General features: G+C 44.7%; 1 protein-coding gene and 1 long non-coding RNA gene across 6 annotated transcripts; one reads left to right on the top strand and one right to left on the bottom strand.

The window, feature by feature from the left end:
- Positions 1-70063: 70063 nt before the first annotated feature.
- On the bottom strand, positions 70064-127097 carry AXIN2 (axin 2). 5 transcript variants are annotated; one of them, XM_084837495.1, is made up of 11 exons: positions 127040-127097; positions 120143-121084; positions 111734-111874; positions 93690-93792; positions 89718-89858; positions 88825-89330; positions 88405-88596; positions 87866-88096; positions 86906-87001; positions 83868-84035; positions 70064-73913 (listed from the first exon to the last, which is right to left on the bottom strand). In XM_084837495.1, exons 2-11 carry the CDS (start codon positions 120964-120966, stop codon positions 73787-73789), a joined length of 2529 nt encoding a protein of 842 aa, XP_084693621.1. In that variant the 5' UTR covers positions 120967-121084; positions 127040-127097; the 3' UTR covers positions 70064-73786. The 5 variants fall into 5 exon arrangements, with proteins under 5 accessions (XP_084693621.1, XP_084693618.1, XP_084693619.1 ...); XM_084837492.1 differs by lacking the exon at positions 127040-127097 and adding an exon at positions 123145-124005; XM_084837493.1 differs by lacking the exon at positions 127040-127097 and adding an exon at positions 122979-123000.
- A 57-nt stretch (positions 127098-127154) lies between these two features.
- Positions 127155-143646, top strand: LOC146353853 (uncharacterized). Its single transcript, XR_014787408.1, has 5 exons — positions 127155-127226; positions 130912-130995; positions 133176-133432; positions 138361-138463; positions 141135-143646. It is a non-coding gene; the product is annotated as an uncharacterized LOC146353853 (long non-coding RNA).
- Positions 143647-144179: the final 533 nt, after the last annotated feature.

The raw sequence follows: 144179 nt of genomic DNA, 5'->3' as shown, positions 1-144179 counted from the left end.
ATATCTGTCATGCCCTCAATGGAGGGCTCCTCCAAGTAGCTACAGTTCCCAGGGACGGATGCCATGGAACCACCCACATCAGGAGACCTGGGAGAGCCTCAGCCCTTAGGGGAAAGGACCACAGGTCCATCCCCACAGGAAGAGGGGAGTTCTGCTTCAGAGACAGAGAGTAAGTGATCACCCATCCCAGAGAGCATTGTTGCCTTAAGAGTCAAATCAGTAGGGCTCTTTTAAGAAAAAGTCCCTGACTCCAAAGAAGGACTCCTCAAGAAGAGGGAACTCCTTGGGAACAAGTCTTGTAATGTGTTGCAGCTGAGCCTTGGGTGGTGCTCAGGGGGCTTTGGTAATATAAGCCTGCATTAGCAGTCAAGCCTTTGCTGAAAATGATGCCATTTTTTTTTCCAGCTTCAATATCTTGTACTCTGACCTTGACACGTGTTTGGACCTCCGTGTTCTTAACTTTGGACTTCTGCCTGATGTTGTCTTCTGGACTTTGATTCTACTTGACTGATATACTGTGCATCTGCCCTTGGCTGCTACTCTCTAGAAAATCCATGTTTGCCAGGTAAAACTGTGCTTGACTTTTGCTTGCTTGATTTCTCTATTGTAATCAACTCTGTGTTTGAGCAGCAAAGAGCTGAAACTAGTTGGAGTAGGACAGCAGCCATGCTACAGTTCTTAAAGAACTCAAATGTGAAATTGCTGATTGTCTAACAAAAATATATAACAAGTCCCTAAGATCAGCCTCTGTACCAGAGGACTGGAGTATGGCCAATGTAACACCAATTTTTTAAAAGAGATCCAGGGGGGATCTGGGAAAATACTTGTTGGTTAGCTTAATGTCTGTTCCAGGTAAATTGATGGAAACCATTATTGAAAATAAAATTAGGAAGCATATAGCAGGACAAGCCCTGCTGAAAAAGAATCAACATGGTTGCCACAAATGCAAGTCTTGCCTCACGAATCTTTTAGAATTCTTTGAGATTGTCAATAAACAAGTGAATGAGGGTGATCTGGTACACATTGTTTACTTGGACTTCCAGAAGGCTTTTGACAAAGCCCCTCACCAAAAACTCCTGAGCAAATTTAGCAGTAATAGAATAAGAGAAGTCCTCTTATGGATCAATAACTGGTTAAAGAACAGAAAGCAGAGAGTAGGAATAAATGGTAAATTCTCCCAATGGAGGGATGTAAACAGCAGGGACTCACAGGGATCTGTATTGGGACCAATGCTTTTCAATTTGTTCAGAAGTGATCTGGAATTAGGAGTGAGCGATGAGGTGGCCAAGTTTGCCAATGACATCAAATTATTTAGGATGGTTAAAAGAAAAAGGGATTGCAAAGAACTCCAAAAGGGTCTCTCCAAATGGGGGGAATGAATCACATTTGCCATTTACATGCCCAATGTAAGCAAGTATAAGGTGATGCACATTGAGGCAAAAAATCCCAACTTTGCATATAGGCCGATGGGATCTGAGTTAGTGGTGACTGACCAAGAAAATGCTCTTGGGGTTGTGGTGGAACAGTTTGATACAAATGTTAACCCAATATGTGGTTGCTGTGAAAAAGGCAAATTCCATGTTAGGTGCCATTAGGAAAGGAATCAAAAATAAAACTGCCAATATCAAACTGCCCTTATACAAATCTATAGTGCAACCACACTTGGAATACTGTGTACAGCTCTGGTCACCACACCTAAAAAAGGATGTTGTAGAGCTGGAAAAGATGCAGAAAAGGGCAGATCAAGGGGCTGGAGCAATTCCCCTGTTAGGAAAGGTTACAACACCTGGGACTGCTTAGTTTAGAGAAAAGACAAGCGAGGGGAGACACAATAGAAGTGCACAAAATGATGCATGGTGTGGAGAAAGCGGATAGGGAGACATTTTTCTCCCTCTCATAATACCAGAAGCTGAGGTCATCCCATGAAGCTGACTGGTGGGAGATTCAAGACAGATAAAATACTTCTTCACACAGTGCATAGTTAAACTAAGGAATTCACTTCCACAAGATGTAGCGATGGCCGCCAATTTAGATGGCTTTAAGGGGGGGGGTAGAGAAATACTTGAAGGAGAAGTGTATTGATAGCTAGTAGTTCTGATGGCTATATGCTGCTTCCAGTATCAGAAGCAGTATGCCTAAGTACACCAGTTGCTGGGGAACACAAGTGGGAGGGTGCTGTTGCACTCATGTCCTGCTTGTGGGTTTTCTTTTCCATAGGCAGTTGGCTGGCCACTGTCTGAACAGAATCCTGGAGGAGATGGACCTTTGGTTTGATCCAGCAGGCCTGCTCTTATGTTCATTACATTCTAAAGAGGTGCCCTCCTTAAGGCCATTAAGTCTAAAATTAACAGAACCATTGGTTCCAGGTTGGCTGGAACCACAAACAGTAACACTCCTCTTTATTTTGTTACAGGGCCCACTTAATATTACCGTATTTAGAGATGGGAAACTGAGGCTAGACTTGACCCAAGCCTTCCAGTGAATCCATGTCTGAGCAGGGACTTGAATTTAGGTATTCCAGGTCCAGCCATTGCCCAGTCCACTGTTCCACACTGCCTCAACCCTGCTCATGGCAGAGGTCTCGCACCTTACTGGGAGAGGACATGTTGTGCATGCAGAACATCCTGGGTTCAATCCCTGGCACCTCTGGTTCCAAGGAGCTCATGTTCAAGGTGTTCTTACCCCATCACACTGAGCAACATCAGCTAATCAAATCATGGATGTTGGAATTTCTAAAACTAGTTGTTGGCAGTCTTCTTTTTTTCCTTTTTGAATCTTGCTGGGAATGCTAGTTGTTTTGGAGAAGCAATAATGAATCAGCAAGATGGGTAATATTTGGCACAGTTGCAGCTTATAAGCATACTGGCCTTGCAGCTGTGCACAATGGAAAAGCTTGCCAAAGAACACAAGGTTGGGGGGAAACTACCTCATCCTGCCGATAGTCAGATACAGCTCTTCTGCATTAATGTGTCATGGCGTTTCTAAGCAAGGGACATTTAACTAGCTGGAATGCATGCTAGACCAGAATGGACTGACTGTATATCTAAGTCAGCTTTCCCCAGCCTTGTGCCCTCCAGATGTGTTGGACTGGAATTCCCATAATTCCCAGCCATGGCTGGGGATTATGGGAATTGCAGCCCAACACATCTGGAGGGCACCAAGTTGGGGAAAGCGGATGTAATTTTGGTGCGAACATAAGTATTCCATTCCTAGCTTACAAGGGTATTTGTGGCTCTTCTGGATCGTGACTCGGCCTCCCTGTGCCATGACATGGAGTTTTGAGGGAATGGGAAATGAGCTATAAGAACAAGCCAGTTACATATCAATAAGCAGCTCTTTAGGATAACTTTCCGGATGAAATGAGACCAAAGGGAATTTCCAAAGTGTTCAATAACCAACCACAAAGTATGTTTTGCTGTGAGAAGCAATGACCACTGCAGTCAGTGTTCTTGACAAAGCACTGTTTTAGCTTCCCACACTCTCGCCTTATTAATCATTTTTCAAAACATTGATTTGAGAGGCAATCGAACAAGCCCATCTGCTCCACAGCCTCCCTGCACTTCAAAGTGGTTCCCAAAGATGCTCCACTGAAGTGAAGGAGGGCTTGGTAGACCGAACTCTTTTCTTGCTCGGCACCAATGTTTTTCTACTGGAAGAGATCAATTTTCTTTAAATTCTGAGAAAATGGTGTACCTTTTGTGTAAAGTGTGTGTGTGTGTGTGTGTGTGTGTGTGTATAGATAGACAGGCAGACAGACAGACAGAGTAAAGATTCACTACACACACACAGTCTTCATGTTTATGTTAGTTGCGGTCAATCCTGTGTTGGCATTCCGAGAGCTGGGAAAAGCACAAGAGCTCATATAGCCCAGAGAACTCCTCCATGTTCAATGGTGCTTCCTTAAAGTAGCCGGCCATGGCAGCTCCCATTTTAACATCCTCCCTGGTGACTAGCAGTAAGGCCTGGTTCACAGCAGTATGGGAGCTGCTTCTCTGTGGCTCAGTCCCAGAAACTGGTAATCTTTGGCTGGAGGAGTCACATGGGTGGAGTTAATGAAATAGTTCCTTCCCACAGCAGAGTCATCCTCCATGGAGGTCAGGGTATGTTAACATGGAAAGGAATCACATTATTATTCTTGCCTATATAGTTCTTCCATCTTACTGAAGAAGCACAGTGGAACTGGACAATGGGGAAGCTAGCCCCACTGTGAACCAGTAATGGATAGAATAGCCCTTAAATAAACAGAGTGTGAGAAAATGTCTGTAGGGTAGGATAATACAAACCAAGGTGGAGTCAGTTTAAAACATGTAAAGCTGCCCTACTTCTAATAGGATATAAATATTGCATAGGATATTGCATAGGCTAAAGGCATAAATAAGAAGTGTTGGGTAATACTTGCTAAAAGTTTACTGTAAACCATCCAAAAAGCATATTCCCCTAGAAGAAAGAAGGTCAACTGACAGCCTGGATTTGGCCTACTAAGCAATTTTATCTGGCTCCTGAGGGCATGGGTGTACCAGGTGTGTTAAAATATTGCCCACACATGTAAAAAAAAAAAAAAAAATGGCTTCACAACTTTTCTATGGGAGGGACATATTCTAAGATATTAAGGTTGCACTGCTATTAAACATAGCTGACTTTACCTTAGAGCCACAAAATTAGCCCTTAGGCTTACTCAGCCTGATTTCAAAAGCCCTCTGCAAGTGATCAGACCTCTAGCAAAAGTGACCTGTCCTTTCCCCATAAGCAGGTAGGAAGAGGGGACAGAGTAAGAACGTGATGACAGAAAGTGAAAGAGAGAGAGGAGAATTCCAAAATCCATGTAGTGTAATATCTTCATTAAGCCAACTGAAAGATCACCATAAAAAGAAAAAAAAATGTTTTGTATGACTTAGAGAAAAGGGGGTGGCAGAAAGGAGAGAGAAGTTTGCCCTGCCCCCTTTTGTCTGCGGCCCCATCTACCTCCACCATATGGCCCCCAACAGATTATCCCTGAGGGAATGTGGCCCTTGGAAGAAAAATGTGTTCTGTCCTCACAATTAGGGTGGCCATGAGCTTTTCTACATGAGGCTGTTAATCGCTGTATCTACTTTTGGTTTTGTCACAGAATTTATATCCTAGGTCTACACAAAGAACTTTTCCTTTCCGGCTTTTGTGCTACATAACCTCTAGGTGGAGCAGTGCTTTAGCAGAATTACACAAGTAGGAAAATACCTTTTCTTTCACTTTCAGAAATAATACCCCATTTTCCCTGCTCTAAAAAAACCTGGGAAAGTGCTCTTAAATAACAGAGGCGAAACTGAAGGATCACGACATCATCTACAGAACCCATAAATGACTGTAAGGAATCACAAGCGCAGAAAAATGCCTCATGTAGAAAAGCTCCATGTGCCCTACTTCACAGTCCTCTGTTTCAAGAACCATAGGAAGAGAGAGTGGGAGGCTTTAAGTCACCCATCAACACTTAGCACCTGGACAGCCAAACAGGTCACCACGTCACAGCCTTCCCCACTAAAGTAAGATGTGTTATATTTCTATGTCAATTATAGTAGCTGTTTCTAAATCTGCCCCTATAAATATACATCAATGTGCATGTTTTATGCAAATCTGTGTCCTCTGTTGTCCTCTTTTTTGGTGTTGCGTACCTTCTATATCACCTAATTAGGACTTGAATTGTGTGGCAAATGCACGTCTGGTACCCTGGACTGCTGTCTGGAGAATAGTGTGGCTCCCTAAAAAGACAAAAGTTGGCCAACTTTGGTGTAGGACATGCCTAAAGTTCCAGATTGTTTCTTTAGACAAAAACAACTGATTACTTCTGTAACAACTTTCAGAATGGTAACAACGCAGTAAGAAAGTAGAATATCACTGTCTGTTGGACAGAGGTGCTATCTACATAACCATTGCTCCAGCAAAACCCACTGCATCCATAGCAACAACCCCAATAGTTACATTCTACCCTCTGTGCCCAACCCTATTCCACCACTTACCAGGAATTCCAGTACTTCTAATTGCTCTGGTTATTGAAGGCCACCCTAGATGAGACACTAAATGCAACATTAGGGAGTCTATCAGGGTTTTTTAAAAAGCAAATTAATAGCAAATGTGTGCATGTGTGGGGAGGGATTTTTATCAGGACTGCAGGACATGGGGAGGTTAAATCTCCTCCTCTGCCCCCAGTGTGGTCCTGACAAAAAAAATAACTCTCATGCACACACTGCTATTAGCCTTGAGGGATGGAGAAGCTTCCCTTGGTGCCAATGTGTGTGAAAGGGGATGATTTTAGCTAGGACTACAAAAGGGTGGAAAGGATTAAACCTAACCTCCCTATGCTGTGCCATCCCAATGGCAATCCACCACTCCTCCATGCTATTACTTTTTTTAAAAGACTTGATGGGCATCATAATGGTACTTTTAGTGTCACATCCAAGTTTGGCCCTGAGAAGCAGTATCTCTACATTTTCTAGCATTACCAGCAGCCTTCCCCAATGTTGTGCCCTCCAGATGTGTTGAACTACACACCCATGCTGGCTGGGGCATGCTAATTTATAAGCTGAGCAGCACAAGAGATTATCAAGGTGCCATGTCGTTCTCCAAAGGTAGATGATGGTCATTGAAATTTTCAGGAAATGAAAAAGAGTATTTGAAAAATAACTGGAGATTGATGGGGTGGTGGGAAGAAATGAAAATGTGCAGTGAGACAAAAACAGTGGTGCGTCCATTTCTAGCGTCTAGTCCATTCCATGCCTGACCCCCTTCCATATCAAACACATTCCAGCCATGCTTGTCTGGGGCAACAAAGAAGGCCAGCTTAATAATTAATTGCAGGAAAGCTTTGCAGAGATTAACCACTGGGATGCTTGAAGTATAATAGGGGCCCCAAAAGCAGTGGAATGTCTTAATGCCTTCTCATACTTTCATAGAAGATATCTCCAAAATGTGTATGTGCAGCACCAAATAGTATTATGTCCTTCAAAACACATTGGAGTCCCTTCTCATGACTGGCTGTGTGCTTCATGATCACTTACCTATGGCCTTCATTCTCACTTACAAAGTATTTATTTGGTGCTTTTCCTAAGCACCCAATATTATAAACACACACACACACACTAATCCTTACAATAGTCATAAGAACTTAAGAAGAGCCATGCTGGATCAGACCAAGGGTCCATCTAGTCTAGCATTGCATTCATACAGTGGCCAACCAGCTGTTGACTGGGAACCTGCAAGTGGGACATGAGTGCAAGAGCACCTTCCTGCCCATGTTCCCCAGCAACTGGTGTAGGTAAGCTTACTGCCTCTGGTACTGGAGGTAATATATAGCCATCATGATTAGTAGCCATTGATAGCCTTACCTGGAGGAGAACTCTAACCCCCTTTTAAAGCCATTCAAATTGGTGTCCATCACTACCTCTTGAGGTAGTGAATTCCATAGTTTAACTATGAACTGTGTGAAGAAGTCCTTCTTTTTATCTCTCCTGAATCTCCCACCAATCAGCTTCATGGGATGACCCCGGGTTGTAGTATTTTGAGAGAGGGAGAAAAATGTCTCCCTATCCACATTCTCCACACCATGCACAATTTTTTGCACCTATATCATGTCTCCCCTTACCCTCCTTTTTTCCAAGCTAAACAAGCCCAGCTGTTGCTACCTTCCCTCACAGGGGACATGCTCCAGCTCCTTGATCATTTGAGTTGCCCTTTTCTGCACTTTTTCCAGCTCTGCAATATCCTTTTTTATGTGTAGTGACCAGAACTATACACAGTATTCCAAGTATGGTCGCACCATAGGCTTATATAAGGGCAGTATGATATTGGCAGTTTGATTATCAATTCCTTTCCTAATTATGCCTAACATGGAGTTTGCCTTTTTTACAGCAGCTGCACACTGGGTTGACATTTTCATCGAGCTGTCCACTGCAACCCCAAGATCTCTTTCTTGGTTGGTCACCACTAGCTCAGATCCCATCAGCTTGAAGTTGGGATTTTTTGCCCCAACATACATCACTTTACACTTGCTTACACTGAACCACATTTGCCATTTCAATATCCATTCTCTCAGTTTGGAGAGATCCTTTTGAAGCTGCTCACAACCCCTTTTTATTTTAACCATCCTAAATAATTTGGTGTCATCCGCAAACTTGGCCACTTCACTGCTCACTCCTAATTCAGATCATTTATGAATAGGTTGAAAAGTAGAGCTGTGCATGGATGCCCTGATCCACTTCAGATGTGGCTTTGGATCATCCAAAGCAACTTGATCTGCCTCGGACCGATTCAGATTCCTTCCGATCCGACTTGGAACTGAATCTGAAGCAAGATTCGGAAATCCGGATCGCACGTTGGGGGTGTTTTACCATTGACTTGCATGGGAAAACACAAATGGTAATACCTTTTTTAGTTTTGATGTTACAGGCATGAAATCTGGGGACCTCTCCATGCCCCTGGAGAGGAGGCCACCTGCAACATTTCAGACAGTTTAGCTCAGCAGTTTTTGTGCTAGGTGGAGTTGAAATCTGATGTTTTCCACAGAAACTCTCAGAGCAAAGAGCTGTAACTTCTTCCTCTTTCCACACAAGCACATAACACCTTGGCCTCTCCCAGCCCTGCTCCAGGGCATTGCACCCCTGAAAGCCCAGGTAGTTTGACCCACCAGCTTGTGTGCTAGGCGCAGGTGAAATTTGAGGTTTTTCCAGGAAAACTCCCAAAGCAAAGAGCTGCAACTTCTCCCCACCTCTGCCCCTTCCAGCACCTCAAAGATGCCTCATATTGCACTGAATTGCTTTGCCACACAGTGGACTGTTATTGGAATAAGAAGGTAATTAATATAAATACTATGTGTCTTGTGCTTTTTCAACACTGCCTTGAAATTTGGATGTATAGAATTTGGTGGAACTACAATCTAGCACACACACATACACGGACACGGACATACAAGAGCTAAAGAAAAGCAGAACTACCTAAGCAAATGATGGGTGTCTTTAATTTATTGTTTTATATTTCATGTTCTTTTATAGAAGGCAGGATAACTCCAAGAAATACAGGGCGGTAGTGCAGGCAATTAGATAACAGCCAAATCAAACCCTATTTTTTTTAAAAAAAACACCTTCTTTAATTTCAGTTTTGGGAGGATCAACACAGAGAAGACACAGACGGTTTACTTCAGCACGAAGGTGGGGGGACAAACGCTACACAGGTAGGCTGCTGTAATATGTCTTTCTTTAAGGATTTAGAAAGAAAGAAAAATCTGAATACTTGAATATGACTTAAAGAGGCGGGGGGGAGGAACATGCCCAGAAGTCGATGTTTGTTTTTAAAATTCTAAAGAAGAGTGGGTTTGTAAAAATATAACAGAGACACAGTTGACTGACAAAAACGACAAGAAAATAGAACGGAGAAAGAAGAAGTAAGGCTCGATATTACACAACAAACACAGCCTGTTCCGGAGTCCAAAATCGAGATAAACAAACACACACAAGAATGGTGGGGGAGGGGGAGCATGGCAGCAATTTGCAAGGGAAAGCTACATTAGTTTGAAAAAATATGGAAAGGAGAGATAGAATCTATTGAAATAAAAATAACAAACGAGTTGGAGGTACAAAGATATAGGAGAAAGCAGCTGGAAGAGGTGCTGCGAAAGACACTGTCCCAATGGGAATGGACAATCAAGGAGCAAGAGAAGGGAACGCTCCCAGTACAACCAAGCTGTTGCCTTTTAATCTGAATTCTGAGGAAAGCCATGGTGATCAAAACTGAATAAATTGGAGGAACAACTCCTAGGAACGCACGCACGCGCACACGCACAAAAGATCATCTACCCACACCAGCCTCTCTCCCAAAGACACAGCTAGCGCAATGACTGAACACAGCCTTTTGCCAAAGTATATACCCCCTTCTTCCAAAGTTCTCTCTGATTGGAGACTGCTAGTGTCTGTTCTGGCTGAGGGTTCCTATTCGCCAAAGCACACTCCCTTCTCCTCCTGCACTCGCCTTCCTGCCTCCCCACGTCTGCTTGCCTTCCCCCTCCCTCTCTCCCTCCTCGTGCCCCTCCATGTGAGCATTGAGAAGTTGATACATTTTGGAGACAGCCTGTCTGGACTGCTGAAGCGTTCAGTAGAGCTCTGAATTTACGAGGCAGAAGAGGCGCTTCGGGGGGGGGGTGCTTCGCCCCAGGGCACCTCAGTACTGCTCTGAAGCACCTCTTATCACGAGGCTTTTGCTCCAAAACCACTCACTTCGCCTCGTTATTCGGACTTCATAATGAGGCGGTGCACGGCCCTATTGAAAAGCATTGGTCCCAGTACAGATCCCAGGGCGACCTGTATTTACATCGCTCCATTGGGAAAATTTACCATTTATTCCTACTCTCTGCTTTCTGTTCTTTAACCCGTTGCTGATCCATAAGAAGACCTGTCCTCTTATTCCATGGCCGTTAAATTTGCTCAGGAGTCTTTAGGGAAGGACCTTGTCAAAAGCCTTTTGGAAGTCCAAGTAAACAATGTCTACCAGATCACCCCTGTCTACATATTTACTGACACTCTCAAAGAACTCTAAAAGGTTAGCAAGACAGGACTTACATCCTTGCAAGATAGGACTGTATTACAGACTGGGAGGTGGTGTGTACTAAGGGTGAAACATAATAGCTTGTCTTAAGTCATACAGGTGATAACTGAACCAGCTGGACTTCCCACTCAGAGCCCACGCTCTTCTCTGCCAACCTGCTGAAAATCACGTACATCTGAAATAGGTGGATGGAGGAAAATGAGCCATTTTCTCAAGTTGGTAGCAGAGGAGATCTCTGGCTTCGGTGCAGGACAGGAGTTGTCTTTATTGTTAGGCCAAGGAAACATAAAAATATTTAGCCACCTAACTCTAATCTGCCATCTTCCCCTAGCTCTGTAGCTGGTTGAAGCAAAGGTGGCCTGACTAGTATGGAGAGACCCTGATTGTTCGCCACATGATTGTACTTCTATCCCATTAGAAAAGCTGTTGAGATCTGGGATTCCAGTAGCGGATCTTGAGATCTACTTCCTCCAGGTCCATTTTGGTTCAGACTCAGGACTTAGCAGAGTCCACTGGAGATCAAAAATGGATGTGTGTTGACGCCTAGGCCTACCCTGAAACTTCTCGTGCCCAGCACTAACTATGCCCTAAAAACCATTGAGCAGGTTGTGCCCTGGATAGTGCTGATGGAACGTTCCTTGCCACCCCAGCTGCCCCTCAAAAAGCCATCTGGAGTGGCACTAGCTGTGTGGGCCTCTCAGCATCTTAATAAACATAGGTACTGTAGCAGCATCCAGAGCCTTGCAAAGGCTGGGCTTTGCGCCATTTAGGCAACTCTATCAGGCAGGCTATAGCCTGCTCAAAAGTTTATAATATGCTCCAGCAAGGGCCGATAACATCTGCAGTACATGCTAGAGCTCAGTCCAATTTGTAATTTATTTGGGGTGGTTTGAGACGGAGGACTCCTAGCACTACCAATCAAAAGACATTTTGTGCAGCTATTCTGTCTTTTCCTCCTTAACAGATTTTTTGTAGAAAGAAAAGAAAGGGAAAACAACCAGACGAAGCAGTGGGAAAACAAGTGGAAAATGACATCCGCACCCCTGTAAAATTAGTGAAAGAGACAGTGTAATTGCACAATAAAAGCCTCATCTGGAAGCCCCCCTTTATTCTGATTTTCCAGATCCCTGTCAAACAACTGAAAAAATTATCAAATTAATTCCAGGTCTAAACATTTGGATGCTGCTCATCCCTACTCATTATCAATCATGGTGATACAAAATTTTGTTATATGTATCCTAGACTTCAGTGGTTACAAGATGGCAACTCTAACCATAAGTAGTGCCCATATTTCAGAGTCCTTGCCTTCCCCCTCTGAGGTTTCCCATTCTTGGGCTCTTCTTAGTGATCCACCCAACACATTCCAATTCTGGATGAGTCCATTGATTGAGATTCCTATTCCTGCAAATCAAAAGTCCATTGTGGTGCCAGGATAGAGAGCAAGATATTTAGGCCAATCATTATACGGTGCCATTTGCTCCGAAAAAAAGAAAGCTGTTGTAAAATAATATAAATCTGGGATGGGAGACCAAAGCCAGGGAAGCTTCAGAATGAAAAGAGGAAATAAAGTTTCAGAAAGCTACACATTGAATCAATTTTGAGAAAGGCATTTAGAAGCAAAAACTCAACAGTTAGCTTAAAATTAAAATCTGATGTTGTGTGTGTTGGGGAGGGGGAGGCGGGAGGGTTTCAGCTTCAAACACTGCAGTTTCAAATGAGGGTCAGCACTAGATTTAAGGAGGACCAGAAAGTGCATGAAAGTAGAACTGCAAACACCAAAGGGGGAAACAGCATGAATTAGGACTAGCACAGTAGGCAGCAGGATAGGTTGGGGCGTGAGCATTACAACTGAACTGAAACTATGTTAGCTCTATGCAGATTAAAATAGTTTCTGGGAACTCCTTGGCCTTACTTAGAAAGCAGGTTTTGTTTCACTAAAATCCCAAATTGCTCCAGAATGAAGGCTGGGACTTCTACCAACCCAGTATCAAGTTGCAAGCAAGTTACTATCATGCATGTTCAAAACCATCCCTTTCATCTTCTGGGAAGCGAAAGAGCAAGGCTGACTCCTCTCCCTATAACATCAGACGGCATTAAGTGGAGCAAAAGCTGCCAAAGTAAATATGCCAGTATTTATCTATATGCAAACACAATAGACTTTCCCCCCTACATACCCTCCAAAACACAGAAAATTAGTTGTTTGTCTTTCTCTCTGCATTTCCCCCTGCTGATCTTCCCAGTCTCATCAAATATCCCAAAAAAGCAAAGGAAAGAGAAATGTCATCTGTCTCTAAGGCCTAAAAGACTGCTAGATGTAATTTAAATAGTGGTTCTGATGTAGGCTTAGAAGGACAGGTAGGCTGGGCTGCCCTCTGTAACTCCTAAAGCAAGCAGGCTTTGCTCACGTATATTTTGTAGTCAGGGTTAGGATCTAAGTACACATACACACAAAAGATGATGCATGAATCAGCCCTGAAACCTAGTTCTGTGAGCATAACCTTATTTCACAGCATTAGTTATTTCTGAAATCAGTTATGCATGTGCTTGTGATGCAAATAAATCCCATGGATTCCAATAAATGGCATGCAAAGACAAATAGAAAAAGGGGTCAAACCAGTCTGAACACAAAGTTGGCTGGAGCAGTGAGCAAGGCCACTTCACACTCCACGGTTTTAGTAAATATGCTCTACAGATTTAGCATGCACACTGACAGGGGAAGTGGATCCATGTGTTGATTTTGCCACGTGAGCAAGAGCTTGGGGCCAGTTGTGGTTTTCTGCAGCATGTGGTTATACAGGATAAATAAAACAAATTAATACACATATCAAAGTAAATGGCCTATATCAATTACTATCTAAATTAAATGTGGCATTCCTAAAGTCAATAAAAAGAAGTCATGCTTTCTGAAATGTCCGTTCTTTCTTTTCTTCATTTTGTAACTGAACAAACTAGGTCAGTATTGCCATTTCAACAATAGTCTACAGTTTTGTGATCCAGCAGTCAGTGCAGATAATTTATGGTCTTATTTATTTGTATTTTCTTGCAGCCAAAATTCTATTGTAGCCAGTAGATTTATCATCATCATCATCTTTTTATTTGTATGCCACTTTTCCACAAAACTGTGCCCAAAGCGGCTCACGACATAACAAATGAACAATAAATATGATTTACAAGATATCAAACAGCAATACAACAATATTCAAAAAATACAATAGAAACAATTACAAATAACCATAATGTTGCCAGATAAATACATAGTAGAAATGCATACATACACACACACACACACACACATCTAACAAAACCGTACAAATAAACTAAACTAATCCAACAACTGAGCACTAAACAGGAAAGCACAACACAAAAGTATTAACAAATACCAATCGATCTCCATTCCACAGGAGGGTTCTCCACAATTAGCCTACAAGTACAGGTTGGCAGCCTTCCTCTCTCCCAGCTCTCACCTGCATCTCCTCTCATAATTCTGTCCCTGTCTCTCACCTGAGGAGATAGAGATTGGCAGTCCTCCTTCAAGCCCCATATACCCACAGAGTTTGACATTACTCAGCCTCTCTCTATTAAGTACCCTCAGCACTGGTCTTCAGGTAGCAGGATTTTTAGGCTCCAAAGTGGTGGGTGGGGTGAGGCAGGTGGAAATGTTCAACCCCTTGATGTTAGTCCCTCTCCAGCAAACTCTCCTCCCCAAATGAGTTAATGATGTTCTCATCATTTTACCTCATCCATATAGTCAAGTAACACTAATATAGGGTTATATGGCACCGTATTATGAGCCATCATACTTACAGCATTCAAAACCTTCTTCCAGAAAGGTTGTATTTTAGGGCATGTCCATCAGATAGCAGTCAGGGTTGATAGCAATCAACCCTGACTGCTCATTGGAAGGACAGATAATGAAGCTGAAGCTCCAATATTTTGGCCACCTAATGCGAAGAGAAAACTCCCTGGAAAAGATCCTGATGCTGGGAAAGACTGAAGGCAAAAGGAGAAGGGGACGGCAGAGGATGAGATGGCTAGATAGCATCACGGATGCAATGAATATGAACTTGAGCACGCTCCGGGAGAGAGCGCAAGACAGGAAGGCCTGGCATGCTATGGTCCATGGGGTCACGAAGAGTCGGACACGACTGAACGACTGAACAACAACAACAACAACCATCAGATAGGTAGAAACTGCAGCATGTTTTTGTCATGTACATACGTTGATGGAAAGATATTCATTCTCACACTTTACAATGTACACCATGGGTGTCTGCTAAAACTGTGCCATATGGCCCTCAGGTGGTTTTGCTAATAAAATGCTGTGAAGGTATACTGCAACACAAAGCAGATTAACAGGGGAACATGTTGGGGGAAATGGAGATTCCCCAATATTTTTATGGCCTTCAACCTCAGCTTTCATTTTCAAAATATTACCATCATTCAGATTGTGGAGAAAAGCTTGGAAATAGAGATGTATGGATTGTGTAAAATCCATTCTGTCTGTGTTTTGTGGATTGTCATGCACATTTCATTCCATAGTCTGCACATCAACAGAATCAGATTTTTTTGTTTCTGAATTTGCACAACTTTGCACATATCAAAATGCGTAAATTCCCCCCAAATGTGCATTTTCACACTTTAGCCTATGTGGGAAATGCACATTTTTGGCTGTTTTTTTTTTTTTAATGCATAGTTTTCGGAGACGGAAATTGGCACAAAATTTGGAAAAGTTAGAAAACCAGTCTGCAAGTCCACAGAATCTGCCTGACAGGGGACAAGCCAGGCTGCTGCAGAATCCATGGGTTGGATTCATGAAAATCCACACTCATTTGGTTCCATTGCAGATCGCTCTGACATCCCTACTTGGAAATATGTGGCTTATGGTTCACATTTCAAAAACTCAATCTCAGGGAAGATTCATACATTGTGGAGGTGACATGGTTTCCACCCAGAGTTGCTTCTGTGTGGTTGGGGTTCCAAGCACCTACATAATGTTTGAACTGGCTTCCCATATGGTTGACCAGATCTCATGATAAGTCCCCATGCCAGCCCCTAGACAGAGACATACCAAATAATGTGGATGGCAAAATGATAACAGATGACAAGGAAAAGGCAGAAGTGCTCAATTCCTACTTCAGCTCAGTCTTCTCCCAAAAGAGGGTCTATGAGCCCCCTGGCAAAGGTGAAGTACAGGCTGAAGGGGCAGGATTGCAGCTTGAGATTAATAGGCATATGGTCAAAGAACACCTAATTACTTTGAATGAGTTCAAATCTCCAGGGCCAGATGAACTGCATCCTAGAGTAATAAAGGAACTGGCAGAAGAACTCTCAGAACCACTGTCTATTATCTTTGAGAAATCATGGAGGATGGGGGAAGTGCCAGATGATTGGAGGAGGGCTAATGTTGTCCCTACCTTCAAAAAGGGCAAAAAGGAGGAACCTGGGAACTACAGACCAGTCAGTCTGACATCAATCCCTGGGAAAATTCCAGAGCAGATGATAAAGGAATCCATCTGTAAGCACCTTGAAAACAAAGCAGTGATTGCTCAAAGCCAACATGGATTTGTCAAGAACAAATCCTGCCAGATGAATCTGATCTCATTTTTTGATCAGGTAACCTCCCTTGTGGACTGTGGGAATGCTGTGGACATCATATACCTCGACTTCAGCAAAGCTTTTGACAAAGTGCCCCATGATATCCTGATGAGCAAACTAGCTCAAAGTGGGCTAGATGAAACAACGATCAGGTGGATCCACAGTTGGCTACAGAATCGGACTCAAAGAGTGCTTATCAATGGGACCTTCTCAAACTGGGGAGAGGTAACGAGTGGGGTACCGCAGGGCTCAGTCCTGGGCCCAGTGCTCTTCAACATTTTTATTAATGACTTGGAGGAGGAGGTGCAGGGAATGCTGATCATATTTGCAGATGACACAAAATTGGGCGGGATAGCTAATACCTTGGAAGATGGAAACAAAATTCAATGTGATCTTGATAGGCTAGAGCACTGGGCAGAAAACAACAGAATGAAATTTAACAGGGATAAATGCCAAATTCTGTACCTAGGAAAAAGAAACCCAATGCATAGTTACAAGATGGGGAATACTTGGCTCAAAAATACTACAAGTGAGAAGGATGTTGGAATTGTAGTAGATCACAAGCTGAATATGAGCCAACAATGTGATGTGGCTTCAAAAAAGGCAAATGCTCTTTTGGGCTGCATTAATACTAGCATGGATCACTGCCTTGTTGTGGCGAAGGGGCTTGCGTAACTCAGTGAAGCCATAAGCTATGCCGTGCAGGGCCACCCAAGACGGACAGGTCATGGCAGAGAGTTCTGACAAAATGTGGTCCACTGGAGAAGGAAATGGCAACCCACTCCAGTATTCTTGCCAAGAAAACCCCATGGAACGTATCACAAGGCTAAAAGATATGACGCCGGAAGATGAGCCCCTCAGGTCGGAAGGTGTCCAATATGCTACTGGGGAAGAGCAGAGGGTATTTCCAAGTAGCGCCAGAAAGAGTGAAGCGGCTGGGCCAAACCCGAAAGGACACTCAGCTGTGGATGTGTCTGGTGGTGAAAAGAAAATCCGATGCTGTAAAGAACAATACTGTTTAGGAACCTGGAATGTCAGATCAATGAATCAAGGTAAGCTGGAGGTGGTCAAACATAAGATGGCAAGATTGAACATCGACATCTTGGGAATCAGCGAACTAAAATGGACAGGCATGGGCGAATTTAATTCAGGTGACCATCATATCTACTATTGTGGCCAAGAATCCCTTAGAAGAAATGGAGTAGCACTCATAGTCAACAAAAGGGTGGGAAAAGCAGTACTGGGGTACAATCTTAAAAATGATAGAATGATCTCAGTACGAATCCAAGGCAAACCATTCAACATCACAGTAATTCAAGTCTATGCCCCAACCACTGAGGCCGAAGAAGCTGAAGTTGATCGGTTCTATGAAGACCTACAACACCTTCTAGAACTAACACCAAAAAAAGATGTCCTCTTCATCATAGGGGATTGGAATGCTAAAGTAGGAAGTCAAGAAATCACCGGGATAACAGGCAGGCATGGTCTTGGTGTACAAAATGAAGCAGGACAAAAGCTAATAGAGTTTTGCCAAGAGAACATGCTGATCATAGCAAACACTCTTTTCCAACAGCACAAGAGGCGACTCTACACATGGACGTCACCAGATGGTCAATATCGAAATCAGATTGATTATGTCCTTTGCAGCCAAAGATGGAGAAGCTCCATACGGTCAGTAAAAACAAGACCTGGAGCTGACTGTGGCTCAGATCATGAGCTGCTTCTTGCAAAATTTCGGCTTAAATTGAAGAACGTCGGGAAAACCACTAAACCGTTCAGGTATGACCTAAATCATATCCCTGATGAATATACAGTGGAGGTGAGGAATAGATTTCAGGGATTAGACCTGATAGACAGAGTGCCTGAGGAACTATGGACGGAGGTCCGTAACATTGTTCAGGAGGCAGCAACGAAATCCGTCCCAAAGAAAAAGAAATGCAAGAAAGCCAAGTGGCTGTCTGATGAGGCTTTACAAGTAGCTCACGAAAGAAGGGAAGCGAAAAGCAAGGGAGAAAGGGGAAGATATATCCAACTGAATGCAGAGTTCCAGAGAATAGCAAGGAGAGACAAGAAGGCCTTCTTAAATGAACAATGCAAAGAAATCGAGGAAAACAACAGAATGGGAAAGACTAGAGATCTCTTCAAGAAAATTGGAGATCTCAAGGGAACGTTTTGTGCAAAGACGGGCATGATAAAGGACAAATAAGGCAGGGACCTAACAGAAGCAGATGAGATTAAGAAAAGGTGGCAAGAATACACAGAAGAACTATACAGGAAAGATCTGAATGTCCCTGATAGCCATGATAGTGCGGTCACTGAACTTGAGCCGGACATCCTAGAGAGTGAAGTCAAGTGGGCCTTAGGAAGCATTAGTAACAACAAAGCTAGTGGAGATGACAGTATTCCAGCCGAGCTATTTAAAATCCTAAAAGATGATGCTGTTGTAAAAGAAGTGCTGCATTCAATATGCCAACAAATCTGGAACACTCAACAGTGGCCACAAGACTGGAAAAGGTCAGTTTACATTCCAATTCCAAAGAAGGGCAACGCCAAAGAGTGTTCAAACTACCGCACAATTGCGCTCATTTCACATGCCAGCAAGGTGATGCTCAAAATCCTACAAGCTAGGCTTCAGCAGTATGCGAACCGAGAACTACCGGAAGTACAAGCTGGGAAGTACAAGCTGAGAAAACTCCCTGGAAAAGACCCTGATGCTGGGAAAGACTGAAGGCAAAAGGAGAAGGGGACGGCAGAGGATGAGATGGCTAGATAGCATCACGGATGCAATGAATATGAACTTGAGCACGCTCCGGGAAAGAGCGCAGGACAGGAAGGCCTGGCGTGCTATGGTCCATGGGGTCACGAAGAGTCGGACACGACTGAACGACTGAACAACAACAACAACAATACTAGCATAGCTTCCAAATCCCGTGAAGTACTAGTTCCCTTCTACTCTGCACTGGTTAGGCCTCATCTGGAGTACTGTGTCCAATTCTGGGCACCACACTTTAAGAAGGATGCAGACAAACTAGAGAGGGTTCAAAGGAGGGCAACGAAGATGATCAAGGGACTGGAAACAAAGCCCTATGAAGAGGGACTGAAAGAACTGGGCATGTTTAGCCTTGAGAAGACTGAGGGGAGATATGATAGCGCTCTTCAAGTACTTGAAAGGCTGCCACAGAGAGGAAGGCCAGGATCTCTTCTCAATCATCCCAGAGTACAGGACACGGAATAATGGGCTTAAGGTACAGGAAGCCAGATTCCAGCTGAACATCAGGAAAAACATCCTGACAGTTAGAGCAATACGACAATGGAACCAATTACCTAGGGAGGTGGGGGGCTCTCCCACACTGGAGGCAAGATGAAGCTGGACATCCATCTGTCAGGGATGCTTTGACTTGGATTCCTGCAGTGAGCAGGGGGTTGGACTTGATGGCCTTGTAGACCCCTTCCAACCCTACTATTCTATGATTCTATAATCCAGAAAATCTACATGAAAAGTCTATTCAAAGTCTATCTGGTTGTCAATGCCTCCTTGAGGGATGGTGAGCTCCCTGCAGCTTTGAAGGAAGCTGTTTTGTGGCCTTTGTTGAAGATACCAAATTTAGGTCCTATGATTTCAGATAACTACCGCCCAGTGTCAAATTTGCCAATCTTGGGCAAGGTGGTAGCCTCACAACTCCAAGCAGTGTTGAGTGATACTGATTATTTAGATCCATTCCCATCAGGTTTGAGACTTGTCTATGGGACGGAAATAGCCTTGGTTGCCCTGGCTGATGATTTACACCAGGGAATGGATGTGGGGAGTGCAACCCTATTGGTTCTTCTGGGCCTCTCAGCAGCTTTTGATACCATCAACCATGGTATCATTCTGAATCACCTATCTGGGTTGGATGTAGGAGGCATAGTGTTAAAGTGGTTCCTGTCCTTCCTGGAGGAGCGGTCTCAGAAGGTGGTGCTGGAGGACTTTTGTTCCACTCCATGGCCATTAGCTTGTGGGGTGCCACAAGATTCCATCCTGTCCCCCATGCTTTTTAACATCTACAGGAAACGTCTGGGAGAAGTCATCCAGAGATGTGGGTGAAGTGTCATCAGTTTGCAGTTGACACTAAACTCTACCTCTTGTTTCCATCTACGCATCCCAGGGAGGCTGTGGAACTCTTGAACCAGTGTCTAGAGGCTGTTTTGGGATGGGTGAGGGTGAACAAGCTGAAACTTAATCCAGACAAGATGGAGGTACTGTGGGTTGGGAAACCAACTACTTCAGATGGAGGTTTACAACTGGTCTTAGACAGGATTGCACTCTCCCTAAAAGACCAGGTGCATAGCCTGAGAGTGCTCTCGGAGTCGACCCTAACTGAGGAAGCTGTGGTGGCTGCGGTGTCCAGGAATGGATTTTACTAGCTTAGGCTGGCACACCAGCTTTGGCCCTATCTGGAGAGAATGGACCTTGTCTCAGTTATCCACATACTAGTGACGTCCACGCTGGACTACTGTAATGCGCTGTATGTGGGGCTGCCTTTGAAGATGGTTCAGAAATTTCAGCTGGTGCAGAATATGGCTGCCAGAGTATTGGTGGGGCTGAGGTAATGAGATAATATAATGCTGGTGTTTGTTGATTTATGAATGCTTGCTGGCTTATAACTATCACTTTTTAATCATATGAATGTTAATAATAATAATAATAGTAGTAGTAATAATAGTAATAATAATAACAACAGCAACAACATTTCTAATCTGCCCAATAACTAATGTTAATGCCGTAAGCCACCTTGGGAGGGCTTCTAACCTGAAAGGCAACCTAGAAATATTCTAAATAAAAAATATTTTAAATAAATGAATAAACCCATAGGCATAGGGAGCCCTAATTACTAAGAAGCAAACTTCAGCCCTGGCTCCACCATATTAGTATGAATTAGCTCCAAGACTTCAGTGTCCCTGCCTTGATTGCCTACTTGTTCCTAGTATCCAACCACACCCATTTTCCTTCTGAAATTAATGTGTACTTCTTTTGCTCCATTTCAAAATGTCTACCAAAATTTTGCGAGAAGTAACTTAGAATATCAAACAAACCCTGAGCTGGATTGCTTATCTGCTGTGAATGTACCTCCGCAGTGCAAAAGGGAAGAAGTTGCCATACCCAAGTTCTCCTCCTCCTCCTCCAAAATATTATGCCCTCTCATCCTGAGCAATCTGCCCACATTTCCATGACTACAGTCTGAGAATTGCATCGGTAGAGAGCTAAGAGAGTCTGGGCATATCTACGTCAGTTCTTTTTAGTGTGATACTGTCCAGGGGACATATAAGGAAAAAGTGGTGATGTCTGCGGTCCCTACGTGTCCCTGATTTAGTCTCCAAATCTGGGGTTTGCCCTGGGAAAATAATTATCTCAGTAAAGAGGTAATAACTTTTCTGCAGTGCTCCCCTTGCTCTGGACAGTTACTGTGTAGAAAATTACCCCCTTCAAGCATGCCCCTTGAAATGGCAAATGGATTCAATTTCCTACAAGCAAATTTGCTTACAAGTTTGCATATCAACTTGCCATTTCTTTCAACAGGCTGCAGCTTCTACCCATAAATACATTTACTTCCAAGTAAGCATGTCATTTTGCCACCAGAAATGGCAAGTAGAGTGCCTGCCCATGAGCCATGGTTCATTTTTTAAAGTTAGGACACTTTTAGCACATCCTCCACTGTGCTTTGCACATCAATACTGAAAATGTGCAAAGAACAGGACAAGAACAAACGAGGAACAAGACAAATGACAAAGTTTAAAGCAAATCCAAATGAAGCACCATGAAGTGCACAAGGAGGCTGTAGTGCAGAAACACCCACCGGTTGATGTTCTTTTATTAACATATTTATGCCAACACTCAATGAATTCCTGCTGGACAATCCACTGGCCCCAAAGTTATCTGGAATTAATTTACAACCACATTGTCCATGACTTTTCAGTTACAAAGAATATCCCCTCAACTGAAATCCATGTACAAGTAAAAGTGGGTAATCAGGGTTCGGCTACAGATTATCTACATTCTACAGATACTGTGTTTTACAGATATTGTTCTGAAATGCTTCAACTCCTTAGTTTAAATGTTTTAAGAGTGGAAGGCAGTAATTGAAACATGTGCTGATTTAACATACCTTAGGTAGGAGCTGAGGAACTGATGGTGGGTGTTTTTTTCCCTCCTGCAGAAATTATTTGGCCTTGAACCATACAGTTCTAGCTAGATATTCTGCAATTGAAAAGATTCTTTTGTGAATACTTTTTAAAATAATTACTATAAAGCACTTCAAGTAGAATTCTGATTGTCGCCTGTTCCTCATTTCATGCTTTTACAATGTTTTTGTTCAAGGATGAATCTTTTATGAAATATCTATTTTAGGTTACGCCCTTCCGAACCTTATTATTTGCCAAGAGGGGGGAAAAACCCATTATAGGCAGAACGTTATTCCTTAAGCTTCCCCATTAGATCAACTAAATTCATCAGAGTAATAGAGCTATTCATGAAAAATAGGTGCCAATTTTCTTTATAACTCCAAGACTGTCAATAGATCAAGTTTCAGTGCACGTAACTGATGTTCAGCCAGAAGTATCTGTAAAATACAGGGAAAAAATCATGCAAGTAAGTCCTTGTTTGCTTGTCTGTTTATGTGTGTGTGTGTGTGTGTGTGTATTTTCACAGCATACACATTTGGGTCTATTAGCTTTTGCTGTGCCAATAGATGAAAACATACACTTTCAAAGCAATCTATTTGTGTATACTAACTTAGCTCAGTTTTCATTGCACATGCCATAGTTGGAGAACTTTCTAGACTTGAATCTCAGAGGTTAGGGGTTTTTCCTCCTACAGAAAGGTTAGAGTTAAAACAGTGGATCAGTGGAACCACTGATGGATCTAATGCAGGGATGTACCACTATAGACTGTAGGTGGAAGTTCAAATATTTCAATGTTCCCCAAAATTAAACCTTAAAAACCTCCCTGCACGTAGATGGCTAGCATGCCAGGGAGGAGGTTTTAGGTGAACTTTCTCCTTGATGTGTTAGTTTTGTATATAACAGGGAGCTTTTATAGGAGGAGTCATTAATTTTAAACATTCAATCCACCTGTAATCTGAAGTAGAATACCCCAGCAACAGATTCATCTTGTGAATCTGCTAATTATGTAGTATAAACTGTGAAGCATTCCTATACGTGTTTACTTGGAACTGTAAGTTCTACAGTAATCAATGGGGCTCACTCCCAGATAAGTGTGTTTAGGGGTGCAGCCTTAGTTGTTTTTCCTAGATAGGCCCCCAAAGTGGATGTCCATATCTTAGTTCACAATATGCATTCAGTCAAGACATGGTAATAGTTTTATCATGTCAAATCCTTCTCCATCTGTTGACTTTACATTAATCATATATAATAATATTGGCAAAATATTGAATTTCCATAATCCAAGTGGTTGTAACTACACACACACACACACACATACACACACTTTTTGAGTTGCAAACCACTTGGAGCATTAATATGTCATTTGTCATTATAATCTGCATAGACTCACAGATCTTAGAATGGAATCCCCATTATTAGAAACTTCATTATGCACATTTACCTGGGAGTAAGCCCCATTGAACACAGTGGGTCTTCTATCAAACATGCAAAGGACTGCATGGTAAGTGAAATTATCAAAATCCATAGTGTCAATATACAGATGGAAGGGGCCATAACTCGGTGGTGGAGCACATGCTTTGAATGCAAAAGGTGTTGAGCTAGATGGACCAATGGCCTGATTAAGCATAAGGCAGCTTCATGTGTTAAAATGCTCCTATGTAAACAGCACACCTACTATCCAAAATATATATCTGGAAAGATTCGATGGCTTCCTTCCAACAAATCACTCAAATGAGACTTTACTCTCTCGATACACTTTGATATACTTTCATTTTTTTGGTTCTCTCTCTTAAACTTTCCTTCATTGCCACATTTCCCATGTCTTTTGTCCATCTTGTGGTGTATTTCCATGATTTAATTCCTGTACTGCACAAAGGGGCGTTTGGTATTAAATGCAGAATTCAACTGCCTCAGATGTTCAGCTTCCTTTTACAACAAAAACAATGATACAAGTCCAATATATTGCCAGGCTAGCCCTTATGGCTGTGAAGATAAGCTTAAAGGGGGGGGGTGTCGGGGGGGGGCAATGCTTGAAGTTCTGACTGTTGGAAGAATGACAACAGAAGAATAACTCTGGAGGGAGGAATTTTGGGGAAGAGATGCATGTGCATGCAAGGGTTAACTTGACTTGGTACTCTAAGCCTTTTGGATAACTCTGGGGGTCAGGGGTTAATAGAATGAACCACTCCACCAGTGGCTAGGGAGGAGATAGTAGGCATTGCCTAGTAACCAGTGGGTAATTGGTCTCCCCCCACCACCACCTTTTTGTGTTGGTATGTTCCTTTACTTGCCTAGAAGGAAGCCATTCCTTTCCTAGCTTCCCTTCATGATGGATCTAGGAGAAGCTCCCCCAGTTTTCTCTCTCTATAACTAGCAGAAGCCATGGGTGTTTGAAATTATGTTGTTTAAGTAAACGTCCAGTTTTAAAAGTATTTCTTCTCCAGACTCAGTCTCATGTTTATCAACCATCCTCTGCTATCAGAGGGAAATGAGGAGCCAAGGAAGATCTCCAATGGTCCCATGGCAGGGCCTGCAGAGCCCAGTGGCAGACCCTCTGCCTGGCATGCAGAAGGTGCCAGGTTCAATCCCTGGCATCTCCACTGAAAGAGGATCACCAGTCGCAGTGTTGTGTTGGACCCCTCCAGCGAACAGCCTAACAAGCTACTGCCAATCTCAATAGGCAAAAATAAGCCACAAGGACCAGTGGTCAGTCTGATTCATAGAATCATAGAACAGTAGGGTTGGAAGGGGCCTACAAGACCATAGAGTCCAACCCCCTGCTCAATGCAGGAATCCCATCCCCGACAGATGGCTGTCCAGCCTCTTCTTGAATGCCTCCAGTGTGGGAGAGCCCCCCACCTCCCTAGATAATTGGTTCCATTGTTGTATTGCTCTAACAGTCAGGAAGTTTTTCCTGATATTCATCTGGAATCTGGCTTCCATAAACCATTCAAAATAAGCTAATAGATGCCTATGTTGCAACATTCATATAAGTCCCAGAATTCAGCTTTTCTTGGAACAAGGTGTTAGGCTACCTTCAAGCAGGTTCATTGAATTTAGGCACAGAATATCCACATACTTGTTAACATGCACACAGACAAGAGTCAAAGATCCCACGAACATGATCTATGATCTCCAGTGCTATTTACAGTGAAATCCTATTAAAAAGTAAGTTCTACAGTGTTACGTGGGACTTCCTCCCAGGTAAGTGTGCATAGGTTTGCAGTCCTAAAACACAGTGACTCCATTATTACTATTGATCCATTACCTTTACCATTGGTAATGTACATTGGCACCTTACGGTTGGTCCATTATTACCATTGTTACACTTTGGCAATATCCTATTGGCATTTTTAACTAACCCCACACTGATGGCATAAACACGTCTCTGCGACTGAACATAATAAGGAGGTGGAAGCAGAACCTCTCTGGAACGGATGCTCCCTGTCTCTTGTTTTCTGCTCAGTGCAATGTACTTTGCACTCCAGCCCTCTAAAAGCCAATTGACACAAGTACATTTTAATCTGCTGAAGTAAAACAGTGGTAAATATTAGTGATTTACCTTCTTAAACAAAACAAAAAGACCACTTTAAACCTACATTCTTAGAAGAATGAAAATTCCTAAGAACTGCCTCCCTAGAAACTGTGAGACAGGTCAAGGGTTTTTAGAGGTTTTAATAGCCTGATCCTATGCTCTACTGCGTAGTGTGACAGACATTCATGACAGGACTATTAGGAAACAGCTCACTCCCTTTTTCAAAGGGAAAGTGCTACAAACAAGAATAATAGATTTCAATGGGAAGACTGGGGGCTAACCCAGGGCCAGCCCAAGTCGTTTTAATGCCAGAGCCAGAAATGGGAGCACCCCAACCCATACACTAATTAGCACAAGACACAATCCACCTCAAAGATCTCCTACTCAAGTGGGCCCCGCTGGAATGGACGTAAGCTGCGAAAATAGCTGACATGCTCTTGTTCAACTCCCATTCACTTCAATGGGGGGTTGCATAAGAGAATGTCCTGATGGATTCGCCTCCTGATCAGTTCTACTCTGCCATCCTTAATGGCAACCCAAACCCATCACTGGAAGAGGCCCAATTCACCTTGCCCTTGTTTCATGTGACACTGTTTGGACAATCCAAGGAGCGACTCCAAATTTAATATTAACAACAGTGGACTTTATTAATGTAGCTGTCTGGTTTGCACAATCAAAACTGCTCACCATGGGTTGCTTAAGCCACTGTGAGCCAAAGCACATGCTGGTGCATGCCTTTTGGCTGGCATTTCGCATATTTAACCTCCCCACTGGGGGTTGTCATTGTGTCTGAACCTGATTGTATAACCCTCACATAACTCACGGAGGCCATGTTTGGATGCAATGACAAGCCCCGGTCAGGGGCTGAATGTGCAAAATGCCAGCTGGCATGGCTCACCATGACTTGAACAACTCATGGTGTTTTGATTGTGCGAACTGGCCCTCTGTCTCCTCCTCATGCCCTGTTCCAATCCTCTATTTGAAAGGCTACAAGAGGACAGTGCTCTATTTTGAAGGCATCCTCTATTTAAAGGGTTGACCAGTGGACAACCTTTCCAATAGAGGATGTAAAGATAAAGGACCATCTGAAGGAAGAGCTGGGCCTTGAAGGTGCCCATCAACAGTTAGCACCTGGGCAGCAGACTGAGCAGGCAGGCACCCAGGTCACCTGGTCACAGTCTTCCACACCATGGTGAGATGGAATGAATTTCTATTTAAATTCTAATATTTATATCTAAATAAGAAATACATATAAATTAGCCTATGTGAGTTTTATGCAAATCAGTATCCTATTTTGGGGTGATGCATTTCCTCCTTTTTGCGATTCATATGTGGCCACCCTATCCTTCAAACTCCACCTCCCTGCTACTGTTGGCTTTACTTCTGAGCCCTGTTACACCCTTGGTGAGGTAGAGAGTTGCTTCTGGGTGAACAAGATGCTCACTGCCTGCTAGACAAAAACTGGGCAAACGCAGAGGCAGGGTTCACACAACATGCTAACCCAAATTCAGTGGTTGAGTGTGTAGTGTTGTTGAACCATGGGTTGTTTGTTGAACCGTGGGTTAGCATGTTGTCCGAACCCAGGACATTTTCCACAGGGTGGCTTGTTAACCATCAAGTGTGGCTGATTTTTCTCGAGAACCCATGGTTTGTTGTTGGGTGGTTAACAAGCCACACTGCACGCTCAACAAGCCACCCTGCAGAAAATGTCCTGGGTTCAGACAGCACACTAACGTGCGGTTCAACAAACAACCCACAGTTCAAAAAACAACCCACACTCAACCACTGAGTGTGGGCTAGCACGATGTGTGAACCCAGCCCGAGACTTCCCCCTTTGTATCAAAATATCACAAGGGCCTCGCAGATGTGAAGGATTCACATCACCAGATGGAGGAAATCTGCACCAAAAAGACGTAAAACCGCATTTGCCTGGCTTCCCAAGGTTGTTTCAGAATCGATTTGCTCTCAGGTATTTATTATCACTGGCTATTTGTTAAGAGCTTCTGGTGTCCTCGCTGAGGGTCAAAGTCTGCTTAATGGAAGCAAAACTATCTTTGCAGAAAACCTTGGATCAGGGCTGGTGCCAGACTTATGGATGCCTTTGGGCATGGTGCCATCAAAGGCCTCTGCCTCTCCTCCTGCCTGTTTTCACCACTGCTGCCTGCTTGCCTACCCACCCCTCCCACTGTTGCCACCCCATAATTCACCTCTCTCGCTTGCTGCCTCCGCCCCCATCACTGCCTGCCTTCCCCACCCACTCTCCTGTCCCCTCTGCTCCCCTCTCCCTCCCCCTGCCTCCCCGCCCACTCGCCCATGTGCTGCTGCCCAGCCCCTCCTCTTACTGCCATCTGTCACCAAATGCCTGGCTCTGATGGGGTCCTTCCTCGGAGCCAAGCATTGTGGAGAGATGCTGCGGGAGATTGCTTGTGCCACAGCTGATCTCCTGGAGCAGTCCTCCTTCAGAGCAGCTGCTCACGCGGTTAGCTCTGGCTAAACAGAGTACGGGCAGCCGTTCCTGAGGAAGGACCCCAACAGAGCTAAACATCCAAGTCTCGCCAGCTCTCTGAAGAGCCACACTGGCCACTTTCTCCCACTGCCACAGCTCTCCGGGAAATGGGTGGCAGTAATGGTGAGTGGAGGGTCTGAGGGGGTGGCTGGCCCTTCAGAGCCTTTGTGCCCTCGGCAGCTGCCCCGACTTGCCAGCCCCTGACACTGGGCCTGCATTGGACTGGTGGCAGGGAGTGAAATCTGTGGTGAATAGTGCCTTCGAATGCAGACTTCAGTGACAGCTGCCCAGAGCCATAAAGACTGAATGTTACGCCACAACAAACCATGCATCAGAAGAAGCTTAATTCCAAACAAAGTAACACTGGGTAAGCTATTTGCCTAGGTGTGACCAGCAAATTCATGCTATTGCCAGTCACAGTAGAGTTTCTTCTTAGCCAGTAGCAGCTCAGCAACAATGACTTGGGCCTCCTTGTGATGTGTTCTACTGGTCTTTTGGTTGTCTGTGAAACGGAAGTAGTAAAACTGACTTCCTTGTGAAGTTTAAGCTGCAGGATGTCATCATCTTCCCATTGGCCTTGTGTTCCCAGTACATGCTAACCCAGCATGGGTGTCATTATGAGAATCACCAAAATTATTCATAACGTCAGTCTGCATGTGAAATCTGGAACTTTCATATAGAGCTGTCCAGATTCTCAACTCTGGATGGTGGAAGTCTGGATGTGATGCAGTGAGATGCCCTCATTTGCAATCAGGCAGCAGCCCTAAAGAGCACTGGATGTGCTGTTAATTCTGTGAATGCAATTAGTGCACTTTTGGGGGTATGTAAATAGCAGCCATGGGAAAGCCTCAACCCCAGCCTTGTGAGTAATGGAAGTTTCTCTCCACCAAGGTTCCATCAAAAATTATTTCTCCAGAGCTGCTCTATGCTTTTCAAGAGAGGTCTCCTTTGGAACCAATAGGAGGTTCCCTTGAAATTCAAGTAGTTGCTTCTGAGAGGAGATTTTTGTTGGGGCAGTAGCAGGGTGAGAAAGAGTTAAGTTTTCTTTGCCCAGTGTTTGAAGGCTGCTCAGACTTTCCTGCAGCTGCTATTTACATAACAAAAAGTGCATTATCATCATCATCATTGCATTCATGCAATTCCTGTAAAGATAGGGGACTGAAGTAACTGAGACACAGGATAGAGCAGAGCTTCACAGTAAAAGAGCTTCACCATAATAGCCACCAGATAGTGGAATGGCTTTCCTGCTGGGCACCTTGCTTCTGACTTCCCATGAACAATGCACACCTGTCTGTTTCAACCAGGCTTTTGAAAGAAGCAGGTGGGCTTCAGGGATTTTACCTTGCTGGAAGAGGACAATTAGTGTTGTTCTTAATGATGCTTTTAGATATTGAATTTTATTATGAGTACCTGCCTCAAACACTGCAGATGAGGTGGGATATAAATCTTTTTAATATAAAATACATGCGTATGTATAAGAAGAAATAAACTGAAACTGACTTAATAGACAAAAAGCAACATATAATGACAAAGAAATGCAGATTGTCAGATTACTGAATGGAATTGTTGCCCAAGGATACCATACTCAGAGAAGCAAACCTCAGTGCTGTGAGAAATTCACAGAACAGGATAACTGTATAAATAACTTCTTGTCCATAGTTTCTGATTCAGATACAAATATCTAGGATGAAGTTTTCAGCTTAGATTTGCAAATATATCAGGTTGCTGTTCACACATGCATGTTTACCCCCCGTTGGCTGTAGCATCAAGTGATGATTTGTATGTGTGAATTATTATTATTTATTTAGGGTGCAATCCAGCCTGGCTGGGGAATGCTGGGAGTTGTAGGCCTGTTCTCTGTCTAAACATTCATAGGATTGTGCCCTTTATTATTTAATAGATTTATATTGTTGTTGTTGTTCAGTCATTCAGTCGTGTCCGACTCTTCGTGACCCCATGGACCATAGCACGCCAGGCCTTCCTGTCCTGCGCTCTCTCCCGGAGCGTGCTCAAGTTCATATTCATTGCATCCGTGATGCTATCTAGCCATCTCATCCTCTGCCGTCCCCTTCTCCTTTTGCCTTCAGTCTTTCCCAGCATCAGGGTCTTTTCCAGGGAGTTTTCTCTTTGCATTAGGTGGCCAAAATATTGGAGCTTCAGCTTCAGTATCTGTCCTTCCAATGAGCAGTCAGGGTTGATTTCCTTTAGGATGGACTGATTTGACCTCCTTGCAGTCCAGGGGACTCGTAAGAGTCTTCTCCAGCACCACAGTTCGAAAGCATCAATTCTTCGGCGCTCACCCTTCCTTATAGTCCAGCTCTCACAGCCATACATTACTACTGGGAAAACCATAGCTTTGATTAGACGGACCTTTGTCGGCAAGGTGATGTCTCTGCTTCTTACTATGCTGTCTAGGTTTGCCATAGCTTTCCTCCCAAGGAGCAAGCGTCTTTTAATTTCATGGCTACAGTCACCATCTGCGGTGATCTTGGAGCCCAAGAAAGTAAAATCTGTCACTGCTTCCATTTCTTCCCCTTCTATATGCCAGGAGTGATGGAGCCAGATGCCATGATCTTCGTTTTTTTCATGTTGAGTTTCAAACCAGCTTTTGCACTCTCCTCTTTCACCCTCAACAAGAGGCTCTTGAGATCCTCTTCGCTTTCTGCCATTAGGGTGGTATCGTCTGCATATCGGAGGTTGTTGATAATTCTCCCAGAAATCTTAATTCCGACCTCTGATTCATCCAACCCAGCATTTCTCATGATGTACTCTGCATATAAGTTAAATAAGCAGGGTGACAATATGCAGCCTTGTCGTACTCCTTTCCCAATTTTGAACCAATCGGTTGTTCCATGTCTGGTTCTTACTGTTGCTTCTTGACCCTCGTACAGGTTTCTCAGGAGACAGGTAAGGTGGTCTGGTACTCCCATCACTTTAAGAATTTGCCACAGTTTGTTGTGATCCACACAATCAAAGGCTTTAGCGTAGTCAATGAAGCAGAAATAGACGTTTTTCTGGAATTCTCTTGCTTTCTCCATGATGCAGCGAATGTTGGCGATTTGATCTCTAGTTCCTCTGCCTCTTCTAAATCCAGCTTGTACTTCCAGTAGTTCTCGGTTCGCATACTGCTGAAGCCTAGCTTGTAGGATTTTGAGCATCACCTTGCTGGCATGTGAAATGAGCGCAATGGTGCGGTAGTTTGAACACTCTTTGGCGTTGCCCTTCTTTGGAATTGGAATGTAAACTGACCTTTTCCAGTCTTGTGGCCACTGTTGAGTGTTCCAGATTTGTTGGCATATTGAATGCAGCACTTTAACAGCATCATCTTTTAGGATTTTAAATAGCTCGGCTGGAATACTGTCATCTCCGCTAGCTTTGTTGTTACTAATGCTTTGTTGTTACTAATGCCCACTTGACTTCACTCTCGAGGATGTCCGGCTGAAGTTCAGTGAGCGCACTATCATGGCTATCAGGGACATTCAGATCTTTCCTGTATAGTTCTTCTGTGTATTCTTGCCACCTCTTCTTAATCTCATCTGCTTCTGTTAGGTCCCTGCCTTCTTTGTCCTTTATCATGCCTGTCTTTGCACAAAACGTTCCCTTGAGATCTCCAATTTTCTTGAAGAGATTTCTAGTCTTTCCCATTCTGTTGTTTTCCTCGATTTCTTTGCATTGTTCATTTAAGAAGGCCTTCTTGTCTCTCCTTGCTGTTCTCTGGAACTCTGCATTCAGTTGGGTATATCTTCCCCTTTCTCCCTTGCTTTTCGCTTCCCTTCTTTCGTGAGCTACTTGTAAAGCCTCATCAGACAGCCACTTTGCTTTCTTGCATTTCTTTTTCTTTGGGATGGATTTCGTTGCTGCCTCCTGAACAATGTTACGGACCTCCGTCCATAGTTCCTCAGGCACTCTGTCTATCAGGTCTAATCCCTGAAATCTATTCCTCACCTCCACTGTATATTCATCAGGGATATGATTTAGGTCATACCTGAATGGTTTAGTGGTTTTCCCGACGTTCTTCAATTTAAGCCGAAATTTTGCAAGAAGCAGCTCATGATCTGAGCCACAGTCAGCTCCAGGTCTTGTTTTGACTGACTGTATGGAGCTTCTCCATCTTTGGCTGCAAAGGACATAATCAATCTGATTTCGATATTGACCATCTGGTGACGTCCATGTGTAGAGTCACCTCTTGTGCTGTTGGAAAAGAGTGTTTGCTATGATCAGCGTGTTCTCTTGGCAAAACTCTATTAGCTTTTGTCCTGCTTCATTTTGTACACCAAGGCCATGCCTGCCTGTTATCCCGGTGATTTCTTGACTTCCTACTTTAGCATTCCAATCCCCTATGATGAAGAGGTGTTTTTTTGGTGTTAGTTCTAGAAGGTATTGTAGGTCTTCATAGAACCTATCAACCTCAGCTTCTTCGGCCTCAGTGGTTGGGGCATAGACTTGAATTACTGTGATGTTGAATGGTTTGCCTTGGATTCGTACTGAGATCATTCTATCATTTTTAAGATTGTACCCCAGTACTGCTTTTCCCACCCTTTTGTTGACTATGAGTGCTACTCCATTTCTTCTAAGGGATTCTTGCCCACAATAGTAGATATGATGGTCACCTGAATTAAATTCGCCCATGCCTGTCCATTTTAGTTCGCTGATTCCCAAGATGTCGATGTTCAATCTTGCCATCTCATGTTTGACCACCTCCAGCTTACCTTGATTCATTGATCTGACATTCCAGGTTCCTAAACAATATTGTTCTTTACAGCATCGGATTTTCTTTTCACCACCAGACACATCCACAGCTGAGTGTCCTTTCGGGTTTGGCCCAGCCGCTTCACTCTTTCTGGCGCTACTTGGAAATACCCTCTGCTCTTCCCCAGTAGCATATTGGACACCTTCCGACCTGAGGGGCTCATCTTCTGGCGTCATATCTTTTAGCCTTGTGATACGTTCCATGGGGTTTTCTTGGCAAGAATACTGGAGTGGGTTGCCATTTCCTTCTCCAGTGGACCACATTTTGTCAGAACTCTCTGCCATGACCTGTCCGTCTTGGGTGGCCCTGCACGGCATAGCTTATGGCTTCACTGAGTTACGCAAGCCCCTTCGCCACAACAAGGCAGTGATCCATAAATAGATTTATATACTGCTGTCCATATTTAATAATATCTCCTCACTGTCACAGAACAATCAGCACATGCAGAACGTTCATATCATTCTGAAGCTAACTCAAACACAGGACTTTTAAACAGAGACTGTTCACACATGTAGCTGAGAAATGACTGAAGTGTTGAATAATCATGTGATACGATGTTTGTGAAACAGCCCTATGTCTCTGGGACCCTGGGTGAAAAGTATTCAGAGCTAAAACTTACTGGGGCTATTGAGAAACGACTTCATCTGTTTATTGATAAATGTTGAGTAGGTGGTCATGCACAATGACAATTTTTGCTGTAATAGTTTACATTTAGCTAATAACCTATATTTCTAGGAATTAGCTCACATAGGTGCTTTAAGATGGGTTCTATTAGTATTTGTTTGCATTTTATTTCCCTGTAAACTAGACTATGAACAAGGACTAGTTAGGGTACCACAGATCAGAGGGCCAGACTGGATGGGTGATAAATAGGCATAAACACTGATGTTTCGGAACCTGAAGCCAAGGTGGCCATTGCTAAAATAATTCCATCTACCTGCTTTTAAAGTACCAACTTCAAAACAACTAATAGTATGAAGACAGAGACAAGACCAAAGGCTGGAAAACAGAATGCAGTTTTATGAGACCTGAAGATGGTATGATAAAAGCCATCGTTGCCTGTGGAGTATACCTGCATTGCATTTCTTAGGCAACGCACAAAAGTCTGGATGGTCTGTGCTGAAAAGTTTTGTTTGGGTTTCTGGTTTTTAGCTTTTGCAAAGAGATTCACAAGGATCCTTGTGAAGTATAATAGTGGATGGCCAGACTGTCAGAAGTGAAGGTTGGAATAATAAACCATGATGAACTAACTGAGCTTCACTTTCAGCCCAGGACTTGGACGTGACCACTGTGGTGAGTTCAGACGCAATGATATCAAAGAAGAAATCAGTTTTCCTCTTGTGCAGCCAGGTTCAGCACTCATTCCATGGTTTGTTTAAACCATAGTCTCTCATTACATCTGAGCCAATCCTGGCTTCATGACCTGATTAGTGAGCGGGGATTAAGCCACAGTTCCCTGGTCTGAACATAGTGGGAAACGAGCCATGTGATCAGTGCTAAAGGTAGAGGAGGACAGGAGCCATGTGGAAGTACATGAGCATGGGGCTCATTCTTGGGCCAAAAAAATATGGTTTATCAGCCCACGGTCATTATGTCTGAACTGGGCCTAAGACATTCTTCAAACTGCTAAGTAAAAAGTTGGGAAACACACTTTTAAATCCCTTAGCATATTAATTAAAAGTGTCAGACTGATTTTACTTTTGTTCATGCCAATACGAAATTAGATTCTGTTGGAATTTTTCACTTTTCCTCCAGAATAATACTATGGCATAGCCTTCTCACCTTTATTTTTAGAGTTTTTAATGTGAAACTCATTTCCTCAATGCCACTTGGCTGGGAACCCAGGTCTCTTGTAAAAACAAACAAAATACCTGCACACGCACAATGGCATACTTTGCCCTCACTCCCCCCCTTTTTTATTTATTGCACATTTTAATGTGAATACTGGTTATTATTAATGCTCCACTCAGAACTGTGAAATATAAGCAATTGCAGACTGGTGCTTATCCACTTCGCAGAAGCACCTTGCTGGAGACTTTTCAGGTTGGCTACTCCAATAGTAGAATGCGCAAGCACACTACACTATGCCAAAGTAGGTCATTCTGGCATGTACACACACATGCACACAGGTTCCTCAAAAGGTATGCAAAGGAATTTGACTCCCAAATTCCAGTGCCAATTTCCCACTGAAAATGCCTTACAGTGGTTTGAAGTACCACTTGCTAAAAATACAATATTAGCAACTGGGCCTGGAGCCCAGTAAACTGTCACTGCTGAAGTGCTGGGACCTGATCCGAGAAACACACAGTGCACGCTCATCCACAGATAACTGTCCATGGGATTCAGACATTCATGGCGTCTAATCTTAAAGGCAGCCTAAAGATAATGTAATAAACAAACAAATAAATAAATCATTATGTGATCAGAAGTTCAGGAATAAAGGCCACTGAAATAAATGGGCAACCGTTACAGAACAGTGATGTTGTGAAGTAAAGGACCATTCTTTAAAATAAGGTGTATTAGAGTCTGATCAAGCTAGGGATACATGGCACATAGCATGAAAGAAACCTGACTGTACACAATTTTATTTATCTATTTACATTTAAAATGCTTTTCGGTCCTGTGCTGTCAGTACCTGATAACATATCTGCTTAAATCCAACATTCACTCATATGACGGGACTTCCCTTTGCTCTCCTCCCTCCTGCAGTCCCAGGCACCTCCAAAACCTGCCCCAAACAATTGGGGGATCTTCCAGAGCAAATTTGGGGGTGTGTGGGTGGTTGCAGAGTGGAGGGGGAAACCGTTCTGCCAACGTTTTCCATTCCAGTGGTGGATACACAACCCATTGGCAGATGTGGATGTGGATAGTATGAGTGGAAGTTGCTCTCACCCACATGGAGGAGCGGAGGTGTCCTAGGCATGGTGAATTCATATCAGAATTTACTCTTAATCCATGGCTTTAACCCCAAGTCTCCCAAATTTCAGTATCAGTGTGGTGATAATCTTTTGCCTGGACTCTGCACATTGCCTCCCTACTCAGACTATTCTGCTGCCCTAAATGAGCAATTGCTATTTTCATAATCTTGCTACCAATTTAACTCTCTCACTTGACAGTTGCACAGGGCTGACCCAAGACATTTGGCTGCCTGACACAGAGGACAAGATGCCTCCCCCTAATTCCACTCAGAGGATCTGACCTGTCTGGCAGTTGAGTCGACAACTCGACATCAACGTTTTTGAAGGACAGAATCCTTCATTGCACTGGAGGTCAGTAGGCTAGCTTAGGGGGTTCAGGGCAGGCTGCATAACACACATAGGTCTGTCCTCCAACTTCTTGCCAGTGCTGCACTCCCGAGCATCTGCTACCAGAGGCAGCTGCCTCACTCTGCCTAGTCTTAGAGCCAGGCCAGCTGTTGCATTGTCCTCCAGTAGATTTTCTTGTTCAGCAAGATGCATAACACAGTCTACAACCCAGTAAAGTACTTTGCTTTAGGCTTAAGCCATTTTAGCACTATTCTTAGTCAGTTTAAATCCAGGTACATTGTTTTAACTGGATTATGGAATAAGCAGTACCTTCCAAAGCTGGAAATGTTTGAAGTTGTCCAGTAAGTAGATAACAGTCCATTTTATAGAAATAAGTATGGGTGATATATATCTGTTGGAGAAATTATTGTTAGGGAGACTAACAAGGTATCGCACTTACCTGAAAATTAAATACATTGAATAACATGGGACTCACTTCTGAGTATGAATGCATAGGATTGCATTGTACAGCAGAGCACTGCACATGTAGATCTGCAGAAAAGTTTGCAAATTCCCCCTGATTTAGAAAACAAACAAAACCGAGGTAAGTACAGGCTGCAGTCTTTGAAATGCCGCTATCTCTTGGCTGAATACATTTAGACTTCAGTATGAAATTAGACCACTGGCTCAACTGCCCAGGTGGTACAGAATGCTTATGAGAAGTCCAAATTCTCTGAAGTTGGATGTGTGTGTGCGCAAGATCTGTTAGCACACTAGGGTTGTGGGTCAGATCGAACTGTTGGTGAGGAAAGCTAGGGAGAAGGCAGCACTATCTACAGACATAGTCCAACAGCTGACCAATTCTTGAAGGTTGTGAATGAGAGTAATTCGCAAGTATTTTTGAGTGTGTGTATACAAGTTACGTGTGTGATGCAGAGAACATAAATTACGCCTGGGGAGGGGGAAGCCTCACACAGTTTTATGCAAGACTCCACTTGTGAAATATTCCCACCTCGAACGATCTCCAGGATGGTTTACACAGACTATAACAATAGATTTTGAAGGCAAATACATTTGGAAAGTAAATTTTCTGCCAAAGGGAAAAGAAGCCATTTTATTACAGAGGAAGAGAGAAAACAGGAAGTCCAACACCATTTCCCAACACTCTCTTTATGCAAGTTGTATGCGGTGGTGCAGAACTGAATAAGTGTAGTGCAGGCTTTAATTGATGCTGATCTGGGAATCCCTTACTCAGTCATTAGTGCAAGATAAATTAATGGGCCTGCTAGCATGAGTAAGTTCTACTCATGTTAGGAAAGGGTTGCAAGATCAAGCCCCAGGGCTGGTAAATGACTGAGGTTAATCAAAGCAAGAAGGTTGTTTTAATTAAGTTTGTAATGATCCTGCCCTTCTGGCAAAACTTTACCTGGAATATCTATTCTCTGGGTACCTAAATAGCAAAACAATGTCAACAAATTGGATAGGATTCAGAAAAGGGAAATAAAAATGATGAAAGGTTTGAACTGATTTATGAGAAAACATTAAAAGAGCTACGTGTGTTTAGCTTGGCTAAATGATGACCAAGGGTGGATATGAAAATTGTCTGCAGAATCCAAAGGGTGTAAACACTGAAGGAGGAGAGAAATTATTCACCATGGCTCAAAGAGGATGAGAGAAATGGGAACACAACAAAATGACAAAGGACCTTTGTGACTACATAAGTAGGAAAAAATGCCTGATGTTTGCTTCTATTCGTGTGCAGAAGCCACATGACTTAAAGCATCTAAATCATTACAAACAAGGCAAGGAGGACAGGGACTGCAATGAAAATAACAGATATGGGCAATTTCTAGTTCCTATCTCCTACAACTCCAAACATGCCCAAAAAGATGATTTTGAAGTTTTTTATTGAGCAATTACATTAAATACAGGGGGAAAGGGGGAGAGGAAGGAGTAGGGGGAAAGTGTCATACTCATATAAAAAAATACCAATATGCAAAAAACACTGAGAACAAAAAAATCAAACATGAAAGAAAAGGAACTTTCTTTCATGTTTGGTATTTTTGTTCCCTGAATGTTCTCGTTTTTGCATATCGATAGTTTTTATATGGTTATGGGCTGCTGTGAAATCTCTTCTTGTTAGAGAGACGCTGTTAATGCTGTTTTGGTGCATATGATAACACTTACCGGCCTCAATCCCTCACCATCTTCACTATTAACAGGGAGCCAGGCTGGAGCAGGAATCAAAATAGAGCCATTTGAAGGTTACTTGTATCTCTATTACTTGAAGAGTAATTAGAAAGTAACATCTCCTCTGCCATGTTTCTGAAAGAAAGGGAATATTAATAAGAAAATAATGCTATAATATGAAGTACTCTACTTTCACAAAACAAGAACCATATGTTGATTTATCATGAGAAGTATGTAAATACAAGCCTGCGCTGATACAGAGCACATGTTGTTAATCATAAAGCAACTATTTAAAATTCCACAGCTAGATCATTAATTTCACAGGATCCTTTACAGAAGACAACAGAGGGCAAATAATAAATATGGCATCGGAAAGAGAAAGAAATTTCATTTTACTGTGTTTTTATGGGAAGTCCTTTGTGATCCAGCCTCTGAATCAGGCTGAGTTTTCCTTTTCACCAATGAAAGGACAGGACCTATTACCCTGGAGAAGTCAGAAAGCCCTGACTGATGAAAGTAAATTCCCACCAAAGAGATGTCTAAGAAGAGGAGCCCATTCAATTCAAATGTCAGCTTGAAGATTTGAATAGTATCCAATAGCATCCAGCAGTATGAAAGTGGCAAAATATAAGACAGAATAGTTAAGGGAGTTGTGATCCATTACAGAAGCTTCTATTTTAATTTCATCCTCCCAACAACAACAACAAAGCCACAGCCACTTATGACTAGAATAACCATGAAAAGCAGGGTTGCCTGCAGCTTATGGTTTAACATCATCTCATGGCTGATAAGGTTCTATATTACATACACTTAGGGTGCAATCCTATGGCTGCTGGCCAGCATCTTCATTGCCATAGGATTTTTCAATTTAAGGGAACCAAGCTCAGAGCCAGCGCTCTGAGATCGGTTCCCAGAAATCCAACTCCCCGCCCCCTTCCCTGCCCCCTCATAGGAGGCATGGCTCCTCCCCAGCTCTGTGCTCGAAAGAGCAGCGTGGAATGGCAGAAAAGGGGACATTCCTGAGGGCAGAGAGGGGAGGGGACTGCTGAAGCACTGGTACGCTTCCCCCATGCTGAGGCGCCCCAGTTAGACAGTCGAAATTGGCTGTCTAGCTGCAAATGCAGGGTGGCCAGAGCATGGAGAAGATCCCCTCCACACTCCACCTGTCCTGCATTGGATAGTTGACTGCTTCTGAGTTTGGAGGCAGCCAACTATCCCCATAGGATTGCGCCCTTAGTTCTTCACACATTACTTACTTGATGGACAGTTTCTCGAAGTGCCAAATGTGCCCAGAGCCCTAAAAGGCTGCCAAGCTCTGTTATACCATGTTTATAGCGTCAAGTATCAAGAACAATTAAAAGAACTGAAAAGATCAAACCGAGTGTTCTTCCCCAGTCAGTACGACCAATTCACTCCTGCTTTGAGCATGGGTGAAGTTTGACCAATACTCAGAGTATAGTCAACCAATACTCACCTTTTCTGCTAAGGCTGATATTCTTTGCTCCCCTCCTCATGCACCTTTAACTGTAAACAGACATAGAGAAATTAAGACGCTGGAGTTTTCCTGGCATGGAGATAAACTGATGAGGAAAACTTCACTTAATGCTTGTAGGTCTGACTACTGTTAAAGACAAAGGAGTGGGGCCAGTAAAAAAGACAGGCAACCACATCTCCTGCCACTAAGGGACTTGCTAATCCCCAACTTCTGGCTCACTGCTCTCCTCTTTCTTCCTGAAATGGAACATGTGCCATAGGTAGTTCTGACTTCCAACCAGATGTTGAATACGTTCCAGGAATGCTGTGTGCCAGGTGGCTGGCTGTATGGAGCAAAGTAGACAAGGCAACTGGAAACAGGCAAATGGTATGATTGTGGCGATGGAGACCAGATATGATACAGCAGTAAGATGCAGGAGATGAACACTTGTTACTTAGAGCTCCTTCCCACTGGAGTGGGCACCAGGGCTTGGAAGGAAGGAAGGAAGGAAGGAAGGGGCACTTAGGTAGGCCTAAAACACATATAGCCTGAAAACATGATACACACTTTCTATGGGAACATAAAGTGCAATGTTTCTTTCAGCCATGGATTTGCTGGCACGAAACACATGTAAATGCCCACTCATATCTCACCCCCTTGTTCTGAGCTTGAAAAACGAATCCGCCTCCAGTCCCCTTTCCTTGTGTGTCTTGTCGCTTTAGTTTGTACGTCTGATGGCAGGGCCTGTCTCTCTCCTTCTTCTTTTTATCAATGTGAGCCACTTTGGGAGGCAAAAACTGTTTGAAAAGTGGGATAAAAACACAGTAAACAAATAAATTTTCAAAAATGCATTAATTAGGCCTTTTTTGGTTTCTTTACTTACAGCATAGCCACCTGATTGTTATATTTAAGCAAAATCTACAGTCAAGCAAGACCTCTATTAGCACTAAGCAAAGTGTAACAAAATAATGAGCAAGCTTTCAGGTTCTCCAGAACTCTTAAGTAGGCTGGATATGAAACAGAGTTGGGGGGGGGGGGAAGCTGGCATGATGTCGGAGCCATGGTGTCTGCATTTAGTCACAGCCTTAGGATGAAAGAGACAGACTTCCCCAGCTGCAACCCAATGGACACTTATCTGGGAGTAAGCCCCATTGAACTCAGTGGGGCTTACTTCTGAGTAGACATTATAGGCTTGCACTGTTAGTTAGATTAGGATCTACTAGGTGCTATGCAAGTTTCAGTTTGCACTAGGAATGCCCCTAGGACTTCTGGGACAAAGAAGCATGCAATGGTTGACCCCCCCATTTTTTATCATATAAAATATATCTCATGGACCAACATGGCTTCCTTTGCTCTTCGTTGCATTTACGCACTACCAGTTATAGCCAACTCTGACACTTGCACAAAAAAACTGTATTCTCTAATTTACCTCTTGCATTAATATATATTTTCTAAAGAAATTTCCTTTTATATGCTTCAAGTCCCTGGCATCATGCTAGACTCTGACCACTGTGGACTTAAATACAGGATTGGCTTATTGAATTTATTATGTCTCTTGCATTTTTAAAGACTGAAACAGAGAGAATGAAGACTGATTTGCACATGTACATTCAGTGCTCAATAATGGCAGTGCAATGCGTGACTTCTTATTTTTTGACAGTTATATCCCGCTTTTCTAAGAAAACAGTGATGGCAACAAACAAAATACAAGATTCAGAACAATAGCTAAAACATAACCAAAATCAAACAGGACATTCAAACCACAATTAAAAGTCACAGCCAAAGCAGAGAATGGCAGCAACAATCAGATTCATGAAGCAATACCTAAAATTGTTGGCTATATGAAAAGTCCTGGCTGCTCACCAAAGGGATCAGGTGAATTTATTTTGGCAGGATGTTCCACTGTCTTGGCACCACCATATAAAAGGCCTTGTCCCTCGTGCCCAACCTCAGAGGGCAGGGAACATGGTGCAGGACCTCAGTAGATGATTTCAAGGGTTGGGCAGATTCATATGGGTAGAAAGCATTCTTAAAATACTCCATTCCCAGGCCACTCCCCCACACACACTTTTTATTGAAGTGGCCAACTACTGAGGGTTTTATAATGGCTGTTTCACATACGCAAGTCATCACTTGATATTGCAACCACCGAGTGACTTAAACATGCATGCATAAATCACACTCAGGTCCCCGGAAACAGAGTCCCTGATATTGGTCTTTTTTCTCATTTACTGTCAGAGTCCCATGTGGAGTAGACATGTGCCCGCTTTTACAGAGTTCAGTCCTCTGAAAGTGTCCTCTGAAGGGCTGTCCAGTCCAAAGCTGGGTTAAAGATAAAGAACCATCAGAAGGAAGAGCTGGGCCTTGAAGTTGCTCATCAACAGCCCTGGCCAAGGCACATAAGTCACCCGGTCACAGTATTCCACATTATGGCGAGATATACTGTATTTCTATTTAAATTATAATAATTATTTCTAAATTTGCATATTTATTATGCAAATAAGTATCCTCTTTTTTGGTGATGCGTGTCCTCTTTTTTGGCAGTTCACAAATGGCAACCCTAGTTGGCCTCTCTTCTGTACAGCTTCAATGCACACCAGCCTGCCCATTTACAAGAGCGATTGCTTGCTATAAGTTTAACAACCCCAGATCTCGCAGCCTGTGTTGTTCTGCCCCGTGTGATTGTTCTTCTCATTGTTTTCCTGCTATTTTTAAAGTATTCTGCTTTGAAGAGCCTAACATATAGCCATGGGAGGAGAAACATTGGTTGTGTTTTCAAATTAGAAGGGAGATTAATGAAAACAGTCCTTTAATTTCAACAAACACACCGATGTGTCTAAATATGGTTCCATATGGCTGACAGCAACACCACCTCAGGCTGTGCTAATCAGATCTTGCCAGTTACATGGAAGCGAGCCTGCCAACCGTCATTGCATCGAGAATTCCAAAGGATTCTATTTCTACAAGAACTGACACTTCGTAGTGGGGACTCCAGATTGCAATGGCCTGGGCTTTGGTTGAGTAAGGTAATTCATATCCACAGGGGTGTCTGAGGAAATATTTCGAACAGTTAGTACAACCAAAGGCTACAAACTGCATAATTCTGTCTCCTTTGGATTTTTGGTTGATGCAAGACTCCATCCACAGCCTGAATTAGGCATGTTTGGCATTTAGGCACTACTGCAACTTTAATGAAAGACTAAAATGAGCAACGTTAGCCTCTTGGCATAACAAATGAAGGTCAATGGCACTCTCTGAAGACTCAGTCAAAGAACCCTGTAGGGGTAGGACTGGTGGAACTAAAAGTCTTGCATCAAAGACAAGCGGGAGATGAACGGCGCCGAGAGGAGGCACTCAGCCCGCTTGGCGCAACGTCATCAGCTGTGCCCCAATGCCCCACGGGAAAGGGGTGGACTTTCGCCTCCTAGCCCTTAAGTTCAGAGGTTTCCCGCCTCTACCCTCCAAATGGAGATCAAGCTGTCAGGAGCGCCCTTGCTACCCTCTGAAATCCTCAAGTAGCCAGAATCCACACGCAGACGATAGGGCTCTTTTCCAAGGCTTTATTTCCATTCAGCCTAATGATGCTTACAGATGCTAATTGCATGAGCCTAATGAGGGAAACTTAAGAGAGCTGCCTACTAGGGGTTTCTAGCCTTAGTGAATCAGTTGATTTCCGTTTGGAGGGTAAAGGCGGGAAGCCTCTGAACGTAAGGGCTAGGAGGAGAAAGTCTACCTCTTTCCCGTGGGGTGACGGGGCGCAGCTGTTGATGTCGCGCCAAGCGGGCTGAGCGCCTCCTCTCGGTGCCCTCCATCTCCCACTTGTCCCTGCACCGGCATCTAGCGTTCCGAAGCTCCAGTTGTCCCTCCCCCTGCCTGCCAGGGTCACTACCACTCTCAGGAATGTGAGCAGGGAAGGGCTCTCCCTCCGGCAGCACCTCTGAACAGTGTGCGGGTTCCTCTCCCACAGTTTCTATCTTGTCCTCAGAATCAGAACTGCTTTGGGGCTCTATGGGCTGCAATCCAACCCTGACAATAGGGGGCCTTTCTGGACAATGTTTTAAATGAAATCATTGTGCAGTTCCTAGACATGATCCAGGTATCATTTCTCAAGGTTATGTGTCTGTTGCAGAGACACCTCATTTCCCCGGCATTCAAACTGCAATATTTCGGCTCTAGGGGGGAAATGCTATTTTTTCGTTCCGCTGGCACATCCACTGTGATGGTGAGTGTTGTGAGAGATGTGATTGTACAAGGATCTCAGGAGCCCATAGCTAAGTTTTATGGACCTGAGAAGGACTATTGCCTTCGATATACCTGGGACAAGAGACACAATAGATCTGACCTGCCCCCAATACAAGAGCTATTTTGTGTACTTTTAAATGATATATGTGTATATATGGCATACACAGGGCAACTACTGTCCTGAAGTTGTCCCCAGTAACATCATTCTGCCCTCTAGCCTTTTACACACACACACACACACACACACAGAGAGAGAGAGGGAGAGTAGTTGAGAATACAGTTTGCATCCAAAAAATGGTAGCTGAGTAATGCCCGTGCTAGCTAACCATACTTTCACAGCTAACCATTCTTTCACAGCCATCCTCTCCCCCGACCTTTAGAGTATTTTTGTTGATATGTTTGAACTCTCTCTCTACTGCACAAAAAGAATGAAGAAACAAGAAGTGCAAGATTGACTATCCACCATCAGGAAAGTTAACCAACTCCAAAGCAAGCAAGCCTAGCACTACATCCATTATCTAAGGATGGAATATCCTGGGAGGATAAACATCTATTTGGAACTTCATTAAGTATGATGTAGAGCAGAAGAATGGCCATCTGGGTAATAGTTAAGTATCCCTTTCTTCTTCTTCCCTCCCAGCCCTTCCCCAAGCGGGGTTTTGTTGTTGTTGTTATTGTTGTTGTCCCTGGGCTGGTGGCTCTGATTTTGGTGGGGCAGTGGATCCATTCTGGGTTTTAGTCAGAGCCAGCCAGAACTCTAAAGAAGCTATCCACAGCACTGAATCCTATCCCCAAAACGAAACTCAGCATGGATTCACAGCCCCACCAAAATTGGAGCCACGAGCCACCCTAAAATCAATCCCAAGACTTTGTTATGTCAGATGAACACAACGTTTGCACAAACCAGCCCAACATGTAGTTTGCTGCCAATGGCTGCCAAGCTGCCACACGGAAGAAGCTCCTCACTTTAATAGTCCTGCAGCTGCAAAGGATGACTGACACCAGTGGAAGCCGGTGGGTGCGATGTCAGTGGGGCTGTGCATCCACTCTGGGTTTCAGTCAGAACCAGCCAGAACTCTAAAGGACCTGTCCACGGTGCTGCACCCTTTCCCCAAAAATAGGTTCAGGACCTTGGATAGCTCCTGCAGAGTTCTGGCTGGTTCTGATTGAAACCCAGAGTGGATTCACAGCCCCACTGACATCGCACCCACCAGCCTCCGCTGACAGACACACACAGCTTCTCCCACCCTGCTTTTCCCCGAGTCCTGTCGCCCATGAGAAGGCCTCATTTTGCAACACGAGAAGTGCTGGACTGGAGAGCCAGGGGAAAGAAGATTACATGGCATAACTGGAAGAGGAATGTGGGGAGAAAAGACCCTGCTGCTGCTACTGGATTCCCCTTCATTGCTTTTCATCTGTTAAAAAGGGCAGGAGGATATTACCAGCACAAATACAGCACTTTCCTCCCCTCCCCACCCCCCACCCCCAATCATCTAGAAAGGCCCTGGATTCAGTCGGGGATGGGAGGTCTTGTACAGCACTGCCTATGTCCCTAGAGCTCCCATTTCACATCCTCTGCCCTTGATGTCCAGGTACTCCACCTTCCTTACCCCTGCCACTGCCAGCCATTCCAAAATATTCTCCGTTTGGGGCATACTCAAATGTTGAAAGAGATGCACATCCAACTATGCATACTTGCACACCTTGTTTGTTTGTTTGTTTTTGCCTTTCTGTATTTGGCACAATAAGCTTCACCCCTGTTGATAAGCTCTGGGTTAGCACATTTGCAATACTGGTAATGTTCAAAACCGTAGCCATGCTAGATTTTTTTTTTTAAGTTACCTGGCAAATGCTACCACTTCTTAGCATGCAGGGGTTGAGCACGCTCAAATTCCAAGCAAACTTGCAAAGTGCAGGTGTATGCGCCCAAATTGTGTGAGCACAGAAACAGAAGGCACATGATCTGCCTGAAGATGTCCCCAACAAGGTCATTCTGTCCTCTAGACCCATCAAACAAAGTGTATTCAGAATTTTAAACAGAATATCCTCTCGCAAGGGATAGGCTCTTTCCTCAGTAACTATCAACAAAAAGCAGCAAGCTGAAACTTTAATAACTCTGAAAGGGAAGCAACTCAAATCACATCCAGAACAAAAAAAGGGGTGGGGGAGTCTATGAGTCGATTAAAACATCATTTTCTCCTCTTGACTGATATTTAAGGGGATCCGAAGCAAGAATTCAAGGCAGCATTTAGAATCAGCCAGGCTGCTAGCTTAATCTTTTGGAGCACCTGTGTTTCTCATCAAATGTGCTACCAAAAAGGACTGGCTAAAGGGGGCTTTGATCTGACTTTAAATACCTCCAAACATCAGTAGCTGGAGGCATTTTAATCTGATTTTACTGGAGCTGGGCTGGGTTCAAGGGAAACAGAATCGAAAATTAAGTTCACATTTTCCCATCCATCCTTGAAGTTTCTAATGCACCCCTGACCCTGATGGTAGGGGTGGCAGAGAAGAATATCCTCAGGTGGTTCACACATGGATGACAGTGAGGATGCAACATCTTGGGAACACACAGTCCTCTGCTAGCTTATTGGGTGCAATAAGAGCTTTTTAAAGTTAAGATACAGATGCCGTCTTTCATGTTGTATGCCATGCCCTTGTATTTAATAGCTCCATAAAGCAATTACCCAGAAAATTAACCTTTCAAATGTATACTGGCAATTATTTCAGTCCTGAAACTAGGACATACCAAAGCATTCCCCCAAAGTGTGTGTAAATACACATGTGCGATGGTACTGAAACCAGGTGTACTCGTTTCGTCTAATAGAAACAGTGGGCATTATGAACTGCAGCCTTACTTTGTTATGATTAGAGCAAACCGTCCACAGTAAGTACATATGAGGTAAGCTCACGGCATTGTAGAGGTAAACAGTAGAGCTGGCATCAATAACGGTAATCCTTAGACAGTTGCTCGTGGCCCAGTCACCCAGCAGGGCCCACCACTGATGCTGGCCCCTGGGCTGCCCATACTGGTCAGCTGAGTCTGAAAGCCCCCTGTCATTTGAATTACCCATGAAGTCCTCAGCATAGCATCGCTTCAGGATAATTAATAGCCAGTGTACTGTAGTGTATAGAGTGTTGGACTGGGGCTGAGGAGTCCTAAGTTCAAGTCCCTACTTGGCCATGAAGTCCACTGGGTGGCTTTGGGCCAGTCACTGTCTCTCAGCCCAGTTTACCTTACAGGGTTGTTTGTGATGATAAAATGGAGAAGTGGAGGATCGTGTATGCTATGCTGGGCTCCTTGGAGGAAAGGTGGGATATAAATGTACCAAATAAATAGCTAATAAATAAACAATCGCAGGTGTCATGCACCTGCCCATCACTGTCACTAGAAGGCAAGCTTTCTGGGGGGCAACTGAGATGGAGGGCCCCCCTCATAACTGGAGCCAGCCTTGGTTAATTCTGTCTCAAATTATGCTGGATTTTATCTGTAGGAAGGCAAATCACCTTCCTCATGGAGCAAGACTAGATATATGGAATGAATCAACCCCCAAGTAAATTTTATGTGGAACTAAACTGGGGGGTCAAAGTTATACAGGAGGCTTAGAAATAGTCTGAAGAAAAACTGAAGGCAAAGACAGGCATGCTAGCAAAAGTATAATAGTCCATTTGAACAACAGATAACCATTCACCATTGTTGGACTGGTTATGCAGCCTGGACATCATTACATTCTGTAAATGTAATGAAGGACAAACATGTGATTAGGAAGCTATTGGAATTAGCATTTTATTTTGTGTAATAGTTTGTCCAGAATAAGCATGTCCTAGATGTTATCACACCACAGTTAATAGATAGTACCCTCTTACTCCCCCGTTTAACTGCCATCTGAGCTGTAAGGAAGAAAATAATTAGATCTCTACTGTTTGGGGAAAGCTTGTGTTTATCCAGATAGTTCAAAACTACGGGCTGAGGAGAGCCATGGGCACATGGTGTCCAGTCACTCTCTGTGTGTATTACAGAACTCAGGCCTGGAATCACTGCAATTTGAGACATGCCGACCAAAATATACAAATCATCCTATACATTTATCCCAATATTTTAAAGGATACATTTCTAGCCGCTGTGCTGAGGGCTTATCTAGAGACAAGGCCAGATTGGTTATTTTTCGATTTGTCATTTCCAAGTCCATCTACCAAGATTTTTCGAGGGCTAGTGCAGTTCGGGGGGGGGGGATTTTTTTTTAAGTTAACAACATCAAATATGGACATCGCCTAACCAAGAAATGGTTGTACAATGATCCATGTCAAAAGAAACAACAAGAAACACCAGTCAGGCAATCTAATATTTGAGTTCATTCACCTTAGATTCCTAACTGTATGTTCAAAGGAAAAATGTGGATGAAAAAAAATAGTTTTTGCATTCTCTCTTTGCAACTTCTTTTTCAGATGGCAGAGGATCAATTTCTCCTGATGTTTCCATGGCTCTTCACCCTATGTTCTGATGTTGCCTTGGGCTAAGTGACTTGGTGAGACACACATCACATCACTGGTAATGGGATTCATGTTGGGGAGTTGCTTCAAGCAATCAGGTTCCAGGGGCCAGGAATCCCATTAGGTATCAAGAGGCCTTTCCCAAAACATATGCGTTAATGCCTTCAGCATTAACTGCTCCTCCAAAACCAACAGCAACAACAAACATCTGATCATAGAACCATAGAATCATAGAATAGTAGGGTTGGAAGGGGCCTACAAGGCCATCAAGTCCAGCCCCCTGCTCAATGCAGGAGTCCAAGTCACAGCATCCCTGACAGATGGCTGTCCAGCCTCATCTTGAATGCCTCCAGTGTGGGAGAGCCCACCACCTCCCTAGGTGATTGGTTCCATTGTCGTATTGCTCTAACAGTCAGGAAGTTTCTCCTGATGTTCAGCCGGAATCTGGCTTCCTGTCACTTCACCCCATTATTCCGTGTCCTGCACTCTGGGATGATCAAGAAGAGATCCTGGCCTTCCTCTCTGTGACAACCTTTCAAGTAGTTGATAATTTACTGGCCCCTAAAAGCACCCAGAACACACTGCCTGACACAATGGCTGCATCTGCCTCATGGCAGGCCCAGCCATGACCTGAGCCTCATATATGCACAACAGATGCTCCATCACCTGAAGACCTTTTCCTCTCCCAGCCTTGTCATCCCAAAGACACCCTTAACATACATGTGAAGTAAGGGACAGTTCACAGCCACCGTGTGAGGCAGAAGCTGAGGCCAAGTTGTCCTCACCCTTCCAATACATGTGTAACAAAACAGGTAGGTCAGTTTTAAATTTGCACAGGAAAAATGACATGTGCAAATGAGAACTCACAGTCTACTGTCTCTGACAAACCTGGAAGGCCGACTAAATTTTCCTCCCAAGGGTCTGCTTTGGTGTAGTCCATGGCTAATTACTCCAGAATTGGGCAGCATTCCCCTCACTTACCTTTGACCTTATTCTCGGCTGCAGTTGTGTTGATGCCTAGGCCACTTATCAGGGGTTGTTCCCGGCTTCCAGGAGAACCGGAAGGCTGGAGCTCAGTGCTAGAGCACATGCTTCACACATAAAATGTCCCATGTTCAGTTCCTTGCATCTGCAGCTAGGGTTGGGCAAGGCTTCTGTCTGAAATTTGGGGGAGCAGCTGCCAGTCAGTGCAGAAGACAGTAGTGAGGGACCTATGGTGTGACTCAGTATAGGGCAGCTTCCTGTGTTCTAAGGCCTTTGATATTAGTATATCAAAGCCAGTGTGGCGTAGTGGCAAGAGTGTTGGACTGGGAGCCGGGAGATCCGGGTTCTAGTCCCCACTCAGCCATGGAAGCTCACTGGGTGACTTTGGGCCAGTCACAGACTCTCAGCCCAACCCACCTCACAGGGTTGTTGTTGTGAGGATAAAGAGGAGGAGGAGGATAATGTAAGCCACCTTGGGTTGCTTGCAAGAGGAAAAAAGGTGGGGTATAAATGCAATAAATAAATAAATAAATAAATAGTACCATTCTAACTTCCCCAAGGAAAGTTACACACCTCCATGGGAGTAAAACCTATTGAGCTCAGTGGGGTTTATTTCTAAATAACACATAGGGCGGTGCACTGTGTAAGTCAACTATACCTGCTGAGCCCCTAATCCCCAGCGATAATGTCAGCCAAGTACGACTGCTCACTCTGGCCTCCTGCTTGAATGCCCTGAATCTCCCAAATCACATTCATCTACCCTAGTGACTGCAGTCTAGCGTGTCCTAAAACTGCAAGAAAACAGCTCCATCAAAACATCTTCAGCATGAGGGGTTGGAGAGAACAGTTGAGATTGTTTATACTAACTAAACAAAAAAGGAAAAATGGGAGAGGAGGGAAAGTGCCTCAGCTCTGTTTCACATCCTTAAAAGTTTTGCTCTGCCTTTCCTTTGAATTTCCTTTCCTTTTGAACTTGTGTCTGTGAGAGAGAAAGCCAATAGATAGCAATCAATAGAGCCTGAAAATGTTGCAGCATGGAAAACCTGCCCATTTCTCTTGTCTTTCGGAACCCTGTGAAAGGCAGGGAAACTGTTTTTAATAAACAAGAGTTCAAACATAGCCAACAGTCACGCCATAAACTCTAAACTTTACACGAAAACTCTCTGATCTCTCTGAACTCTCCCCCCCGCCCCCCAGGTTTTGGCAGAGGATTCCAGTGTTTATGCTTTTTTTTTTTTTTTGGTGAGGAGATTTGCTGGCAGGATCATAAGGAGGGGTTTAATTTAAAAAAAAAAAACACTCTCCTGCCTTCAGAAACCACTAATGCCCACTCAGAAACATCAAGGCGTTGCTTTGAAGTGCCTTCTGGCTATAACCCTCTTACACTCTTTGGTTACTATGCAATCAAATAATTAAATGGAGGCTTGGGGGGGAAATATCTTTTACCTGGTAATTAAACACACCACATTGGACAGTTGTTAGGACAGTTCTTTTTATTTAAGACATTACAAATCTACAAAGACTTTTTAACACAAAAGCTCTAACTGCCACTAAAATAAGTGTTGATTCACTTCTGCTTCATTTTGGCAATCTGTCACACAGGCAGCACAGGTCCCCCAAACGTCCCTCCTTTGCTCCCAGCAAAGGCCTGTCTGTTACAGTAACACTCAGAGAGTAAACGAGGCTTTGTTCACCCCACCCCACCCCACTGCACAGCATAAGCAGGATGCATGGGGCATTTGTGTCAAATTGCCCTGCCTGTCTTGACATGCGCTGACCAAAACCACTAGCCAACTGAACACTAGTGAATTTGCCATCATTAAAGATGTTCTATTGATCATTTCCTGCCTATTTTTTCCTTGTCTCAGTTCTTGCTATTCCATAATCTCTGGGCAGCTTATAATATTGAAGTGAGAGAATCTTACACACACAGACACACACACCTAGCTTTGTACACTCATACATGCATACATGCACAGAGAAACACACCGCTAACATACCCTCTTAAATAGCTACCAAACACCTGCCCAATGAAAAATATTTATATTGTCTCCTCCTCCTCCTCAACAAACCCACTCAAGCTCAGGTTTGGGCAGATCTCCAATGGGAGGGAGTTCCAAGGATAGGGAACAGCAACCAAAAAGTATTTATCTTCACCCTAGCTATTCATAGCTGACAAATAGACCCAGTTCGCAGGCTCAAACAACCCATTGTTAACAAGCCATGGGTTGTTTGTGAGTGCACGGAAGCAAGTAAGTGTACTGGTTCCCGCACACTTGTTACTTCTGCTTTTCTAAAGAACCCAGGAATGCCTCATTCATGGGTTGTTATTGCTACAACAAACCATGGGTTAACTCTGGCTTGTTTAACCCCTAAACAACCCAGAGTTTCTGGGTTTGGATGTCAGAGAATTCCGCCACGGACTCCAGGGGAATCCCCTGGAATCCATGGTGGAACGGCCTCCCCCCCCGCCACCCTGAGGAATCCCCCCAGGGCGGAGCTTACCTGGCAGTGGATGCGGCAGCGGATGCACCAGCGGATGCGGCGGCGGCTCCAGCTGGTCTCCTGGCCAGCTGCTGCTGGACTGCTGCAGCCGCAAATGGCGGCCGTTGTAGCTCAATCAGCGGCCGCCATTCCTAAACAACCCAGGGTGTTCCTGGGTTGTTTAGGAAAGCAGACATGAAGAGTGCACAGGAGGCTGTGTGCTCCCTCACTGCCATGCAGCCACAACTGACTTAAACAATATATAGCCATTATGTGTGAACTAGGTCATAGAGGGCCTTGTCAAGAGGCAGCCACGTAGCGGCCACCATTTGCATGGCTGCCTTTACCGTGATAGGCTACATAAATACTTATGTAGCCTATCACGGCAAAGAGCAGGGGCACAAATGGTGTAGCAGCCGCTCTTTGCCATGATAGGCTACGTAAATACACCATTTGCGGCTGCAGCAGCTTGGCAGCAGCCGGCCAAGAGACCAGCCGCCGCCACCACCACATCCGCTGCCACGTAAGCTCCGTCCCGGTGGGAGTCCGCGGGGTGGCGGGGGGGGAGCCGTTCCACCATGGATTCTGGGGGGCCGGATCACTGGAGTCCATGGCGGAATTCTCTGACATCCCTATGAATATTGGGAAGAAATTGACAGTTGAAGCTTTCTCTGGCATGGATGTGCGTAATGGGAAAAAGCTTGATTCCTGCCTGCAATGCAGTTGTAAAAGGGCACACAAAACTCTGACCATCAAAAGGCAACCCAACTGCCATGCTCTAAAGTAGCAGCCCTGCCTGGATGAGCTCATTGCCAGATCTGGCTATAGGGTGGCCACTTATGAATTGCCAAAAAAGAAGAAATGCGTCACCAAAAAAGAGGACAAAAAATGTGCATATGCTAATTTGTATGTATAGATGGAAATGTAGAAATTATTATTATCATCTAAAGAGAAATACAGTCCATCTGACCATAGTGGGGATGACTGTGACCAGGTGACCTGGGTGCTTCCTCAGTCTGCTGTTCAGCTGCAAACTGTTGATGGGCAGTTTCAAGGTCCTGCTGTCCCTTCTTAGAGTCCTTTATTTTTAAACCAAGGGGGTGTCTCCACCAGCGATTTACTCTGAGCTGGCTGCATGTTGAGGTCGTTAGGGATACATGACATTGTGGCCCTCCAGCAGCCACCCCAGAGCTTATCAGGGAAAAAGCAGATTTCCTAAGACTGCTTAAAGTCCGATTCTTTTCCTCAAGTCAGGTTTGCGACAGTATAGCTGTTGTGTGCCCCATCCTCCGCATTGACCTCTGCTATGCTAGCCCTGCCCAGCAGTGCGCCTTTCACTGTGCAGTCAAGGGGTGTTTCCCGTCCCTGCACAAACCAATTTGTGTCTACTCAGAAGTAACTCCCATTGTGCTCAATGAGGTTTGTCCCCAAATGCCCACATCAGAAAGTGCAGAGATCCCCCTCAATTGAACTGGCACCATTTAAAGCACATTTCCTAAACACTCTAACGTGCAATCTAGAGGCTCTGTTGTTTGCTTTATTGCCTTAGGAAGTAACTACTTCACAGCTTCATTATAGAGATCCTGCGCAGGATCAGTTTGGTTAGAAAGGGGGCTGCCTGTGTTCCCATGCCTGTGTTCTCACGCGCACACACACTCTTTCCCAGCACAAGCATATGTGTGTCTACTCGGAAGTAACTCCCATTGTGCTCAGTTAGGCTTGCCCTCTGAATGCCCACATCAGAATTTACAGAGATCCCCATGAATTGAAGTTTAAAGCCTGTAAAGCACTTCACCAAACCTGATTCTCTGTGTCTTGGTTTATTGCCTTAGGTAGTAACTACTTCACACCTTCGTTATAGAGATCCTGTGGTTAGAAAGGGGGCTGGTTTCCCATCCCTGTGCCCTCCCCCATGTCTTTCCCAGCACAAGCATATGTGTGTCTACTCGGAAGTAACTCTCCTTGTGCTCAGTGAGGCTAGCTCCTGAAATACAGGAGAAAGGGGGGAAGAGGTGGGAGGCCTCTCTTATTGGTTGAGCAGCCCCTGCCAGTCAGATGACATTCACTCCAACCCCCACCCCCACCAGGAAGCATATTCTGTGAAGTGATTTTTACTGGTGCGGAGAACCTGCTTGTGGAGCCTTGCATGGACCAAATCTCAGCAAAGCTGATTCCTTTTTTAAAATCCGGTACTCCTCCATTCACTTCTCCTCCCATTGTTGTGGAGACAGGTCCAAGTGATCTGAAAATTCCTGCGTACACCTGACAACATGTGGCAAAGGGGCAGTAGAGGAACCATAGCTCAGAGGCAGAGCACATATTTTGCGTACGGAAGGTCCCCTACCTGAGGTAGCAGGTGATCACGAAGAAAGCCCAGAGTGCTGTTTGTTCTGGTGTAAGGCAGCTTCCTATTAAAACAACAACCCTGACATTGGGAAAGAATACATGGGGGGGGGGATATTAACAGTGCAGATGTATGGTGCTTTCTGAAGAGCCTAGTCCACATGTCGAATAATTCTGAAATGAACTCCATGTCAAGAGGAAAATAAGATCTTACTTTCTCCAGATACTACTTCAACGCCTTGTACTGCCTTTGAAATCAAATAAGAAAGCCATGATGCACTCTTTATATTCTTCCAAGAAAAAATGGGTATCCCACCTTCCCAAGAAATGTAAGATAACAATCACTAAAGAGTCTTGTGGCACCTTAAAGACTAGCATAAGCTTTCGTGGAATGGAGCCCACTTTGCCAGGTGGTCCACAAAGGCTTGTGTCACAATAAATATGTTGGCCTTAAGGTGCCACAAGAATCTTTGGTGATTGACATGTTACATTTCTTGGGAAGGGAGATGCCACAAAGCTTGCTGGTGTTTTTGCTGCAACTGACTAACATGACTACCCCTCTGGAATTTATAACATAAATCACCATTCACCACCTCTACAGGCACCTTTCTCCAATCCCATTAATCTCTGTGGACTAAATAAAAACTAAATAAAAAAGATTCTCTGCTGGTAAAAGATGGTCCTGACGTTGCTGGGAGAGTAATAAAGGTGACATACTGTTCAGCCTGTAAAGCTCTGTTGCCATTTGAAGGAACACAAGCATGGAAGTATGAACTGAAAGTGTTCCGACTGCAAATTAGAAGGCTGCATCAGCAGCATGTGCATTGTGAGCAAATGTATGTTGTTCCCAAAGAGCGAACTGTAGACTCCAGAAGCGTCCAAGGCTCCTGCAGAGCCCAAGACAAAAGTTGAAAGCCAGAAATCCCAAAGGGTCTTTTTGTTGAGAGAGGGAGAATGAGAGAGAGAGAGAGAGAGAGAGAGAGAGAGTCTGTCAAATCTTATCAACCAGAAGCACTGTGATGGTACGTGCTGCCTATAAATAGATACAGGGGTTAAAAGAGGAGGATTGTCTGCAGAGGTCAGGGGAGATTATCCCAAAATATGAGGGCTAGGGAGAAGCAATGTTTTAAGGAGGGATTTCATTCAGGAAAGTTTTCGTGGATCCTGGAATAAAGTGATTTTAACCTGCCAGAACCTTGTTCTGGATCACAGAATTCAGAATGCATTAAATGAGAGGAGCCAGGAACCATCACCTGTCAAAGCCACCATTAGAGGTAGGCATCGCTGGGCACTTGCTGAGGCCCACTGTTGACCCCCAGAGCCTCCTCTTCACTATCACAGCCTATTCATCTACCCTCTCTGAGCATGCACGCAGGAACATGAGTGGGGAGACAGAGCTGCAGCCTTTACTTGTCTTGTACTCTCCTGTGGCCAGCTGTGACCAGTGCTCATTCATTTGCCCTCTCCCTGGGGTTGGGCCTAGAAGGACAGGACAAGTGAATGGGCACTGGGGTCATCAGTGAGGAGAGAGGAATGGGCAGTGGGGACATCAGTGAGGAGAGAGGATTCACTGAGGGTACCTTGCCCATGGGTCCCCCAAAACCTGGAATTGGCTTGTGTGCATTGCTGGGGATATCCCTGAGCCACAGTGAGTGTCACCATGCATGCACAGAGGCCCCTGATGCATCGCCTGGTTAGCAACATCAGAAACCATATGACACAGTAGAGGCTCCTGCGCGTGCACAGTCTGGCACAATCAGGAAGACATTTGAGCTGCAGATACCTGTAAACTGGGAGTAATAAGTCACATCCCAGCTGAAACACAACTCCTAAATCCAGTGCAAAATTTAAACGCCGCTGAATTTAGCAACGCTCTTGCAAGTCAAGCACCCACTTTGGTCTAGCGTCCAACATCAGCATTCTCTTTCATTATTAGCTTTCATATCTGCCCAGTGTCTTAAAATAACTAAAGAAATCCTCCAAAGGATCTGGAAAAAAAGGGCAAGCTGTCGTTTAAAGGCTTTGAAAATAAAAACAATTTATATTGGATGCCTTAATGAAATAAAATGTAGTCAAGGATTGCCGTTGTTATGCTCATTACAGCCCTACTACCTGAGATCCTTTAACTACAAGTGCTGGGGACAGGAGCATTAGCAGTGCAGGAAAAGAAGAAAGTATATGATGCTTCCACAAAGCAAGCACAGGGAGAGCGCTTACACTGGTAAACATACCATGTGGCCACCATCTCACTTGAATGCATTTATTACCACTGGCTCATTAACAGGGCCGGCCCTACTGTGGGGCAGAGTGAAGCAGTCACCTCAGGCAGCAGAGGCTGGGAGGTGGCAGCAAGGTGTTAGAGGAAAGAGCTGTGGGCCATGTGGGCCCCCTAAGCTAGACTGTTACCTTCAGGTGAGGTAGAGGATGCTGTCCCACTGCCAGTGTTGAAGTACAATTCGACTGCCAGTCCAGTCAGCTTTTTCTGTGTGGAATGCAGGGGAGGGGGCACCTTATCCTTTGCCTCAGGTGGCAAAATGTTTTGGGCTGGCCCTGTCCATTAACATGCACTGTTAGCACGCCAGCAGTATGTCTGCCTAGGCCATAGACTGCTAGCATATTTGTTGCACACTATGTGCCAACACCTGGGATAAGCACCTTGAAATTATAAGGTGATCAGGTGGAAAGCTGACGTGGTTAGGTGCTTTGCCCATGGTCAGCAAAGCAACACATTAAGGATGAAATCCTACGCCTGTTGGTTTGTCGGCTGAAGAGTCTTAGGATAGAGCAGAAGGCAAGTTAGGGTTCCCCTTATGACCTGGACCCCCCGAGCAACCCCTTAAGGATCTCTTGCCTCCTTAAGAGTCCTACCTTCCTTCTTTTAAACTTCCCCTTCCCAGTAACGTGGGGTTTAGGCTGTCAACATGGGGTGACTGACACTCTAGACACAAGGTTTCACCACAACAGTTTACTGGTAGATTTAAAGCTAGGTGCAAGGTACCTTAGGGAGCGCCTTCTCTGCTGCGTCCCGGTCCGCCACCTGAGGTCCTCTGGGGGCTCTCTGTTGTGGTTACCTAATGTGAGACTGGCAGCCACACGCAAGAGGGCCTTGTCCTTTGCCGCCCCTCAGTTGTGGAATGACCTGCCGGTTAAAATGCGCCCGCTGACTTCATTGAAGGTTTTTAAGCAGGCATGTTATTCTGGCAGGCCTTCCTGTTTTAGAATGCCTGTTCATTCTGCTGACTTTTGTATACTGTTTTTAAGCTGTGTTGTTTTAAGCTGTGTATTATTGTTGGGGTTTTTTAATTGTCCATATGTTTTTATGTAAATGGTTTTTAAATTTTGTATATTGTATTTTAATGTTTTAACTTTGGTAAACTGCCCAGAGAGCTTCGGCTATGGGGCGGTATAGAAATATAATAAATAAAAAATATAATGATGATGATGATGATAAAGCAAACAAATTACAACTAAGGGTATTTACACAATAGGGCTGTGTGATACAAAAGGCATTAAAAGAAAATAAAAGTTGCAAAATGCAAGTTTACCCTAGCTGCACTTAGACTTTTCTAGGTTGCTTCTTCCTGCTCTGGTTTTCTGACTCTGCTCTCACTTCAGGCTCTGGCTGTCTCTGCTCTTGCTGGCTCTGTCACTCCTTTTATATACCCTCCTCCCTCAAAATGGAAAGTACTGCTTCAGACCTGAAGAAATGAAACTGACAGTTAACCAGAGAAATGAAACTACTCCTCTCAGGATTACCCCTTCCCAACAGAAAACTCCAGGCCTCTAAGCCTGACCATTTTTCCCTTTCCCTTTTTTCCCTTTGTAGGCCTCAAACCTTCACAAGGCTCCCAACACCACTGGTAGAGAACCACTGCCTCCTGCCAAAACCACACCCATGGAAATGCCACTGAGTGCTGGAGTGCTAACCCGCTCTGCTAGACTTCCACCTGAAAATGGGGTGGAGTTCTGGATGGGGAGTGGGCAGCATGGGGAAGATCTCAGCTAATTCCTAACCCCCTTCATTGCATCAGCATACCCACAAACATGACAGGAATCCATGCCAGCACAGAAATTGGCTTAAGTAATCCCCCTCTATTAACTCCAATGGAAGGAAAAATGATAAAATGGGGCCCACTCCTCCTGCCACACTTTTCCTTTGTCCCCCCCCCTCTTCTCCCAAACTAGGGAGAGTTTGGATGCTGTGGATATTCTGCACTCGTGACTATGGCAGATCCCACCATCACCCCAAAGCAAATGTGACTATAGGATTGCTCTGTTAATCTGTTATTAGTCTGTAAGTTGCCACAACATGTTCTGTTTTTGCTGCAACAAACTAATACAGCTGCCCCTCTGGAATTTGTCACATGAATCACTGTCACCTCAACAGGGACCTTTCCCCAAGCCTTAGAACCAAACCACATGCCCTGATAACCAGACATTTGATAATAATCCAGGACATTTCCAATCTTATAAAATTCAAATTTCACCACCCCAATCCCATCCTAACTACGGCAAGTGTCAATATTCAGAAATGCTGTGATCTTCTTTTTTTAGAGCAGGAAGGAGAGGGAGAAAAGGAGAGAGGGAAGAGAGACACATACAGGATGGGGGCAAAGAACTATTCAGGGCCCCATCTACAGGGCACCACTTTCACCCCCCACCCCGTCGCAACTGCGCAGCAATGCGGCTTTGAACTAGCATCCCCTGTGATACACTCACAATTTACTGCGGGCTTCCCTAACAGATTCACAGTGCCCTTTTTTTGTCATTATACTTAAACGTGCAGCTGTGCAGCCCCATGAGCATGGGGGTGCAACACTTTATTGGCTGTTTTGTATTGTAGGGGTTCTGTTGTGTCTTTCCCTCCCTCGTTAGTTAAAAATGGGTTTTTCTGTGCTCCTGCATTTCCACGCCATCTGTTTGTCAGTTCCCCAGCCCAAGACTCTCGTGATGGTTCGCACTCATAAGCGTGAGCGGTACATGCCTACCCATTGCTCCAAAATGGTGGCCAGAGTGAAGATAGTCCTCCCCCAAGACACTCCCCCCCTGGGCCCTTGGGCACTGAGTTCAAAAGCAACCGTTGAGAAGATACAAAGCTGCAAAAATGTGCAAAAGTGTGATTAAATAACTGAAAACACCTCTCTGTGCCTCTGTAACTGCGCAGCTGCAAAGGGATGGGGGGAGTAAAGGGGTGTCACAGAGCGACACAAGCACTACGCATGCCTACAACACGCCCACTGCAAAATGAGAAGCCAGTTCAGGGAAGGGACAGATGCCCTGCAACCGCAGGGAAACCCGCAGCAAACCCCCAAAATCTCAGCAAAATGCCACCTCGGAAATGCGCAGTTTCCAGGGGAAAACCACGGATGGCTGAGAAGTGGCGACTACGTCACCTATCCTGAGGGACCTCAACTCACAGCCGCCCCGGAGTAAAAGGCTCATGTAGATGGGGCCCAGGATTTTCCATCTTTTTTTATCTTAAAAGAGCAGCATAACAGATAGCTAGTTTGGGGTTAACAGTAAGTCAAAGCTACTCAGTATCAAGATGGCCACAAGACCTCATAATTTCCCACAGTAACAAATTCCAGAAGATTTCAGGTTGGACCAGGATCCGTCTTCCATGAGAGGAAGGAACCTTCCAGAAGACAAAGGGTCCTGCTTGCAGAAATGCCCTCCACTCAGTTGGTGGCGGGTCCTCTGTCCCCACAACACAGCTCTCACCCCATTCAGCAAGGTCTCCTGATTCTTTGTGTAGCATTTTCAGGCTGTGGGAAGGGCCGTCATGGGAAGGAGTGGGGAGGGGAAATCCACTTCTGCCAGTTCAGTTGATCCAGCTTAAATCAGGATGCAATCTATTGCACACAGCAGTTTTTTCTATTCCTTTCATCAGATTCTGAAACGCAGGTTGGAGGAGTCAACTAGTCTTCGAGGGTGTGCTTGATGCGCAGGCAAATAGCATCCCTTCAAACCATTGAGCCTGAAATGAAAGCAAGAATATCTATACTCCCCAGCTAATTAAATTTAAGTTCCTTACCAAGTCATAAAAGCCACAAGCCACAAGAGAGCAATATCTTTATTAGGATCAACTACAATGTCACAATGCTGGTTGGTCCCTTTAAAGGTATGACTTTACTGTGGCGTTTGGATTTTTTTGTAAGAAATCATCACAGCTACCTACTATTTTTATCAGTTGGTAACATTTACATTTGAAGTGAATTGGCATTCCTAAACCGCCTCAGAAAAGAAACATTTACAGCGCAATCCTATGCATGTTGACTCGGAAGTGAGTCCAATTAGGTTAAATGGGGCTTACTCCCAGGAAAGTGGATATAGGACTGCAGCCTTATCCACTTTTTCCAGAGATATAGTCAAAGGCCAGAGATCAGTTAAGAGGCAACCGTTAGGAATGACAGAGGAATGGCTTAATGTGGCTCAGTGTTCACGTGCTGATGCAACCTCCGTTCAAGGACACACACATCACAGTAACCTCCAAGCACCACTCAAATCACTACCATGATCTAGCTGATCACACAGTGTCTAATTTTCTGTTTATTCATACTTCTTGGTGGTTCTTTGGGAAGCCACTACCTGGATCGGATCAGAATGGAATTAGACTTGGCTTTCTACAAAGTTGCATATTTTATTCAGATGCAGGAACTTGATCATATAGAACTCTTATGAGCAGCAGATCCTAAATGTAAAATGTGAACAACAAATTCCATGTTAAAACATACGAACATAACAATTGGCAATAAAACTGAAACAAAATGGGAAAGGCCACATTGCTTAATGTGAAGCAAGCTGAAGGTTGGAGCCTATGATTTCAGCTACCCAGTACCAAGATATAATCCAAAATGTTTTACAGTTGCCTCTGCTTCTTTTAAACAGCTGTCACATGTTGACTTCCATGTAGAAAACGACACCAGAACTGGAAAGCAATGAGGCTAAAAGAGTACAAGACTCATGCAAGAGTGCCAGTTCATACACACATGTGCGTTAATTGATTTCTCATCACTTAATAATTATTAAACTCCTCATTAATCACTTCTAAAAGCCTGGTCTACGCATAAAGCCGAATGAGGTGGTAGAGATCAGAGGCAGCAGAATGGGCTGTCCCACTTCACTAAGGGTGGGGACACATGTTTGAATGCTCATCGATGTGAAGACTCCCTGCAATTAGAAAGCCAGCACAACTGAGACAAGCTGGGCTAGCAGCTGTTCACCCGATGTGCTGAATTCTTACTTGCAGGACATTTTTAGTTTCATTTTTAGTGTTCAGTTCAAAGGCGTATCAGTGAAAATAAATACACATTCCACCACTCCTGTGGGCACACTTGCTCCTTTGCCCATCCTATCCTGATCATCTTCAGTAAGTACACATGGGGCTTGTTGTCTTCACAGCAGGTGCACATTCCCGCGAGCTGTGCTCTGTAGCACACAGCTGTACATGTGAGAATTGTCCCTGGAGCAAGTCAGGCATTTTTTCTCTTGTACATCCTCATGCCCAAAGCTTAAAGCTGGCTCTGTGTGGGCTTCACACTTCATAGTGGCCACAATATGATTCCCACCAGCTGAGGGCCAATGCTTCAGGTACACTACTGCAACTACTCTCTAGTTTACTGCAACAACTAGGTTCGCTGACTGGGCTTGTTTGAGTTTCAGAATAAGTGCTGTGAAAAGGGCACCTAATCAGAGGATTTTTCACCCTGAGAAATACACTGATCAGAATCACGTCATGAGCTAGAAGTCTTCTGCTCACTGGCACAGTGTAAGTTGCCTGTAATTAGCAATTGGTGTAGGAACAGAGTGAATATCCAATTACCAGTGGGTATGCTGCACTGATTTTATGGCAGAGATATTCAATATTCAAGGAACACAACTATTTGACCCTTCCCAAATGTAACTCAGAGTAGAGCTATACATTCAGAAATAGCACACGTTACAGCCCTTCCTGGACTATCACATGAAATAATACATACTACAGCCCATTTCAGAACACAGGTAGAATTCAGCCCAATCCTATACCTCATCAAGTTCCACAAAGTTAATGATCATACTCATCAAAGTTCAGTGGGACTTACACCCAGGTAAGTGTGCATCAGATTGTAGCCTGAATGTTCCTGTTGAAAACTAGTATGTCAAGGAGAAAGTTTCTAATCTAGCCTTTTCCTTGCAATGCTAGCTTTCAATTTACAGACAGTTTAAAAAATAAATAAATGAGGGAATATAATCCCCGACCTATTGTCTAAAGTAGTACAGTCCAGCAAGAGCAGCACTGTGTGATTTTGCTCACCATATAGCTATGGCTCTCAGCCACACTCTGTACGTGTGTGTCTGCGTGCATGCATATGTGTGTGTGTACATGTGAGTGCATGCATGTGTATATGCACCACCTGATACTGCATGCAGCCCACAGGAATGAAAATGTTGCCCATCTGTGTTCTATGATATATACTTCAGCTGACATTGCCTGCTCTTGTCATAGGGCTGGAGACAAGTACATCAACATAAAAAGAGAGAGTGGGATTGCATGAGAACACAACATACTTTAGAGTCCTGTGGGAAGGACTGTAGGGATGCAAAACTCGCCTTTGTAATCTGCCTTGATTATTTTATAATGGTGGGGTGCAAACACTCTAAATAAACAAACAACCAGAGAGGGGAGAGGGGATAATGGTCATGTCATTGTGCTAGAAGTGGTGATCAATAGAAGAACCAGGACACATAGTCTATTGCAGGGGTGAGCAGAAAGTAGATCTCCAGGTGTTTAGGACTTCAGCTGCCAGAATTCTTGACCATTGGTCATGCTGGCAGGGGCTTCTGCCCACCCCGGTCTATTGCATTACACTGATGCCTTCACACAATACCTTCTAGCTCTACTTCAAGTGGATTTACACATGCACTTGTAGGCTCATTTTCATCTACATAGTGTATTCTCCCACACAGACAGATACATGATAAAATGGATTGAAAACACCCGTCTTTGATAACATAAGATTGCACACACACAGAGAGAGAGAGAGAGAGAGAGAGAAAGGTATGGGATCTGTTTCCCTGTTAGAAGCCCATGCTTCTGGGAAGTGGGTGGGAACAATCTTACCTCATGGACATGGCTGCTTGCTTGGGTCTTTTCTCCCTGACCAGCAGCCCTGCAATGGAGTACGCCTGTTGAGTAGGAAAGATCCATATGATGAGCCCCTGCTATGGGGCTGTCCCCAGTGGTGTGAGATCATACCATGGGCAGGGGGTGATGGTAAAGACTGCCATGTTCCAGGTATGTATATGACGGGAGAGACCAAGGCACTCATTGGGAGGGGATCAGCAACAAGAACCCTATCCCTTGCTTTGCACATTGAGAGTGGCTGCTTTTATCATTCTTGGGAGTCATCAATAAAAATGTCATGCATCAAAGGGGAGGCAGGGGGTAGAAAAGTTGTAACTATTTATGAGAAGAGAAGGATGGTGTATTGGCTGAAATGTAATATACATCTCACCAATGTCTTTGCTTCCCCAGCCCAGTTACTTAATACACAGATCCTTGGTGCCAATGATATGTTCCCTTACTTTCCCTTCACTCCCTCTCTTTTCTCATGACCTGTCATTTGACTGAGGGCCGCAATACGTTGTATGGTCATCTGAAGCAAGCAGCCCAAAATGGCTGCCCTTGCTGGCTATAAGATCTAGAACTATGTACTGTATGGATCTCTGCCATCATATTGCAGATTTCTGCGCCCAAGTTCAATGTTCTTTACGGTTGTAAGAGTTGGTGGGGCATACTGACTCCAATGTGATGGTACTAATTATTATTTATTTAGTAAATTTCTTAAGCAGAATCTCTTTAGGCATTATACAGATTAAAACACAACAAAATCCACAAACAATACAAACCCGCACCAATTTAAAACAACAACAACAACAACAACAACAACACACATACCAACATAATGACATCAAGTACATGATAGACTATAGAAAGTAAATGCAGCCAACAGGAACAGGAATTAAAACCCAACCCCGGGGACAAAAATGAAGATCTTAAAAAAAAACAAAAAACCTGGGAAAACAGAAAAGCCTTGGCACCAGGAATGTAGGTGCCAGGTGGGCTTCCCTATAGACAGCATTCCAAAGCTGGGGGGGGGGCACCACTGAGAAAGCCCTCTCTTCCCTGGCCACCCTCCAAACTTCTGATTGAATGGACACATGAAGACGTGCTTCTGAAGATGACCTAAGTGCATGGTTACGTACATATGGAAGGAGCCAAGGTCTCAGGACAAGCAGAGCTTTATAGATCAATATGATCACTTTCCAAATTGGAAGCCAGTGAAGTGAGAAAGGTCCAATACAATATGTCCCTAATGCCTTTAATAAGTATTAAATCCTTTAATAACTTTTGCCACCCATACTGGGGTCCTACAGCACATGCTGCCCATTTTCAGCAGCATCCCCATAGCAAGTGTAACATTTCAGCATTTAATCTTATACTACATGACCCTTTTCTGCTTGTTATTTCCTGTACCTTTTTGGTTCCTTCTGTTCCCAGCCGTCCTCACACTAAACAACAAAAGGGGAGGATTCAAAGGTATACAGAAGACATTGTATTGCCCGATGCATTTCAAATATTAAAACTATTCCTCAAAGGTCATTCCAAGGGTCAAACCAGATGTTACTTTTATTACTTGGTTAGCCACCATGTCTGGGGTTTTAAAGAATATAATACCAGATGTATGGAGAAGGCAGTTTTCATTAGGAGCACAGCACAACGCAGGGGAAGTTTAAGCCTTCCATTGCCAGCTGCAATCCCAACAAAAATCCCTCCCCGCCCCTGCCACTGGTGTGGCAGCTAGGCTTAGGGAAAAAAGCTCCCACTGGTGCCTTTTTTCCTAAGGCTAATTACCACACAAAGGGGGGAATTTAGTAAGTATCACCTCTGTGTTCCCAATGAAATCCCCACACCCCGCACACACTTTGTATTAACTAAAAATGATGGTGGTGGGAAGGCGAGAAGAGCCTCCCCTGCAGATCTCAGGGCACGAGCGGGCTCGTAGCAGAGAATACAGTCTTTCAGATAACCTGGACCTGAGCCGTATAGGGCTTTATAGGACATGACCAGCACTTCGAATTGTGCCGGAAAACAAACTGGGAGCCAGTGGAGCTGTTTTAGCAGGGGAGTGGTATGCTCCCTGTAGCCAGCCCCAGTCAGCAGTCTGGCAGCAGCTCTTTGAACCAGCTGAAGTTTCCGAACACTCTTCAGAGGCAGCCCCACGTAGAGCACGTTACAGTAATCCAAACGGGATGTAACTAAGGCGTGTGTCACTGTGGCCAAGTCAGACATCTCAAGGAATGGGCACAGCTGGCACACGAACTTTAACTGTGCAAATGCACTCCTGGCCACCACTGAAACCTGGGCATCCAGGCTCAGGGCTGAATCCAGAAGTACACCCAAGCAGCAAACCTGTGTCTTCAGGGGGCGTGTAACCCCATCCAGCACAAGCTGAATCTAGGGATGGATGGAACACTTACCTTCCGTTCTGTTCTGTTTCCGCGGTGGGGGGGAGGCGCTCCGTCCCTCTCCCCAGAATCCTTGACAGGGGGGGGAGGTGATCCGGTCCTCCCCCCCGGAATCCTGCCCGGCCGGCTCCGCTCCGCAGCCAAGCTGCGGAGCCGCCAGCCAGCTCCGGCTGCCTGCAGCCAGACATCCAGCCACTGGGCTGCCCTGCAGGGACGCAAATGGCGGCTGTCGTAGCCGCCGCCATTTGTGTCCCTGTATTTAGCCGTGATAGGCTACGTAAATATTTACGTAGGCTATCACGGCAGGAGGGAAAAAACCCAGCGTACGCAAATGGCGGTAGCCGCCGCCATTTGCATATGCTGGGTTTTTTTTCCCCCTGCCATGATAGGCTACGTAAATACTTACATAGTATTTACATAAATATGCAAGTGGTGTCCCTGCGTTAGCCGTGATAAGCTACGTAAGTATTTCCGTAGCCTATCATGGCTATGAAGAGGAGGAAGTGAATGGTGGCCGCAGGACGGCCGCCATTCGCAAAGCAGCGTGGATAGTAGCAGGTAAGTGCTCCGTTTCGCACGCCTTTTGTGGGTTGGGGGCGGCGGGGACTTCGTCCTGCGTGCCTTTCGTGGGTTGGGGGGGTGGGGGCTTCGCTCCGCGATGGATTTCAGGGGGCCAAATGCACTGGCTTTCGGCCTCACCGAGATCCGACGCGGAATTCTCTGACAACCTTAGCTGAATCCCGATTCCCTGATCTACCTTTCGACTGGCCAACAGCACTTTGGTCTTGTCTGGATTAAGCTTCAATTTGTTTGCCCTCATCCAGTCTATCACTGCCAACAGACACCAGTTCAGCACCCCAACAGCTTCCTTGGAATTAGATGGAAAGGAAAAGTAGAGTTGGGTGTTATCAGCATACTGGTGACACCAAACCCCAAAACTCTGGACAACCTCTCCCAGTGGTTTCATGTATATGTTAAATAGCATGGGGGACAAAACAGAAACCTGAGGAACTCCACAGGCCAATGGCCAGGGAGTCAAACAGAAGTCCCCCAGTACCACCTTCTCAGTCCACCCCTCCAAGAAGGAATGGAGCCACTGTAAAACATACTGTACTCTTTAAGGTGCCAGGTAAAGACCTTTTTTTATTTTCCCAGCATTTTAGCATTATACTCTTTCAACTTTGCTGTTTTAAATCTGTGACAGTATTTACATCTCTGCATTGCTGCTAGGTTTTATTCTGCTGTATTTTTATACTGTAGTTTTAAGCTTTTATATTTTATACTGTTTTTATTCTGTACTTTGTTGTTTTAATTTTTGTGAACCACCCAGAGAGCTTCGGCTATTGGGCGGTATAGAAATGTAACAAACAAACAAACAAATTGTTGTTAACCATGCAATAAAAGTAATGTCTAGTGTGACCCTATTTCATTACTTTCAAAGAGAAACCAAAACTATCTTCCACACCACCTCAAAATAAACTCCTTCACGTGCCCACCTTACCACTCAACTTTCAAGTACACCCATAGACATTTCTTGGCACATGCTGAGGTGCCCTACCCTTCCTACTTTTTATTAAAAATATTTTTTCTTACTTTGCTTCAAAGCAAAGTGAGGCCCTCTAGCAACTGCCATCTTCATTTCCCTTGAATACCTCTGGGCCACATGCAAGATGGATTCATGAGGTGCTTGTGTGTGTCAGGGATGAGTCCCAGCCCTTCCACATGTCTGACTGCTCTGATTCTGAGTCAGAGTTAGAACTGCTAGATCAAAGCATGGGGGAGGGACCCTAGATACTGGGAGAGATTCCTCGGAAAGTCTTGACAAACAGATGGCCCAGGCTCAGTCCCTGCCCCCTTCCTCCACTGTGGGAACTCAAGTTTCCGAGGAGGAGGAGGAAGAGGGGCGTGACTTGAGAGACTCTAGGGTGTGTCACAAAGCTAAGAGGGAAAAGTTAGGGGCAAGACTCAAACACTCCTCCCAGATAGTCACCCTTGGAAGCCAATGTAGGAGGAAGCCACTCTAAGGGAAGGGCATCACTGGGAAGCAAGCTGAGCCATGGGGTTCATACCCAAACTGCCCGCAACGTTCTCTACTCTCTGGTTCGTCTCCTCTGCTTAGAGATTGTTGACTAGTTGTTTAGAACCTGTTGTTGTTGAGAGTTTTCCTTGAATCTGCATTTGTAGAGAGGCTAGTCTCTAGCAAAATAAAGTCATATTAGCCTGAAACTGTGTCTATTGTGGTGTTGACTGTGAAGAGAAAGGACCATCCAGTTCTGACAGTGTTTATGGATGGAGGATGGCTGACTGGAGCATGTGGTTAGTGTTGGAGTGTGTGTGTGTGTGTGTGTGTGTGTGTGAGAGAGAGAGAGAGAGAGAGAGAGAGGTGGTATGGGGTGTTGATCCGGGACAGGAGAGAGTGCATATGGGTGATGATATATAGAGAGAAAAAGAGATGAGGAGAATGAGTTGGCTGGCAGAGGTGGGAGGAGGGGGACAAGGATTGAAAAAGAGTTTGCCTTCTATGAAATAAGTTTCTGTTGATGCTGAAAACTGTGGGTTCAAAAGGAACTCAGTGTGTTGGGGCTCAGATACCACCTCTGCCTTGTATTCAATGTTTTGGGCAGGTCACTTGTCCTTTGTGAGTAGCTATGCCTCCCATTTTATAGTGGTGCCCAGGACAGTTTCTCAAATTGCCAAATGTGCTCACAGGCTCAAAAAGATTGCCTGCCCCTGTTGTACTCTGTATAATGTGAGAGTATCTAAACATGTCCATACTTTTCCATGGCCATACTTTTCCATGGCCACAATGAGGATAATGCAAAATAAAATGAAATACTGAGGAGATATTTTGGAAAATATGAGCACGTTACTCATTTTCCAGTAATGATCTATGTTTGTTAGTAATAAAATATTCCTTACATATATAGAGATTACAGGAATTAAAAACAGAGGTGTCATAATGTGCAGATCATTTTTTTTTTTTTTTGCAGGGTAGTCTGTGCTAGAGAAACAAATTGCAACAAGAAAGAGGTTCCATTTTTTATTCTAAGTGTGACATTACCAGGCCCTTATTTTTTAAAAAACACACAGCTATACCTAGTAAAGGGAAGGTAACCTGATCCAGCATTTGTCAAATCTTAATACATAGACTTAGAAATCAATCTTGTTTATTTAGATTTCCTTTAATATGCCTCTTGCTTTTAAATTTCTTTAATATTTTTGCTGTCACATTTTCTCACTTATATTGCCAAGCACGAGAGTTAGAACTTATCTTTAATGAAAGTTCAAATTCTCAGCTTTCTAACAGTCCATGAAAGAACAGCTCAAAATTGCTTCAGGAACCACTTAAGAGTCCCCTACATAATTTTAGTCAGGTCAATCTATATTACTACCTTCGGAGTGCAGGATCTGGACCTATATCTGAAGTAGTCAAGGTGGTGCAACTCTTTGAAAGTGACATATTTAAGGTGGTATTTAATTATCACCACATCCTACTTATAATCAAAACAGAAGAGTTTTCGCTTCTCATTCATTTTTAAAGGACTATTCAAACAGCCTTTTATCTCCACTAAACAGCCTGCCATGTATTTGAAGACATTTTATTTTTTGTTTCTACAGACATCCAGGGGGGAAAAAAGAGGAAAGAAAAAGAAAAGAAGAAAAGAGAGAGGCAAGTATTTTGGAACACTGATATATAAAGATGCAAAGGCTTATAAGGCAGTGAATGACTTCAAACTGACTCAGACACATTCATCTTCCCAAGAAGAATTAAACTCAGTGTGATTCATTTTAATAGCAGCAGAAAAAAAATAATACTACTGTGCAGTGCTAAGTTCCTAACCTTTGATGGTAGAATACGTAGGAAAAAAATAACTTTCTTCCCCCATGTTGTTGAAGTCTGCTCTGCCTACCCATCTGTTATGTCCAGCTCATCAATTAAGGTGAACCCATGAACTTCAGAAGGTGTTTAATAAAGACAGCAATCCATTTAAATGTGGGAAACCGCCTGCAGCTTTATTTTAACTGAGAATTCAGTTCTTAGCCCATGTACTCAGCGTGAAGTTTTTCTCATGTTAGGAATGAAGGCTTACCTTGCATGCAAAATAATTCCGGATGCACTGTTACTACCTGGATAAGAGCAGAACAGGCAGAGGGACGAAGAAGGAAGCAATAGGTGCCATTTTTCAATCACACAAAAGAAGCGTCCCTTTCTGACAAAATGATCTGAAAGGGCATGGGCTAGCCATCCAGGGATAGGTGACCCATCACAAGTACATGGGCACATCCTTGTTTGAACACCAGTGAAGCAGACGTTTTCACTAGGGACAAATCATCATCTCAAGACACGTGACCAACCACAAATTCAAATTACTGTATCGTAGTGCAGGAAAAAGAGCAAGCTCTGTAACAGAATGCAGGCTTTTCTATGCAAGTCTTTATACTGCGTGCGGGAACAATGGCTGGGAGCACTCACACACATACCCGTATAGCTTACAACCCCATGAGCAAAAATGCTGCTGGCAAAGGCCCCATCGAACTGGATGGGGGCATCTACTCTCCAAAGCACCTTTGGCAGCAATTGGCAACAATGCGAAAGAGGAGGATATCGCAGCCTGTGTTTCTTTGGACGTTACCACAAAACACTGTGATTTCAGAAGTCAAATACTGTTCATCTGTAAGCCTTTTTAAAGTTCTTACTAAAGTGGGACATCAGTTCAATATATTTTTATGAATGTGTCGTGGTTATGAGGATTGGTGGTAACTCATAGGTGGGGGTAATAGAGCAAATGCTGCAAGATCCACCATTTTTTTCTTCCAACACTGCCTCAAATATTACCCTGAAGGTCTCTTATAAAATGTGATGCTAGTTGATTTAATTCAGCCTACACTTAGGGTCCAGCCATTTCTGCTTTGACATGTTCTGGCATTGAGCCTTGGTACTAAAAATGAGGCCTCAATTGTTAAACTACTTGGGTTTCTTCCCTGGATGCTCAAACTTAAATGTTTAAACTTGCAAAATTGTCTATCCCCATGGCCTGAGATTCAGTTACCTTAAGACATCTGTCTGAAGTTTATACATTATTTACCCCCAGATAACTACGCCAAGGCTCATAAAAAGTTAACTCAGTCCCTTGCAGCTTTCTTTATCCCCACCCCTCAAAAATGTTTTTGGTTTTTTTTTTAGCTCCTAGGAATGTTTATTTGGACTTCAGGGTGAGTGGGAGGAGCCTGGTCCAATATGCAAAACAACCCTTAGATTAAAAACAAGAACAAGAAAGTTAGATTATATTAATTTGAAAAATATAAAAATTTTAATAAAGGCTACATCTCTTAATTACAATAATTATTGTACCAAGTATTTTTTCTTTAAATGAAACTCTTTATAATGCATAATTTACAGTATAAGTAAAACAAATGTCATGGCAAAAGTCATAAAGTACAAGACTTGTAGTAAAAAGGCATAAAATATATTATACATAAACCCCTTAAACAAACAAGGGAGTGTTTGGACCCTGAACACAGGGCGAAACATGGCATAGTAACACCATGTAGGCACAGGTACTGTACTGATTGAAGTGTTTTTTTTAAAAACACACACTAGAGATAGTGTATTAATAGTATTCTTTTCCACCACTTTTTTCTCTACACTATATATAGTCGTATTATACAAAAGCAATGTAACATTGGCATAGAACACACCAATTTAAAAAGTAGAAATTAAATGTATTTCCAGGGTGGGCAGGTGTATTGTTTTCTCCCCATACACACAAACACGGTACTATCAGATTAGAGAACACATGTGATAACTTTACAGGACAACCAAGCGTTCTACACATTTCAGCCATAATCTAGTCAATGAGATTTCAGAGCGTGGTAGCTTGAGGAGAAGAGGCCAAAACTGTTCCAATTGCAGTTCTTCGGCATCATTCCTGCTCAGCGAAGGAGCTAAAATGGCTTACTTGGCCCAAAGCATACTGGAAAGCTGTGTTATCGCACACTAATTTGTTTAGTAGTAGGACGGCTTTTTGTTTATCAGAACCAACACCACCCTAGTGAGAATGCACCAAAAGGGATATTCTGGTACTGATGAAGCCCTTGAGGGAAGCCAGAATTTCACAGAGAAAGTTGGAGCCAGGACATCAACCTGCACTGACAGGATGCTTCCATTCACTCCAATGACCATTACAATTAAGATGGGGCACCACATATTAGGACAGTTTGGCCTATTAGCTATAATTGCAATACAAGAAGTCCAATACTGGAAGAGCGATTACATTAAAAAAAGTATAGTCAATTCTGGTAAAGAACAAACATTTTTTTAAAATCTGGCTATACATTTATTAATGTGAACTGGATAGTTTCATGTACCGTTTTTCCTCCTATGCTTGGGATAGGCATCTATCAGGAAACTGAACTAGACTATACAATCCAGTGGGTCCCTATAAACTATATAATTCTGTGCTTGGGACTAGCTTCCAGCTGACTTACTAAAGACAGGCACTGGAAACAATACATGCTGACATAGAAAAAAAAGGATACAGGCAGGTGTATATTCTTACCACAGAAACTGACTGACAAGACCCATGCTATTATTATCACCCTTCGTGGCCATTTTCTTAAATCCATGAGAACACTTTCAGGTCTGGTGCACATGCAATATTCCCAATCTCTTGTTCATGGTTAGGTGATCAGGAGTGCTCACCATCCCTCTGTACAGGACTTTCCACCTCCCCTCCCTTTCTGGAGCTAACCAAGAGGTAGCATCAACTAACAGAAACCATGGTTCAAACCAGTATTTGCAACAATGATTAGAAGCAGTTTGCCAACTCTGTTCAAGTTAACCACAGTTCGTATTAACATCAGTGCAGACATAATTCTTCACCATGGTTAAGTACAAAAGGGGGACAGGAGGGCCGGAAGAGGAGGGCAGGAGGAGAGTGTGGGGTGCTCCCAATTTCCTAACTGCTGTTAGGCAATCAAGAATGTTATGTCTGCAACAGGCCTTATAATCAGAGCAGCATCGATTAAAATGCACTACTCTCTAGAAGAGTAAATGTGTAGGACAATATTCATTATCTCTCTTCCTCCCCCACCCTAAGAAATAAAACAACTGGAGAAATGCTGGGTACAACGTAATTCTGGTTTGTTTTTAAGGTGGCAGAAACAAATGCACTTAGAAAAATTTAGATAGTGGAAACAATGTAAAAAATAAAATATAAAACCACCCCTTTTCTCTACAGCATATCCCCTCTTTCTCCATTGTTTAAAGCAGCATGTCCATCAACTGGACTTAAGGGAAAAAACAGAATGTTCAATAAATATCAACAAGGGTTACTGTAAGGTAAACTATACAGAGTTTCTCTTTAGTCCATAGGCATGGGATCCCCAGGAAGCCATATATTATATACGGAAGTCTTTCAAAACGTGGCCTGCATCTTCAATAACCCAGAGTGGTCATGTTCTTAATAAATAGTTCAGGGTTGTTAACATCTTGGTACCCAGCTCAACAGACACCTTTAAAAAAAAATTGCTAAGGCTGATTTGGCAAAGTCTTCATAGACCTCAAATTTATTTTTGTTGCTTTTTCTTCATTGGTTCAAACCTTCCTTCAAAAGCTTTGTTTGGTGGTTATGTCCAAAAGCCGGCATTTTAGCTTATGTCTCCTTAAACACGCTCACACAGACAATGCCAGCTGGCCAGTCAGTCAGTCAGTCAGTCAGTCAATCCTCTCAACTTTTCCAAGGATCCTTCCTTCGTACATTGGCAGAATGGCATCGTCATCCCAGATTTCTTCAAAAACTGCACCACAGTCAAACTCATCACTTGCCTTTTTGAAGTAATACCTGGAATCAAGAAGATTGACAGATGTGAAATAAATGAAGAGCACTTTGGAATTGCTATTTTTAAACATCTCTGCAGCACACACATCCAACATCCCATCTGCGGAGTTCTGATAAGCACTTGTAGGAAACCTCCTTTCCCAAGCTCTTCTCATGTTTCTGTGTATAACTATGGGCAGATTGAGACAAAGATCAAACCAAACATCTGTCTAGTTCATCATCCTGCTTGTTCACTGTTGGTCCAGCCAGATGCTTACAACACCCCCACCTAAGGCTTAAAAGCAATGGACTCTCCCCCCAACACACGCACAAATACACACAGAGCAGCTGGTATTCAGTGGCATACTTTTTCCAAGTGTGGCTACTGCCTTTGATGGATCTGCCCTCCAGGATTTTGGTCCCCTTTCAATGCCATCTAGGCCCATGGCCATTAGTACATCTGGCGATCAATCTACCCCAGGTTAACCCTTGCTTCTAAGGAATAGGGCACTACCTTGCTGCTTGCTTGTGGCACATCGCAGCAACATAATGGTCAGCATATCCTGAAACGGTCACACTGTATCTTACGGCATTACCTCAGTCAGCACCATAGGTTTCCATATGAATCCACGCCAGAGGCAAATGACTAAGAGCATACATTATAGTTACCACAGAGATGCTAATGAAAGCAGCCTACATGTGTCAGGTGAATGTTCCCTAGCTAGGGCTCACAGGGACACAGCACCAGCACCTTTTGATTAGCAGGGACACTGATGTCACCTGCCACCCCACACAGAATCCCATGTTTCCTCTGAGCTTGGCTGCAATCCTCACAGTAGCTAGGGCGGGGGGAGGGAATTAATTTTTCCAGCAACAATATATTGTTCCCTGAGGTAACGTGAAGTATTTCAGGGTGGCTTGCTCTTGAATGACCAGTTATGCTTTACAAAAGGCCTGCTCTCGGTGGAGATGAAAACTGCTAAAATTGGTTTGTTGATATGGGTCAACACAGCTGCCTGCATTTTTGGACCCTCCTTGGGGGCATGGCTATGGGGATGGCCATGATGAGCCCCCGCCTTTCAAAATTTACCATGGCACCAATGTTGTAATGTAAAGACACATGGATTTCCATCACCTCATTGTGAATCTCCATGGCCGCATTCTATGTTGCTGCCTGTTGTTGAAGTAATGTGTGCCATAAAAGGCTCATAATGTGATGGTGGAGATCTACATGATAAATAGTTCTTTATCACAAATAGTTCTTCACAAATAGTTCATTATCACATCTGAAAATCAAAAACCATAAGCTGTTCTGACAGCACACTGCTGGTATTCTTTGTCCCTGAGCTAGCAAAATTTAACTCTTGTCTATTGTTTGTTTGTTACATTTATATCCCACAATTTTTCCTCCAATGAGCCCAAGGTGATGTACGTAATCCCCCCTTCTCTCCAGTTTATCCTCCCAACAGTCCTGTGAGTTAAGTTAGGCTAAGAGTCAGTGACTGGCCCAAAGTCACCCAGTGAGCTTCATGGCCGAGTGAGCATTAGAACCCAGATCTCCCAACTCCCAGTCCAACACTCTAACTCCTATACCACACTGGCTCTATGGTTTGGGAATAAGCAGATCAAAGTAAAGGCAGTGAATGAGAGCATGGCAAGCCACCTTCAAAGTCCCTGAGAGAAGAATGCTAGTAAACCCTGCCTTGGGTTCCTCGCAAGAGGAAAAAAGGCAGGATATAAATGCAATCAATCAATCAATAAGGTGGTGAGAGAGACGGTGCAGTCTGACTGGACTTCAGCACTGTCAGTGAGCACAAGATGTGTAGAGGGAGCTGTGTTGACAGGAAAGAGATGCAACTCAAAATTCTGCCTTATCTAGTCTCAAGATATAAATCTTTTAGACTGGAAAGAACTAAGGACTTCATGCCCTAAGAGAAGCTGCTGAGACAGACTTAAACAAGAGTTGTCATCTGGCCAGGTTTAGAACACTACCCTACTACCCTTCTCAGCCTCAGAGTTTGGCAACAGACAATTTAAACCAGGCAGTTCACTGAAATAAACAGATGTAAGAGGGGAGAGGGTCAGTGTACTGAAGCCCTATGCCCAATTCAGGATGGGAGGTAACTGCCTTCTGGAAGCATAAATGCATTTTGTAACCACAAGAAGATTACAGCAGCCCCAATGACTCTAAAAAAACCAGGAAACGTCTGGGTTTCCCCCTCACTTTATATCAATGCTCACAATCTTGTCTTGATCATTTGTGAGAACAGCACCACTGATTTCATCTGACCACATATGTTTAATAGAAATCGGTCCCCAGGAGAACAGGCCCTACAGCGGTGAAACGCCTCCAGAGCTCAGAGAAGTGACCCACACGCCTTTGACTGCCAATATCTCATACTGGATATAAAAATGGAAGGTCAGCCAGTTGAACAGGAACTAAGGAGAAAGCTCTTGGAAAAACAAAACAGAGTACAAGCCATTTGAATGTACCAGTACATTAAAAATATATATGAGGGAGCACCTTTGGGACACTTCTTTAAACCATTTATAGATATTGGCAGAGGAGCACAGAGTTATACCTAGCCAAGCATCTGATTTAAAGAAATAAAAATTCAAAACAAAGCCCATCATTTCTGATCTAGCCTCATGACTAAACTTTGGCGCACCACTCCTACAATTTAGAAACTTCTATTAAAGTGGCTTTCAAAGAAGACGATGAAGAAGAAAAGGAAGTTACACATTGTAAAACTGGGAATATTTCATTGTTGTTGCTGTTGCTGTTAGCTCCAAACTGCTGACACTTTCCCAAACAGAACACCCGAACAGAACATCCCCTTTAAATATCATAGAAATTGCTGCATTCATTTCTCAGATATTTCCTAGTGGCCCTTATGTAATGAGCAATCTTGGCTTAGATTGCAATATTTGACACAGAAAGGTCAAGCAGCAGTGTCCCGCTTTCCCTTTCTTTGGTTTGGGATTGTTAGATCACGAAGCCAATGTTCACGCAGACAAAAAAGCGCCCCTTCCCCTCTTGTGTCAAACAGTAAGGACCCCTCTATTATCCTGAATTAGACCGTTCAGCTTCTTGATTAAAGGTTCCTTTTATCCCCCTTCCAGCATTCTTCCTTCTCAGGCTGCTTAATTGCATATGCACAAAATAAAGGCCTTCCATTCAGAGGGTTAGCATTTAGGGAGCCTGCTTGTCTACCACCACACACACACCCCTCCTTGCACCCAGGCTGATCTCTCACCCTCTTCAAGAAGCCCTTTTGCCACCTAATCACCAGCAGAAAATATTCTTATCAGATAGGCATAAAAGGGGGGGGGGGACCCTAACCAAACATCACTCTCAAAGTGTTTAAATAACTCTGTGTGTGTGTGTGTGTGTGTATGTGTGTGTTCAAGAGTGGGAGGCATCTTATTACAGCTTTAAAAAGTGACAATTTCTTTCACATGAATTCAAAAAAGGACCACCACTATCCAAAAAACTTCCTTTTTTTCCTTTCTTTGGCTAACGAATTACTCAAGTACCATTTTGCTTTGATATTTAAGAACTCTGAATGTACTAACAAGAGGTTTTATTTATCTGACTTTGGTTAGGGAGATAACAAGATGACTTTTTTTAATCAAGTTAGAAAGGGAAAACTGTTTAGTCATAGTCCTTTTTTGTCACTTCCAGATGAACCCGTGAACGTAACAAAATCCATTTACTTCAATGAGGCCGAGATTCTCCCACCGCCCAGCCCCCTTTGCTGACCCAAAACCAAAGTACAATGAAACTTCCTTCTAGAATCCCTCAAGCTAGCAGGCCGGGAGGGGGCGGGGGCGGGGAGAGAGGAAACACTCTGAATGAGGCACAAAAGGACTTTCGCTCAGTTTTATCTCCCTTCTTTCCAAGAGGATAAACAGCTGTAGCAATAACTTCCCCCTTGATCTTAAACTCTGGCAGCGTTTAAAAAAATCTTTGTTTGAACGCCACATTTTATTTTCTTGCAAGGGGTGGGGGTGGAACTCCTCACACTGTGACCTTTTCTATAACTACAACCTTATTTCTCACAGAGAAGAGCAAAAAAGGAAAAGGGGGTGAGAGAGAATGCAAACTAATATCTTTTCCCCACAACCTCTTAAAACACATCAGGAGGTCTTTATTTGCTCATAGACATGGGTTCTCCATTGAAATACATTTTAATGTGGCAAGTTTTGCTTGCTTTCTCCCCCCTCTTCCCCTCCCCCGCTTTCTTCCCCTTCTTCTACATCTGGCACCCATACAGTCTACAAGGCTTGGCGTTACTATTCTTTTTTTCTTCTTCTTTTTAAACTATGGCTATGTTACTCAACACTACCCAGGGTGTGTGTGTGTGTGTGTGTGTGAGTGAGAGAGAGAGAGAGAGAGAGCACGCCTGCACACAAATGCTGAATTTTTATTTTTAGGAAGACACATACCTATCCTAAATTCATGCTGGATAGCACTCTCTCCCTAAGAGTATCCAACAGAAACCTGAGGTACCTATGTTGCAAACCGACTCATTCTGTCAAGAATTTTGAGTGTCAACCATTTATGCACGTCTTTGTGTGTTAAAATGAAAGGCAAAGGCTTCAAAGACATGCTTATTAAGTGAACCTTAGAACAAAATCAATGCCAGATGTGACCAGAGCGACCAGCCAGTCCTTCTCTAAGCAGTCCCTGCTACTCTGGGCAGTATGGCCCTCTTCCCTGAAGGTCACCGGCAGTTTCACTCGAAGTCCAGCCAAAAGAAAAAGAAAAATACCCAAAGCTTAGATCAAAATGATTCCCTGGGGGAGCAACACATTTGGATAATTAGTTTCACCTTGTGTCTGTACAAGATAAAAAACACTGGCCTTGGCCCTAAGCTCCTTTTGTGCACATATGTGAAAAGCCAAAAAACGGAAATAGAAACCCATCATTATCAGTCACATTCAAAATTTCCTGATAATTACAGTATGCCATGGCCCAAGTAGCGATACCTGGAGGGTCCTATAAGCTCATAGGGATTATAATGCCATAGCTAAGGTTCCTTGGTGTCATCCTGGGAGTTCCTCACATATTATCAGAAAGATGTGTTCCCAGCTTGCCACCCTGCCTCTCTATAGTGACCACCAAAAAGTGTAGCAGGTATATGAGTGCCCATTCAGTAAAACATGGTAAGTATGCACCAGGGAATCACAATAGGTGACAATAGCGGTGAGAAGGTAGACTCCCTCAGACCCATTGAGGGTGTCTTGCCCAAGGGCCTTCAAAGATGTGGAGCTGGCACTCAGAGACTGTAAAACATTCTGTCATTACAAGTGGAAGCCTGGGATGGAAAATATTATTCCTTTCTTATGGTAGCTGGGTTACCAAGGTCGGAGCTACCACATGATCTCAACAAATGTAGAATGTAGGCCCTATATTCTCCTCTATGCTCAACATAAACCATATTAAGATACAGCACAATTTGTATACACCAGGGTGGGGAACCTGTGCACTTCCAGATGTTGGACTTTGGCTCCAGCATGGCCAATGGTCAGCAATGATGGGAGTTGCAGTCCAACATCTGGAGGGCCACAGGTTCCCCACTGCTCATATACAGCTTACACTCGGGGGGTTTGGGAAGGAGATCCAACCTGTCCGACCAACATTAGCATGTTGGACATCACAGGTGAATAGGGGCCTACTGTCAGGGATGAGTCCAAGTGCTTTGAGATGTCTGACAGCTCCGATTCTGAATCAGAGTTGGAACACCTAGATCAAAGCCCGGAGGAGGGACCTTCCCTAGAGCCCCAAGATGCCAGGAGAGATTCCTCCAAACGCCTTGACAAACAGATGGCCCAGGCTGAGTCGCTGCCTCCTCCCTCCATCACAGGAACCCAAGTTTTCAAGGAGGAGGAGGAAGAGAGGTGTGACTTGAAAGACACTAGGACATGTTGCAAAGCAAACCAGGATAAGTTAGGGACAGGACTTAGACGCTCTGCCAAGATAGCCACTCTTAGAAGCCAATGTAGGAAGGAGCCACCCTAAGGGAGGGGCATCACTGTGAAGCAAGTTTGGCTGTGAGATTCACAGGCAGACTGTCAGCAACTTCACTACCCGCCGGTTGGTCTCCTCTGACTAGAGATTGCAGATTAGTTGTTTAGGGCCTGAGGCAGTCTGAGAGCTTCTTTGAATCTGCATTTGTAGAAAGGGTAGTCTCTAGCAAAATAAAGTCGTATTAGCCTGAAGCTTTGCATCTTTGTGGTGCTGATTGCAAAGAGGAAGGATGATCCAATCCTGACACCTACATGCATTGGAATATACAATGCCATTCTACCACCACCCATACACTGCACAGATTTGCCACAGGATTCCCGTGTGGGAGTATTATGCTCAGAAGTACATGTATCACATACCCATATCTTAATCCTGACACCAAAGTATTCTTAGCTCTGCAAACACCCAGTGAAGCTCTAGGGTAAGCATGATGGCAACCATCTCATACCCAAAAGAAGATTCTATGGCTTGTTTCATATTATCCTTGTGGGGCAGTTGCTACCAAGAACCCAAAGTGTGCTAGCACATATCAGCACCTTTAGCCTCCCTTTGGGTGACACCATCCACATGGTTTGGACCTATTCCAGCCACATCAGGGAAATCCCTCATGTGGAGGCTGGGGGCAGGGAGGAAAGCCCAGCCACATGGAGGTTGCATCATTCAATTTCTCAGCAGCAAACAAGCCACTCTGGTAATATATGAACTTGTCCTTTGATATGCAGGGATTGGCCTTACATATTTCAAACATTTATATGCTGCTTTTCAGCAGGCAACCTCTCAAAAGTGGTTTATAGTGATATTAAAAACACAATATCACCTTTTAACAAAATCACAGAATAAGAGCAGGCAATAGAGGTAAAACTTCTATAAAAGCAAGATAAAGCCATCAGAGGAAAAGTAAAACAAACTGAAAACCTGGGCAAATAAAAAGGTCTTCACCTGGTACCAAACAGTCAGCACCTGGCAAGTCTCCCTGAAGAACATGTTCCAAAGGCTGTGTGCCACCACAGGGAAGTCCTATTCCAGATCCCTGCCCAGCTCTCCTCATATGGTGGAGGACAGAAGGGCCTCCATTGAGGACTTTAATATCTGAGCAGATCCTCTCTTTATGGAACAGGAAACACTTTGAAAGGGTAAATTCTTCAGGAGAACCCATGGGCATTTTGGAGCTTCAGTGCCAGTGCATTTGGCCCCCCGAAATCCATCGCAGTACGGCCTGCCCCCCCCGCACCCCCCCCCGGATGAGACTTACCTGGGGCGGATGTTCCGGGCGGCGGCGGCTCCAGTGGCGGCGGCTGGTCTTCCGAATGGCTGCTGCCGCCGCCATTTGCAGTCTGTGTCTTCCCTGCCCCCCCCCCATAGAAGTGATAGGCTAAGTAAAGACTTACGTAGCCTATCATGTCTGGGTTTAAAAAACCCCCAATGCGTATGCAAATGGCGGCGGCTACGGCTGCCATTTGCTTATTCCTTATTTCCTTTCCTTATTTCCTTATTTTTTCCTTATTTTTTGCCGTCTTAGTCTACGTCAGACTACGCTATTTGCGTTCCCACTGTGCTATTTGCGTTCCCCTTTCTTTTCTTTGTCTTAGTCTACGTAAATATTGACGTTGACTAAGATGGCGAAAAATAAGGAACGCAAATGGCAGTGGCTGTAGCTGCCGCCATTTGTGTACGCGTTGTTTTTTTTTTGTTACCCAGAGCCCTCCGCGGCCGGAAATCCGGCTACGGACGGCCCTGGCCTGGGCCTGGCCGGCTGCTCCACAGAGCCGCCGTGGAGCACAGCCGGCTGCCGAGGATTCCAGGGGGGAGGACCGGATCACCTCCCCCTCCGTCGAGGATTCTGGGGGGAGGGACAGAACGCCTCCCCCCCCCCCCCATGAACAGAATCTGCGAAAAGGTAAGTCACTTTCGTACATCCCTATTGTAAAGTCAATGACTTGGTGTGGACATAACATTAACCCATGGTTTATTGAACCCACAGTTTGTTGCCTTACCCAGCACTTGTCTGCACAGATGATGAAACAAACCATGGCTTGTTTTCTCAATCTCTGGGTTGTTTGCTTCCCCCCTCCCTCACCCGCTCCCTCCCTGTATCCCAAATGCCTTTGTGGTGCTGTAGTATTTGCATGTAGAGGGGCTGGTTTCCTTTCCTTTTTTTTACCACTGTTGCCTGCTGCCTCTGTAGCCTGGCAAAACAACTTATAAACAACCCATGGGTTCTGGGTTCACACATAATGATAATTCATGGTTTAAACAACTCAGAGTTCACAACCCAACAATAAACCATGGGTTCTCTTTCTGAGTTGTTTGTGGTTAACAGATTATGGTTTGTTAGCATGGGTGGGTTTGCACATCAGAACAACGCAGAATTCAACAACCCATTGGTTAAATAAACCATGGGTTAATGTTATGTCCAAACCAGGTCAATATGACCTCCTGCAGCATAGTGTGGAGTGGTGCAAGCACCATGCCAAGCAAATCCCAAAATCTAAGCCAAGGGAAATAATATTCCATGCTCAGAGTAAACCATGCAAATGAATTAACTTTTGTTTAATTGGTTCTACTTCCAATAATTTTTTCACAGAGCTTCAAAACTTTGGCAAGCACTTCGGTGTGCAAGAGTATGATATACAGCCTAGAAGTTTAAAAGACTGGCAAAGGGCAAGGAGGAGAGAGAGAAAATACTAGCTATAGGACTGATCAGATGGTCAGGCTGTGGAATGAAGCCTCATCCATTCCTATCTGGTTTTTCAGCCCACACTGATGCTCAAGGTATTTCTTCACGCTCCACTGTCATGAAGGTTACAAACATTCAGAACCTACTTACTGTGAGAAGTGAGCATTTGGTGGCAAAATGCACAAGTTCCAAAGGCATACCTCTCACTAAGGGGGAGAGGGACAAGTTCACACTTTGGATACTTACATATCCACATAAGCACAAGAAGAGGAAAGCACAAGGTGAGGAAAGCACAAAGTGAGGAAATGCAAGCTTCATGATAGGGGTAGTCCTGAGACAGTTCAAAACCAGAAATGAACAAACAAAATGTGCTCTGGATTCCATGGACTGTCCAAAGCTAACATCAGGAATTCAGATCTTCACTAGACAGTAGATTCTGATTTTGGAGAACACACTGTCCTATTAGTTTCCACTACTCTTGGTGAAACTTGCACCTTTCTCCAAACAGTTTGCGCCCAGTACCTTGAACAAATACTGCACCAACTACAACAATATTCGAAGTTGGCTATTTCCTTTCACAAATTAAGCCTCAACACTTTAGTCCACCTCCATGGACAAACAGGACTTTGGCTTAATGCTTGGTTATTTACTTAGCCTTCTGCAAAAAACAATCAAAGGAAGAATACACTTCAGAGCCTTCCACCCTTCTTGCAAATATGACACAGGGCTGTGATCTTATGTGCTCTAAGAGTTCTGTATACATTAGAATCCCTTTGCAGTGGCTTAGTCCGAACTTTGCAAAATGGGAATGATCAGCACTGCAAAATGGGAATAATTAGGCACAGAGTAATCAATTGCAGGGACATCAAATTGCTAGTTCAAAAAGAACACTTCTAAAGCAGTAATGTAGCCAGAATATGAAATCAGAGCTTCGAATGACACCTGTTATGCAAGACCATGGGCTCATCCACTTGTAAAAGGCAACCGGGCTTGCAACATAGTTATATAGTCTACCCACCAGGTGAGGCCTAGTTTGGTTGCCAGAGTAACTAACCCACCTCTTAACTACTGTTGGTTTCATCGGTAAATATGAAGGGGACAGAAGAACTGAGAGAGACTAGTGAGCTAGTTGCAGCCAACCTTCAAAAGGACATAGTAAGTCTGTCCCCTGTCTGTGGGAGGATGCTTACAAATATCTTTTAGTTATTTTGGCACACAGACTGTGCAAACACAAGAAGAAGAAGAAAGAAACCACAATGATGCTTACCTATAATTTCCCTTTTTGCTCAGCTGCTCTTTAAAGTGCCCAAGTGTCAGGCTCTGGGCCTTTAACATCCTTCTATAGGGAATTTCTTCTCCACAGAAAAAATAAGTGACAATCAATTCACTAGGCTGGGAGGAGTGAGCAACTGGGAGTTTCTTTGGCTCTTTATGACTGAAACATAAAGAAGGGATGAGAGAAATAGGTAAGATTTCACAACATTTAGAAAATACTGATACCATAGTCAAGAGTCTAACAGCATGAAGCATAAATAGTCACCTAACAGCTTATAGCAACTGGAAACTAAAATAAAAGCAAACCTTGATATTAATACATTAAACCCTGAAGAGCTCTATGTCATATAAACATTGATGGTAGATGCATGGAGAAACTGGGATTATAATTGCATGCAGAGTATTAAAAACAAAGAGCAAGGCAAATATTGTGCAGGAGTTTCAACCCCAAAATTCACAGCCTTAATTACCAACCTGAAAGCTATGTAAGAATGTTAAACTAGCTATTGTAACATTTGAGATCTAAAAGTTTACAGACCAACATCAATGAAAAGCAATTTGCTTCACAGGACAAAATTCTCTGCAGCCCTTGAAGATTTCACAGTGCAATCTTACATATGACTACTCAGAAGTAAGTCACATTTAGTTTAATTGCACTCACTCCCAGGTAAATGGGCACAGGATTGCATCCGTAGTCTCATTCCTACTTCCAATTTATTGTAGGAGCATGAGCAAATCAACATCCCTCTATTGATCTTAAAGAAACTGCTGTCCATGCCAAGACACAAACAGGACAGGCCACATGGGGTGCCGAGCACTGGCGCAGTTCAGCCAATGCTGCATGACACTAGCCCAGGCTTAGCCCTGCTCATGTTTTATGGTTCGGCTAAAATGGGTGGAGACTGGCTGAGATGCTCTTCAGCTGTTTCCCCACCCATATGACCATCTAGTCTCGCTTTGCTACAGAAAGTGGATTCCTTGAGGAGGCGGAGCTGAATACTTTAACTCTTAAGAGTTGTATTCTATATATGTGAATTCTGAGAAGGAATGTTCCTTGAGAAAGCTTTCCATGATGGCTCTCAGGATTAAAAAAACAAACAAAACATAGTTCTGTAAACCTCTGAGAAGGAGTTAACTCAGTCAGCCCTGACTAGGAAGCTGTAGGATTTTTATTGTTCTTCTATGTCAATGGTTTGAACTCCTCAATATAAACTGATGAAGAAGATCTCCTGAAACCAGTCAAGCAGCTTAAAAATTCTCGATTTTTCCATTATAAATTTGAGCAGTGTTTAAATTTCAGGCCTTGGTCTATATGTTTTGAATTGTATTTCATCAATTATCTTGTAGTTATTTGAAACTTTTAGATTTCATATTTGTCTTATTAAAACGTTATTTGTACGTTATATATTTTTGAATATGTATCCCTATTGCAGGGCTGGAGAATCTGAGACCATCCCATTGTTGGAACTACCATCATCTTTGACTACCCATCATCTTTGACTATTGGCCATGCTGCCTGGAACTGAGAGGAGCTGTCCACAGGTTGCCAATCCTGGCCCTAGTGACTCACTTGTCTTGTTCCCTCTTCAGTTGTACATATACACACAGACAATGGCATTAAAGTAAAGTGAAGGGCACTAAAAAGTGGCAGGACAGACAAGGAAGTAGACCTCCTCAGTGGATGGCCTACACAAGCATTTCTTAGCTTTAGAAAACATGACACATGAGGCAGCTGTTTGCACATGTTATTTAACCCATGTTGAGGCTGCAACGCATGTGGGGCACATGTGGCTGTCATTCTGAATATGCAACCCCCACTTAGGGTTGTTGTGTCATGAGAACCCAGAGAGCATGGGTTATGCAAGGGTTAATGAACTATCATATAACCCATGGTCTCTTTAAGGACGCCATCATGGGAGCCACAGTGTGTTGTTTGAACCCGGTCACTATTTCCAAGCTTCCACAACAGTTAAGGATATAATCTTGTCTATTGGGGGGGGGGGGTTTTAATCCCACAGGCTCTACAACACAGAGTTGCTTCACATGAGCAGGGCCTTTCCCATTCACTTAAATGCCAAGGAATACTCCATACAATCTTCTACACCAGGGCTTCCCCAACCTAGTGCCTTCCAGATGTGTTGGACTATAACTCCCATAGCTGGCTGGGGATTATGGGAGTTATAGTCTAACACATCTGGAGGGTGTCATGTTGAGGAAGGCTGCTCTACACTGAAGTGAACTGGAAATTGCCCCTGCTTATCTGGAGCAAAAAAATGTGCATATCAAGAAGTGTAGGATCCAGATTAGAGATCTGCCTGTTGCATCAGATTTTGCATTTGCAGGCATGCAGATTTTGGGGGCCTTGACACTGTGATGCAAATGGCAGGGGCAACAGAAAGTCAAGCCCTCCTCACACGATGGACTCCCAAGGAAGAGATCTTCTTATGGAACAAACAACCCAGCTACCCAGCAGAATACCAACAGTGCCTTGAATGCCATGGAGGCAGCTTCTGAGGCAACATTGGCTTGGCATGTCAAAAGGTCACAAAGTGTTACTCCACAGTAATTTACTCTTCCTAATTTGTTCCAAGTCTTTGTAGAGTGGCTTCAGGAAGAGAAAAAAGCTACTAGCACAGACAGCTGGTGGACTTAAGGTCAACCAATTAAAAATGAAAGGCTATAGTCAGGTGGCTTAGCTTGGACTTCAAACATTACTCATTGCTTAAGATGAAGAGCATAAGAAAGAAAACTTTAATTATTTAGACTGTAGCAGATTTCTTGTTAAAAAAAGAACTATCCTGTAATTAGACTAATCCAATCTTTGTCCACTTTACAGGAATTCAAGCTAAAAAAAGAATCAGAAGACAAGACTTGGAAATGTTTTGTTCTTGTGTCACCCCCATCAAAAAGAAAAAGACTAAGCCACCAAGAAGGGACTACATTTTCAAAGTACTACTCCATTGATAAAATATTTTTTAAAGGTAGCAAATGATATCTAAGCTATATGTTACATATGACAACAACACTCACTCTTCTGTTGCTACACTCGCATTGCAAAAAGGACCATTTCCTCCTGGTACAGAAGTCAAGTGGTTGCGATCCCTCGGCTGATTTGAAGCTGAACATCTAAAGTTTGGGAAGTGAGGAGGGGAAAGAGAGAAAAAAGAGTTAAGCTTTTCAAAATCCCCCCGTACATGTAACATTCATGTTCTGAAACAATCAAAGGGAGAATTAAGGATGGTGAGAGCTAAGGTATCCCAGCATCTTCCAGTGAAAAGCAGCAAAGGCATCATTTGATCAATTAACTGGATTCCGTTCCAGAAACACATACATAGCTATTAAAGAAATAAACAAGCCTAGAGTGTGAGATTCTAATTGTTTATGATATGAGAGAGACTACAACTCCCAAAATCACTTATAGTTGGCCATGCTGTCTGGGGGATGGGAGTTGATTATTCCACAGCAAAAAGCTAAATGCCATAACTCTCAAACTATAGGGTGAACATGATCAAACAAAATGTAACTCACTCGCAAGGTGATTTGCAAGTTAAGCTATTTTTAGCAGTTTCATTTGTTTTCCATCTAAAGAAGCTTCTGTGGAGCTTAAACTGAACTAGGGACTTCCTAGCTAAAAAACCATTAGGTTGGTGACTTGGGCACTCTGCTTGAATCCAAACTCATAGCTCTGAGAGGGCTAAATGAGCAGTATGAAATCAGCATCACAGCTTTCCCATGCCATCTGCTTTATTCTCAGAGCATTCATCATACCAAGGTACGTAAGAACTTAAGCTGACTCTACTTTTGCCCTGAACCACCAACTAATAAGGGGTTGGAAATATCCAGCTTTTAGAGATCATTTTAGGTGATCCTTGGCTTTTGAAGTTATGTATGGGAAGACATCTGCACCAGCCCATCTTCGGCAGGGTGTGCGTCTGTCTGAGCAGAAACAGAGCTTCAGCCCCACCTACTCCCCAACCTGAGGGAAGTTACCGTTGTTTCTGTGGCTTGGACACTTCCGCCAGCCTGCGGCAGGCTTCCTCCAACTGGGCCAGGGTGTTAGGTGGTGTCAGCGGGGGCATGGCTGGATCCTGGACAAAGGGGTGGGCAGGCTGAGCGCCACGCGGGTGGCTGCTGTTCCCCCACAGGTGGTGACGAGCCGGACGCTCACCAGGCATGCCTCTGGTGGACTCAGAGTTGTAGGCCTTCTTTGTGCTTTGCGTGCTGAGGGGAGAGAGACAGGGGAGGGAAGGTACAAGGTTATAAAAGCTGGAAAATATGACTTTAATAGCAGCTTCTGTTCTGTGCACTCACTCTCAAAAAAAGAAAAGAAAAGTCTGTCATAACATGAAAAGGGACTCTTGCCAAAAACATGAGATTTTTGTGGTTTTTCTGGTTCCGCGGAACAGCTTTCATATTAAACCGGAGGAGCAAAAGAGCTTCATTTGTTTTTAGTGATTGTAAAAATAGACAGCTGTGTAATAGATAAATATTTACCAGGAGCAACAGTGCTGCAGACAGCTCATATTTACCTATGGGGCTTGTGCTTAGATTGTCTCTCACTCTCCAGCATCCACTGCCAGACGTTCTGCGAGCGGTCTGCCTCCCCTCCAGGTAGCTGGATTCCTGGTGGTATGGAGATCCCTCCTCCTTCCCCACCTGGCAGGACGACGCCATCTGGCAGCTTACAGTTCCTTTTCGGTGGCGTCCCAGTTCTGTTGAGGCTTCCACAAGAGAAGGGAGAATAGCGCTTCGTTAGCTTGCTGTTTGCTTGTCACTGAGGTCACTTATACCACTGCCTCTCCCACCCACCCGCTCCTGAACTCTGTCAGGTTTCACAAACGACCAACAATGCCAACGCTTAGGAAAGCTGACATGACTCACAACACTGCAGCCAAACTTCGACACCCTCCCCTCCCTCAACTGCAAAATGTGCCCAGGAGGAAACTCACCTAAATGGCTCTAGCTGAGCCACAGGAAGGTCTGCCCCCTTCGAGGGCCCCTTGCACTTTGAGTAGCAGTAGTAGTCGCTGCCCCCAGCACACAAGCACTGGACCCGCTGGGCTGCCTCAGCTTCAATCTGCTCCTTTGTCTTGGGAATGGTGTGGTGGTGGATGTAGTGATGGTGAACGTGCTTGGTGGTCTGCTTAGTGACAAACCCTTTGCTGACAAGAGCACAGGAAGTAGGGAGGGAGGCTGTGCCTGGGGCCAGAATCAGCTTGCCCCCTGGGACGCAGTCCGGAGAGCGTGCTCGAGGGCTATGTCGCCCCATGCCAGGAGACTGGCACCCTGGGGTCTTCAGCACTCGGGAAAGATGGTCGTCCAGGATCGCCTGAGGGTCATCCTCATAGCTGCCCGATGGTAAGAGAGTGAGCGAGTGCTGCTGATGCTGCGTGACCGCAACTTCTCGGCTGGTCTGCGCACTGACAGGTATGTCCGATCCCTCCTTCTCTTCATCCTTCAAGAGCAAACATGAAGGACAATCAACCACTCAGTAGAGCTGAACAAGGGAGATCTAGTAACTGCTCCAAATACCACGCATTTCTGCATAACTGCCTGAAGAGGAACGAACAGACTTACACAGTCGGGTTTGTTATATATTTAAGATACCAAGAGACCTAAACTAACAGTGAAAGAGCAAGATGCAGAAAGAAAACAATTCATGGGGGGGGGGGTTGTTTTGTTTTAGTGCAGCACATGTCTAAGTTAGAATCAACCGCTTGCCGTAACTCTGAAGAATATGCCAGTGCTCTCGCCATCCCTAACATAGGCTTCTCTCCACCCCAGTCTTGGCAAAGGGAGGCTGAACAGCAGGCATCCGTGCTGAAAGGGTTAATTCACCTACCTCTGTGAGTTGCTGCAGCCTCTCTTCCAAAGAGTCCATGGTCTCTTGTTCGCGCTTGAGCTTTTCCAACCGAGAGATGAGTTCGGCTGCAAAAGTAGCTGGTTCCACGGGGGTCATTTCCTTAGGAAGACGGTGGGTTCTCTACACAGAGCAGGGACAAAGGCAACGAGCCATGTTTAGCAGGCAGCGCAAGCCAAGGAAGCTTCGCCTGAGCAGCATTTCTGGCCCCGTTAAGCTTGTTGTGTCTCCATGTTTGGATGAAAAGACGACCGCAACCAGGCATGGTCTGCTCTGGATTTTTATGAGCTAGTGCTGTGGCCTCATGGAGTGACATCCTCCCCAATAGCGTTTGCCTTCGGCAGGAGCAGTTGGTCGCACTCCGAGGAACCCTGCTTGTTCTCTCTGTAGTACAACCAGCCCATCAGTAGCTACTCTGAAGTAGAAAATCTTCAAAGACTGTTGTCAAACATCAAATAAAAAACTCTGAGGTGGGAGGGAGAGACTTTAACTCAAGGAATAAAAGTGGAGTATAAACAGAAAGGAGTTGGAATTTTTTTAAAAAAATAAGATGGTGAGAAAAAGGGAAGCGAACTGAGGAAAAAAAGAAGTCAAACGGTTGCAGATCAGAGAAGTGCTGGTAATTTATTTCCTGGCTACATACTGGGCACCTTTGAGGTAGTGTTGTCTCAACAGTGTCCTAGATCTCTCTCTCCCCCCCTCCCCCACCCCCCAATCTCTTTGTACAGAAAATGAAGGAAGCTGCTGCAGGCAAGCAGTGATACACTGCTGCGCGTGGCTGCCTCAAGCAGATCTATCAAGGGAAAAGGGAACATCTCCAAATCAAGTGTAGAATATAAAAAGGCAAATGAGAATCTCTGCCAAAAGAAGCAAGGAATGGGGGAAAGCCCCCATTCACTGTTTTGCTCTCATCTCCCCACAAGCACTCCCCACATTTTTCCTTTGCCCTTAAATTCTGCATATAGACATACACACACGCACGCACGCACACACTTTTTTTTAAAAGCAGAAATCTGAACTGCCAACTCTTTCACATACTACCCATGAGATGAGGTGGGGCCTCTCTCTCTCTCTCTCTCTCTGGCAACCACTTAGCTTCAGAAATGATGTGAGGGTAGAAAAAGGCCACTCTGCTGGAAATTGTCACTCTTACACAAGCTGGCTCTATTCAGTTCCCTGATCAAAGCACTGCCTTACAGAGAAAGTCGATTTGCACGCCCCAGGACAAAATAATCTAATTTACAAGCAGAGGCTATAGAACTTTTTTTTATGGAAGAGCAAAATATAATAAGTAAATAAATAAATAAATAAAAGAGCAGATGGACACAAAGCCATTCCATACATCTCTCTCTCTCTCTCTCTCTCACACACACACACACACACACATCGAACTACTTAAGGAGACAGCAGGAAGAGGAATTTTGGTTACACTAATCACGAGACAAATAAGTTTGTACTTGTCTATGTAAACAGCTTTGCAGAGAATTATTCACTAGAAGAATTACATCTTCCTGAAATCTGCTGTACCTTAGATGAAAAGGCAAGTTAAATTTCCAGAGATACACAAGCTGTGATTTTACACACACACACACACACACACACGTGTGGGGGGTGGTGGAGGAGAGCACATATTTAGTACGAATATCCTCTTTCCTCTGGAAGAGCTGGGAAATCTATTTCCTGCCAAGAAGTTGCTAATGGTGGGAGAAATCCTGGCTCCACTCAAATAAATAGCAGAGCTCCCAGTGACTTCAATGAGCGCAGGATTTCTCCTGGTGTGTTTCTCTCTCTTTGACATCCTGGAGCAGAGCAGCAAATGCAAAGCACAATTAAAAAACTCAGCTGTGGAAGTTAGGGGAGAGATTTAAGAGGGGTCCCCCCTCTTCTCCAAGCCCTTCATTCATGTGGCTTAAAATGGGCAGGAAGCAGGTACTTCACCACGACCCTTCAGCAACTAATCAATGTGGTAAAAATACTGCCAGAAGCCAGATCCACAGCCATGGCCTGCCCCATCCCAAGGGGTGGGACGGGGGGAGAGATTTCCATGTATGTTCCTAATGGTGCCTGGACACATGTAACCCAGTGTCAAGGCGCAAATTATTGGAGCTGTAGTCCAACACAACTGGAGGGCACCAGGTTGGAGAAGGCTGGTATAGAAAGATGGAGACAAGAAAGAACGAAAGAGAAGTTCTGGCAGATTGGACCACAGGTCTGTCTGGGCCAGCATTCTTTTTCTAACAGCAGGTAGCCAGGCACTACCGGATGCTCACAGGTAGAGAAAAGAGGCAATTGCCAGGTAACCTTCTGGGCTGTCCTCAACATGTGGTACTCAGAGCAGAGGCAATATATCAGCCTTCTCTCCTGGCCATGCTGGCTGTGCATGATGGGGGTTGTAATCCAACTCATTTGAAGGGCACCAGGTTGAGGAAAGCTGCAGTATATCTTCGAGCTACTGTGGAAGTCATTTTCCAGAGACAATGACCAGATTCCCAATGTCATCGCACCTAGTGGGCTTATTTAAGCTACAGTGGGTTGTGGCGTGTGCAGCAGCCATTCTGAATATTCAACCCCTGCCGGGGGTTTGTCGTGATTTGCAGCGTCATCGGAACCTGGGTGGAGGAGGTTGTTGGAAGGGAAAACTACCCTCAAATAACCCATGGTCTGTTGTAGGGTTGAGGTTTGCTTCCCCCTCCAACAACCCCTGCTACCTGGGTTTGGACGACATGGCAAACCACATTAACCCCACGCCAGTGGCTGAATATTGAAAATGGCTGCCGGCATGGGCTGCACTGATTGTGCTAACCTTGGTTTAACCATATAAACGTATGGTGTGGGGGAGGGGGGAATGCCTGCATGTGTCCTCTATCACCCATGCATTCATATTTTAATTTCGGGGCGGGGGGTGTTATGCATTGCCCTTTGCATTGTGACTGAACTGGTGTGAAACAAGTAAACTAGCTTGTGCTTTTTCCAAAATGATGCAGCCAAGAAAGTAGAACAATGAGGCATAAAAGCTCATCTCATCCATACATGACATAGCCTGGTCAGCGTTTCATGGCTGGACAAAGACCCCAAATATGAAGAGATATGATTTAACCACTGGCATCAAAGAAATGTAATTACTTAGCGTGTCTTAAATCTCTGTAAGGTTATGAAGTTTACAGAACAAAGAGTAAAAGACTGGGGAGTGGCCAGAGCTCGGTGGCAGAGCACCTCGTTTGCATGCAGAAGGTCCCAGGTTCAATTTCTAGCATCTCCAGTTTAAAAAAGTATCTGGTAGCAGGTGACAGAAAAGACCACCTGCCCGAGACCCTGAAGAGACACTTCCAACCAGAGCAGATGATATTCAGCTATGTCAAGGGTGGAGAACCTTTTTCCTACGAAGAGCCAGTGACTCATGGGAAAAATCTATGGGGGACAGATCTGATGTGGTATGTAGACCCAAAGCCAAAAGTGGGGAGAGTTTATTGCACTGCTTGGCACTTTCTTTCTGTGCCACCCCATTAATTCCCTACTCCTCCGCCTCCACCCCCCCACACACACACACATGAAACATAAGAGAGTCAGTCTGGAGAGCAAATGTAGGCTCTCGGCACCCAGAATGAGACTGATGGCTGCATGAAATTAGGCTGGCTGAAGGCCACAGAATTTCCCAACCCAGAGCTACATGGACACATAGGAATGGCTTATACCAAGTCAGACTATGTCTCCTATGATTTAAGTGGATGATTGGAAGAAGTGTGGAGCTTCAGGCCTATTGCCTCCAAGGAAGATATGTCCATATATCCCAAATATCTAACCATTCATAGGGCGAGAGGAGAGAGCCAAAGAGGACTTGTCACTCTACCATTCTCCCAAGAGTTTCTCTTCACAGTTTTTGTCAACAGACAGTTAGCACTTCAGGCCCTTATGTTTTTAAGCTCTCTCCTCTGCATGAAAAACTCTTGTACTTACTGGAAAGTGAGGTAGAGAAACTTGACCATTGGCCTTGACACTACGATGCATTTCCCTCTGGAGCTGCTTCTTGCTCCCGAGTCTGTAAGGAGCGATCCCATCACTAGAAATGAAAAACATAAGTTGTTTTTCAGCCAAAGCCCTTGAGGCTGCAATGAAATGAACAAGGAAAAAATAATTTTTCAAGAAAGAGAGCTTAAACATGACTGGCTCCACCCCGGGCCCTGCAGCAGAAGCCAGTTTTTGTTTTTAAATCAGAAGCTGACAGCCCAACTCAGAGGTACTTATAGCTGGCTATGGAGTAGGGAGGCAGTTTGAAGGCTAGACTGTAGGACCAGCCAGTAGTCTTTTGCCCAGGGCTCCACACAAACCTGGAGCCAGGCCTGTAACAGAAGCCAAGCCTTCAGATAACTACTCATGCTTTCCAGTCAAAGTCTGTTTCTTCCTCTTCCATACTTAAACTTCATTGAACCTAAAGACATTTCTGTGAGCAGAAAAACAACAACCCATCCTTCAGGGCAAAATGAGAACATGCTCTATTTGTTAGGCTCTGTAATCTGGTTGCTATGACTCTCCCACCCCTTTCTTCTTCATCTTTATTTCTTTCTCAATTTTGTTAATTTTTGATGGCTTTTTATGCCTTGTAAGTTGGGATGAATGGGACGAAAAGGCATAATTAAAGTTGGAAGTCCACGGGGGGGGGGGGGTGTCTGCCCCTGTATACCAAATCTAACTACGAACTGGTTCATATGGTACATTAAAACAGGAACCGCAGCAGCACAGACTGACTTGTGTAGCTTTTATCCCTGCCTAAAATGTAATATGAAAAGCAGGAACTGTGGGGGGGCTTTCCAGGGATGTGATCTGGGACTGCCAGATTTGTAATGTGAACTGGCCTTGTGAATGGGAAGAGCCAATGTACCTGCAACGCATCCAAAGATTTAAAACAACACAACAACCTTAGGGTGAAACACATAGCAGTTTTAAGAGTTGTAGGGTCGCCCTCTAAGTGCCCTTACTGCATTCAGTCCAAATGTACCATTTGTCTCTAGGATCAAACTTGGGGGTGGGGAGTTCTGGAAGTTTGAAGCAGAAACTGGATATGCATGGTGCTGATTGGCCAGTCCTCATTGTCCACCTGAAGCATGGGGCAACAGGGAGAAGACAGGTAGCAGAGCCAGTATTCTGCTCACTGATAGGCGTATCTGTCGCTTCAGTTGCAAAGTTAGGCTTGCTCTATCAGCTGCAGGACGTACTTCAAATCTCTCTTTTTCCCTAACAGATGTCTTCATCCCAGCTTTCACATCTCTACTACCTTATAAGTAAAGTCTGGATAATATACATATATCCTTAAATACCCGTGTAGATGTGTCTAGGAACCCTAGCCCAATCAGGGATCCTAGACATATGTACATGGGTATTTCAAGATGAGGGTTTGTTAGCCAAACTTTATGCATTTGCTGAGGGAAGCACTGGTGCAGTGAGAGAAATCACGTTTGCTGCATAAACTGTGCAGCTGCACTATAACTATGCAGAACATATACACGGGAAATCTTCCTTTTCTCCTAGTGGGGACAGTGGTTATCCATAGATTAAAATATCATCCTTTGCTTCTTAAAGCCTCATTCTTTGGCTTCTGCCAGTGATAGGATTTGGGCCCTTCAGAGGTTGTCGTTGTTCAGTCGTTAAGTCATGTCCAACTCTTCGTGACCCCATGGACCATAGCACGCCAGGCCTTCCTGTCCTCCGCTCTCTCCCAGAGTGTGCTCAAGTTCATATTCATTGCATCCGTGATGCTATCTAGCCATCTCATCCTCTGTCGTCCCCTTCTCCTTTTGCCTTCAGTCTTTCCCAGCATCAGGGTCTTTTCCAGTGAGTTTTCTCTTCGCATTAGGTGGCCAACATATTTCAGCTTCAGCTTCAGTATCTGTCCTTCCAATGAGCAGTCAGGGTTGATTTCCTTTAGGATGGACTGATTTGACCTCCTTGCAGTCCAGGGGACTCGTAAGAGTCTTCTCCAGCACCACAGTTCGAAAGCATCCATTCTTCGGCGCTCAGCCTTCCTTATAGTCCAGCTCTCACAGCCATACGTTACTACTGGGAAAACCATAGCTTTGATTATACAGACCTTTGTCAGCAGGGTGATGTCTCTGCTTCTTACTATGCTGTCTAGGTTTGCCATAGCTTTCCTCCCAAGGAGCAAGCGTCTTTTAATTTCATGGCTACAGTCACCGTCTGCAGTGATCTTGGAGCCCAAGAAAGTAAAATCTGTCACTGCTTCCATTTCTTCCCCCGCCAGGAAGTGATGGGGTCAGATGCCATGATCTTTGTTTTTTTAATGTTGAGTTTCAAACCAGCTTTTGCACTCTCCACTTTCACCCTCAACAAGAGGCTCTTTAGATCCTCTTCGCTTTCTGCCATTAAGGTGGTATCGTCTGTGTATCTGAGGTTGTTGATAATTCTCCCAGCAATCTTAATTCTGACCTTTGATCCATCAACCCGGCGTTTCTCATGATGTACTCTGCATATAAGTTAAATAAGCAGGGTGACAATATACAGCCTTGTTGTACTCCTTTTCCAATTTTGAACCAATCGGTTGTTCCATGTCTGGTTCTTACTGTTGCTTCTTGACCCTCGTGCAGGTTTCTCAGGAGACAGGTAAGGTGGTCTGGTACTCCCATCTCTTTAAGAATTTGCCACAGTTTGTTGTAATCCACATAATCAAAGGCTTTAGTGTAGTCAATGAAGCAGACATAGACGTTTTTCTGGAATTCTCTTGCTTTCTCCATGATCCAGCGAATGTTGGCGATTTGATCTCTAGTTCCTCTGCCTCTTCGAAACCCAGCTTGTACTTCTGGTAGTTCTCGGTTCCCATACTGCTGAAGCCTAGCTTGTAGGATTTTGAGCATAACCTTGCTGGCATGTGAAATGAGCACAATTGTACGGTAGTATGAACACTTCTGTGATGCCCTACTATTGAGTCTGAAGGATGGGGCAAGGCTACTGCCATTCTCTGCATTATGAAACCTGTTAAACTAAAGGATGTGAGACTACATTACTGTTGGTGTGAATGCCCTAGTGAGCATAGCCAGTGGTAAAGGATGGTGAGGTCAGGGTGGAAACTGAGCCAATAGAGCCCCAGAACAGTTCTGATTCTGAGGAGGAACAGCAATCCGTGGGAGAGGAGCTCGCTCATCTCTCACAGGCACAGCAGCTGGCAGAGATTCCTTTTGCCAGCATTCCTGGGATAGATAGTGACCCTGGCAGTGAGAGAGCGCTGGGGGGGGCTTGCTGGACGCTCAGCGCAGTCGCAGGGAGCGACGACAGATGGAGGACGCAGAAAGGAGGCGTAGCGCTCGTTTGGCGCACAAACAACGAGGACCCAAGGGAAAGTGGGAGGATCTCTCCCTAGCCCATAAGTTCATAAGTCTTCCCATGATTCTCCTTCAAACGGGGACCAACTGCCTTACCTGGCGCTTAGGCTTCTCTGCTATCTTTCCCCAGTGCTGTTCCTTGCTTTGTCGCTAGTGATTAGTATTCTGAAAGAGTCATAAAGTAATAAAGGAATAAAGTCTCAGAAAGAATTCCTCATCATCTGTGTCCTGAGTTGGCTATTGGTGGGGACTGTAAGAGGCAGCTAGGGCGCTCCTGACAGCTTGGTCCCCGTTCCTCTTTTTCTCTCTCTGCTCCTACTGCCTCTGGAGGCTGCCATGGACTCGGCGGTACAAGCTCTCGCGCAAGAGAACCAGGCTCTTCGTGATCAAGTGGCTCAACTGACGACTGCCATACAGAGTCCGCAAGCTGCAGTTCACCCCCCACCACCTCCGATTCCCCCCTGCCGCAAGTGTCCGCTGGCTCTGCCAGAGAAGTTTTCTGATGAGAAAGGACTTTTTCATATTTTCTGGGCCCAATCGGAGCTGTACATGCGCCTCCGACCTGAGGATTTCCTGACAGAACAGGTTCGTGTGGGCTTCATCATTAACCTACTTTCAGGCGTGGCAGCTAAATGAGCTTCGGGACTTCTTCTCGCTAATGAACCCCTGCTCGGGGACTATCACGGTTTCATGACAGCGATGGCCAGTTTTTTTGGTGACCCCCTGCACACGCAGACAGCCTCTCAGGAGATTCGCCACCTCAGGCAGGGCAAGGACTCAGTTTCCAGCTACGCGATAGCTTTTCGCTTGCTGATGCAGGATTTACAGTGGAATGATGCCATGCTGGTGGCTCAGTTTTTGGACCGTTTGAACGACGAGATCTTGGATGAGTTGGCACACACGCCCAGCCCACATACTTTGGAGGACCTCATCCAGACCTGCCTCCAGATAGATAGTCGGCTGGAGGGGTGCCGGCAGACCCGGCGGAGCGCCAGGGGCCGAGATTTCCCTCTTCCCATTCCTCCACGTTTCCTGTCCCCTCCCCCACCCCACCCCCTGTGGTGGGGGTGGAGACCCCGATGCAGCTGGGAGCTACCCGAGGCCTGCCGCCGCCTGAGAAACTAGAGCAGTGGCGCGTGGAGCACCGATGCTTTCGGTGTGGAAAGCTGGGATGTTTCGCCAAAACCTGCCACGCTAGACCTGCAGCCCCACTGCCTCCTCCTCCTCTCCTTCTTCCTCCTCGTCCCCAGGCCTGACTAGGCTGCCCCCCAAACCTGTTGGGGGTCTCCAGTGTGGGGGTTGGTTCCCCACCAGGTGGGTGCCTTCTGCACCCCCCCACCCTCCCATCTGCTATTGCATGTTCACCTCCGCTTCTACCAGTGGGGTGGGGTGGAGGCCCTAGCTTTAGTGGACTCTGGGGCTACGACCAGTTTCATGGATGAAACGTTCTTTCTCTTCCACAAGATTCCTACCCTGCCTCTTCCTGCCCCCTTGGCAGTGGAGACCATCGATGGGAGCCCTCTTTATTCGGGCACAGTGACCCAGATTACAGCTCCGCTCATTCTGCGCGCCCAGTCCCACGTTGATCAGATTCAGTTTCACTTGGCCAAGGTTCCTCAATACCCAATCGTGCTGGGTGTTTCCTGGCTCTCTAAGCATAATCCTCAGGTTTCTTGGGGGCTTCAGCAAGTGGAGTTTGCGTCTCCCTACTGCCGGGAGCATTGCTTCCCAACTGAGGCGCCAGTCCCAGCCCAGGCCTTAACCCTTTCCTCCCCCTCCTCGTCTGCTTCTGGCAGTTCTTCACCTACCGTCATCCTCCCAGAGAAGTATGTGGCTTTTCGGGATGTTTTCGACAAGAAGGAGGCCGACCAGCTCCCCCCACACCGCCCTTTTGACTGTGCCATTAACTTCATTCCTGGGGTGACCATCCCTGCTGGCCGGCTGTATTCGATGTCGGAGCCGGAACTTCGAGCTCTGCGCGAGTTTTTGGACACAAACCTCAGCCGTGGCTTCATTTGCCCTTCCTCCTTCCCCGCCTGCGCCCCTCCCATGTTTGTGCACAAAAAAACCGGGAGAACTCTGCCCGGTGCACAATTTCAGAGCATTGAATCCAGTCTCGATCCCCGACAAGTACCCCCTCCTCCTCATACCGAAGATGCTGGAGCGCCTGGGGCGAGCCAAGATTTTCACAAAATTGGACCTGCGTGGCGCCTACAATCTGATTCGCATCCGGGAGGGGGATGAGTGGATGACCTGTTTCGGCACCCGGTACAGAGCATATGAATACCTAGTGATGCTGTTTGGGCTTGCCTGCGCCCCCCCCCCCCACGTTTTCACATTTTATGAATGCCATCTTCCGGGACTATTTGGACACTTTCCTCATTGTGTATCTCAATGATTTACTTATATGTTCTGAGGACCCCCACGCCCATCAGCACCATGTCTCTGCCGTCCTCCAGCGCCTCCACGAGCACCATCTGTATGCCAAACTGGAGAAATGTGCATTTGACCTAACCTCTTTGGACTACCTTGGCTAAATTATCTCAGCTGATGGTATCAGGATGGATCCTGGAAAGGTCCAGGCTGTCCTCTCCTGGCAGGTTCCATCCACAAAGAAGGACTTGCAACATTTTCTGGGGTTTGCTAATTTTTCCAGAAAGTTCCTGCCCAGCTTTGCTTGGCTGACATCTCCTCTCACGGACCTCCTTAAGGGCAGGAAATCTCCTTTTCATTGGACGGCATCTTCCCAACAGGCTTTTGAGGAACTTAAGAAGCTTTTTAGTTCTGAGCTGATCCTGTTACATCCCGACCCAAGGAAGCCTTTTGTAGTGCAAACTGATGCCTCTGACTTTGCGGTGGGGGCGGTGCTTTTTCAGCGGGTTGCAACCCTGCGCCTACCACTCCAGGAAGTTGAACATGTCTGAGAGGAATTATACCATCTGGGAGAAGGAACTGTTGGCCATCAAGTCCACTTTGGAGACCTGGCGTCATCTTCTGGAGGGGGCACAGCACCCAGTCAAAGTTAGAACCGACCATCGCAACCTGGAACATCTTCAGACAGCCCGTGCCTTAAACCAGAGGCAGATTAGGTGGTCGCTTTTTTCCCCCTGGTTCCACCTTAAGATTTGCCATGTGAAGGCCTCTGACAACCTACAAGCAGATGCTCTTTCTCGTAAGCCGGACCTCCAGCCAGGGGGTGAGGGAAATCCCCCCCCATTCTCCCCCCCTCCCAGAGCCTAGTGGCAGCTGCAGTGCCTCACTCTTGGGAGAAACTTATTCACTCTGAGAAGGCTCAGGATGCTTTTGTCCGCACAAAAGTGGAGGAATTGGGGCTAGCCTCTGCCCCCCCACTCTACCCCCTTCTCTTTGCGAGGTGGCCTGCTTTACCATTCCGGCCAGGTCTATGTGCCTTCTAGACCCCTCAACGAGAAGGTCCTCCATCAGTGCCACAACTCCCCCACCGCTGGGCATTTTGGCTTCGCCAAGACCCTGCACGGAGTGACGCGGGATTTTTGGTGGCGTTGTGTGTGTTGGGACGTCAAGACCTATGTCACCTCCTGCTCAACCTGCCAGTGGGCGAAGGGACCCCTCAGGCAAGCCCACAGGATTGCTTCACCCCCTGTCTACCCACTCAGGACCTTGGAAACTGCTCTCCCTTGACTTCATCACTGACTTGCCTCGCTCACACGGTAAGACCACTATTCTGGTGGTGGTGGATTTGTTTTCTAAGATGGCCCATTTCATCCCCTGCTCTGGGTTGTCCACAGCCAGGGAGACAGCGCAACTTTTTCTGGCGCATGTTTTCCAGCTCCACGGATGGCCCGAGGGTCTCATTTTGGATAGGGGGGCCCAACTCACTGCCCATTTCTGGAGGAAGCTACTTGGGCTTCTCCATGTGATGCTCCATCTTTCCTCCGCCAACCATCCACAGACAGATGGTCAGATCGAGCGCACCAGTGCGACTCTGGAGCAATATTTGCGCTGTTATGTCAATTGCCAGAAAGATGACTGGTTTTCCTTGCTGCCTCTCGCAGAATTTGCTTATAACAATGCCTGCCATGCTTCCACCCACCAAACTCCATTTTTTGCCAATTTTGGTTACCATCCCAAGGCTTTCCCATCCACCCTAGCTCCTTCTTCGGTGCCATTGGCTCATGACTTTTTAGAGGAGTTGCAAGTGGTACACCACCTCTTACGGGACTCCCTCAAGCAAGCCAAGACAGCGTACAAAGCCTCTGCGGACCGGCAGCGCCAACTGGGTCTGTCTCTGCAACTGGGGGACTGGGTTTGTTTATCCACCCAATACCTCCCCTCTCACTTGCCTGCAAGGAAGCTCGCGCCTCGCCGCACGGGGCCTTTCCAGATTAGAGCCCAGATTTTACCTGGCTCCCCCCCCCCATGAAGATCCATCCTGTTTTTCATCGGTCCTTGCTGTCAGTCTGACATCAATCCCTGTGTCAAGGGCTCCTTGGAGGGCTCTCAGTCTAATCCAGTAGCCAAGTCCAGACACAGACAAAGGGATTCTTTTCAAAGCTTTATTCTTCTATTACAACTTAACAGCTCTACAGGTAGCAACTAGATCTGAGCAGCACAGTACCTATGCCCTAAGTTAGAACAGTTGGTCCCCGTCTGAAGGGCAATTACTGGCAGACCCCTGAATATAAGGACTAGGGAGAATCCCTCCCCTTTTCCCTTGGATCCTCTGGGTGCAACCGTTCTTTGAGCGCGAACCATTTGGCGCCGCTCTCTACATCAGGAAAAACCTTCCTGACTGTTAGAGCAATACGACAATGGAACCAATTCCCGAGGGAAGTGGTGGGCTCTCCCACACTGGAGGCATTCAAGACAAGGCTGGACAGCCATCTGTCAGGGATGCTCTGACTTGGATTCCTGCATTGAGCAGGGGGGTGGACTCGATGGCCTTGTAGGCCCCTTCCAACCCTACTATTCTATGATTCTATGATTCGCCCCTGGTTTCTGGTGACCCTCATTGCTCGGCCGGCTTCCCCCCACCACCAGTGCTGGTGGAGCGAGAGGAGGAGTTTGAGGTCATGGAGATTCTGGACTCCCGCCTTTCTCGCAGCCGCCTGCAATATCTGGTGGATTGGAAGGGGTACGGGCCAGATGAGTGATCCTGGGAACCCATGGAAAATGTGCATGCTCCGTTGCTGCTGAGGTGCTTCCACCAGCTGTACCCCCACAAACCAGGGGCCCCAGGGGAGGAGCACAAGGGGGGGGCCTCATGGGAGCGGGGATGATGTCAGGGTGGAAACTGAGCCAATAGAGCCCCAGAGCAATTCTGATTCTGAGAAGGAACAGAAATCCGTGGGAGAGGAGCTCGCTCATCTCTCACAAGCACAGCAGCTGGCAGAGATTCCACCTGCCAGCATTCCTGGGACAGATAGTGACCCTGGCGGTGAGAGAGTGCTGGAGGGGGGCTTGCTGGATGCTCAGCGCAGACGCAGGGAGCGACGACAGATGGAGGACGCAGAAAGGAGGCATAGCGCTTGATTGGCACGCAAACAACGGTCGCGTCCTGAGGACCCAAGGGAAAGAGGGAGGATCTCTCCCTAGCCCATAAGTTCAGGGTCTTCCCATGATTATCCTTCAAACGGGGACCAACTGCCTTACCTGGAGCTTAGGCTACTCTGCTATCTTTCCCCAGTGCTGTTCCTTGCTTTGTCGCTAGTGATTAGTATTCTGAAAGAGTCATAAAGTAATAAAGGAGTAAAGTCTCGGAAAGAATTCCTCGTCGTCTGTGTCCTGAGTTGGCTATTGGTGGGGACTGCAAGAGGCAGCTAGGGCGCTCCTGACAGGTGAGAGTTGTAGGCCAAAACATTTGGAGGGCCACAAGTTGCCTGTTGCTGCTGTCAGAAGATGGCTTAAGAACGCAATCTTAACACACCTTTACTAGTAAGTCCCACAACACAGTGGCACGTACTCCAAAGTGCCACTGCGCATCTACCCAATTCAGAAATGTTTGGGAGCCAATTGGGCTCCAAGAGTCCTTTTGGTACAATAACTAAGATACACACATTTTTAAAAACATAATCTCCAAGCACAGCCAAGAAGCAGATACACTAGTTCTCACTGAACTGTGAGAACTAGTGAAGTGGCTAAGAGACTGGGCTGTAAACCAGGAGAGCCACGCTACAAATCTCCACTCGGCCATAAACTCACTAGGTGGCCTTAGGCAAGCCACTGCCATGCAGCCTCAGCTCTTGTTATCCCGTAACTGCAAAATGTGGATAACAAGAAAACAGGAGAACCAACGCTAAATTGTGGTCTTCCCTGCTTGACTCTAAAGCCACATTTCATACAGGACACAGGCCATGGGGAAGCCTTTATCCATCTAAGCCAGCCTTCTCCAAGTCCAAATGTTTGGGAATCCCATCAGCTCCTGTCAGCATGGGCAATGGTCAGGTATGATGGGATTTGTTGCCCAAAACATCTGGAGGGCACCAGGTCAGGGAAGGCTGGTATTTCCATGCATGCCCAGTCACATTGAAATGCACCTACCATGTGCGCCAAGTTGGCCCATTTATGCATTAACGTTAGCACACTAGCAATTGATCACCTGGGCAGCTGCACCACAAAAGGGCCAGCACATGGGGTATCTCCTTCCAGATGGCACACATCCTTTCTAAATCAGGGCTAATGCTTGTGACAAGGCACTGTTTTAGTTGGAGTGGAGAAAGATCGTGCGGACTTGCTACAATGACCAGGTTTCACGATCAGGGAAGGAAAATATGCCACTGTAGCTTATTTTCTTGTCTTGGACATGCCGGTCACGCACCTTGTAATTACCATAACTACCCTCTGGGGCACAATTTGTTGTGTCATCCAAAGCCGGAAAGGATGGAAGGTGGGTGGGTTTACAAACCACTCCAGAACCCATGGCTTGTTCTACGGTTGTGTGGTCGTTCGTAACCTGTCGGGTTCGGATGACACAACAAACTGCACCTGGCAAGGATAATTATGGGAATTACGCAGCCTGACCAGGGCAGGAAAATGAGCTACAATGGCTTGTTTTCCATCTCCAGTCATGTGAACCCAGCCAGTGTTTCCTCTATTTACTACAGGGATCGGGATTAAAGCTTTTGCCAGGATTTATTCTGACTCTGAGGAAGAGCATCAGCGTGAAACACGCAAGACTGAGTACTCCAAATAAATAGTTAATAGCACCAGCAAGCCCTCCCTGCCCCCAACTCCGTTATGAATAGCCAATAGAAGTCTTCCTTAACCTGGTGCTGGCTGGGAATGATGGGAGTTGCAGTCCAACACAGCTGCAGGGTCTCAGGTTGGGGAAGGCTGAAATACAGAAGCATTTCTAGGCAAGGATGCAACCCACCTCTCCAAAACTTGAACTCACCAGGGCCTCCCTGCTTAGATGGTTTGAGCTAAGCTGACTGGCTATTCAAGCAATTTGTTTCCTTTACTCAGTCTTCATAGTCATTAGTGGGAGTTTCAAATTTCTATACAAGGGGATGGATCCAACACCACACAACAGGACCTCCCCTGGCAGAGTGGACTTCCCCATCTTCTCCTCCCCTCTCTAGCCCCCCATGTATACCCCAAATTTGCCTCAGAGGGTCCCCCAACCCTCTGGAGGAGAAATCCATTCTGCTAGTGGTTTCTGTTCTGCTAATAGAAGGCCAGCATTGGACCCAACTCATTAACATTATCCCCACCCCCACTCCCCAAGAGGCAGCAACCCTTTATTTATTTATTACATTTCTTACTGCCCAATAGCCAAACCTTTTTTTTTTTTATACGATACACATTTGCTCCCAATAGATTTGTAAATATGAGCAGGTCTATGAACTGGTATGGGAGATTTTACCAAACAGCTACAAAGGAAGTACATGCTGGGTTGTATCGAAGCTGCACAGTCCATCCAAATCAGCAGTTGTGGGTTTGTTGGGTGAGAATGGCAAGAGAAAAACCAACCCCCAAATCACTGCTCTTTCACCCACTTCCACATGGACTTGAGGTTTGCTCGCCACATTATTGTGGGCTGCGGAGCTTTTAAATGTGGTGTCTCACTCAGAGTTCTGAAAATTCTATCTGGAGGTTCACATCTACTGAAAAGCATCTCATAGAGACTGAACATCCTATCCTTTCAGTCTCTCGAAGACTGTTTGCTTCTTCCAAACAAACATTACTCCCAGCATAAAGCCATGTCATGGGGCTACTTCTTGATTGACCGTCTGGAATCTTCAGCCAGTGTGGAATGCAGCTGCCTGCCTCTTGCCTGGGCAAGTGGCAGAGGTTCTGCTAGAACACCAGCACGCCCACATTTGCATCAGATACCTATTGTTTTCTGGAAGCACTGTAAGGGTCAGATTTAATATATGAAGGCCAAAACTCCTAGGAGTCCAAAAGGGTCTGCCTCCACTCCTAAGACATTCCCACTGAAATGTTATAGGATTGCCAGAAAGCACACTCTTTGCTATGCCATTTACAAGCTCTATTTCAACAGCAAAGGGAACTCTCTTCCCCAAGAGACATGCCATCACCCAAGGCTATAGGTCTTTCTAAACCATGACATGTTGTATTTCATCTTGGCTGGTGTTTGGGGGCTGGGGCAGTGTCTTTTAGCATGCACGCAGTTACACCTGCCCCAAGCTCTTAAAGAAAGGGGTGAAACAAGGCTGTAGACAGTGACTCAATTTAAGGATTGTGTCAAAAATGCTAGGCTTTCATCTCCAAATGAACTGGAATGCACCATCAAATGAAATGCACCATCAACCAAAAGGAAGTTTTTTTTCTCCCTTTTGTTACATTTATTCTTTGGGTGCTGCCAAGAAAGCTGTTGGACAACCAAGAAAGAAATATCATGCAAACACCTCTATGTCTTCACTTAAGTGCCAATAGATCCAGAAATGAATGGCCATCATAAATCTAAGACAGGCTAGAATGCTATTCCAAGTATCCATGGGGGAGGAGATCCAAAGTTTGCCTCTTTGAAGGCAAAAGCATCACAGTGGTTTGGGCTTTGACCAGTGTTTCAGCACCCAGGGAGAGGAGAAGCACAGACCTCTAAAGTTGCATCAACTGTGGCAAATCTATCAAGGCAGAGGGATGGGTGGAGAAGGATCTTTAACCAAATTTCCACTGTTCAAGTGAGATCACATTCAGCGAAGCCTCAGTCCGGAATCGCCCATGCTCCATGTTAAAAATGATTTCCACAGAACCAGTGTACACATTGCTCTCTATTGCACAGGTAAAAAAGAAGAGAAGTCAGTCTCTGCCCCATGGGACTTAGAAGTCTAAAGCGTGATAGAGGCAAAAGGGAAGAAGGTATGGATCAAAGCAGTGTGGGGAGATAGAAATGGGTATTGCTTAGTAATATGGTGGCAGGAGAAAAGATATGGGTAAGTAATGGGTAAGATATGAGGGAGGGGGGGCTCATAGATCAGTGGCAGAGCATGTGGCTTGCCTGCATGAGGTTCACGGCTTCACAGCTCCACTTAAATAACTTCAACCAGCAGGTCTGGAAGGATCCCTGGCTGAGACTATGAAGGGCTGCTGCCAGTCAAGGCAGACAATGCTGGGCTAGACGGACTTTCAAAAGATCCAACCCTGTATGAGACAACTTCATAGGTACAGTTGTTACTGGATATCTGGAGAGAGGACCAGTTAGCCACAGGGGATATGGAAGCTTAATGATTTTCCTTCCGCTTGCAGCTTTTTCAGATTTTATTATCTAACATGAAGGTGCCAAATATTTTTTTAAAAAATTAAACCCTGGCCGATAGTAATTACTCATTTTCTTACCTGGCTTTATTTTGTCTAATTTGGGAAGCATTTCGCTTGTGATAAGGAACAAAAATTCCTCTAATGCAGTCTTCCCCAACCTAGTGACCTCCACATGTGTTGGACTGCAACTCCCACCATCCCCAGCCAGCATAGCTAATGTCAGTCATAAATCCAAGGCAGGCCAGGCTGCAGTCCAACACATCTGGAGGGCACTCAGTTGGGGAAAGCTGCTCTAATGAATCCTTAGCAACGCAAATACACTACAAGTCCACCATGCAGCAATATAGCAACCTAAGTCCATACAACTTATGGTCTTCGCAATCTAAGTCCATAACCCATTGTCCATTCACTGAGCCCTCCAATTATCCCAAATGTTTTTGCATGCCTCCTAATGCAGCAATTTGGGTAAATGAAGGTGTCCTCCTAATTGGTTTGCTTAAATAGCAGTTATCTTGGAACAAGATGTTAATTAAAATTAAATAAAAGGCCTGGTGAATCTCATTTTAGGAGGAGGGTGGTAGCCTTACTTAACAGCCCTGAGAAACAGAATGGGGCATCCTAATGAGGATTTGAGAACTCTGGTCCTTGAATATTTAAAATAAAAGAGCACTGGAAGAAAATAAGAACTGATAATGAATTAATACAGACAAGACATGCAACTGCTGGTGCTTGAATTTTAAAACCACTAAGGAGATCAAATGAGGTACAGGAGAGAGAATTCTGGGCTTTTATTTTTGGTTCAAGCGTTGTTTTAGCCATAGATTCACAGGGTGGCCTTGGTCAAGTCACACACATCCCCTTCTCAGCTTCCCATCTGAAAAATAGGAGCAATAGTGACTCCACCTCATAAGACAGCTGCAAGCTCAAGAAAAACAGAGGATGTGAAGCACTTTGTATATTGAGTTAGTGTGGTACAGGAGACAGTGGTGGACCTGAAGCAGGGGAGATATTAAACCCCTGCTCAGCCATGAATCTCAGTTGGGTAAGTCGCTAATTCTCAGACTAATATATATAGTAAGGCTGGAGTGAGACTAAAATTGCATAATCCCATAAATATCACACTGAGCTCCTTGGAACAAAAATGGAACTCAAATCTGATAAGGAATACAACCAAGACTACAATAAAAGTAAGCACTGGTGGAAGGATATTGAATGCCTCTGGATAACAGTGGAAATATCTGAAGGCATTTTAAACAAAAGAGCTAGTCTATCCAAATTTAATGGCTGTTTAAAACACACACACAGTTTGCGATACCCATTTGATTGCAATTCCCTCTTTTCTCCAGTAGTACAATATTTGTGCAAAATTTCCTGGTGTGTGATGTTTTAAATCCAACTTTCTGGGTTGAAGAACTGCGTAGTTTTAGGCACTGAGTAGCACAGTTTAATTATAAACATTTTAGCTAACCAGTCTGGTGCTAAGCCAACCTGTTTCTGGGGAAACACTAGTTTTGAAGTCTTCTTTCCAGTCAGCTGCCATTTAAGTGAGCCAATTATCTTAGCCTTTTGACTTAGATGTGCCTGACCTAACCTGAATGTAGTTTCACTGATTCTTTTGAAATATCAGACTCATGCACATATGCATTCACTCCCATCTTCATTTGGCAATGGCTCTGAAACGGAGCCTCTGATCTTGCCAACATCAAAAGCCTGGTTTGTAAGATAAGGTAATATTTGAAGTTTGCTCAGCAGTATTCCCCTGCGTCCAAAGTAAATCCATAAATAAGATATAACCAAATAATAAGAAAGCCCCCTTTCGTCTCTCTCTCTCCCCCGTTCCCTCCAATCAAGACATGGAAATTTTAATTTGCCTGATGCTTTTGTGGCCAACACCAAAAAGGAGAGATTAAACAAAAAACACAGTATTGATCCTTGGGGTTAAATCTAAATTCAGAAGAGGAGTGTGTGCATTTTCTTTCTGGGAAGGCCACCTGGGGGCTGCCATGAAAACACAGTCCAGGTCATACTGGCTTCAGACGTCTGCAGGTTCAGCCCCTCAGTTTGTACCCCACCAAAGACATTGTGCTGCACGGAACCACTCCCTTTGTGTGTGTGTGCTGCATGCACAGTTTGGCAACTACATACTCTAGGAGAGCGCCATGATGTCATGGCCCTGCATCAAAGGTGGCAAATCCACCACAGCAGCAGCTGATTTCACTCTTCTGCCGATCTCCGCCCGCCACCCCCAAAGCCTTGAGAGAAAACACACACTTTTTCCCTCCCCCTGTTTTGCTCAAGTTTCTCTTTCCTACACCCATGGCAGGGAAGGAAATTCAAACACAAAAACTTGGCGCACGTGCTGGTGTTACTGCAACTAGCAACAGCTGTTGAAGTCTATCAGCAAGCTCTGCTTTTAAGAGTTTGTAGCACTATTTAGCCATAGAACTCCAAAAAGAGGGGTGTATCCCATTCACACACACACACCTCTGCTCCTCAATAGTTGGAGAGTGCTTCTTTCCTGACCACACTACAGGAAATTCAAACCTTTCTAAGGGCTTCAAAGGGGGGATTGGGGAGTTTGGAATCACTTTGCAGCAGGAACCAATTCAATGTCTGAGTTTTGGTAGGTTGCTCTCTAAAACCATAGAGCCAATCCGGGTCCTATCGACAGCTACGCCGCCCCCACACACCCCACCCCATATCTTGAAGCTCCCAGCAGTTTAATCAGGCAAGCTTCCCCTGCTCCTCACAGCCTGTACCGGCTATTGTTATGGCAGGAAAAAACAGCCAGCCTCCTTTCATGCAGGGCTTTATGGGGAGCTCCTATTCACTTGTTCAAGTAAATTTCAAAGCGGCCTGCTACCCTCTTATCCCCTCTAAGCTCCCCTAGACTAACAATAGGCTGAAAGCGATTCAGTTAAGCCTTTCATCCACCATGCACTTTATTTCTCACTCAGTGCTCTCATCTGTAGAAGGCCCTACAATTGGCATCACTGTGAAGAGAGGGTATAATCCCAGCCCTGCACGTCCCAAGTGACCCAACATTGGTCCAGAAAAGACTAACCCAATGAATGCTCTGTTGACACATGAGCACATACGAGCCACCACAGCCAGCCAGCAAGGAGAAATAAAATAGTGCTGCATTTAAAAAAAAAAATAATGATGATGCCAACGTTGTTCAATAAGAGAGGGGAAGGGCAGGAATGCGCTCTTCCATGGTACAATTTTTAAACAAACAAACCATATGTACATTTTCCAGAGGGTAGCAGGGTTAATCTATCGCAGCAAAAACAACCAAGAGTCTTGTGGCACAATAAAGGCTAACAAATTTATTTTGGCATAAGCTTTCGTGGACTATAGTCCACTTCATCAGATGCACAGAGTATTCTTTTTTAAAGGATATATTTTAATCATTGATTGTTGCCATCCTCCACCCCAAAAGGATTACAGCAATGAAGATGTGTTTCCATCATCAGATTTCAAGACTACCATTAGTACACTAACAGCACAATCCTCCTAGGCAAGTTTACCCAGAAGCCAGTCTTACTGTTTTCAACTGGATTTATTCCCAGGTAAGTTTAAGTATTAGAAGCAGAATTACGCATCTAAAATTAAGGCTTTGAGGTGTGTGTAGGGGTTTGGAGAGGGAACCCCAAGTTATACCAAACTGATCAGCACTTAAAAGTGTCCTTTCTGCTGCAGAAAGTTTTTTTTAGAAAACAACGCTGACCTCACAGCACCCTGGGATACTTAGGGTGCAATCCTATGGCTGCTAGACAGTGGCTAGACAGCCACAGGATTGGTCGATTTCTGGGAACTGACCTCGGAGCCCACACTCCGAGGGCTCCGGAGGTCAGAGGGTGGGCTCCGAGGTCAGTTCCCATTGAACCACCTCCCCACCCCCTCGTAGGTGGCGTGAATCGTCTTTGCACTCCGGGCTCATAAGAGCAGCACAGAGCGGGATGGGGAGTTCGTAAGTGCTGGTACAACACTTCCTATGTGTCATCTGGCCTCCTCACCCCGCGCTCCAATGTCCCACGGCTAGACAGCTGAAACTGGCTGTCTAGCCGCGAATGCAGGGCAGCTGGAGCATGGATGAGAGGATCCCCTCCGTGCTCCTCCAGTCGTGCATTGGATAGGTGGTCACCCCTGCGTTCAGAGGTGGCTGCCTATCCCCATAGGATAGCTCCCTCCAGCAATAAAGCTCAGCCTCTTCCTAGCAGGAGGAAGCGGGGTGCGACTTGACACAAGAAAGGGGCATGCAGAGAAAAGAATTGACAATGCGTGTCTAAATTGCCATAGGTTACATAGATGTTTGGCCAAGGTACATGAAAATTGTTCTTTTCTTTATCCAGAGAAGACCAGGATTTTGCATGACAGCTCCTTCCTCCCATTCTTCTAACAGGGACTCTCAAAAAATACTTGTAATTGTATTCCACAGACACCCTCCTGCCCCTGCCCCACCACCTTACAGAAGGAACTCATCTAGGTCTGGCACAAGGAGACTATTGGCTCTTCAAGTCAATCACGTTCATAAGTTCGGCAGTAACCTCAGAGGGCGCTTCCTAGAGGAAGCAATTTCTTTTTATGGCTGTTAATTAGATAATAGCACACCTAGCTTTAAAAGCAAGGTCTGAGGCAAGATTGTGGATATGGTGACAAGGTTATGGATACATTCCACGGGTTAGAGGCTGGCCTGCTAGTTCTGCTGGGAGAACAAGCTTGTTCATGCAAGGCTGGATGAGAATTCCTGTAAAGTTATGGAAATAGGGGAGCCAAATCATACACCAACAGCAAACTCCGCTGCACTCCAACCATGCCCTAGGTCATTTCACTTTATATAGTGGTTAGAGTCCACCAGAAGTATGACTGGATAATCAGCATTTTAATTAGTGTCATAGCAGAAATACTCAAGTACATTTCTTTTAATACCAACTTAAAAAAAAATCATCTGAGGGCAATACTTACACACTACTGTCCGTCATTGACATGGAATCATCTGTCAGAGCATCACTGGATATTTCACTATCATTTGCACTAGTGGCAGGAGCAAAGACATAGCCGGAGTTCACATGGTAAGGGTTAACCGGATCATTTCTCTTGAACGATCTACAGAAGAACAAAAAGTGAGAAGTCCAGTTATTCTTCGAACTCAAGAAGCAGACACATGAAAAGCGCAAAGAGCAATCCGATAGTTAGACAATTATACACAAGGCAAACTACAGGATTAGCACTCCCTGTCCCTGGAAATAAGCCCCATCAGTTTCAAGGGAGCTCTTGGAAGTAATGTGTGTCTAGGATGAATCATAACATTCATTTTCCATCCATTGCTGTAGACACAAAGCATTCACACAGTTTCGCTAGTAGGTTTGCCTCTTTTACCTTAAAGTCACAGACTATTGTACAGTTTTAGAACGACCGATTCATACAGCCCCGTTTTACTCATCACACCAAGATTTATCATATTGTTTTATCCCATCCTTCCTCCAAGGAGTTCAAAGCAGCACAAATCACCTCCCTACTCCCATTTTATTCGCACAACCTGTGAGGTAGGTAAGGCTGAAAGTGACTGGCCTCAGGTCACCCAATGAGCTTTGTTCCCGAGTGGCGACTTGAACCTGGGTCTCCCTGGCCTTATGTTCACAAGCTTGTCTTCCACATGGATCTCACTATGTAAAGGATGACAAAGGCCTTGATATGGCGGGGAGAAAGCTGCCTTGCAAAGCCATTCCAAGACCAATATCATTATGGTTTTTGCCACGCAACCCTCTACATGTCTATTCAAAAGTGTCCTCATTGAGCTCAATGGTGCTCACTCCTAGTTAAGTGGGTAGAAGACAGCAGTCTTGCTATTCTAAGTATGGTACATGAACATCTGTCATGTTAATTAATACAAGTCAACTGTTTGGCAGCCTGGTACATGTTAGAGAAGCTTGGTTTAGGGATATAAATGCCATTACTTCATTGTGCTCCACACAATGTCATTGTGCTCCACACAAGTTGACAGATGATGGCAGTCCAACCCATCTTTGCAAGGTAGGGTAGCATATACCTAAAGCATCCTTAACAGGGTTTCCCTGTCCAAGGAAGAAAAAAAACCTACCAATTACCTAGCCTGTTTGTTCCACTACCTTACATTTCCAGTTAGGTTGGGATTCCCACCCCCACACCCAATACTTAACCTACCTTCCCACAGTTTAAATCAGCTTTCCCCAACCTGGTGCTCTTTGGATGTTTTGGACATCAACTCCCATCAGCCCCAGCAATGGTCAAGAATGCTGGAAGTCATAGTCCAAAACATCTGGAGCACACCAGGTTGGGGAAGGCTGGTTTAAACTTTCCTATGTGCATATTCTTATTGCTTCTTCATCCACACTACAGGGAAATGAAAAAGGCAAGACTTTGGACAAATGAGCTAGGCAGTTAAGATCATGAGTTGATTGCCCAGAAAATGAATCTCAGTCATGTACTAACTGAGTGCCCTCAAGGGCATAGTGCTCGCTCGCTCTCACCCTCCAATTTGCAATACAGGAATAGTTATACTGGCCTACTTTACAGGGCTGTTGAAAAGACTAGTGTGAAGTGCTTTGGAAAATTGGTGTGTACTAATTATTAAGTGCCCACAAGATTTTAGTGTAACTTCCAGGTCTGGATTTAAGAGGCTCTAAAATCATAGGAGAAGTGATGGTAGTGTCAGCAACTCCCACAGAAGGTCTATTTCTTGATAGGCATCAAATATCAGAGGATGCAGCAGACAGGATATGTGGAGATCAATCTTTTCTCAGCCAAATAAAAGGGGCAGGGCAAAAGAAAGAGCAAATTTCAGTCTTGCATATCCACTAAGTTGGCCCATTAAAAGGGGTCATTGCCATCTATTCCTCCATTATTGTGTAGGACCAGCTTCGCAGCAGCCCCCTGAACAATACAGGGAATGCAAGAGGGATAGAGGTCATGTCTGTATCTTATATTCTGTATTTACACCCTAAACACAACAGACTTTTAAGACTAATTTCAGGATGGAGTATGGTTTACAAGTGTTTGCAGGACTGTGATAACTACTTGTAGCTGAAGATTTCAGAACATCTTGTTTATAGCCACCACCATCTTCAAATACACAAACCCCAAATGCCTGGAATCCAAACTAAGTTCACCAGATGTTCCTTATTTTAATCAATCACCCCATATTCCAGATGCCTGCTCCACAGAATAGGGAAAAAAGGACACCCCTTATTTCAAACATACACCACTTCCATCACATTCCACAGAAGAGACATCACAAAAGGCCAGACCACATCCCTCATTCTGAAGAAATTCAGTTTGGCAACCCTGATCAACCCAGGCTCTCTTCTTGAGTGCTGTTCAATTTTAAGAGAGTCACTTGCTTAAAATTAGAGTCACTTGCAAGCAGCTTGGGAGGTGGAAGGCAGTGGGGTGGGGGAAGGGTCTTTAAGGACAAAACAGGAGAGAATCCTAAAAAAAATCCCCCAAGCCACTTTCAGAGAGGCAAAGCTTGATTTAAGTGAGCAGCCGGTAATCTTAATGAAAAGCAGCACTTCCCCAACCACTAGTATTCTAGTCCCTTTGTCTCCATTTGCCCTGGTTACCCACTTTCGACCTCTTCAGTAGTCTTTACTCAGTTCTCTCACAAACGAGTCCTCCCCCCCCCACCTCTCTTCACTCCCTGCTGCGTTGCATTCCTCTGTTTCGCTGGCAAGAGGGAAAACATGAGCTCTTGCAAAGGCTTAAGCAAAGAAAGAAGGTAGGGAGGATGGGGGGGAGAAGAGAGAGAGAGACAGAGATGGGAGACAGACAGACAGCCCTCTTCAAGTTATGATGGCAAACAGCGTGAGTGAAGTTCTAGGCCTCTGTCTCAAGCTGACCTTTGCAGGAGGCCGAGCTGCGAGAGAGTCAGGTATTTAAGCACAGCTGGGATCACATTCTTTTCCAAAGCACACAAAGATATTGCAGTCAGAAGATCAAGACATTCAAAAGGGGGGGGGGGGAGAATGAAAGAAAGAAAGAATTGGAGATAGCAAAGAGTCACAGAAGAAGTCAGATCAGCCCCACATGTTTCCAACTGAAAGTTACTCTACCAGGAAAGGGAGGGGGAGTTCCAAATATTGTACCTTAAAAAAGCCACCTCTCCTGATAAAGCATCTACGTTTATAAAGTTCCAGTGACATTCTTCACAACACTGTTAGATTTTAGTTTTAAAAGGAAGTGGGGGTGGATAGGGAAGGTTGAAGTATTTCCTTTTTATTGCTCTCCTTGAAACCATTTCATGTCCTGCTTTAACGAAACCCAGGCCCATTAGAGCTTGTTGTTGTAAAGTATCTGGCTTCAAGATGCTCACCATCTGTTCAGAACCAACCGTGCTCTTTAAGTGGATCCTACCAGTCTCACTTTTAAAGTGCAGGCCATGCTACAACCTCCATCATGCCAAGACAAGAACAACCATTAGTTATGTTTACTATTCATCCTTATGGGAGGGTTAAGGGTAGCTGTAGGAAGTCCCTTCAGAGAGTTCATCTTCTTAAGCTAGGATGAACTTCAAAAGTACTGCTCCAAAGTTCAATGCATTTATAACCACCTCAAACTAGTCTACAGAAACACAAACACAAGAAACTGCTGAGGCATTTAGCTGGCAAAATAACTTTTGAGAACTTGGACCAAATGGGTGGAGACGAATATTTGCCTACAATCATATAATTAAATAATAGATTTCTTTTTTTAAACAATAATAATCCAAGTTTGCTCTCTTAAAAACAGATCTGTGCAGAAAATCCCTACATACATTAAGTAAACCAATTAGAAATGTTTTCATAGTTACTTTAAAAAAAAGAAGATCTTGACCACACTACAACCTTAATTGTAACCAGATGCTATCAAGTTGCCTTCAAGGAGTTTTGATTTCTGTGTGAAGCAGCAGTCTTTAACGTACATTTCTGCATGTATGCACTCTCAAAGACAACCACCACCTTAAGACTCTACTGGAAAATGTTTTCAACTGTCAGGTAGCCATTGCTCTCCAGCTTCAAGGAGGATGCCTAGTATTTCTCAAACGATTACCTCTTATCTTTTTAAAATTACACTTAGTATGTCACTCCATGTTCTATGTTAAAGAGTGGATCTGTATCACAGAGGAAGCACACAGAACTAATCTTTTCAAGGGTGTCTTTTGTGGTGGCCCTGCAAGAAACAGCACAGCTTAGGGATGTCCTTCAGGGTTTTTTTCCTCAGTTAGCTTCCAGCTTCACAAAAAGCCTCAGACCTTGGTTTTCAACTACAGTAATGGAGTCTACAGCAGCATTCCCCAACCTGATGCCCTCCAGAAGTTTTGGACTTCAACTCCCATCAGCCCAAGGCAGCATGGCCAATGGTCAGGAAACTTAAGAAGTTGTCATCCAAAAGATCTAGAGAACACCAGGTTGGGGAGGGCTGGTCTTCAGGGAGACGTTGCAAAACAGCCAATGAAGTGTTGCTTCACTGTCACTGGGGGCTTGGGGGATGACAAGATGTCATTCCATGACTGATACACAGGTTTGCAGGTCGCAAATCTGAAAACCCAAAGCAGCCCATCCTGTCTATGGTATATTAAAGAACCTGTGGAATACTTTAACTCCGTCTTCCCCAACTTGGTGCCTCCTGATGTGTTAGACTACAGCTCATATCATCCCCAGCTAAATGTAGTCCAACACATCTGGAGGGCACCAGGTTGGGGAAGGCTGCTGTAACTAGAAACTGCTAAATCACACACCCTTACTAGTTGAGGAAGTTTCATTTGAAACTACAGCATCTATCTGGTGCATTCTTTTGGTCAGGAACATTGATGGCCATTTTATGTTGTCAATATTTATAACTTCCGTGTGCAGGAAATATGTGGCTTGCCTCACACTGCTCTCCAAAGAGGTGAGAAGGTATTACGTGTGTGCGTGCACACCTGTCCATTAATTCTTCCCTCCTCCTAGTAGTGGCATTTCACTTTGACACCTGAAGCCAGCGTGATTCCAGCCACTTCACACTAAATAAGCTCCTATCAACAAAATCTTTGGAGTCAGTAGAGGGGCATTTGCTAAAGACAGCTTATTCAGTGGCAAAACCAGCTTCACTGAAGTTACAACAGAACTTAAAAGGGAGCAAAGAGTCTGTCTTATTGGCTTTTATGATATAAGATTACACCATAAGGGGGCAGTTTTGTGCATGTGAACTTGTGCATGATATATTCCGAATCCCATGTAAACAAACTTTTCAATTCCACTTTAGGTAGCTCAATATAATAAAAGTGAAACAGCATCAAGATCCTCATGCCAGAGAAGTAAGTAATACATACACTTGTAGTCCTGTGAGAGAGGGAAAGACATCTGAACCGAGCTTGAAGTATTTGTCTTGCTTTAGGAGCTCCCAAACATACACAAATATATCTTATAACACATACTAGATTGGGGGTGGGGTGGGGTGGGGGGAAGAGTGTGTTTGCCAATCCTAACTTTAAATTATAGTTGATGCCTAGGAGCATAAAAAAATAGATAAAAACTGTTAGCTTCCACAGTTCTCTGTAACTTGACATGCCAGACCAGCCTTTCCCAACCTGGTGCCCTCCAAATGTTGTTGGACTACAACTCCCATCATCCTTGACCACTGGGCATGCTGGCTGGAGCTGATGAGAGTTGTAGCCTAAAATATCTGGAGAATGCCAGTTGGGTAAAGCAGCACTGGACAAACCTCTACACCTGAAGAAAAAACAGTTGTGTTACCTACAAGTCCGGGAGTATGTAGACTCATTCAGACACCAGCCAAGGAGAAAGCATTCACATATCAACCTCTAGTACCAGAAGCAGGTAGACAGGGCATGTAACAGCAACTCTTCCACAGATGGAAAAAAATACTGAACTTTAATATTTTTGAGAGCAGAGAAGAAGCAAAGTCTGATGGCCTCTAGCTTGAGGAAATGGTTTCTCACCTAGTTCCCTTGGGCAACATATAAATACGAAATCCTCATCTAAAAATTGCTACTACTATTCTGTGCAGCGCTTCTAACTGGCAAACTGCTTGAGAGTCTTTACTGAGGTTCCACCTACCATGACCTTTTGAGGTATTTCATAGCAGAAGAACTGAGTCCGGAAAATCTACTGGCTCGCCCACATCCACACAGTGAGCCCACGGCAGCGGTGGAACTGGAACTCGATGTCAAGACCAACTCTCTTCTCACTGACCCACAAGAGACACGGTGAGGGGAGCGCCCAAGCAAAAAGCAACTTCTTGCCTCTTTGGAGAACAGTGCAAGCCAAGCCACGTATCTGCTTCACATGGAAGTCACAATTAAATGGCCATCAATACCTAAAAAGCATAAAATGGCCACCAATACATTCCTGTCCAAAAGCATCTAAGGATGAGAGCTTGCAGGTTCAAATGAAATTTCCTCAGCCACAGAAAGTTTTCTACTTTGGAAACACCAAAGCAGAAGAACATCAAAACCCATGCCTTCTGACACTCCAGAGCCAACAGAAGTTTAAAGTGCCAATGCCTTCCACAATTTTTTTCTCAATCTGGAGAGGGGTGTGTGGGGGCGGGGAGAGAGACAGACAGACAGACCCCATTATTTTAAGTTCTGGATAACAGCAAATATAGATGGCAGACTTATGCAGCTGGTATAGGTCACAACTCTTGAGGCCCCACAAGGAACGCTATTTGTTAGGGCTTCAAACACTTTTCTTTACTGGCTAAAGGTACTGAGGTAATAACAGAGGCTTTGCCAAGCATCCTCTGCCACAGAGTTGAAATAAACAGGTAACACACACTGATGTCATTTACAAAAGCAACAACTGGAAGAAGCTCCTTACATATTTGGAGCCCCTCCAGATTTACACTGGTGTGAGTGAAAGCCGAATTAGAACCAGCTGTCTTTCCAGTCCTATCACTGGAAAAGACCATAAATGCTGCTGCTTTTCTAAAGGGCAACCAAGAAACACAACAGATGCAATTCAAGAACCCTCCTCTTAGAGGCAGGCCATAGTTGAAACAAGCTGAAAACAGAAGAGATGCCTGAAGTCCTTTGATGTCCATGAATCACAGAAACACTCACAAAAATTCCTGTAAACCAGATGTCAAATACTTACCAGATTGAGAAAGAAACTTCCAAAGCAAGACAGAATACACACAACAGAAGGAGAGAGCAGGTCCTTCTGCTCTATAGATCCTTGTTCAACCAATTCCCATTTATGAAGGGGAAAAGGAGGGGGAGAAAGAGAATAAAGTGTCAGAAGATTATACCACTCGACATGATTGAGAGAGAGAGAGAATGAGAATATGATGATGTTGGCATTTTGTGAGGACCTACTCTTGCCCACTTTCATCAGGCTACACAACCAAAGGAAGGGGGCGCATCATTCTCTTGGGGATACCAAGGACAATGCTGAATCAGAAGCAGAGCAGCCTTCAAATCGAGTTTGAATTCCACTCATGGGAAAGGGCTGTTGCTCAGTGGCAGAGTACATGCTTTGCATGCAAAAGGTCCCAGGTGCACCCCTCGGTGTGTCCAGGTAGGGCTAGCAAAGACCTCTGTCTGAACCCCTAGACAGCCACTGCCAGTCAAGAATAGATGATAATGAACTCAATGGACCAATGGTCTTACTTGGGACAAGGCAGCTTCCTACAGACTCGGAACTCACACATCCTGACCACACAGGTAGAATACTGCCCCTACTAATATTCAGTACCTGAAACTATCTTGTTGGCTAAGCATATTTTCTTAGGCTTAAAGACATGGTACCAAGCTAATAAAAGATATTCCCTAAGAAAGTGTGTGTGTGTGTGTGTGTATATATACACACACACACACCCGTAATCTAGATATATTGTCTCCTTGTAAGTCACTAGGTTCAGTCACACAGGTCACTGCAATAATAATATGGACTGTCTTGTTCCATCATCACATAATTGCTTCCTATTTTCTACATATAATCCACATATTTCAACACTAGCTGGGGATGAAGCTGGCAAACTAGTATTTCATTACTCATTCACATGCCTAGATGGTGCTCTTCCCAGTTCCTCTTAATGTGGTTTAAAGTGGTAACAATTAACGCATGTCTCAAAGAACAAGAGTTGCTTTGAAGTTCTTTTTTGATGTCTAAGAGAGCTTTAGGAACTGGTGGGTCTTAAGAACCACAATATACTGCTTTCTTTATTAGGGAGAAAGAGAGCCTGCCCCCCAAGCCAGAAATAAATGCCAAAGTTTTAAGGTTCATTAAAAAAAAGTATCTTTACCAAAATCTACTCACAACAGGCACACAGCATTGGTGATATGGGCACTGGTGATATATGCCCACTTTCTAAGGAGCAACAGACTCTAAAATTAATTAAAAACCATTCTCTTACCTGAACCCATTCTCCACCGTTTCTGTAGCTCGGACACTTGCTGTAGCCCTCAGTGTCTTACTGGATAGCCCAAGTACAGATGGCAAGAGTTTGTTTTTAAAATCTGCACAGCTCCATTCCTCTTCTTCATTCAAGGTAGGGAGATAGCCACAGTCCACTTTTAAGCTCCCCAGTCCGTTGCTGCTCATGTAAGCAGGATTTTCTCCCCCACTCCTTACATATTCGAGGTATATATCAGAAGTTAAAAACATCTGGTAAGCATTTTCCTCCATCACCGTCTGAATCTCAGTCTGTGCCTGATCAAACATTATAGAATCGATCTGCTGCTTCTTGATACTATCCCTTATGTAGGTCTTAGTGGCAGGCTTGAGCTGCTTGGAGACAATGCTGTTATTCTCAATGTACCTTTTGTAGATAGCTTTGGCTACTCTTAATGTTTTGGTATCCTTAAGGTCCATCTGCCTAAAGCCATTGCAGGCAAACCAGAAGTCTAAAGTATCCACACATTTTTCCCTTTCCAGGAAGGTCCGGAAGAGATAGGCACCATCTTGATCTCCCAGTAAGGAATGCAAGGATTTGGTCCATCGTGCTAGAGGGGAGTCTGGAGATGCACTGCCTTCTGGCTCCCCAAGACCATCCTCATTCCTCCTTGGTGTGGAAGAAACTGACATGGCCTTGAAGCTTTGGTTTTTCATGGCGAACAAATTGGCAGCCAGGTGGCATGGTGCCTCTCCTTCTTCCCCTGGCACAGGGGGGCGTGGGGCATCTTCTCTGAAGCTGCTACTGGGGTCTGGAAGGTGAGTCAGCAATGCTGCACTGCTCATGGTTCCTGGAGTTCCTTCTGGTAGAGCTTTTTTTCTATGTTCCTCAGTAATCTGTATGCCTCTCTCTCTCTCTCTCTTTTCTTTCTCAAGTCAGCAGGGGATCCTCTGAGTCTTCTCTCTTGAAGAAAAAAAAAAGGGGGGGAAGTATTGATCTAATCAAAACCAGATCCACCCAACATCAAAGACAAAAAGTAAACAGGCTTTTCAACTCTTCACATTAAAATAAAGAGGCAACCGCAGCTATCTGCGGCACTAATCAAAAGTATCAGATACGCTTTTCAAAGAGAAAGACTGAACTCTGGGCACACTTTTAACTTTGGTGTGGAGGGAGCAAAAGGGGGGTTGGAAACAAAAAAAAACCCTTCCTCTTAATTATTGCATTGCCTATAAAGTCAAAACATGCAAAAATAAAACCAGCATGAACTTTTCCCTACTACTGATAACATCTGAGAAGACCCAGGAATAATATCTTGGATCCCTACATTGTTAAACCCATTTCGCACCCCAAAAAAATCCTTCAAGTTTTGCCTCCCTCCCTCTTTCTTTGGTAGATAACTCAAGGCAAAGAACAAAACGTGCTTTCCTCAGCATCTGGTTTCCATTTCTCCCCCCTCCCCAACCCTTCAACTCCTTAAACATTTAGATTATGATCACCAGAAACTCTTCTAAGCACAATGCTGGATGCTCCTCTGAAGCTGCACATTGAGAAAGTGTTTAAAAGAAAATGCAAAGAGCGAGACAAACTTGACCAGAGTATTATTTTAAAACTAGGTCCGATTAATTTCAGTTGCTTACAACCTTGACTTGGTTAAGTTATACTATTCACACATTAAAAACATCCACATGTTAAAAACTTCCACCCACTGGAAGCAAAGGATTGTAATTCTTCCTCCGCCCCTTGATTCATCATGCTATTTTTTTTAATGTAGTCAAGTTCCATCATTAAATATTTTGTGCTACTTCCAAACACCTTTCAGTAGGTTGCACAGCACAGAATGGGCTTCCAAAGTTCTCTACAAGCTTTCAATAAAATCAGCATCCAATCCAATAAGAGTTCAAAACTAATCAAAAGATATGAGCAACTCAGTTCCTGGCTTCCAATACTCCCACCAACACCTCACATGCCAACCAGAGCAGAAATTAACACAACACACATATAAAAGTTCAATCCCCCCCCCCAAAAAAAAACAACTTTGGCTATAAGTTGAGCTTGCAAAAGCCTGTTTAAAGTGGAAGAGAGCATTGCTACTCTCTTGTAATGTACCTGAACCGGAGAAGACATTCCAAGCCTGGCTGATATATCCTCAATGTCTCCCCAGCCTTAGAGCAAGCAACATTCTAATCTCTCTCTCTCTCTCTCTCTCTCTCTCACACACACACACACACACACACTCACAGTGGTTGTGTGCATGGGGCTGGGTGTTGTTAGAAGACAACAACAACAAATGGTTCTTTAAAAACAAGAATCTACATTCCATGAGGCACCATGCCCTCAAAGTATAAACCTTAAGAGGGGGTAAAAAAATTAAAGAAAAAAAAATCTCCAGAAATGGCGACTGACTGAAGGGAGGGGAGAGGTTTGCGAGAGATCTCAGGAACAGAGAAGAGGGATGGGGGCAGAGAAGTCTTTAAACCAGTTGCTTTCTCCAAGTCCTGCATAACAACTGACCCCTAAGTAAGCACACAGCGCCTCTTTGAAGTTCACAGAGGGTGCTGATAGGAACGGGAGGGGTGTATGAGAAGAGCTGGGGGGAAAGAGACAGGGAGGCATCGCATCCTCCTCACTGTATCTTACCTACAAACAAGAATACATTCTGGGTCTCTACCTCTCCTGCCAAACCAGAAAACATTGTGAAAAACGAGAACACAAAACCCACCCCACTTTACCAGGATGTATAGCTCGGGGTGGGGGTGGCTGTGGAAGAACCCCCTTCACCACCAGATATCTCCCCCCCGCTCCTCCCACGCCTCGGTTGTTACCATGATTATTCATACAAACCCCATCTTCTTACCAGGCTCTGCTTGCTCATAACTAACACATAAATAGCTTGCCTTACCAACTTCAAAGCTCCAGCCAAGAGGACATCAAAGCGATCTGGGAGAAAGGGGAGGGGGGAGGGAGGGAGGCAGGCAGGCAGCAGCCAGCTCGGGAATCACATACATTCTTTTACAACTTACCATTGATCCAGTAGTTTTGGTGGGGCGCTTTTCCGGCCCCCTCCGTAAACTGGCGCTCGGTACTTCCTTAAAAACACCCCCCCCCCCAAACCACCCCCCTTAGCCCCTTTCTACGGAAAGGAGAAAAATAATCCGCGATCTTGTGCCGATTCCCTTCCTTATATTTTCATCATCCACCTCCTCTCAAGCTTCGCAGTAGCATCTGAGAGTAAAGGGGGGGGAGCGGGGGGGTGGATTAGGACGTTGCAGGAAATGTATCAGTGGAGAGAGAGTTCAGTGTGATCCTCTCCTCCCTCCACTACCCCCTTCTTCTTTAGCCCCAAAGAGGAAAAAAATCAAAAGACCTGATCCCTCCCTCACTTCTCCTGACCCCCCACCCACCCCCCTTCTTTCGACTCAGGTCCTGTTTCAAGCAGTCATTCCATGCACCAAATGTCCTCCGGGCTATTCCGACAAACACTGAGATGTGGGTTTAACTGTGCACATCAAAGTGAACAACCGAGAGAACGGTCCTGAAAGGGAGATAAGCGTCTTTTCTGCAACACCTTCTCCGTTTAAAAACACACACACACACACACACAATAATAGGCCCATTTCTTACTGGCGCGATATCAAGCGAGACGCCAACACTGCAAGCTGGCATTACACATGGGCTACAGGGCTAATCGTTTTGTCCCCCTTTAGAGATTTTATTTTTTTACGCCGAAGCTTTGAGACTTGAGATTATTATTATTATTATTGCCTCTTGGGTTGTTACTAAGTTGCCAGGACCTTATCAAAGGGAAACAATCTCTAGCCAACTCCCCCAGGCTTTGGAACGTCAGAAGTAAGTGATCCTGCCGCCCCAATCGTATTATCCCTGCAATTCTCTCAGTGCAGCAGGAACCTTAAAGGGACAGGCAACATTCCCTCCTCCCTGTTCTGCCAGCTCCACTCCCTGCCTTTAACCCTTCCGTTGCTCAATCAACTCAGCCCTTTCTTTGCAAACTATCCTCCCCACCACCCCGCACGCCTCCTTCCCCCCATGAGATAAAGATCAATTGCCGTTTGAACTCTCTTCCTTTTATTTTCCCATACAATGCAAAGCAACTGCTGTATTGCTCTTTTGGAGAAGGGGGGGACCGACGGTCAACTTTAGTAGTGCAAGACTGTGAAACCATTTTGCGGTATAGCCCCCCCCTCCCACACTGCCGTTTCTTCTTCTTTAAAGTTTCATGTTAGAAAATTGGCCTTTTCCTTTTCTTTCTTTTTATTCTGCAACTTAACTAAACAATATCTGACTGTAATATAACTGGCACACCAACAAAACTGCCCCCCCCCATATGTTAAATATTAAACAGACACGGAATGCTTTAGAAAAGACTTTAGACAAAAGGTTCTAATTAGAGATTGGATCTGGCGTGCAGGTTTCAAGCCAATCCACCTCCTTTCCCCCATTATACTCAGTTCCCTTATGAAGTCTGGATCTGTTGTCTTTTACATTTTTTATTTTATGGGCAGTCCCAGAATACAGAAATGCAAAACCTCTGAACTTTATGGAAGAAGATCTAATGCCATAGTGCATCTGAACTCAGCGATTCCAGTCTGTTTTTCTCTTCATTTTAATTTACTCCTTTATGCATGCACATGCATACACATGCATTTTTCTGGTCTTCATCTATGTGCTTATTTCAGGGATTTAATTTTTAATTACATTTACAAAACAATCAAGACTAATAAGCATGCATAAAAATTGGCAACTGGTGTCTTTTTCTCAATCGTAGAAAGATAGTCTTTAATCGTATTATTATAATTCGTTTTTATCATGCAACCCAGAGACCTAGCCCATTGTGCTAGGAGCTAGACAAATACATGGGAGCCACAAGGCCTTTTTCTAAATGAAGGCACTCAAAAGAATATAGTTGTCTTGCAGCCTGATCCTATGAATGTTTACTCAAGTCACACACAAATCCCATGATCCAGGAGGAACTACTCCCAAGTAAATGGGCATGGATTACTGCCTTAGGATAAAAAGATAAAAACCCATGTGCACAATTCCTGGAAATCAAAGTGGAAATTACATGCATCTTTACAATTTACTTATGGTGATCCACTTTGTGTGCCAGGTGCTTTCCCCAACTCCCCCCCCCCCAAGATCATTTTGTCCTATTCATTTACATAAAATTACCCTCTTGAATGAGGAACCAGATTTTCAAAGGCAGAACCCTTCCTAGTGCTCAGTAGAAACTTGGAGGGGCTGGAACTGGAATAAAGAACTTTCATTTAAGCACTGCACTTCCCAGTTCTATGAATGCTTATTCGGAAGTAAGTCTCATTGATTGAGGTCAATAGGGCTTATGTCAATGATTCCCATGACAGGCTGAAGTGTACCTTGAACAATTAAGACACCAGGGATGCACCCACTACTCTCTGGCTCTTAGAATATGAGGCACTGATTTCCCTCCCCTCTGTCTGTCAATGTATGGGCAACAATCCAAACTCATCTTGAGAGAGGATGAACCAGGATTCACTGCTATGGTCTGTGCTAACAGCTGACTAGTACAGAGGAATGCCAGAAGCAATACCAGGTAGCATGGTCACTTTCTCAAACCCTGACTGGCTGGGCAGAGAAGGTGGGATGGGCTATTCTATGGCTATCAGAAGGATGCTTGCCTGTTGTTCTGGAAGCTGATCAAGAAAAGTGATATGGATGTTTTTGAGTGCAAGAGTGAAACATGTCTCCGATTTTAATCCAAAACAAAACCTGTGCCCTATGTATCAAATGTTTGGGAAACACCAACTTACTTCCAAGTAAATATATACAAGATTACTGCCCAGTCCTATGCACCTTTACAGAGACTAAAGTCCCACTGTGTTCACTGGGGGTTATTCCCATAAGATGTGGATAGGGATGCAATTGTGAAGCTCAATCCTATGCAGAATTTTCCATGCCCAAAGCCATTCAGGGTGTCTCACTCTACATAGGACTCTAGTCTTCATAGGTCCAGGCTGGATACTTTACAGAAAACAGTGTCTCATAGGGTGTTAGGAACAGTGCTCCTATGGAAGCAAGAACTCAAAGCATCACATGGCCATAGTTTCCAAACATCAGCTTTGGCTGCCTTTTTTGTGAATGCAATTTGCATTAATACAATGACTTGCAACCTGCAATTAGCCTTCCAGACCAACTTTCATAAGTACAACCATGCATTTCTGTTGCTCCTGGATGCATTTCACCCATGACTTGCTCCTTGCAACCTGTATGTGGCGCACAGGTAATGCAAAGAGCAACTGTGTGCATTAGAATTCCCACCATCCAGAGCTGGGATGGGTCAACCCCATCACTATCAAAGCTGCTGGCCAAAAGCAAGCACTAAATCGTCAGAGGGCGAGGGGAAAGCAGATAACACTTTTTTGAAATACTGAAAAGACGAGAGGCAAGGGAAGCCCCTTCTGGAGTGTTCCCACCCCTTTCTTGGTATGCATCAACTTGGGCCAAAATCCCCACCTAGACAGAAATAGAATTTAACGACGACATTGAATTACGTCACTCAATATTTATGTACCGAAACAGTTAAAAATTCTTTAAAATATCGAGGCTGGGAGTGGGTTAGAGGACGGTTCGGGACAATGTCCAGAGCTCTGAGATATGTGGCGATCAGAACTGTGTTTCTCTGGAGAAAACTGGCGCCGGCGCTTTGAAGGGTCCTCTCCAACCTACTCCCGGGATATTTAACCGGACGAAAAAATGTGCCCATGGCGGCGGTGGGACAATTCCGCTTTTAAGAAAAAACAAAAACTAACAGGTTGTTGTAAGGGGAGAAGGGAAATTTGGCACGCGACCCATCTCGCTCTTCACCCTGATCCTAACCAAGTCAACTCCGAACGGAAGCAATGGATTTCAAAGGAGACTTACATCCGGGCCAGTACGCTCGGGACTGCAGTCCTATTGCATCCCCCGCCCGCCGCGGAATGAATGGTGCCCACGCTGCGCCGCCTCCCAATCGGCTGCGTGCTAAACCCGAGCACCTCCCACCGCCGCAGCAGCAGCAGCAGCGCAGGAGACACACGACGCTCTCCCTGCTCGCGCCCGATCCGCGCTGGTGGGTGTCCCCCAGGCACTTCCCATTGGCCCTTCAGCCAGACCTTACCCCCCCTCCAGGATTCTCCGATTGGACGGTCAGGTGGCGGGGGTGCGGCGGGGCGGGGGTGGACGCACATGCCTGCGATGGATACATTAGCGGAGCGCGCGGGGGGGGGGGCTGCCGCCCGCGCGCTCCCCTTTTCTCGATGCGCTCTCTGCGCTCGGCTCTCCAGCGCCACGGCGGAGCGGCCCTTGGCAGAGGGGGTGGGCGGCGGGGGCTTTGGATACGGTTGCTTCGACCAGGCCCCCGATTTGCTTCGGCAACCTTAAAAAGCCGGGGGGGGGGGGGGGAGATCCCTAGGAGACACAGATCTTGACAAGTCAATGAGAAATACTAGTTTTGTTCTCCCTATAGAGCGGCTGGGGTGCAAAACTTCGCCCGAAGCGGAGCTACATGTATAGCCCTTTCAATTATAGCACTTTAGGGAAACACCGGCGCTACTGGTCATTTCGATATAAGCCCTTTTCACGATACAACGCAAAGTACTTCTGAACTCTTCCATTTCTTGAGTTTATGGGAACATGTGCACACGTGGTGTGATTCACCACTCCTGCTCCTCGCGGACGTTCAGATGAACGCACGTTCGAATCGTGTATTCACTTGAATGTGTGCAAAGAGACTCGCGTGTAGAGCTGTACATGCCAGGGGCTTACTAGCCCTGGGAATGGGAATCTGGCTGTGCGTGTGCTCATTTGAATGTCTGTAAGGGTTGGCGTTTTCTGCAGTGCAGTTATAGCTTTGATCGTTTTAAATAGTTTTTTTTAGTGTTCTTGTTGTTCCATTCTATTTTTCTACTGAAGAACAGGGTACAAATTAAATTTTATAAATAGAAGCAATAAAACCATAAACTATAAGATCATGTATGGGGGAGATTTAGATCAGGGAAATGACCTGGGGGAGTTAAGTATTCCCTTCCGCACCACCACTGCTTCAGTCAAACTGAGGTGCCTTTAAATAAAAATAAAAATGTTGGACAATGCCAACCACAGACCTCTAACATGGGGGGGGGGGTACTTGCCCACAAACCTCCTTCACACACAGATTCACAAAAACATGGAGGGCAATTTTCCATGGTGGAATCCCACATGAAGAAAAGATGGGCAGGACCAGTGACGAAAGTCTTTCCCATCCTGGGTGGTGCTGTGAATGGCTGTGTCCACTCATGCAGCTCCTGAAGTGTTCCGTGAGGGCCAGTGCTGCCTGGCCCCAAACAGGCAGGCCTGGCCTGTTGTAAAAGAAAGACATGTTGAGGCCAGGTGGGACAGGAACAAAAAGCCTGTATGTCATGATTGCCTTAGAAAGAGCTGGCCATGCTATATATAAACTCCTAAATTTCAGTTAAGCCCACCTGCCCACCCGCTCCCAAGTCTATGTTAAAGAGTAACAAATGTATCAAGGCATATGTGTATATATATACACACACACACATCCAATTTCTCCATACCAGGCAAAATTCGATAGACATCTGTCATGTCCCCTTTTGCACGCCCACCCAGAAGAAAGAAGCCAGGCACAATCTTTGAGTTAAATAGGGCCACAACTATATTAACTATTTACTCTGGAGTTGGCCTCTGCAGCAAGGCCAACTCCAGTGCAGGAGGATACTGAGGCAGCTGGGACCACCTCCTCCTCCTTGTCTTGAGGGCAAACACCCCTCTGCCCAGACGAAAGCTATAATTCTCAGCTTGCATCTGTCCAGCCCCTTCTTGGGGAAGAGCTCCCCCATCCCCACAGATTTTGTGTGGATAGTGAACAGCCCATTATTACTATTATTTAAAGTTTGTAGAGGGTGATCCCACCCGTACCCTGCTCAGCCATGCAGCTTACTGGTCTGCCTTAGGCTAGTCACTCTGACTCTCAGTTTATTCTGTCCTCCAGGGTTGTTGCTGGGACAGAACTATATAACAAGATACTAGAACGACAGTGTGGTCTAGCTGGATCAGGACAGGGGAGACCCAGGTTCAAATCCCCCACTCAGCCATAAAGCTTACTGGATAACTTTAGGCCTGCCTCTCAGCCTAACCTACCTCATATGTCAGTTGTGAGGATAAAGTGTTTCGGGATGGGGTGGGGGACACCCATGTATGTCGCCTTAAGCTCTATGCAGAAAAGGCGGGATATAAACAAAATAAATAATATTTGGATTGTTACTTTGGATCAGTATGTGAACTTGAGCCTCACTCTGCCTCTCCAGACCATGTAAACCTGTACCATTCTCTCTCTGTGTGTGTTTTCTTTCCTTCTCATACAGGTCCACCCTTTGTCCTTCTCATTCCCTCATTCCTGGGACCATGCTGTCCCCCAAGTGTCTTCTGCTAGGCTGCCCTTTTCATTTGGATTGTGGCCTTCTCCGGTTCCTGCCCAGAGCTGGCTCAGCCTCTGTTGCAGCCCTACATCTCATTGTGTACATGTATATGGGGTGGGAGAGCAGTTGTTTTTCCTCTTCAAGGTTCCTCCATATTCCCCTATTCCATATAAGAGAATAGATCAAAGGGGTGCTTCTTTTGTTCCATTCAGTTGTATGGAATGAGAGATGGGGGCTGCCCCTTTCCTTCGTTTCATACAACTGAATGGAGCAAAAACCGTCTCCCCTTTGCTCTATTCATTTATATAAATACTGGAGCTGCTGCTATTCTGCTACCCTAGGCAGCTGCCTGTACTTCCTGTCTGGCTGGGCTTCTTATTTATTATTACATCATTTATTAACTAACTTTCAGGACACAATTGCCCTCCCAAGGTGGTCTACAAAATTCCATAAGCACATACAAAGTCATCAAATTAAAATCAGCAGATTAACACCACTATGAAATTAGCCTGCCTCTTCTACCCATCTTTATGTGCATCCCTCCCCTATAATCCCAATTTATCCTTCCTTCTTCAGTTCTTCATTCCCTCCACCTACCTTTCCTTGGGCTCTCACGCCTTAGTCTGGGTTTAGCGGCCTTGAGTGTGGGCATCCTGTCCCTGAGCTTGCCCAAGGTTGCACAACCTGTCCGTGACATCAGCCATAGCCTGTCTGTGACATCAAGTGCTGCTACCCAGTGACATCAGTGTTGCTGCTCATTCGGTGCCAGAGGCTTCACCATTCCAACCACGATCATGAAATCCCATAGCACATTGCAATCGAGACTGCAACCCATCCTGAGCCCTTGGGAAAGAATGAGAAAAGAATCTTAAAAATTAGAATGTCAGTTGTTTTCATATTGCTTTGGCTGCCTAAGCCATTAAAAGCCACTGAGGCTGCAGTCCAATGGACACCTACCTGGGAGTAAATCCCATTGAACTGCTTCCGGATAAACCTGCATAGAATCATGCCTAGTTTGGCCCTGAGAAGCTGTGACTGGAAGAAGAGAGGGATGGTATGCCTAGGATACTGGGGTGCATTGATCACAAAGTTTGGGGCAGTGCTTGAATGTGAGAAAGATAAGGGGCTCTTAATTAAATCCACAAGCACCACCCACGAGTCCCTCAGTTGTAGCCAAACCATGCTCCCCTGTCACCTTTTAAAAGCAGTAACTGGGGGCAGGAGGCTACCACAAAAGGTCATTTTGTGCACTGGTTTGTATAATTCAAGCACTAGCGACATTATCCTAACTTTCAAGAAATATTTCTGGGTACCTATGGTTGCCATTTTCTTTTACAGGCAGGGGCACTGTGCTTCTGACAGCTGCATCGCAAGCAGAAAATCAACTGGTGCCGTTTTTCCAGATACTTCATTTTTTATCGTGTACTTGTTTATGTTTACATTTATAAGCCACGTTTCAGTCACAAGACCCTGAAAGCAGCTTATGATAATGATGATGATGATGATGATGATGATAATAATAATAATAATAGTAATTTAGGGCACAATCCTATGGGGATAGGTGGCCGCCTCCAAACTTGGAGGCGATCGCCTATCCAATGCAGGGCAGGAGAAGCACAGAGGGGATCATTCCCTCTGCGCTTCTCCTGCCCTGCATTTACGGCTAGACAGCCGATTTTGGCTGTCTAGCCGTGGGAAGGTGGAGCGGGGGAGGAGGCTGCCGGACGATACATAGGATATGTCATATCGGCATTTCCGCCTTCCCCGCCCCGGAATGCCCTGTTTTGGCCACTTCATGCTCCTCTTCCGAGCGCGGAGTGTGGGGCTGTTCCGTACTGCCTGCGAGGCAGCACAGAAGGGGGAGAAGGTTGGTTCTCCAGGAACCAACCTCGGAGCATGGGCTCCGAGGTCAGTTCCCAGAAAAGCACATATCCTATGGCCACCTAGCCGCTGACTAGCAGCCATAGGATTGCTCCTTTAAACACTTGTTAAAAGAGTTCATATACAAGCACCAAAAATAGTCACAAAAGAAGCAGAAGCAGCAGCTAAGCAACAAAGTTCCACTCCAAAAATAATCAGCTCCCAGGTCTCAGAAAGCCAAGACATGGAGCATCTAAATGGAGCAGGCCTGGCACATGTTCATTGGGAGAGAGTTCTATCCATAATATAGGTGCCACCTTTGGTGGTGGTGAGACCTATTTCTAGTAGAGGGTGACCTACCTCACCCTTTTTCTTCAGGTCTTGTTTCCCTCTATCAGGGCTGGCGTCAAGGGTAGGCATGGTCGGGCACCGGCCAAGGGCCCACACCCAGCAGGGACTGACTGACAAGTGCCCCCTGGACTTGCTCCTCCTCTTCACCATTGCAACCTTCTTGTTCACCTACATCTTGCTCTGGTGCAGAGAATGGAGATGGTGAGAAGGAAGAGCAGCAGATGCCGCTGCCTCCTTGCTCCCTGGCTCTCTGCCTGTGCCGAACAAGCAAGTGGTAGCAGTGCTGAGAAGGGGGATGAGCAGCAATAGCAGCTGGTGGTGATGGCAGTGAGAAGCTAGCCTCATTGGGGACGGGGAGCCACTAGGATGTCTTGCCCAAGGGCTCTCACAATCTGGAACCAGCCCAGCACTGCCTTCCACCTACCTTACCTAAGGTTCCTGTTTCTTAGTCTGTGACCTAAGACTATGCTCAGCAACCCTGACTGTGGGCTTCCTGTCCCTGAGCTTCCGCATGGTTGCTCAGCCTATCTATGACATCAACAATCACCTGTCTTTTGGTGGCACCAAACTCAACATCCCTCCCCAGCTGTTGCTCCTGCCTGAACCTCCATTCTGTTTAAAAGGTGGCAACCCTAGTGCTTACAGAACGTGACATGACAAACTATGCCAAAAACCCTCTACTACCTAGATCAGCCTTCCCCAACTTAGTGCCCTCCAGATGTTTCACACTACAACTCCTGACCATTAGCCATGCTGGCTGGGGCTGATGGGAACTGTAGCCCAAAATATCTGGAGGGCACCACATTGGGGAAAACTGCCCTAGATGGTGACCTCATGGCCCTCTGACCTAGCATCTCAGTTCACTGTTGGCTGCACATTTGTTTTCTGGCCCTTGCCTGAGAAACAGGAATGGTCCATATAAGGCTGGCTCTACCATTAGGCAAGGTGAAGCAGTTGCCTCAGGCAGTAGATGCTGGGAGGTGGCAGCAAGGTGTTGGAGGAGAGAGCTGTATGCCATGTTTGCTCTGTGCCTCCTAAGTTAGCCTGCTGCCTTCGGGTGAAGTGGAGGACACTGTCCCATCAGTAGTGTCGAAGACCGATTCATCTGCCAATCCAGTCAGCTTTTGTACATGGAATGGGAGGGAGTTCCATCTTGTTCTTCAGCTCAGGCAGCAGACTATCTTGGGCCGGCCCTAGGTCCATAGTAACAAATGTGACACAAATTTTATAAATACCCAAAACATAATAAACTGCATACAGGTGCCCGCCACCAGTTGGGCATTAACAACCAATATCCTAGCATTAAAAGGTGCTGTGCTAATGGAAGGAAGCCTGTTGCAGTTTGCAGCCATATGGAAATGAAGTAAAATGCCACTTCCATGTCCCTGTAGGAGTGGATTTGAGTCAGAGCTGCTATGTGAAGAGAGAAACCCAAAGTAGGCATGGCCATTCATTCTCGTTATTCCTACTATTCCTGATTGAATGCTGTAACTGGAAGATCAGATGCCCAGGAAGTGCAACTCAGCCCAAACTTTTCAGCTCCATCTTTCCTGTCATGTTCCAGGCAGACAGGGCTGGTCTGCCTGAGGCAAAGGACAAGATGGCACCCGCCCATCCCAGAGTCCATGTCTGGAAGCCAACTGGACTGGTACGTGAATCTTACTCAGACTTACCGGTAATGTGACAGCATACTCCACTGCTGCCAAGGCCAACAGGACAGGGCAGGAGTACAAACCCCTCAAGCCTGAGGGCCAGAGCTGGTCCTCCTGGGGCCCCAGTCCGGCCTTCCCAGGTTCCCCAGATGGCCACGCCCTCTTCCCCCTGACCTGGCCACCTATTGTTTGGTGGCTCCCAGGCTTTTGCCTGTTCCCCCCCACCGCCCCATTCTAAAAAGTTGAAATGCCTCTCCTAAGACTTAGTTACTGACAATAAGAGCTTTAAGCTAAATTTTATGTATTTATCTATTTTTTAGATTTATATCCCACCTTTCCTGCAAGGAGCCCAAGGTGGCGTACACGATCCTCCTCCTCCCCATTTTATCCTCACAACAATCCTGAGGATGAGGTCCACCTGGCGCCAACATTATTATCTTCTCGGTGCCAGGTTAAGACCTACCTCTTTTCCCAGGCATTTGGCAGCACATAATGAGTTTTAATTGGTCCTGGATGTGTCTTTAGTTATGACTAGCAGTTCAAAGGTGTGATTAGTTATATGTTGTTTGTGTGTATTGTCTGTGTGCTTTTATGTAAATGGCTTTTAAACTTTTTATATTGTACTTAATGTTTTAATTTCTGTAAACCGCCCAGAGAACTTCAGCTATGGGGAGGTATAGAAATGTAATGCATCGTCATCCTGTGAGGTAGGATAGGCCAAGAGTCGGGGACTGGTCCAAAGTCACTCAATGAGCTTCATGGCTGAGTGGGGACTAGAACCTGTGTCTGCTGAGTCCCAGTCCAAAACTCTAACCACTATACCACACTGGCTCTCATATGCTGGCATTTGGGGCATTTTGGCCCTGTCTCATTTTGTGGTCGGCCCTGCCCACCCCCGGAATATGCCCCCCAAGAGCTTCCCCGAAACAGAATTCAGCCTTCAGCTGAAAAAGGTTCAATATCTTTGGCTTAGGGGGGTGCAGGTCAGGCTGAGTGGTATGCACAGCTCTAACCTCCAACCCCTCACTAACACTCCTGACCCCCCAACATCTGCTGCCTGAGGAGGCTGCCTTACTTTGCCTAATGGTAGGGCTGGCTGGGCTAAATAAACTAAAGAAGGAAGAACTACCAAGCACCACCTCCAGCTGCTCATAAAGGCTGGTTGCTGTTAATGCAGAATGAGCAGCTGCGGAGTACTGTGATCCACGGGGTTTGTGTTACTCCAGCCCCCGCGTGGTCTCCACAGGTTTTCTGTTCCATGCACAATGTAAAGGTACAGGACTTCACATAATACTGCATGCCTTTCCAAATAAGATTCATTATCATCTGCAGGCTTCTTATTATTATTATTATTATTATTATTATTATTATTATCCACTATTGTTGATGTTCTGTTGGTATGTACATTGTACTTTCCAGCATAAGCCAGAACAACAGGCTGGTGCCTCAAGGAGCTTACAAGCTAAAAGTACAACAGTGGGAATAGTATAGAAGGACAAAGGAAGCAAGCGATGAACGTGAACAAGACCAGTTATGCATTGAATGTGCTGTGCTTTGGGATTAAATAAACAAGGAGTTGATCTGGAACATAAGCAGAGCTCTGCTTGATCAGACTAAAGGCATATCTGATCCAGCATTCCAATAGCCAGGCAGTTGCCTGTGGGAAGCCCACAAGCAGGACATGAGGGCAATGGCACCCTCCCAGTCATGTTCCCCAGCAGCTGGTACTGAGAGGCATACTGCCTCAGATACTGGAGATAATATGTAGCCAGTATGACTAGGCGATGTTGATAGCCTTTTCCTCCATGCTTTTTTTCTAATCCCCTCTTAAAGCCTTCCAAGTTGGTGGCCATCTTGTGGTAGCAAATTCCATAGTTTAACTAAGCGCTGTGTGAAGAAGTACTTCCTTTTATCCGTTCTTAATTTCCCACTGTCGAACTTCATGGGATGACCTCAGCTTCTAGTATTATGAGAGAGGCTCATAATACTTTACCCTATTCACTTTCTCCACACTATGCATAATTTTATATACCTCTATCCTGTCCCCACCCCCACCCCTTACTTGCCCTTTTTGTAAGCTGAAAAGCCCCAAACATTGTAAAGTTTCTTCATATGGTAGTTGTTCCAGCCCCTTGAAAATTTTGGATGCCCTTTTCTTCACCTTTTCCCATTCTACAATATCCTTTTTGAGGTGCAGTGACCAGAACTGTTCATAGGATTCGACGTATGGTCACACCATAGATTTGGATAAAGGCATTATGGAACTGTCAGTTTTATTTTTGATCCTAATAATCCTAAACATGGAATTTGCCTTTTTCATATCTGCCGTACACTGAGTCACCATTATCCACCGTAACATCAAGATCCCTTTCCTGATATGTCACCACCAGCTCAGGGTGTGTGTGTGTGTGTGTGTGTGTGTATGTGTATGTGTGTGTGTGTGTGTGTGTGTGTATATATATATATATATATATATATATATATATGGAGTGTGAGGGTTTTTTTTTCTTGCCCCAGTGTGCCTTGCTTTACACTCAGTGACTTACACTGAGCCACATTTGCAATTTAAATGCCCATTCACCAAGTTTGGAGAGATCCTTTTGGAGCTCCGTACAATCCCTGTTGGTTTTTACAACCTTGAATAATTTGGTGTCATCAGCCAACATGGCCACCCCACTGCTCACTCCAGATAATTTATGAATAAGTTAAAAAGCACCTGCCCCAATATGGAGCCCTGGGGGAACCCACTGTTTACATCCTTTGATTGTGAGAACTGTCCACAGCCACACACAATAAGGTATACTAGGCGTTTTACTGGGGCCAATTTGTGATGACTCATCTGCCTACCCCTCTCCCAACTTTGCCAGTTTTGAGCAACGTAAACACTTACCAGCAAAGCCATACAATAATTTGTAATGCTTCAGGCATACACATTGCTAAAAGCTAGGCTGATGAACTAGATAAGGATACAGGAACAAGTAGCCCTTTCATGGTTTTCTTCATGTTTGAAAGTCAGAGTTTCCTAAATTTCATCATCTTTGTAGCTCCATGTTTGTTTTTAGGCCTATGGGGAAACTGCTACACATGCTACCACAGGCATCAAGGAATCTGGATTTCTTTTAATTTTCATCTGATTCCCCCTGTCTGCCCCTGAAAATGAATTCCCAGACCAAGCAGATGGCAACATTAACCATTTATATTTTACATCTTTGTCACCTTTTACATTTTCCTGTATTAAAGTAGCAAAAGTTGCACAAGGCAGAAAGGAGCCTCTAAAACCTGTGACAATAGATCCAATGAAGCCTCCTCCATGATGCAGCCTTCAGCAATGCCACCAAAGTTTACTGTTGCTAGGATGTGCACTGTACATGCATCTCATTCAAGACATTTGGTTGATAATTAAAAGTCATAATTACTGGTGTTTACTATCCAAAACATGATCCAATGCTCAGCCGAAAAAAATCCAAAAGCAAATGCAGACAAAAATGAGAGTACACGAAAAAGCAGGACCTTTGAGTGGACAGAGATGATATAAAAAGAGATCTGTCAGCATGTCCCTTAGCCATAGGCTGAGACTTGGCTACCTCTCTACTTTGCTGCTGGCATGACAGTTATGAATACCAGTGACTCAACACACTGGCTTAGCTGTCCCTCTCTCTCCCACAGGCTTCAGGTGGGGTGTCCACCTTTTTTTCTTTTTTCTTTTTTAATGTAAAGTGCTATATGAATGCTCAGCCATCTACCTTGTCCTTCATCCCCTTAAAAATAAGAAAATAAAAACATTTTTAAAATGCAAAATTGCTCCAGAGTTTGTCAGGGAGTTTCGGTGATATCACAAGGTTTCAGGGAGGGGAGACAATATGCAACCAGCTTCTGCTTCAGAGTTGCAGAACTATTGTTTTTGTTGGAGCTTGACCAGCTTCCCCCAGCCTGGTGCCCTCCAGATGTGTTAGACCACGGCACCTATCATTCGTGGCCATGCTGGCTGTGAAGTTTGGGCATTTGTGGCCCAACACATCTGGAGGTCACCAGGTTGGGGAAGGCTGAGAGAGAGGAATAAGTACATTTGAACTGAATGCTGTGAGGTCACTTCCGGAATTGCCCTGTTACATCTGTCTTCGCCCTTTAAAGTTCAAGTGGCTTTCGCAGTCTTTGGTCTCAGTGCCATTGTAGAAGACAAAGCAGATTCCTACAAAAATGTCTCAGGCACTCCTGTAAAGCTCCTTTTCATTCCAATGGGGCTTCAGCAGGTGACATCCCCTAAGATCACACCCAGTTAGGAAAGGTTCAACTGGGGGGGGGGCTATTCATTTAGTCCCCTGCCCCAATTTCCTGCTTTTTGGGATATCATCTGGGAATTCACATTTGGATGCAAACATCCTCAGTGGCAAAGCGCAAGGCAGTAGCACTACAGTTTGAAATACAAAGAATCTGATCATCTTACCATGAATAAATACATGACATCATCAAAACATCAAGGGGGGGTGTTGTCCTCATTTCTTTACCACAAGGTAAATGCACTGCCCAAAAGTCCCTCCTGGCTCCAATGAAAGTCAAGATTTCACCCAGCATCAAAAACCTGCTATTCAGGCCTTGCAACTGACATTATATGCACTGTCACATGCAATGCGAGTTGCAGCATTCTCACCAGTGGCCATGTTGATAACAAGATCAAAGGCTTGCAACTACTTCAGCTGAAGTGATGGAACAGGTTTGATCAACATGAAAGGAAGGCCCTGTATATAGAACATAGGAGAGGCTTGGAGCCCACATGTGAGTTAATGCCTTTGAAGTTGTTCTTTTTTCTTTTTTTTTAATTGTAAATTACTTCATAGGTGCATTAAGCTGCTCTCAGTAGTCTTCATATGTATTTGTGGATTTTATAATAAGTTAGAAAGTATGTGACAAGCCTTTCTCCCCCCAGCCAAAAAGTGAAATGAATTACAGCTCCCAGGCAGGTCAACGTGGCTCCTGAACAGATGGAGGAAGTAAATGCAAGAGGATGAAAACACACCTTCATTGTATAGGTATGGTCTTTAGGCTCCCACAATTCCCCCTCCACAGTGGCTGACAGTTGCTTCCTTCCTTGTTTTAAACTCCATGCAGTTATTCAGCAAGAGAATTTATATCTCTGGTCAGTTTATTGCTTCTACATAATTGGTGACTATTGTTATGAATAATTAAAAAGGCTTATCTACTGGGTACCAGGTTTGCCAACTTTTATTGTTCTCTGCTCTTGTCTCTTTAACTGTGGCTTGAGCTGCATATACATATATGTATATGCATATACTGCATTATGTATTGAACCATGTATATATACACCTTTTGGCCCATAAAAGGGCCCAGCAGGATTTGCTACAACCCTGCAATAAAATTGAGAACAATAAAACCAGTAAAAAAACAAGCAAAATAAAAACAGCCAGTGAAGTTAATACACAGTCAAAAACCATCTTAGCAGTTGATAATGGTTATTCTCCATGCCACGAGAAGCTTCAGCTGCTAATTTCTGCAGATGAAGTGGCTGTTAAAGGCAGAGGAACAAGCTGGGACAGTTTTCTAGTCAATTGGCAATCCTACCAGATATGTCTGCCAGAAGCACAAATCCCTTTGCTTCCTAGCAAGGGAGTGTGGGGAGGAAGGAGGAGTTGATCACCCTGTGCTGATAACTTTGCTATAGTAATTCTGAGGGATAAAAATCAACCACAAGAAACATTCTTAAAATATGACAGAGAGTCCTGAGGTACCTTAAACACATTTATAATGGCATAAATATGCCATATTATTATGCCATAATAAATTTGATAGACTTTAGGGTACCACAGGACTGTTTGTTCTTTTTGCTCCAACAGACTAACATGCCTACCCTTCTGGAAATCCTTAAAATGTGGTTCTTCTTTGTAGCTTCACCCTGTGGATGTTTACTTGGAAGTAAGCCTCACTAAATTCAATGTGTCTCCAAAGTAAAGTTGCAATCCCATGTGCACTGAGACCTGGTTCACATGTAACAAGAAGCCACCATGGATGAATTTCCCTGTAGGGCTTCTCATTGTGGCTGCTGCCATTTTTAATATTCAGGGGCACTGTAGCTTCTCTTTAGGTGCAAACCCAGCAAAGGTGGGTTTTTGGGGGGGCTGACAAGCTACCCAGAACCCATGGGCTGTATTAGGGTTGTGGGTGGCTTGTCAACTATCCCCGCAACTCACCCTTGATGGGTTCGCACATAATGAGAAGCTAAGGCGCAACCCCACTGCACCCCAAATATTCAAAATGGTGGCCGCCGCCGCCACCACAACAAACCCCACAGAGAAATTCACCCATGGTGGCTTCTCATTATGTGTGAACCAGGCCAGAATCTATACAAGAGTGGCCTTTGAATCCTGCTGTGAATCTTGCCCCTTCCCACAGAAATATCTTAAATTCATTCCACACACTGACAATCACAACTAAAGGTATTTACACAATAGATCCAAGTGATACAAAAGGCCTTAAAAGAAAATAAAAGTTGCAAAATGCAAGTTCCTTTACTCTAGCTGTAGTAAGACTTCTCCATGCTGCTGCTTCCTGCTCCCTCTTCAGGCTCTGACCTCCTGACTCTGCTCTCACTGGCTCTCTCACTCTCTTTTTTATACACTCCTCTCTCAAAACCAAAAGTACTGTTTCAACCCTCAAGAAAGGAAACTTAACTGGGGAATTGAAACAAAAAGTTAACCAGAGAAATGAAACTACTTTTCTCAGGAATACCCCCTCCCAACAAAAACAACAAACAAGGCCCCTAAGCATGACCTTTTTTTCCTTTTGCCTCTGTAGGCCTCAAATCTTCACAAAATTACCCACTCCACTTCCATGCTTCCCTTGACAGTACAAGGAAATTGACAAGGTGAAACTTCACATAGCAGACAGGTGCAGATCAAATAATTATGATCCCATTTGCCTACTCCAAAGCACCAAAGAAAGAAGTGGCAGACAAAGTAAATGCTCCCCAAAGAATAGCGATCGGAGCAGGGAGGGGGGATGGGAAAGTTTCCTACCGTAGAGATGAAGATACAAGATGGGTTGCCACGCAAAGCACACTGGGCTATGTGCAGATGGTGGGCTGAAGGGCTGAGGAGGAAAGAAGGCATCATATGGGGATCATAATACTGACCTCCCATTCAAGGGGTTTGATCCAGACTTACGATGAAACAACTGCAATGGTAGAACTAGACTTTCCCACCCCCTCCTTCCAAAGGCAGCCTCTACAGCCCCTTGAAAATGCTACACAGAGAGTCAAGAGACCCTGTTGAATGGGGTAAGCTGTGGTGTGTGTGTGTGTGTAAGGGGGGATTCCCAGGAATTAGGTGGAGGCACCTTCCATGAGTGGAGTCCTTCTTCTCACAGAAGATCCCTTCATCTTACAGAAGGCAGATCCTGGATCCAACCCACAGTTGTTGTAAGATGAGTTTGATTTGGACTGAGTTGTGCTAATTTAGCCCCACTGAAATCTTTGGGACAAATTTTTCAAAACTAAGTTCAATCCCATTGATATCAATAGGATTATATTGAAATCAGTTCTTTATATTGTAGTAAATCCCTCCCCAAACCATCCAAAGTAATGATATTTATAATAGCTCATCATCTACCAACAAAGTTTTAATATCTGTGTTTCATAACTGCAAGTATTTAACAAAACACTATTTTTATACTATTACCCATAAGCAGACACCAACTTATAGCAGAGGAACTGGGGAGAAGAAAAGGATTGTGAAACAGACTTCAGTAAGAGAAGAAAAACACAATTCTATTGGATTGGAAGCTGGCCTTGTAAGCCAACACACTTTTGTTACTGGGGTGAGCTTGATAGATACGTTTTCCTTTTATCCTCTGAAACTTCTCTATTACCCCACCCACAGCTTTTCTCGCCTTGATATTTTGTTCAACATACTCCCACTATCGGAACATAACTTTTCTTGGCCAGTTATCCTTCAAGAAGACATTAAAGGCCCTGTATCTGCACTGAATGTTTCATACCAGTTGATAAAGGAGATGAAAATGCTTTGCAGCCTATTAACAATTCTTAACTGCTTTTCTTCACTAAAATGGAATATGGATTGGAGGACAGAGGCGTGGGTGGGTGTCGATATACCAAATTTGTGAAACATGGAATAATTAATAAGATAACCATCATAAGCATTCAGAGTATTCGGAGTGCTTCACTCCTTATCTTGTAACTCTCACAACAATTCTGTAAGGGACTACTGAATCTCTAGGATCCGACATCGTGTGTCTCTGAGGTCTAGGTGTTGAGGGGCAACAACAGGAGTGTGTTATTGCCCTCATGTCCTGCTTGTGGGCTTCCAATTGTCATCTGTTTGGCCACTGTATGGGAAACAGGATGATGGACTAGATAGACTTATTGACAAATCCAGCAGGGCTCTTTTTCTTTTGTTCTTAAGCAGGGGTGGGTAACTTCAGGCCTGGGGGCCAAATCTGGCCTGCCTGGGGGCCAAAACTATGTACTAGGCATACATTTAAAGTAATGTTGTTTTGGCTCTCAGAGTGCAATCTAAGAGTGCCTGTGAGATGCAACAGATCTCCCCCTCCAAGGTTGGAGACAGAATTCCAACCTGGAAGATCTGATTGTGGAATGTACCCCTACCCCACCCTCACATCTCCTCCCAGCTACTGTGGAAAGTTCCGCAGTGGGACTCCGACCTCGGGAAGGGAGGAAATAGGTGTGTTGGGGGCGGGCCAGTGGTAGGGGAGGGGAGGTGCCATGGATCCTCTGACCCCAATGGTCTCTCTGACCCCATCCCCAGCTCTAGCAGAGTGAGTGAGTGAGGGTCTAATGAAAAATGCCTGTCTAATGAAAAATGCCCATATGGAGCTTGGCAGGGCTTTGGATGAATGAAGATCAGAGCCCTCCATCATTTGGGCTAGACACCCAGAGGATTACTCTTAAAGGTACAGGTACCCTGTCCTCCATTGCATCTGATCATACACAGGCCCTCTGAGATAACATTTTTCTTGCAGCACCAAAATGTTCGTAGCCAATCCCGCGCGCACACTCGTGCACACTCCAGACAGACCATTTGGCAGGTGCATTCTCCTGCAGTGAATATAGATGGAAACAAAATAACTCATCAAGTTGCCTATGATTTTTTTTTTAACAAAGGTTATCTGAATATACTATCATTAAAAAAAAAAAATCACTCTTGGATATAATACCAAAAGTAGATCTCCAGTATTTTGTGGTCTAGCATGTAATGTTTTGGGCAGCCTTCCTTTTCTTAGCAAAACAAAAATAAGTGCAGAAACAAATATGAATAAAAAATGGAGACATTTTCTGAATGACCCAAATATATTTTATGATGATCATCCAGCCTCTAAACCAGTGTTGGCTCTGTTTTAGGTGATCATGATAATAAAAAACAGTACCACAATTAGATTTGTTTAAATCAGCTTTGTAAATATCCAATCGCCTGGTTGCTTGTGACAAGTAAAAAATCACCTTGAGACAACCAGGCAAGAACTGTAGTGTGTCCTTTTTATTTTCATGTGAGGACACAAATGTGTTCATTTAACCCATTTCTATACCGTTATTCAATTCAAACGTTTCCAGGAGAGTTTACAATAAGTAATAAAAACACAATAAAAGCAGTAAAAGGCAGCACTCAAACCTATCGCAGCGGGGGGGGGGGGTTAAAAGGTTTAACCATCAGAGGTTAAAAGTCTGGGAAAATAAGATCTTTGTCCAGTGCCCTAGAGACATGAGCATAGGTGCCAGTTGAGCCTCTGGAGAGAGAATTCCACAAGCGAAGCACCATTTCCTTGCTAGCCACGTGCCTCAGGTTGGATTTTTACTGGAAGAGTCAAGGTACCCTGCCTCAAGGCAGCATGAACGTGGCCTGTTTGATACCAAAAACCGCATAATGAGATTTTCAATCAACCTTTTAGGTGTGTGTGGCGGGAGGGGGGCAAAATGAGCAGAGCGGAGCATATGATGTCTTACTAGGGCTGAGCTGGTGCAATTTGATGCTGCTGAAGTGTAAATCCCTTTTGTTTTTGCTGTTTGGCTTCCACAGCTTTATAAAAAAAAATGTTGCTTAAAATCTGGACTAAGAATGAAGTGAGCTAACGGGGGTGGAAATCACAGAGAGGGAAAGGAAATCCAAATGTTTTGAGTTTAACTATTAGGCATAGTTTCCAGCTAGTGTGCTCAGAACTTGAAATTAAACAAATGAAAGAAACATGTTTCATTTTTGTTGTTGTTGGGTTTTGCTTTTTTATATAAAAAAGCAGGCAATAATAATTAACAGGAAATAAAGAAATGGAGCTTTCTATGATTTAACCTTTTACATTCTGGAATGCATGTGCCATCCCCTCAAAAAAGGGGGAGGGAAGAGGCACCTCACATGGAGGAAAAATGGGTACTGCTTCCCAATTTCACCACCGAGTAAAACCCATTCCCATTTGCATAAAGCCCATACTCCAGTTCAGCTATATTATTTATTATTATCATCGGTATTACTACTACTACTGTTGTTGTTGTTGTTATTATTATTTCTATACTGCCCCATAGCTGAAGCCCTCTGGGCAGTTTATAAAAGTTAAAACATTAAAATACAATATACAAAGTTTAAAAACCATTTACATAAAAACATACAGACAATATATACAAACAACATACAGCTAAAAACAACTTTGAACTAAAAACATTTTTAAAAAAATCCAACAATAAAACACAGCTTGAAACAACACTGCTTA

Source organism: Heloderma suspectum, chromosome 2, assembly GCF_057233095.1.
Source record: "Heloderma suspectum isolate Gila_16-S chromosome 2, 16-S_ref, whole genome shotgun sequence".
Classification (NCBI taxonomy): Eukaryota; Metazoa; Chordata; class Lepidosauria; order Squamata; family Helodermatidae; genus Heloderma; species Heloderma suspectum.
Note: the sequence above shows the minus strand (reverse complement) of the source record. Positions and strands in the feature narration are given on the sequence as shown.

Bases quoted from the DNA above. Each gene is read 5' to 3' on its own strand.
- AXIN2 (XM_084837495.1), bottom strand. From the start codon at position 120,966: ATGAGCAGTGCAGCATTGCTGACTCACCTTCCAGACCCCAGTAGCAGC. The intron at 88,097-88,404 runs GTAAATATGAGC...CTCTCCCCTCAG, and splicing joins TCTAAGCACAAGCCCCATAG to CACGCAAAGCACAAAGAAGG. The intron at 84,036-86,905 runs GTGAGTGTTGTT...TTTATGTTTCAG, and splicing joins GCGAGTGTAGCAACAGAAGA to TCATAAAGAGCCAAAGAAAC.